Raw genomic sequence first — 144,179 nt, forward strand, 5'->3', positions numbered from 1 at the left:
ATGGATCAGAATGAATAGGTGCGATTCAGTGACTCGATAATGCAAGTTCTGTCAACTATTCAGCAGATTAAAACTAAACATATTGATTTCAGTTGGTCGGTGAGAATAAAACCTGCTTCAATGTCATTGTTAACATTGATGACAAAAGAAGTTTAAATATCACCAAAAACAGAACTCAGCTGAACACCTCTTCAGTCATTGGTGCAATCCTTTGCCCCCAATCAACATTATCACTAATTCCCCAATCAATATTATCACTAATTCCCCAATCAATATTATCACTCATGGAGTCATAGAGTTATACAGCACGGATAGAGGCCCTTCGGCCCATCGTGTCCGCGCCGGCCATCAAGCCTTGTCTAATCTAATCCCATATTCCAGCATTTGGTCCGTAGCCTTGTATGCTATGGCATTTCAAGTGCTCATCCAAATGCTTCTTGAATGTTGTGAGGGTTCCTGCCTCCACAACCCTCTCAGGCAGTGAGTTCCAGACTCCAACCACCCTCTGGGTGAAAAAGTTCTTTCTCAAATCCCCTCTAAACCTCCCGCCTTTTACGTTGAATCTATGCCCCCTTGTTATTGAACCCTCAACGAAGGGAAAAAGCTCCTTAGTATCCATCCTATCTGTGCCCCTCATAATTTTGTACACCTCAATCATGTCCCCCCTCAGCCTCCTCTGCTCCAAGGAAAACAAACCCAATCTTCCCAGTCTCTCTTCATAGCTGAAGCGCTCCAGCCCTGGTAACATCCTGGTGAATCTCCTCTGCACCCTCTCCAAAGCGATCACATCCTTCCTGTAGTGTGGCGACCAGAACTGCACACAGTACTCCAGCTGTGGCCTAACCAGTGTTTTATACAGCTCCATCATAACCGCCTTGCTCTTATATTCTATGCCTCGGCTAATAAAGGCAAGTATCCCATATGCCTTCTTTACCACCTTATCTACCTGTTCCGCCGCCTTCAGGGATCTGTGAACTTGCACACCAAGATCCCTCTGACCCTCTGTCTTGCCTAGGGTCCTCCCATTCATTGTGTATTCCCTTGCCTTGTTAGTCCCTCCAAGTGCATCACCTCGCACTTTTCCGGGTTAAATTCCATTTGCCACTGTTCCGCCCATCTGACCAACCCATCTATATCGTCCTGCAGACTGAGGCTATCCTCCTCGCTATTTACCACCCTACCAATTTTTGTATCATCAGCGAACTTACTGATCATACCTTTTACATTCATATCCAAGTCATTAATGTAGACCACAAACAGCAAGGGCCCCAGCACAGATCCCTGTGGTACCCCACTGGCCACAGGCTTCCAGTCACAAAAACAACCTTCGACCATCACCCTCTGCCTTCTGCCACTGAGCCAGTTTTGTATCCAAAGTGCCAAGGCACCCTGGACTCCATGGGCTCGTACCTTCTTGACCAGTCTCCTGTGGGGGACTTTATCGAAGGCCTTACTGAAATCCATGTATATCACATCCACTGCGTTACCCTCATCCACACGCCTAGTCACCCCCTCAAAAAATTCAATCAAATTAGTCAGACATGATCTTCCCTTGACAAAGCCATGTTGACTATCCCTGATTAATCCTTGCTTCTCCAAGTGGAGACTAATTTTGCCCTTCAGAATTTTTTCCAATAATTTTCCTACCACTGATGTTAGGCTCACTGGCCTGTAGTTCCCCGGTTTTTCCCTACTCCCCTTCTTGAATAATGGTACTACATTAGCGGTTCTCCAGTCCTCTGGCACATCCCCTGTGGCCATAGAGGTTCTGAATATATGTGTTAGAGCCCCCGTAATCTCCTCCTTTGCCTCACACAGTAGCCTGGGATACATTTCGTCCGGGCCTGGGGATTTATCCAATTTTAGGCCTGCTAAAACCGCCAATACCTCCTCCCGCTCGATGTTAATATGTTCGAGTATATCACAGTCCCCCTGCCGTATTTCTATGTCTACTTCGTCCTTCTCCATAGTGAAAACAGATGCAAAAAATTCATTTAGAACCCCTCCTACATCTGCCGGCTCCACACGCAGATAGCCATTTTTGTACCTAATGGGCCCTATTTTTTCCCTAGTTATCCTCTTACCCTTAATATACTTATAAAACATCTTAGGATTTTCCTTTATTTTGCTCGCCAGTGTTATTTCATGGCCCCTCCTTGATCTCCTAATTTCTTTTTTAAGTATCCCCCTGCACTTTTTGTACTCCTCTAGGGCTTCCTCTGTCTTTAGCCTTTTGTATCTGCCAAAAGCCCTCCTTTTTTTCCTAATCCATTCTCGTATATCCCCTGACATCCAAGGTTCCCTGGAGTTCTTGGAACCACCCTTGACCTTTACGGGAACATGTTGCCATTGTATGGTCTCAATCTCCCTTCTGAAAGACTCCCATTGCTCCGATGCGGATTTTCCTACAAGCGGCTGATCCCAGTCCATTTTGGCCAGATCCTGCCTTATCCTATTAAAATCGGCCTTCCCCCAATTTAGAACCTTTATTTCCGGCCCCTCCCTGTCCTTTTCCATGACCACCTTAAATCTCACCGAATTATGGTCACTGTCACCAAAGTGCTCACCTACTAGCACTTCTTCCACTTGGCCGGCCACATTCCCTAGAATTAGGTCCAGTACCGCCCCCTCTCTTGTAGGACTTTCTACATGCTGGCTCAAAAAGCTCTCCTGGATGCACGTTAAGAATTTTGTACCCTCTAAGCCTTTTACACTCTGAGTATCCCAGTTAATATTGGGGAAGTTGAAATCCCCCACTATTATTACCCTATTATTTGCACAATTTTCTGAGATTTGCCTACATATCTGTTCCTCTATCTCCCCCTGACTGTTTGGGGGCCTATAGTACACTCCCATCAAAGTGCTTGCCCCCTTTTTGTTTTTAAGCTGCACCCATATGGCCTCATTTGAGGAACCTGCTAATATATCATCCCTCCTTATGGCAGTAATTGATTCTTTAATTAATATTGCGACCCCCCCCTCCTCTTATACCTCCCCCTCTGTCTCGCCTGAAGATTCTGTACCCCGGAATATTGAGCTGCCAGTCTTGCCCCTCCCTCAACCATGTCTCTGTGACAGCAACAATGTCATACTCCCATGTGTTTATCAACACCTTCAGTTCATCCACCTTATTTGCAAGACTCCTTGCATTAAAATAGATGCCATCCAGCCTTGCCCTTACATACTTGCGCTGTCTTCCAAGCTGACTTGTTTTTTTCTCTATATTTGGCTGCACATCACCCCCTATTGTAGCTCCACTCTGTATCCCATCCCCCTGCCAAGTTAGTTTAAACCCCCCCCAACAGTGCTAGCAAACCTCCCCGCAAGGATATTTGTCCCGCTCTGGTTCAGGTGCAACCCGTCTGACTTGTACAAGTCCCACCTTCCCCAGAAGCAGGCCCAGTGATCCAGGAAACTGAAACCCTCCCTCCTGCACCAACTCTTTAGCCACGCATTCATCTGTTCTATCCTCCTATTTCTATACTCACTAGCCCGTGGCACTGGGAGTAATCCAGAGATTACAACCTTTGAGGTCCTGCTCTTTAATCTGCTACCTAGCTCCCTAAATTCTTGATGCAGGACCTCATCTCCCTTCCTACCTATGTCGTTGGTCCCAATGTGGACCACGACCTCTGCCTGCTCACCCTCCCCCTTGAGAATGCCCTGTAGCCGCTCAGTGACATCCATGACCCTGGCACCAGGGAGGCAACAAACCATCCTGGAGTCACGTTTACGGCCACAGAAACGCCTGTCTGTTCCCCTTACGATAGAATCCCCTACCACTATAGCTCTTCCACTCTTTTTCCTCCCAGCCTGTGCAGCAGAGCTACCCCTGGTGCCAGGAAGTTGGCTGCTGCTGCCTTCCCCTGATAAGTCATCCCCCTCAACAATATCCAAAGCGGTATATTTGTATACTCAAGGCCCCTTGCTGAACAGCAGTCCCCCACTACACAACAGAGACCCGAGAATCCACAAACTCTAACCTCAGATAAATTCAGCAGGAAAATACTCACCAGCCAATCACTTACCTCTTCCTTGGTGACGTCCCACTTGGATTACTTTTTGCTTCTTATTTATCTTAGGTCCAGGAGTTAAGTCCCTCAGGCCTCCGCTGCTCCCTGTATCGACTCGCCGCCGCTCCCACCGCTCCAACCAGGTCAGCTCCTCCTCCGTGCTCTCGACGCTGGTCTCATTCCACAATCAATATTATCACTAATTCACAGTCAATATTATCACAAATTCCACAATTAATATTATCACTCATTCCCCAATTAATTTTATCACTAATTCCATAATCAATGCTAATACTAATTCACCAATCAATATTATCACTTGTTTCCAATCAATATTATCACTAATTACCAATCAATATTGTCACTAATTCCCCAATCAATATTATCACTCAGTCCCAAACAATATAATCACTTATTCCCAATCATATTATCACTAATTCCCAATCAATATTATTATGAATTCCACAATCAATACGAACACTAATTCCCAATCAATATTATCACTAATTCCCGATCAATAATATCATGAATTCCACAATCAATTCTATCACAAATTCCCCAATCAATATTATCACAAATTCCCCAATCAATATTATCACAAATTCCCCAAACAATACTATCACTAATTCCCAATCAATATTATCACTAATTCCTAATCAATATTATTACGAATTCCACAATCAATACAATCATGAATTCCACAATCAATATTATCACTAATACCCAATCAAAATTATCACTAATTCCCCAATCAATATTATCACTAATTCCCGATCAATAATATCACGAATTCCACAATCAATTCTATCACAAATTCCCCAATCAATATTATCACAAATTCCCCAATCAATATTATCACAAATTCCCCAAACAATACTATCACTAATTCCCAATCAATATTATCACTAATTCCTAATCAATATTATTACGAATTCCACAATCAATACAATCATGAATTCCACAATCAATATTATCACTAATACCCAATCAAAATTATCACTAATTCCCCAATCAATATTATTACGAATTCCACAATCAATAAGAACACGAATTCCCAATCATTATTATCATTAATTCCCCAATCAATATAATCACAATACCCCAATCAATACTATCACTCATTCCCCAATCAATATTATCACTAAATCCCAATCAATATTATCACTTATTCCCAATCAATATTATCACTAATTCCAAATCAATATTATCACTAATTCCCCAATCAATATGATCACTAATTCCCAATCAATATTATCACTTATTCCCAATCAATGTTATCACTAATTCCCAATCAATATAATCACTAATTCCCCAATTAATACTATCACTCATTCCCCAATCAATATTATCACTCATTCCCCAATCAATATGATCACTAATTCCCAATCAATATTATCACTTATTCCCCAATCAATATTATCACTTATTCCCAATCAACATTATCACTAATTCCCCAATCAATATTATTACGAATTCCACAATCAATAAGAACACGAATTCCCAATCATTATTATCATTAATTCCCCAATCAATATAATCACAATACCCCAATCAATACTATCACTCATTCCCCAATCAATATTATCACTAAATCCCAATCAATATTATCACTTATTCCCAATCAATATTATCACTAATTCCAAATCAATATTATCACTAATTCCCCAATCAATATGATCACTAATTCCCAATCAATATTATCACTTATTCCCAATCAATGTTATCACTAATTCCCAATCAATATAATCACTAATTCCCCAATTAATACTATCACTCATTCCCCAATCAATATTATCACTCATTCCCCAATCAATATGATCACTAATTCCCAATCAATATTATCACTTATTCCCCAATCAATATTATCACTTATTCCCAATCAACATTATCACTAATTCCACAATCAATATTATCACTAATACCCAATCAATATTATCTCTAATTATCTATCAATATTATCACTAATTCCCCAATCAATATTATCACTCATTCCGCAATCAATTTTATCACTCATTACCAACCAATATTATCACTAATGCCCAATCATTATTATCACGAATTCCCAATCAATATTATCACTAATTCCACAATCAATTCGATCACTAATCCCCCAATCAATATTATCACTCATTTCCCAATCAATTTTATCACGAATTCCCAATCAATATCATCACTAATTCATAATCAATATTATCATTAATTCCCCAATCACTATTATCACTAATTCCCAATCAATATTATCATTAATTCCCCAATCAATATAATCACAATACCCCAATCAATACTATCACTCATTTCCCAATCAATATTATCACTCATTCCCAATCAATATTATCACTAATTCCAAAATCAATATTATCACTCATTCCCCAATCAATATTTTCACTAATTCCCCAATCAATGTTATCACTAATTCCCCAATCAATATGATCACTCATTCCGCAATCAACATTATCACTCATTCCCCAATCAATATTATCACTAATTCCCAATCAATATGATCACTTATTCCCAATCAATATGATCATTAATTCCCAATCAATATAATCACTAATTCCACAATTAATACGATCACTCATTCCCCAATCAACATTATCACTCATTCCGCAATCAATACTATCTCTGATTCCCCAATCAATATTATCACTAATTCCACAAACAATACTATCACTAATTCCCAATCAATATTATCACGAATTCCCGATCAATATTATCACGAATTCCACAATCAATTCTATCACAAATTCCCCAATCAATATTATCACAAATTCCCCAAACAATATTATCACAAATTCCACAATCAATACGAACACTAATTCCCAATCAATATTATCACTAATTACCAATCAATATTATCATTAATTCCCCAATCAAGATTATCACTCATTCCAAAATCAATTTTATCACTCATTCCCAACCAATATTATCACTAATTCCCAATCAATATTATCACTAATTCCCAATCAATATTATCATTAATTCCCCAATCAATATAATCACAATACCCCAATCAATACTTTCACTCATTCCCCAATCAATATTATCTCTAATTCCCAATCAATATTATCACTAATTCAAAAATCAATATCATCACTCATTCCCCAATCAATATTATCACTAATTCCCCAATCAATGTTATCACTAATTCCCCAATCAATATTATCACTCATTCCCCAATCAACATTATCACGCATTCCCCAATCAATGTTATCACTAATTCCCAATCAATATTATCACTCATTCCCCAATCAACATTATCACTCATTCCCCAATCAATATAATCACTAATTCCCAATCAATATTATCACTCATTCCCCAATCAATATTATCACTAAATCCCAATCAATATTATCACTTATTCCCAATCAATATTATCACTAATTCCAAATCAATATTATCACTCATTCCCCAATCAATATTATCACTCATTCCCCAATCAATATTATCACTAAGACCCGATCAATATTATCACTAATTCCCCAATCAATATTATCACTTATTCCCAATCAATATTGTCACTAATTCCCAAATCAACATTATCACTTATTCCCAATCAATATTATCACTAATTCACAGTCAATATTATTACGAATTCCACAATCAATACGATCACTAATTCCCAATCAATATTATCACTAATTCCCGATCAATATTATCATGAATTCCACAATCAATTCTATCACAAATTCCCCAATCAATATTATCACGAATTCCACAATCAATATTATCACTAATTCCACAATCAATATTATCACTAATTCCCAATCAAAATTGTCACTAATTCCCCAATCAATATTATCACTCAGTCCCAATCAATATAATCACTTATTCCCAATCAATTTTATCACTAATTCCCGATCAATATTATTACGAATTCCCCAATCAATACTATCACTAATTCCACAATCAATATTATCACTAATTCCCGATCAATATTATCATGAATTCCACAATCAATTCTATCACAAATTCCCCAATCAATATTATCACGAATTCCACAATCAATATTATCACTAATTCCCAATCAATATTATCACTAATTCCCCAATCAATATTATCATTAATTCCCCAATCAATTTTATCACTCATTCCCAACCAATATTATCACTAATTCCCAATCATTATTATCACTAATTCCCAATCAATATTATCACTCATTCCGCAATCAATTTTATCACTCATTCCCAACCAATATTATCACTAATTCCCAATCATTATTATCACTAATTCCCAATCAATATTATCACTAATTCCACAATCAATCTATCACGAATCCCCCAATCAATATTATCACTCATTTCCCAATCAATTTTATCACTAATTCCCAATCAATATTATCACTAATTCCATAATCAATATTATCATTAATTCCCCAATCAATATAATCACAATACCCCAATCAATATTATCACTCATTCCCCAATCAATATTATCTATAATTCCCAATCAGCATTATCTCTAATTCCCCAATCAATATTATCTCTAATTCCCAATCAGCATGATCTCCAATTCCCCAATCAATATTCTCACTGATTCCCTAATCAATACTATCACTCATTCCCAATCAATATTATCACTAATTCCAAAATCAATATTATCACTCATTCCCCAATCAATATTATCACTCATTCCCCAATCAATATTATCACTAATTCCCAATCAATATTATCACTTATTCCCAATCAATATTATCACTAATTCCAAATCAATATTATCACTAATTCCCCAATCAATATTATCACAAATTCCACAATCAATTCGATCACTCATTCCCCAATCAATATTATCACTCATTCCCCAATCAATATTATCACTCATTCCCCAATCAATATTATCACTTATTCCCAATCAACATTATCACTAATTCCCAAATCAATATTATCACTAATTCCCAATCGATATTGTCACTAATTCCCCAATCAACATGATCACTCATTCCCAATCAATATAATCACATATTCCCTATCAATATTATCATTAATTCACAGTCAATATTATTACGAATTCCACAATCAATACGATCACTAATTCCCAATCAATATTCTCACTAATTCCCGATCAATATTATCACGAATTCCACAATCAATTCTATCACAAATTCCCCAATCAATATTATCACAAATTCCCCAAACAATATTATCAAAAATTCCACAATCAAAACTATCACGAATTCCACAATCAATATTATCACTAATACCCAATCAATATTATCACTAATTCCCCAATCAATATTATCATTAATTCCTCAATCAAGATTATCACTCATTCCCAATCAACATTATCACTAATTCCCAAATCATTATTATCTCGAATTCCCCAATCAATATTATCTCTAATTCCCAATCAGCATGATCTCCAATTCCCCAATCAATATTCTCACTAATTCCCTAATCAATATTATCACTCATTCCCAATCAATATTATCACTAATTCCAAATTCAATATTATCACTCAAAACCCAATCAATATTATCACTTATTTCCAATCAATATTATCACTAATTCCAAATCAATAGTATCACTAATTCCCCAATCAATATTATCACAAATTCCCCAAACAATATTATCACAAATTCCACAATCAACACTATCACGATTTCCACAATCACTATTATCACTAATTCCCAATCAATATTATCACAAATTCCCCAATCAATATTAACATTAATTCCCCAATCAAGATTATCACTCATGCCCAATCAACATTATCGCTAATTCCCAAATTATTATTATCACTAATTCCCCAATCAATATTATCTCTCATTCCGCAATCAATATTATCACTAATTCCCAATCATTATTATCACTAATTCCAAATCAATATTATCACAAATTCCACAATCAATTCGATCACGAATCCCCCAATCAATATTATCACTCAATTCCCAATCAATTTTATCACTAATTCCCAATCAATATTATCACTAATTCCATAATCAATATTATCATTAATTCCCCAATCAATATAATCACAATTCCCTAATCAATATTATCACTCATTCCCAATCAATATTATCTCTAATTCCCAATCAGCATGATCTCCAATTCCCCAATCAATATTCTCACTAATTCCCTAATCAATATTATCACTCATTCCCAATCAATATTATCACTAATTCCAAAATCAGTATTATCACTCATTCCCCAATCAATATTATCACTTATACCCAATCAATATTATCACTAATTCCCAATCAATATAATCACGAATTCCCCAATCAATAATATCACTCATTCCCCAATCAATATTATCACTAATTCCCAATCAATATTATCACTTATTCCCAATCAATATTATCACTAATTACAAAATCAATATTATCACTCATTCCCCAATCAATTTGCTCACTAATTCCCCAATCAATATTATCATTAATTCCCCAATCAAGATTATCACTCATTCCCAATCAACATTATCACTAATTCCCAAATGATTATTATCACTAATTCCCCAATCAATATTATCACTCATTCCGCAATCAATTTTATCACTCATTCCCAACCAATATTATCACTAATTCCCAATCATTATTATCACTAATTCCCAATCAATATTATCACTAATTCCATGATCAATATTATCATTAATTCCCCAATCACTATTATCACTAATTCCCAATCAATATTATCATTAATTCCCCAATCAATATAATCACAATACCCCAATCAATATTATCACTCATTCCCCAATCAATATTATCTCTAATTCCCAATCAGCATTATCTCTAATTCCCAATCAGCATGATCTCCAATTCCCCAATCAATATTATCACTAATTCCCAATCAATATTATCACTAATTCCAAAATCAATATTATCACTCAATCGCCAATCAATATTATCACTTATTCCCAATCAATATTATCACGAATTCCCAATCAATATAATCACTAATTCCCCAATCAATATTATCACTCATTCCCCAATCAATATGATCACTAATTCCCAATCAATATTATCACTTATTTCCAATCAATATTATCACTAATTCCAAATCAATATTATCACTAATTCCCCAATCAATACGATCTCTAATTCCCCAATCAATATTATCACGAATTCCCGAATCAATATTATCACTCTTTCCCAATCAATATTATCACTATTTCCAAAATCAACATCATCACTCATTCCCCAATCAATATTATCACTTATTCCCAATCAATATTATCACTAATTCCCAATCAATATAATCACTAATTCCCCAATCAATATTATCACTCATTCCCCAATCAATATTATCACTAATTCCCAATCAATATTATCACTTATTTCCAATCAATATTATCACTAATTCCAAATCAATATTATCACTAATTCCCCAATCAATACTATCCCTCATTCCCCAATCAACATTATCACTCATTCCCCAATCAATATTATCACTCATTCCCCAATCAATTTTATCGCTAATTCCATAATCAATGCTATCACTAATTCCCCAATCAATATTATCACTAATTCCCAATCAATATTATCACTAATTCCCCAATCAATATTATCACTTATTCCCAATCAACATTATCACTAATTCCCAATCAATGTTATAAATAATTCCCCAATCAATATTATCACTTATTCCCAATCAACATTATCACTAATTCCCAAATCAATATTATCACTAATTCTCAATCAATATTGTCTCTAATACCCCAATCAACATTATCACTCATTCCCAATCAATATAATCACTTATTCCCAATCAATATTATCACTAATTCACAGTCAATATTATTACGAATTCCACAATCAATACGATCACTAATTCCCAATCAATATTATCACTAATTCCCGATCAATATTATCACGAATTCCACAATCAATTCTATCACAAGTTCCCCAATCAATATTATCACTAATTCCCCAAACAATATTATCACAAATTCCCCAATCAATATTATCACTAATTCCACAATCAATACTATCACTAATTCCCAATCAATATTATCACGAATTCCCAATCAATATTATCACGAATTCCACAATCAATACTGTCACAAATTCCACAATCAATATTGTCACTAATTCCCAATCAATATTATCACTAATTCCCAATCAATATTATCACTAATTCCCCAATCAATGTTATCACTAATTCCCAATCAATATTATCACTTATTCCCAATCAATATTATCACGAATTCCAAATCAATATTATCACTAATTCACCAATCAATACTATCTCTAATTGCCCAATCAATATTATCACTAATTCCCGAATCAATATTATCACTCATTCCCAATGAATATTATCACTATTTCCAAAATCAGTATTATGACTCATTCCCCAATCAATATTATCACTTATTACCAATCAATATTATCACTAATTCACCAATCAATACTATCTCTAATTGCCCAATCAATATTATCAGTAATTCCCGAATCAATATTATCACTCATTCCCAATCAATATTATCACTATCTCCAAAATCAATATTATGACTCATTCCCCAATCAATATTATCACTTATTACCAATCAATATTATCACTAATTCCCAATCAATATAATCACTAATTCCCCAATCAATATTATCACTCATTCCCCAATCAATGTTATCACTAATTCCCAATCAATATTATCACTTATTCCCAATCAATATTATCACTAATTCCAAGTCAATATTATCACTCCTTCCCCAATCAATTTTATCGCTAATTCCATAATCAATATTATCACTAATTCCACAATCAATACTATCTCTAATTTCCAATCAATATTATCACGAATTCCCCAATGAATATTATCACTTATTCCCAATCAACATTATCACTAATTCCCAATCAATATAATCACTAATTCCCCAATCAATATTTTCACTTTTTCCCAATCAGCATTATCACTAATTCCCAAATCAATATTATCACTTATTCCCAATCAATATTATGACTAATTCGCAGTCAATATGATTACGAATTCCACAATCAATACGATCACTAATGCCCAATCAATATTATCACTAATTCCCGATCAATATTATCACGAATTCCCCAATCAATATTATCACTCATTCCCCAATCAATATTATCACTAAGTCCCAATCAATATTATCACTTATTCCCAATCAATATTATCACTAATTCCAAATCAATATTATCACTAATTCCCCAATCAATACTATCTCTAATTCCCCAATCAATATTATCACTAATTCCCTAATCAATATTATCACTCATTCCCAATCAATATTATCACTATTTCCAAAATCAATATGATCACTCATTCCCCAATCAATATTATCACTTATTCCCAATCAATTTTATCGCTAATTCCATAATCAATGCCATCACTAATTCCCCAATCAATATTATCACTAATTCCCAATCAATATTATCACTAATTCCCCAATCAATATTATCACTTATTCCCAATCAACATTATCACTAATTCCCAATCAATATTATCACGAATTCCCCAATCAATATTACCACTGATTCCCAATCAACATTATCACTAATTCCCAAATCAATATTATCACTAATTCCCAATCAACATTGTCACTAATACCCCAATCAACATTATCACTCGTTCCCAATCAATATAATCACTTATTCCCAATCAATATTATCACTAATTCACAGTCAATATTATCACAAATTCCCCAATCAATATTATCACGAATTCCACAATCAATACTATCACGAATTCCCAATCAATATTATCACGAATTCCCAATCAATATTATCACTAATTCCAAATCAATATTATCACTAATTCCCCAATCAATACCATCTCTAATTCCCCAATCAATATTATCACTAATTCCCTAATCAATATTATCACTCATTCCCAATCAATATTGTCACTATTTCCAAAATCAATATGATCACTCATTCCTCAATCAATATTATCACTTATTCCCAATCAATTTTATCGCTAATTCCATAATCAATGCTATCACTAATTCCCCAATCAATATTATCACTAATTCCCAATCAATATTATCACTAATTCCCCAATCAATATTATCACTTATTCCCAATCAACATTATCACTAATTCCCAATCAATATTATCACGAATTCCCCAATCAATATTACCACTGATTCCCAATCAACATTATCACTAATTCCCAAATCAATATTATCACTAATTCCCAATCAATATTGTCACTAATTCCCAATCAATATTATCACTAATTCCCCAATCAATATGATCACTTATTCCCAATCAACATTATCACTAATTCCCAATCAATATTATCACGAATTCCCCAATCAGTATTACCACTGATTCCCAATCAACATTATCACTAATTCCCAATCAATATTATCACTTATTCCCAATCAATATTATCACTAATTCCAAATCAATATTATCACTAATTCCCCTAACAATATTATCACAAATTCCCCAATCAATATTATCACTAATTCCACAATCAATACTATCACTAATTCCCAATCAATATTATCACGAATTCCCAATCAATATTATCACGAATTCGACAATCAATACTGTCACGAATTCCACAATCAATATTATCACTAATTCCCAATCAATATTATCACTAATTCCCCAATCAATGTTATCACTAATTCCCAATCAATATTATCACTTATTCCCAATCAATATTATCACGAATTCCAAATCAATATTATCACTAATTCACCAATCAATACTATCTCTAATTCCCCAATCAATATTATCACTAATTCCCGAATCAATATTATCACTCATTCCCAATCAATATTATCACTTATTCCCAATCAATATTATGACTCATTCCCCAATCAATATTATCACTTATTACCAATCAATATTATCACTAATTCCCAATCAATATTATCACTAATTCCAAATCAATATTATCACTCATTCCCCAATCAATTTTATCGCTAATTCCATAATCAATATTATCACTAATTCCACATTCAATACTATCACCAGTTCCCAATCAATATTATCACGAATTCCCCAATGAATATTATCACTTATTCCCAATCAAAATTATCACTCATTCCCAATCAATATTATCACTATTTCCAAAATCAATATTATGACTCATTCCCCAATCAATATTATCACTTATTACCAATCAATATTATCACTAATTCCCAATCAATATAATCACTAATTCCCCAATCAATATTATCACTCATTCCCCAATCAATGTTATCACTAATTCCCAATCAATATTATCACTTATTCCCAATCAATATTATCACTAATTCCAAGTCAATATTATCACTCATTCCCCAATCAATTTTATCGCTAATTCCATAATCAATATTATCACTAATTCCACAATCAATACTATCTCTAATTTCCAATCAATATTATCACGAATTCCCCAATGAATATTATCACTTATTCCCAATCAACATTATCACTAATTCCCAATCAATATAATCACTAATTCCCCAATCAATATTTTCACTTTTTCCCAATCAGCATTATCACTAATTCCCCAATCAATATTATCACTAATTCCCAATCAATATTATCACTAATTCCCCAATCAATATTATCACTTATTCCCAATCAACATTATCACTAATTCCCAATCAATATTATCACGAATTCCCCAATCAATATTACCACTGATTCCCAATCAACATTATCACTAATTCCCAAATCAATATTATCACTAATTCCCAATCAACATTGTCACTAATACCCCAATCAACATTATCACTCGTTCCCAATCAATATAATCACTTATTCCCAATCAATATTATCACTAATTCACAGTCAATATTATTACGAATTCCACAATCAATACGATCACTAATTCCCCAAACAATATTATCACAAATTCCCCAATCAATATTATCACGAATTCCACAATCAATATTATCACTAATTCCCCAATCAATATTATCACTTATTCCCAATCAACATTATCACTAATTCCCAATCAATATTATCACGAATTCCCCAATCAATATTACCACTGATTCCCAATCAACATTATCACTAATTCCCAAATCAATATTATCACTAATTCCCAATCAACATTGTCACTAATACCCAATCAACATTATCACTCGTTCCCAATCAATATAATCACTTATTCCCAATCAATATTATCACTAATTCACAGTCAATATTATTACGAATTCCACAATCAATACGATCACTAATTCCCAATCAATATTATCACTAATTCCCGATCAATATTATCACGAATTCCACAATCAATTCTATCACAAGTTCCCCAATCAATATTATCACTAATTCCCCAAACAATATTATCACAAATTCCCCAATCAATATTATCACTAATTCCACAATCAATACTATCACTAATTCCCAATCAATATTATCACGAATTCCCAATCAATATTATCACGAATTCCACAATCAATACTGTCACAAATTCCACAATCAATATTGTCACTAATTCCCAATCAATATTATCACTAATTCCCAATCAATATTATCACTAATTCCCCAATCAATGTTATCACTAATTCCCAATCAATATTATCACTTATTCCCAATCAATATTATCACGAATTCCAAATCAATATTATCACTAATTCACCAATCAATACTATCTCTAATTGCCCAATCAATATTATCACTAATTCCCGAATCAATATTATCACTCATTCCCAATGAATATTATCACTATTTCCAAAATCAGTATTATGACTCATTCCCCAATCAATATTATCACTTATTACCAATCAATATTATCACTAATTCACCAATCAATACTATCTCTAATTGCCCAATCAATATTATCAGTAATTCCCGAATCAATATTATCACTCATTCCCAATCAATATTATCACTATCTCCAAAATCAATATTATGACTCATTCCCCAATCAATATTATCACTTATTACCAATCAATATTATCACTAATTCCCAATCAATATAATCACTAATTCCCCAATCAATATTATCACTCATTCCCCAATCAATGTTATCACTAATTCCCAATCAATATTATCACTTATTCCCAATCAATATTATCACTAATTCCAAGTCAATATTATCACTCCTTCCCCAATCAATTTTATCGCTAATTCCATAATCAATATTATCACTAATTCCACAATCAATACTATCTCTAATTTCCAATCAATATTATCACGAATTCCCCAATGAATATTATCACTTATTCCCAATCAACATTATCACTAATTCCCAATCAATATAATCACTAATTCCCCAATCAATATTTTCACTTTTTCCCAATCAGCATTATCACTAATTCCCAAATCAATATTATCACTTATTCCCAATCAATATTATGACTAATTCGCAGTCAATATGATTACGAATTCCACAATCAATACGATCACTAATGCCCAATCAATATTATCACTAATTCCCGATCAATATTATCACGAATTCCCCAATCAATATTATCACTCATTCCCCAATCAATATTATCACTAAGTCCCAATCAATATTATCACTTATTCCCAATCAATATTATCACTAATTCCAAATCAATATTATCACTAATTCCCCAATCAATACTATCTCTAATTCCCCAATCAATATTATCACTAATTCCCTAATCAATATTATCACTCATTCCCAATCAATATTATCACTATTTCCAAAATCAATATGATCACTCATTCCCCAATCAATATTATCACTTATTCCCAATCAATTTTATCGCTAATTCCATAATCAATGCCATCACTAATTCCCCAATCAATATTATCACTAATTCCCAATCAATATTATCACTAATTCCCCAATCAATATTATCACTTATTCCCAATCAACATTATCACTAATTCCCAATCAATATTATCACGAATTCCCCAATCAATATTACCACTGATTCCCAATCAACATTATCACTAATTCCCAAATCAATATTATCACTAATTCCCAATCAACATTGTCACTAATACCCCAATCAACATTATCACTCGTTCCCAATCAATATAATCACTTATTCCCAATCAATATTATCACTAATTCACAGTCAATATTATTACGAATTCCACAATCAATACGATCACTAATTCCCCAAACAATATTATCACAAATTCCCCAATCAATATTATCACGAATTCCACAATCAATATTATCACTAATTCCCCAATCAATATTATCACTTATTCCCAATCAACATTATCACTAATTCCCAATCAATATTATCACGAATTCCCCAATCAATATTACCACTGATTCCCAATCAACATTATCACTAATTCCCAAATCAATATTATCACTAATTCCCAATCAACATTGTCACTAATACCCAATCAACATTATCACTCGTTCCCAATCAATATAATCACTTATTCCCAATCAATATTATCACTAATTCACAGTCAGTATTATTACGAATTCCACAATCAATACGATCACTAATTCCCCAAACAATATTATCACAAATTCCCCAATCAATATTATCACGAATTCCACAATCAATACTATCACTAATTCCCAATCAATATTATGACTAATTCGCAGTCAATATGATTACGAATTCCACAATCAATACGATCACTAATTCCCAATCAATATTATCACTAATTCCCGATCAATATTATCACGAATTCCACAATCAATTCTATCACAAGTTCCCCAATCAATATTATCACTAATTCCCCAAACAATATTATCACAAATTCCCCAATCTATATTATCACTAATTCCACAATCAATACTATCACTAATTCCCAATCAATATTATCACGAATTCCCAATCAATAATATCACGAATTCCACAATCAATATTATCACTAATTCCCAATCAATAATATCACTAATTCCCAATCAATATTATCACTTATTCCCAATCAATATTATCACTAATTCCAAATCAATATTATCACTAATTCCCCAATCAATACTATCTCTAATTCCCCAATCAATATTATCACTAATTCCCTAATCAATATTATCTCTCATTCCCAATCAATATTATCACTATTTCCAAAATCAATATGATCACTCATTCCCCAATCAATATTATCACTTATTCCCAATCAATTTTATCGCTAATTCCATAATCAATGCTATCACTAATTCCCCAATCAATATTATCACTAATTCTCAATCAATATTATCACTAATTCCCCAATCAATATTATCACTTATTCCCAATCAACATTATCACTAATTCCCAATCAATATTATCACGAATTCCCCAATCAATATTACCACTGATTCCCAATCAACATTATCACTAATTCCCAAATCAATATTATCACTAATTCCCAATCAATATTGTCACTAATACCCCAATCAACATTATCACTCGTTCCCAATCAATATAATCACTTATTCCCAATCAATATTATCACTAATCCACAGTCAATATTATTACGAATTCCACAATCAATACGATCACTAATTCCCCAAACAATATTATCACAAATTCCCCAATCAATATTATCACTAATTCCAAAATCAATTCTATCACTAATTCCCAATCAATATTATCACGAATTCCCAATCAATATTATCACGAATTCCACAATCAATACTGTCACGAATTCCACAATCAATATTATCACTAATTCCCAATCAATATTATCACTAATTCCCAATCAATATTATCACTAATTCCCCAATCAATGTTATCACTAATTCCCAATCAATATTATCACTTATTCCCAATCAATATTATCACGAATTCCAAATCAATATTATCACTAATTCACCAATCAATACTATCTCTAATTCCCCAATCAATATTATCACTAATTCCCGAATCAATATTATCACTCATTCCCAATCAATATTATCACTATTTCCAAAATCAATATTATCACTCATTCCCCAATCAATATTATGACTTATTCCCAATCAATATAATCACTAATTCCCCAATCAATATTATCACTCATTCCCCAATCAATATTATCACTAATTCCCAATCAATATTATCACTTATTCACAATCAATATTATCACTAATTCCAAATCAATATTATCACTAATTCCCCAATCAATACGATCACTCATTCCCCAATCAATATTATCACTCATTCCCCAATCAATTTTATCGCGAATTCCATAATCAATGCTATCACTAATTCCCCAATCAATATTATCACTAATTCCCAATCAATATTATCACGAATTCCCCAATGAATATTATCACTTATTCCCAATCAACATTATCACTAATTCCCAATCAATATAATCACTAATTCCCCAATCAATATTTTCACTTTTTCCCAATCAGCATTATCACTAATTCCCCAATCAATATTATCACTAATTCCCAATCAATATTATCACTAATTCCCCAATCAATATTATCACTTATTCCCAATCAACATTATCACTAATTCCCAATCAATATTATCACGAATTCCCCAATCAATATTACCACTGATTCCCAATCAACATTATCACTAATTCCCAAATCAATATTATCACTAATTCCCAATCAACATTGTCACTAATACCCCAATCAACATTATCACTCGTTCCCAATCAATATAATCACTTATTCCCAATCAATATTATCACTAATTCACAGTCAATATTATTACGAATTCCACAATCAATACGATCACTAATTCCCCAAACAATATTATCACAAATTCCCCAATCAATATTATCACGAATTCCACAATCAATATTATCACTAATTCCCCAATCAATATTATCACTTATTCCCAATCAACATTATCACTAATTCCCAATCAATATTATCACGAATTCCCCAATCAATATTACCACTGATTCCCAATCAACATTATCACTAATTCCCAAATCAATATTATCACTAATTCCCAATCAACATTGTCACTAATACCCAATCAACATTATCACTCGTTCCCAATCAATATAATCACTTATTCCCAATCAATATTATCACTAATTCACAGTCAGTATTATTACGAATTCCACAATCAATACGATCACTAATTCCCCAAACAATATTATCACAAATTCCCCAATCAATATTATCACGAATTCCACAATCAATACTATCACTAATTCCCAATCAATATTATGACTAATTCGCAGTCAATATGATTACGAATTCCACAATCAATACGATCACTAATTCCCAATCAATATTATCACTAATTCCCGATCAATATTATCACGAATTCCACAATCAATTCTATCACAAGTTCCCCAATCAATATTATCACTAATTCCCCAAACAATATTATCACAAATTCCCCAATCTATATTATCACTAATTCCACAATCAATACTATCACTAATTCCCAATCAATATTATCACGAATTCCCAATCAATATTATCACGAATTCCACAATCAATATTATCACTAATTCCCAATCAATAATATCACTAATTCCCAATCAATATTATCACTTATTCCCAATCAATATTATCACTAATTCCAAATCAATATTATCACTAATTCCCCAATCAATACTATCTCTAATTCCCCAATCAATATTATCACTAATTCCCTAATCAATATTATCTCTCATTCCCAATCAATATTATCACTATTTCCAAAATCAATATGATCACTCATTCCCCAATCAATATTATCACTTATTCCCAATCAATTTTATCGCTAATTCCATAATCAATGCTATCACTAATTCCCCAATCAATATTATCACTAATTCTCAATCAATATTATCACTAATTCCCCAATCAATATTATCACTTATTCCCAATCAACATTATCACTAATTCCCAATCAATATTATCACGAATTCCCCAATCAATATTACCACTGATTCCCAATCAACATTATCACTAATTCCCAAATCAATATTATCACTAATTCCCAATCAATATTGTCACTAATACCCCAATCAACATTATCACTCGTTCCCAATCAATATAATCACTTATTCCCAATCAATATTATCACGAATTCCCAATCAATATTATCACGAATTCCACAATCAATACTGTCACGAATTCCACAATCAATATTATCACTAATTCCCAATCAATATTATCACTAATTCCCAATCAATATTATCACTAATTCCCCAATCAATGTTATCACTAATTCCCAATCAATATTATCACTTATTCCCAATCAATATTATCACGAATTCCAAATCAATATTATCACTAATTCACCAATCAATACTATCTCTAATTCCCCAATCAATATTATCACTAATTCCCGAATCAATATTATCACTCATTCCCAATCAATATTATCACTATTTCCAAAATCAATATTATCACTCATTCCCCAATCAATATTATGACTTATTCCCAATCAATATAATCACTAATTCCCCAATCAATATTATCACTCATTCCCCAATCAATATTATCACTAATTCCCAATCAATATTATCACTTATTCACAATCAATATTATCACTAATTCCAAATCAATATTATCACTAATTCCCCAATCAATACGATCACTCATTCCCCAATCAATATTATCACTCATTCCCCAATCAATTTTATCGCGAATTCCATAATCAATGCTATCACTAATTCCCCAATCAATATTATCACTAATTCCCAATCAATATTATCACGAATTCCCCAATGAATATTATCACTTATTCCCAATCAACATTATCACTAATTCCCAATCAATATTATCACTAATTCCCCAATCAATATTTTCACTTTTTCCCAATCAACATTATCACTAATTCCCAAATCAATATTATCACTTATTCCCAATCAATATTATAACTAATTCACAGTCAATATGATTACGAATTCCACAATCAATACGATCACTAATTCCCAATCAATATTATCACTAATTCCCGTTTAATATTATCACGAATTCCCCAATCAATATTATCACTCATTCCCCAATCAATATTATCACTAATTCCCAATCAATATTATCACTTATTCCCAATCAATATTATCACTAATTCCAAATCAATATTATCACTAATTCCCCAATCAATACTATCTCTAATTCCCCAATCAATATTATCACTAATTCCCTAATCAATATTATCACTCATTCCCAATCAATATTATCACTATTTCCAAAATCAATATGATCACTCATTCCCCAATCAATATTATCACTTATTCCCAATCAATTTTATCGCTAATTCCATAATCAATGCCATCACTAATTCCCCAATCAATATTATCACTAATTCCCAATCAATATTATCACTAATTCCCCAATCAATATTATCACTTATTCCCAATCAACATTATCACTAATTCCCAATCAATATTATCACGAATTCCCTAATCAATATTACCACTGATTCCCAATCAACATTATCACTAATTCCCAAATCAATATTATCACTAATTCCCAATCAATATTGTCACTAATACCCCAATCAACATTATCACTCGTTCCCAATCAATATAATCACTTATTCCCAATCAATATTATCACTAATTCACAGTCAATATTATTACGAATTCCACAATCAATATGATCACTAATTCCCAATCAATATTATCACTAATTCCCGATCAATATGATCACGAATTCCACAATCAATTCTATCACAAGTTCCCCAATCAATATTATCACTAATACTCCAAACAATATTATCACAAATTCCCCAATCAATATTATCACTAATTCCACAATCAATACTATCACGAATTCCACAATCAATATTATCACTAATTCCCAATCAATATTATCACTAATTCCCCAATCAATACTATCCCTCATTCCCCAATCAATATTATCACGCATTCCCCAATCATTATAATCACTAATTCCCCAATCAATATTATCACTCATTCCCCAATCAATATTATCACTAATTCCAAATCAATATTATCATTTATTCCCAATCAACATTATCACTAATTCACAGTCAATATTATTACGAATTCCACAATCAATATGATCACTAATTCCCAATTAATATTATCACTAATTCCCGATCAATATGATCATGAATTCCACAATCAATTCTATCACAAGTTCCCCAATCAATATTATCACTAATACTCCAAACAATATTATCACAAATTCCCCAATCAATATTATCACTAATTCCACAATCAATACTATCACGAATTCCACAATCAATATTATCACTAATTCCCAATCAATATTATCACTAATTCCCCAATCAATACTATCCCTCATTCCCCAATCAATATTATCACGCATTCCCCAATCATTATAATCACTAATTCCCCAATCAATATTATCACTCATTCCCCAATCAATATTATCACTAATTCCACAATCAATACTATCACTAATTCCCAATCAATATTATCACTAATTCCCAATCAATAATATCACTAATTCCCAATCAATATTATCACTTATTCCCAATCAATATTATCACTAATTCCAAATCAATATTATCACTAATTCCCCAATCAATACTATCTCTAATTCCCCAATCAATATTATCACTAATTCCCTAATCAATATTATCTCTCATTCCCAATCAATATTATCACTATTTCCAAAATCAATATGATCACTCATTCCCCAATCAATATTATCACTTATTCCCAATCAATTTTATCGCTAATTCCATAATCAATGCTATCACTAATTCCCCAATCAATATTATCACTAATTCCCAATCAATATTATCACTAATTCCCCAATCAATATTATCACTTATTCCCAATCAACATTATCACTAATTCCCAATCAATATTATCACGAATTCCCCAATCAATATTACCACTGATTCCCAATCAACATTATCACTAATTCCCAAATCAATATTATCACTAATTCCCAATCAATATTGTCACTAATACCCCAATCAACATTATCACTCGTTCCCAATCAATATAATCACTTAATCCCAATCAATATTATCACTAATCCACAGTCAATATTATTACGAATTCCACAATCAATACGATCACTAATTCCCCAAACAATATTATCACAAATTCCCCAATCAATATTATCACTAATTCCAAAATCAATGCTATCACTAATTCCCAATCAATATTATCACGAATTCCCAATCAATATTATCACGAATTCCACAATCAATACTGTCACGAATTCCACAATCAATATTATCACTAATTCCCAATCAATATTATCACTAATTCCCAATCAATATTATCACTAATTCCCCAATCAATGTTATCACTAATTCCCAATCAATATTATCACTTATTCCCAATCAATATTATCACGAATTCCAAATCAATATTATCACTAATTCACCAATCAATACTATCTCTAATTCCCCAATCAATATTATCACTAATTCCCGAATCAATATTATCACTCATTCCCAATCAATATTATCACTATTTCCAAAATCAATATTATCACTCATTCCCCAATCAATATTATGACTTATTCCCAATCAATATAATCACTAATTCCCCAATCAATATTATCACTCATTCCCCAATCAATATTATCACTAATTCCCAATCAATATTATCACTTATTCACAATCAATATTATCACTAATTCCAAATCAATATTATCACTAATTCCCCAATCAATACGATCACTCATTCCCCAATCAATATTATCACTCATTCCCCAATCAATTTTATCGCGAATTCCATAATCAATGCTATCACTAATTCCCCAATCAATATTATCACTAATTCCCAATCAATATTATCACGAATTCCCCAATGAATATTATCACTTATTCCCAATCAACATTATCACTAATTCCCAATCAATATTATCACTAATTCCCCAATCAATATTTTCACTTTTTCCCAATCAACATTATCACTAATTCCCAAATCAATATTATCACTTATTCCCAATCAATATTATAACTAATTCACAGTCAATATGATTACGAATTCCACAATCAATACGATCACTAATTCCCAATCAATATTATCACTAATTCCCGTTTAATATTATCACGAATTCCCCAATCAATATTATCACTCATTCCCCAATCAATATTATCACTAATTCCCAATCAATATTATCACTTATTCCCAATCAATATTATCACTAATTCCAAATCAATATTATCACTAATTCCCCAATCAATACTATCTCTAATTCCCCAATCAATATTATCACTAATTCCCTAATCAATATTATCACTCATTCCCAATCAATATTATCACTATTTCCAAAATCAATATGATCACTCATTCCCCAATCAATATTATCACTTATTCCCAATCAATTTTATCGCTAATTCCATAATCAATGCCATCACTAATTCCCCAATCAATATTATCACTAATTCCCAATCAATATTATCACTAATTCCCCAATCAATATTATCACTTATTCCCAATCAACATTATCACTAATTCCCAATCAATATTATCACGAATTCCCTAATCAATATTACCACTGATTCCCAATCAACATTATCACTAATTCCCAAATCAATATTATCACTAATTCCCAATCAATATTGTCACTAATACCCCAATCAACATTATCACTCGTTCCCAATCAATATAATCACTTATTCCCAATCAATATTATCACTAATTCACAGTCAATATTATTACGAATTCCACAATCAATATGATCACTAATTCCCAATCAATATTATCACTAATTCCCGATCAATATGATCACGAATTCCACAATCAATTCTATCACAAGTTCCCCAATCAATATTATCACTAATACTCCAAACAATATTATCACAAATTCCCCAATCAATATTATCACTAATTCCACAATCAATACTATCCCTCATTCCCCAATCAATATTATCACGCATTCCCCAATCATTATAATCACTAATTCCCCAATCAATATTATCACTCATTCCCCAATCAATATTATCACTAATTCCAAATCAATATTATCATTTATTCCCAATCAACATTATCACTAATTCACAGTCAATATTATTACGAATTCCACAATCAATATGATCACTAATTCCCAATCAATATTATCACTAATTCCCGATCAATATGATCACGAATTCCACAATCAATTCTATCACAAGTTCCCCAATCAATATTATCACTAATACTCCAAACAATATTATCACAAATTCCCCAATCAATATTATCACTAATTCCACAATCAATACTATCGCGAATTCCACAATCAATATTATCACTAATTCCCAATCAATATTATCACTAATTCCCCAATCAATACTATCCCTCATTCCCCAATCAATATTATCACGCATTCCCCAATCATTATAATCACTAATTCCCCAATCAATATTATCACTCATTCCCCAATCAATATTATCACTAATTCCAAATCAATATTATCATTTATTCCCAATCAACATTATCACTAATTCACAGTCAATATTATTACGAATTCCACAATCAATATGATCACTAATTCCCAATCAATATTATCACTAATTCCCGATCAATATGATCACGAATTCCACAATCAATTCTATCACAAGTTCCCCAATCAATATTATCACTAATACTCCAAACAATATTATCACAAATTCCCCAATCAATATTATCACTAATTCCACAATCAATACTATCACGAATTCCCCAATCAATATTATCACTAATTCCAAATCAATATTATCATTTATTCCCAATCAACATTATCACTAATTCACAGTCAATATTATTACGAATTCCACAATCAATATGATCACTAATTCCCAATCAATATTATCACTAATTCCCGATCAATATGATCACGAATTCCACAATCAATTCTATCACAAGTTCCCCAATCAATATTATCACTAATACTCCAAACAATATTATCACAAATTCCCCAATCAATATTATCACTAATTCCACAATCAATACTATCGCGAATTCCACAATCAATATTATCACTAATTCCCAATCAATATTATCACTAATTCCCCAATCAATACTATCCCTCATTCCCCAATCAATATTATCACGCATTCCCCAATCATTATAATCACTAATTCCCCAATCAATATTATCACTCATTCCCCAATCAATATTATCACTAATTCCAAATCAATATTATCATTTATTCCCAATCAACATTATCACTAATTCACAGTCAATATTATTACGAATTCCACAATCAATATGATCACTAATTCCCAATCAATATTATCACTAATTCCCGATCAATATGATCACGAATTCCACAATCAATTCTATCACAAGTTCCCCAATCAATATTATCACTAATACTCCAAACAATATTATCACAAATTCCCCAATCAATATTATCACTAATTCCACAATCAATACTATCACGAATTCCACAATCAATATTATCACTAATTCCCAATCAATATTATCACTAATTCCCCAATCAATACTATCCCTCATTCCCCAATCAATATTATCACGCATTCCCCAATCATTATAATCACTAATTCCCCAATCAATATTATCACTCATTCCCCAATCAATATTATCACTAATTCCCAATCAATATTATCATTTATTCCCAATCAACATTATCACTAATTCCCAAATCAATATTATCACTAATTCCCAATCAATATTGTCACTAATACCCCAATCAACATTATCACTCATTCCCAATCAATATAATCACTTATTCCCAATCAATATTATTACTAATTCACAGTCAATATTATTACGAATTCCACAATCAATTCTATCACAAGTTCCCCAATCAATATTATCACTAATACCCCAAACAATATTATCACAAATTCCCCAATCAATATTATCACTAATTCCACAATAAATACTATCACTAATTCCCAATCAATATTATCACTAATTCCCAATCAATATTATCACGAATTCCACAATCAATACTATCACGAATTCCACAATCAATATTATCACTAATTCCCAATCAATATTATCACTAATTCCCCAATCAATACCATCCCTCATTCCCCAATCAATATTATCACGCATTCCCCAATCAATATTATCACTCATTCCCCAATCAATTTTATCGCTAATTCCACAATCAATGCTATCACTAATTCCCAATCAATATTATCACGAATTCCCAATCAATATTATCACGAATTCCACAATCAATACTGTCGCGAATTCCACAATCAATATTATCACTAATTCCCAATCAATATTATCACTAATTCCCAATCAATATTATCACTAATTCCCCAATCAATGTTATCACTAATTCCCAATCAATATTATGACTTATTCCCAATCAATATTATCACGAATTCCAAATCAATATTATCACTAATTCACCAATCAATACTATCTCTAATTCCCCAATCAATATTATCACTAATTCCCGAATCAATATTATCACTCATTCCCCTATCAATATTATGACTTATTCCCAATCAATATAATCACTAATTCCCCAATCAATATTATCACTCATTCCCCAATCAATATTATCACTAATTCCCAATCAATATTATCACTTATTCCCAATCAATATTATCACTAATTCCAAATCAATATTAGCACTAATTCCCCAATCAATACGATCACTCATTCCCCAATCAATATTATCACTCATTCCCCTATCAATTTTATCGCTAATTCCATAATCAATGCTATCACTAATTCCCCAATCAATATTATCACTAATTCCCAATCAATATTATCACGAATTCCCCAATGAATATTATCACTTATTCCCAATCAATATTATCACTAATTCCCCAATCAATATTTTCACTTTTTCCCAATCAACATTATCACTAATTCCCAAATCAATATGATCACTTATTCCCAATCAATATTATGACTAATTCACAGTCAATATGATTACGAATTCCACAATCAATACGATCACTAATTCCCAATCAATATTATCACTAATTCCCGTTCAATATTATCATTAATTCCCCAATCAAGATTATCACTCATTCCCAATCAATAGTATCACTAATTCCCAATTCATTATTATCACTAATTCCCCAATCAATATTATCACTCATTCCGCAATCAATTTTATCACTCATTCCCAACCAATATTATCACTAATTCCCAATCATTATTATCACTAATTCCCAATCAATATTATCACTAATTCCACAATCAATTCTATCACTAATCCCCCAATCAATATTATCACTCATTCCACAATCAATATTATCACTAATTCCCAATCAATATTATCACTTATTCCCAATCAATATTGTCACTAATTCCAAATCAATATTATCACGAATTCCCCAATCAATACTATCTCTAATTCCCCAATCAATATTATCACTAATTCCCGAATCAATATCATCCTCATTCCCAATCAATATTATCACTAATTCCCCAATCAATATTGTCATTCATTCCCCAATCAATATTATCACTTATTCCCAATCAATATTATCACTAATTCCCCAATCAATACCATCCCTCATTCCCCAATCAATATTATCACGCATTCCCCAATCAATATTATCACTCATTCCCCAATCAATTTTATCGCTAATTCCACAATCAATGCTATCACTAATTCCCAATCAATATTATCACGAATTCCCAATCAATATTATCACGAATTCCACAATCAATACTGTCGCGAATTCCACAATCAATATTATCACTAATTCCCAATCAATATTATCACTAATTCCCAATCAATATTATCACTAATTCCCCAATCAATGTTATCACTAATTCCCAATCAATATTATGACTTATTCCCAATCAATATTATCACGAATTCCAAATCAATATTATCACTAATTCACCAATCAATACTATCTCTAATTCCCCAATCAATATTATCACTAATTCCCGAATCAATATTATCACTCATTCCCCTATCAATATTATGACTTATTCCCAATCAATATAATCACTAATTCCCCAATCAATATTATCACTCATTCCCCAATCAATATTATCACTAATTCCCAATCAATATTATCACTTATTCCCAATCAATATTATCACTAATTCCAAATCAATATTAGCACTAATTCCCCAATCAATACGATCACTCATTCCCCAATCAATATTATCACTCATTCCCCTATCAATTTTATCGCTAATTCCATAATCAATGCTATCACTAATTCCCCAATCAATATTATCACTAATTCCCAATCAATATTATCACGAATTCCCCAATGAATATTATCACTTATTCCCAATCAATATTATCACTAATTCCCCAATCAATATTTTTACTTTTTCCCAATCAACATTATCACTAATTCCCAAATCAATATGATCACTTATTCCCAATCAATATTATGACTAATTCACAGTCAATATGATTACGAATTCCACAATCAATACGATCACTAATTCCCAATCAATATTATCACTAATTCCCGTTCAATATTATCATTAATTCCCCAATCAAGATTATCACTCATTCCCAATCAATAGTATCACTAATTCCCAATTCATTATTATCACTAATTCCCCAATCAATATTATCACTCATTCCGCAATCAATTTTATCACTCATTCCCAACCAATATTATCACTAATTCCCAATCATTATTATCACTAATTCCCAATCAATATTATCACTAATTCCACAATCAATTCTATCACTAATCCCCCAATCAATATTATCACTCATTCCACAATCAATATTATCACTAATTCCCAATCAATATTATCACTTATTCCCAATCAATATTGTCACTAATTCCAAATCAATATTATCACGAATTCCCCAATCAATACTATCTCTAATTCCCCAATCAATATTATCACTAATTCCCGAATCAATATCATCCTCATTCCCAATCAATATTATCACTAATTCCCCAATCAATATTGTCATTCATTCCCCAATCAATATTATCACTTATTCCCAATCAATATTATCACTAATTCCCAATCAATATAATCACAAATTCCCCAATCAATATTATCACTCATTCCCCAATCAATATTATCACTAATTCCCAATCAATATTATCACTTATTCCCAATCAATATTATCACTAATTCCAAATCAATATTATCACTAATTCCCCAATCAATATTATCACTAATTCCCAATCAATATTATCACTAATTCCCGATCAATATTATCACGAATTCCCCAATCAATATTATCACTAATTCCACAATCAATACTATCACTAATTCCCAATCAATATTATCACTAATTCCCAATCAATATTATCACGAATTCCACAATCAATACTATCACGAATTGCACAATGAATATTATCACTAATACCCAATCAATATTATCACTAATTCCCCAATCAATATTATCACTAATTCCCTATCAATATTATCACTAATTCCCCAAACAATATTATCACAAATTCCCCAATCAATATTATCACTAATTCCACAATCAATATTATCACTAATTCCCAATCAATATTATCACTAATTCCCAATCAATATTATCACTAATTCCCCAATCAATATTATCATTAATTCCCCAATCAAGATTATCACAAATTCCCCAATCAATATTACCACTAATACCCAATCAATATTATCACTTATTCCCAATCAACATTATCACGAATTCCCAATCAATATTATCACGAATTCCCCAATCATTATTGTCACTTATTCCTAATCAACACTATCACTAATTCCCAAATCAACATTATCACTAATTTCCAATCAATATTGTCACTAATTCCCCAATCAACATTATCACTCATTCCCAATCAATATAATCACTTATTCCCAATCAATATTATCACTAATACACAGTCAATATTATTACGAATTCCACAATCAATACGATCACTAATTCCCAATCAATATTATCACAAATTCCCCAATCAATATTCTCACTAATTCCACAATCAATACTATCACGAATTGCACAATGAATATTATCACTAATACCCAATCAATATTATCACTAATTCCCCAATCAATATTATCACTAATTCCCTATCAATATTATCACTAATTCCCCAAACAATATTATCACAAATTCCCCAATCAATATTATCACTAATTCCACAATCAATATTATCACTAATTCCCAATCAATATTATCACTAATTCCCAATCAATATTATCATTAATTCCCCAATCAAGATTATCACAAATTCCCCAATCAATATTACCACTAATACCCAATCAATATCATCACTCATTCCGCAATCATTATTATCACCAATTCCCAATCAATATTTTCACTTATTCCCAATCATTATTATCACTGATTCCCAATCAATATTATCACTAATTCACCAATCAATTCTATCACTAATTCCCCAATCAATATTATCACTCATTCTCCATTCAATATTATCACTAATTCCCAATCAATATTATCACTAATTCCATAATCAATATTATCATTAATTCCCCAATCACTATGATCACTCACTTCCAATCAATATTATCACTAATTCCCCAATCAACATTATCACTCATTCCCCAATCAATATTATCACTTATTGCCAATCAATATTATCACTAATTCCCACTCAATGTAATCACTAATTCGCCAATCAATATTATCACTCATTCCCCAATCAATATTATCACTCATTCCCCAATCAAATAACCACTAATTCCAAATCAATTTTATCACTAATTCCCAATCAATATTATCACGAATTCCACAATCAATACTATCACGAATTGCACAATGAATATTATCACTAATACCCAATCAATGTTATCACTAATTCCCCAATCAATATTATCATTAATTCCCCAATCAAGATTATCACTAATTCCCCAATCAATATTATCACTAATTCCCAATCAATATTATCACGAATTCCACAATCAATACTATCACGAATTGCACAATGAATATTATCACTAATACCCAATCAATGTTATCACTAATTCCCCAATCAATACTATCACTAATTCCCAATCAATATTATCACTAATTCCCAATCAATATTATCACGAATTCCACAATCAATACTATCACGAATTCCACAATCAATATTATCACAAATACCCAATCAATATTATCACTAATTCCCCAATCAATATTATCATTAATTCCACAATCAAGATTATCACTCATTCCGCAATCAATATTATCACCAATTCCCAATCAATATTATCACTTATTCCCAATCATTATTATCACTAATTCCCAATCAATATTATCACTAATTCCCCAATCAATATTATCACTCATTCCCAATCAATATTTTCACTTATTCCCAATCAAATAACCACTAATTCCCAATCAATATAATCACTAATTCCCCAATCAAAACTATCACTAATTCCCCAATCAATATTATCACTAATTCCCAATCAATATTATCACTAATTCCCCAATCAATGTTATCACTTATTCCCAATCAACATTATCACTAATTCCCAAATCAATATTATCACTAATTCCCAATCAATATTGTCACTAATTCCCCAATCAATATAATCACTTATTCCCAATCAACATTATCACTAATTCCCAATCAATATTATTACGAATTCCACAATCAATACTGTCACAAATTCCCAATCAATATTATCACTTATTCCCAATCAATATTATCACTAATTCCCAATCAATATAATCACTCATTCCCCAATCAATACTTTCACTCATTCCCCAATCAATATAATCACTAATTCCCCAATCAATACTTTCACTCATTCCCCAATCAATATTATCACTAATTCCCAATCAATATTATCACTAATTCCCCAATCAATATTATCACTAATTCCCCAATCAATACTTTCACTCATTCCCCATTCAATATTATCACTAATTCCCAATCAAGATTATCACTCATTCCGCAATCAACATTATCACCAATTCCCAATCAATAGTGGGTACGGTGGCATTGTGGTTATGTTACTGGGCTAGTAATCCAGAGGCCTGGACTAAAATCCAGAGTCATGAGTTCAAATCCCGCCACGGCAGCTGGCGAATTTAAATTCAATTAATTAATTAAATTCAATTAATTAAATAAAAATCTGGAATTAAAATACTAGTATCAGTAATGATGGCCATGAAACTACCGGATTGTCGTAAAAACCCATCTGGTTCACTAATGTCCTTCAGGGAAGGAAACCTGCCGTCCTTACCCGGTCTGGCCTATGTGTGACTCCAGACCCATGTGGTTGATTCTTAATTGCCCTCTGAAATGGCCTAGCGAGCCACTCAGTTGTAAAATCTCGCTACGAAAAGTCACAATAAGGATAAAAACCGGACGGACCACCCGGCATCGGACCACTAGGCACCGGACACGACAACGGCAAAACACCAAGCCCAGTCGACCCTGCAAAGTCCTCCTTACTAACATCTGGGGACTTGTGCCAAAATTGGGAGAGCTGTCCCACAGACTAGTCAAGCAACAGCCTGACATAGCCATACTCACAGAATCATATCTTTCAGCCAACGTCCCAGACTCTTCCATCACCATCCCTGGGTATGTCCTGTCCCACCGGCAGGACAGACCCACCAGAGGTGGCCGTACAGTGACATACAGTCAGGAGGGAGTGACCCTGGGAGTCCTCAACATTGACTCTGGACCCCATGAAATCTCCTGCTGATTACCACCAACCGTCCTCCCTCAGCTGATGAATCAGTCCTCCTCCATGTTGAGCACCACTTGGAGGAAGCACTGAGGGTAGCAAGGGCACAAAATGTACTCTGGGTGGGGGACTTCAATGTCCATCACCAAGAGTGGCTCGGTAGCACCACTACTGACCAAGCTGGCCGAGTCCTGAAGGACATAGCCGCTAGACTGGGCCTGCGGCAGGTAGTGAGCGAACCAACACGAGGGAAAAACTTACTTGACATCGTCCTCACCAATCTACCTGTCGCAAATGCATCTGTCCATGACAGTATTGGTAGGAGTGACCACCGCACAGTCCTCGTGGAGATGAAGTCCCGTCTTCGCACTGAGGACACCATCCAACGTGTTGTGTGGCACTACCACCGTGCTAAATGGGATAGATTCAGAACAGATCTGGCAGCTCAAAACTGGGCATCCATGAGGCGCTGTGGGCCATCAGCAGCAGCAGAATTGTATTCCAGCACAATCTGTAACCTCATGGCCCGGCATATTCCTCACTCTACCATTACCAACAAGCCAGGGGATCAACCCTGGTTCAATGAGGAGTGTAGAAGAGCATGCCAGGAGCAGCACCAGGCGTACCTAAAAATGAGGTGCCAACCTGGTGAAGCTACAACTCAGGACTACATGCATGCTAAACAGCGGAAGCAACATGCTATAGACAGAGCTAAGCGATTCCACAACCAACGGATCAGATCAAAGCTCTGCAGTCCTGCCACATCCAGTCGTGAATGGTGGTGGACAATTAAACAACTAACGGGAGGAGGAGGCGCTGCAAACATCCCCATCCTCAATGTTGGCGGAGTCCAGCACGTGAGTGCAAAAGACAAGGCTGAAGCGTTTGCAACCATCTTCAGCCAGAAGTGCCGAGTGGATGATCCATTTCAGCCTCCTCCCGCTATCCCCACCATCACGGAAGCCAGTCTTCGGCCAATTCGATTCACTCCACGTGATATCAAGAAACGGCTGAGTGCACTGGATACAGCAAAGGTTATGGGCCCCGACAACATCCCAGCTGTAGTGCTGAAGACTTGTGCTCCAGAGCTAGCTGCGCCTCCAGCCAAGCTGTTCCAGTACAGTTACAACACTGGCATCTACCCGACAATGTGGAAAATTGCCCAGGTATGTCCTGTCCACAAAAAGCAGGACAAATCCAATCCGGTCAATTACCGCCCCATCAGTCTACTCTCAATCATCAGCAAAGTGATGGAAGGTGTCGTCGACAGTGCTATCAAGCGGCACTTGCTCACCAATAACCTGCTCACCGATGCTCAGTTTGGGTTCCGCCAGGACCACTCGGCTCCAGGCCTCATTACAGCCTTGGTCCAAACATGGACAAAAGAGCTGAATTCCAGAGGTGAGGTGAGAGTGACTGCCCTTGACATCAAGGCAGCATTTGACCGAGTGTGGCACCAAGGAGCCCTAGTAAAATTGAAGTCAATGGGAATCAGGGGGAAAACTCTCCAGTGGCTGGAGTCATACCTAGCACAAAGGAAGATGGTAGTGGTTGTTGGAGGCCAATCATCTCAGCCCCAGGACATTGCTGCAGGAGTTCCTCAGGGCAGTGTCCTAGGCCCAACCATCTTCAGCTGCTTCATCAATGACCTTCCCTCCATCATAAGGTCAGAAATGGGGATGTTCGCTGATGACTGCACAGTGTTCAGTTCCATTCGCAACCCCTCAAATAATGAAGCAGTCCGAGCCCGCAAGCAGCAAGACCTGGACAACATCCAGGCTTGGGCTCATAAGTGGCAAGTAACATTCGCGCCAGATAAGTGCCAGGCAATGACCATCTCCAACAAGAGAGAGTCTAACCACCTCCCCTTGATTTTCAACGGCATTACCATCGCCGAATCCCCCACCATCAACATCCTGGGGGTCACCATTGACCAGAAACTTAATGGACCAACCATATAAATACTGTGGCTACTAGAGCAGGTCAGAGGCTGGGTATTCTGCGGCGAGTGACTCACCTCCTGACTCCCCAAAGCCTTTCCACCATCTACAAGGCACAAGTCAGGAGTGTGATGGAATACTCTCCACTTGCCTGGATGAGTGCAGCTCCAACAACACTCAAGAAGCTCGACACCATCCAAGATAAAGCAGCCCGCTTGATTGGCACCCCATCCACCACCCTAAACATTCACTCCCTTCACCACCGGCACACTGTGGCTGTAGTGTGCACCATCCACAGGATGCACTGCAGCAACTCGCCAAGGCTTCTTCGACAGCACCTCCCAAACCCGCGACCTCTACCACCTAGAAGGACAAGAGCAGCAGGCACATGGGAACAACACCACCTGCACGTTCCCCTCCAAGTCACACACCATCCCGACTTGGAAATATATCGCCGTTCCTTCATTGTCGCTGGGTCAAAATCCTGGAGCTCCCTTCCTAACAGCACTTTGGGAGAACCGTCACCACATGGACTGCAGCGGTTCAAGAAGGCGGCTCACCATCACCTTCTCAAGGGCAATTAGGGATGGGCAATCAATGCTGGCCTCGCCAGCAACGCCCACATCCCATGAATGAATAAAAAAAAAATTATCACTTATTCCCAATCATTATTATCACTAATTCCCCAATCAATATTATCACTTCTTCCCTATCAATATGATCACTTATTCCCAATCAATATTATCACTAATTCCCCAATCAATATTATCACTTCTTCCCTATCAATATGATCACTTATTCCCAATCAATATTATCACTAATTCCCAATCAATATTATCACTAATTCCCAATCAATATTATCACTCATTCCCCAATCAATATTATCACTCATTCCCCAATCAATATTATCACTCATTCCCCGATCAATATTATCACTCATTCCCTGATCAATATTATCACTCATTCCCAATCAATGTTATCACTAATTCCCAATCAATATTATGAGTCATTCCCCAATCAATATTATCACTAATTCCCCAAGCAATATTATCTCTAATTCCCAATCAATATTATCACTGATTCCCAATCAATATTATCACTAATTCCCAATCAATATGATCACTCATTCCCAATCAATATTATCACTAATTCCATAATCAATATTATCATTAATTCCCAATCAATACTATCACTAATTCCCAATCAATATTATGACTAATTCCCCAATCAATATTATCTCTCATTCCCAATCAATATTATCACTAATTCCCCAATCAATACTGTCACTAATTACCCAATCAATATTATCACTAATTCTCCAGTCAATTACAACAACAACTTGTATTTTCGCAGTGTTTTTAATGTAATAAAACATCTCAAGGTGCTTCACAGGAGCGATTATCGCCCTGAAGAACCCCCCATCACACTTCCTGCCCACAGCGCCCCCAGGGTTAAAGGGTTAAATTATGAGTCATAGAGTCATAGAGTTATACAGCACGGATAGAGGCCCTTCGGCCCATCGTGTCCACGCCGGCCATCAAGCCCTGTCTACTCTAATCCCATATTCCAGCATTTGGTCCGTAGCCTTGTATGCTATGGCATTTCAAGTGCTCATCCAAATGCTTCTTGAATGTTGTGAGGGTTCCTGCCTCCACAACCCTTTCAGGCAGTGAGTTCCAGACTCCAACCACCCTCTGGGTGAAAAAGTTCTTTCTCAAATCCCCTCTAAACCTCCCGCCTTTTACCTTGAATCTATGTCCCCTTGTTATAGACCCCTCAACGAAGGGAAAAAGCTCCTTAGTATCCATCCTATCTGTGCCCCTCATAATTTTGTACACCTCAATCATGTCCCCCCTCAGCCTCCTCTGCTCCAAGGAAAACAAACCCAATCTTCCCAGTCTCTCTTCATAGCTGAAGCGCTCCAGCCCTGGTAACATCCTGGTGAATCTCCTCTGCACCCTCTCCAAAGCGATCACATCCTTCCTGTAGTGTGGCGACCAGAACTGCACACAGTACTCCAGCTGTGGCCTAACCAGTGTTTTATACAGCTCCATCATAACCTCCTTGCTCTTATATTCTATGCCTCGGCTAATAAAGGCAAGTATCCCATATGCCTTCTTTACCACCTTATCTACCTGTTCCGCCGCCTTCAGGGATCTGTGAACTTGCACACCAAGATCCCTCTGACCCTCTGTCTTGCCTAGGGTCCTCCCATTCATTGTGTATTCCCTTGCCTTGTTAGTCCCTCCAAAGTGCATCAGCTCGCACTTTTCCGGGTTAAATTCCATTTGCCACTGTTCCGCCCATCTGACCAACCCATCTATATCGTCCTGCAGACTGAGGCTATCCTCCTCGCTATTTACCACTCTACCAATTTTTGTATCATCAGCGAACTTACTGATCATACCTTTTACATGAGGTCAGGTTGCATAGACTAGGCTTGTTTTCCCTTGAGTTTGGGAGATTAAGGGGTGACCTACTACTGTAGGGTGGGAATGGGCAGATGAGAGGGTGGGAATGGGCAGATGAGATAGAATTACTGTACACAGAGGGGAGGGAATGGGCAGATGAGATAGAATTACTGTACACAGAGGGTGGGAATGGGCAGATGAGATAGAATTACTGTACACAGAGGGGAGGGAATGGGCAGATGAGATAGAATTACTGTACACAGAGGGTGGGAATGGGGAGATGAGATACAATTACTGTACACAGAGGGGAGGGAATGGGGAGATGAGATACAATTACTGTACACAGAGGGGAGGGAATGGGCAGATGAGATAGAATTACTGTACACAGAGGGGAGGGGAATGGGGAGATGAGATACAATTACTGTACACAGAGGGGAGGGAATGGGGAGATGAGATACAATTACTGTACACAGAGGGTGGGAATGTTTGGAATGGACTCTTCAGGCAGGCGATCGCGTCTGATCAGCAATTTTAAGAGGACAGACATTTAGTGAGAAGCCGATTAAACGATATCAGAGGTGAATGGTGAATTATGATTCTGAGGACTGGGACAGGCCAGAAGGGGCAAAGTTGCATTTTCTGGTCCTTTTACGTTCCGATGTTTGTAAAGATTAAGGTCACCTACGCCGTACCTGAGAGAAGGGCCTGTTCTCTGAGAACCTTAATGCAATGTGATATGTGTTGTTGAGATCTGGGGAAGGCTTTGGTAAGGAAAGTGAAAAAAGGTTTAAGACAGGCAAATGAGAGAGGCAAAGTATTATAAAACCACAGTCCCTAATCTGGGGTCTTTTCTCAGAAGCTGGAAAGATGCTTAAAGCCACTGACTGACTGGCGAAGTTCTGAATTTCAAATTAAAGGCAAGTTGGTGGAAGCAGAGCCCAGAGCAGCAGTGTAAAGAGACCCCCGTCACACTCACAGGCTGAACAGATATTAAAGCAAACAAACTATAAATAGCTGGACAGCCACCATTGAATGTGTGAGGAAGAGTAACAAGACTGTTAGGAACAGTACTGGAGGGACGAGGAGAATCGAGCTGGGAAATCTCAGTTGATGTAAGTTTGTAGCGTAACTGATGGGCACAGAGATGCCGAACTATCGGGGGACACACTCACAAAACGAATTTCACACTTTGGTCCTGATTTTCAAAATCTCGGCATTTCTGTTCCATTTACTGCACGACTAAATTAGCTTTCTTCACAAACAATATTTTCAAAGAACTTGCAATTGTAAACATTCTCAGTGACTAACCGGACAGACAGGCCGTGTAATTATTCATAGGCTCCAAACTCAATTTCATTTTGATACACTGACTATTTGTTATTTTTCTTTGCGTGCTCACTCTGTCTGATTCGATCATTTCCTTGCTGACAGGAGAGCAGTCAATGGGCGGGTCATTTTACCAGACTGTGTTGCCCGGCTAGACGTGAGTGTGGGTCAGACAATCAAGGCTGTAGAATCATTGCCCCAGCACCAATCAGCACTCAGCGTCTAACAAGCAGAGGAGCCTCTGTCTGTGCTGTTTTGTGACAAGTCACTAGGAGTCCAATTTAAAGAGGGTGCGGAAACAGAGACCTGGGGATGTATGTACACAAATCTTTGAAGGTGGCAGGACAGGTTGAGAAGGCTGTTAACAAAGCATACGGGATCCTGGGCTTTATTAATAGAGGCATAGAGTACAAAAGCAAGGAAGTTATGCTAAACCTTTATAAAACATTGGTTAGGCCTCAGTTGGAGTATTGTGTCCAATTCTGGGCATCACACTTTAGGAAGGATGTCAAGGCCTTAGAGAGGGTGCAGAGGAGATTTACAAGAATGGTGCCAGGGATGAGGGACTTCAGTTATGTGGCGAGACTGGAGAAGCTGGGATTGTTCTCCTGAGAGCAGAGAAGGTTAAGGGGAGATTTGATAGAGGTGTTCAAAATCATGAAGGGTTTTGATAGAGTAAATAAGGAGAAAATGTATCCAGTGGCAGAAGGGTCGGTAACCAGAGGACACAGATTTAAGGTAATTGACAAAAGAACCAGAGGGAAGATGAGGAGAATGTTTTTTACTCGGCGAGTTGTTATGATCTGGAATGCACTGCCAGAAAGGGCGGTGGAAGCAGATTCAATAATAACTTTCAAAAGGGAATTGGATAAATACTTGAAGGGAAAAATTTGCAGAGCAATGGGGAAAAAGCAGGGGAGTGGGACTAAGATTCTAGGAGGCGTCTGAGATGGAACTGAGTTGACTCACCTTCTGATTGTTGCTTTCTTCCAATGGGACAACACCTGACTGCCAGTGAGCATCTCCTGTTCTACCTGGACTCATGTTGGATTTATTAGTGACTATCTTATATTCCTGATCTTAATGTGAAGGACGGGGGCAAAGCCAAACAATGTCAACCCAGAGTGGTGCCCTATGCTCCAAAGGAGAGGATATCAGCGGAATTAGATTGCACGGAGCATGAGGGCATAATTGAGAAAACCTGATGGTGGTGTAGGTTTTGTGATGATTATTGAATCTAAAAAGGATAGAACAGGGTACTTTCTAAATGGTAAAAAGTTAAAATCAGTGGATGTCCAAAGGGACTTAGGGGTTCAGGTACATAGATCATTGAAGTGTCATGAACAGGTGCAGAAAATAATCAAGAAGGCTAATGGAATGTTGGCCTTTATATCTGGAGGACGAGAGTACAAGGGGGCAGAAGTTATGCTGCAGCTATACAAAACCCTGGTTAGACCGCACCTGGAGTACTGTGAGCAGTTCTGGGCACCGCACCTTCGGAAGGACATATTGGCCTTGGAGGGAGTGCAGCGTAGGTTTACTAGAATGATACCCGGACTTCAAGGATTAAGTTACGAGGAGAGATTACACAAATTGGGGTTGTATTCTCTAGAGTTTTGAAGGTTAAGGGGTGATCTGATTGAAGTTTATAAGATATTAAGGGGAACAGATAGGGTGGATAGAGAGAAAATATTTCCGCTGGTTGGGGATTCTAGGAGTAGGGGGCACAGTCTAAAAATTAGAGCCAGACCTTTCAGGAGTGAGATTAGAAAACATTTCTACACACAAAGGGTGGTAGAAGTTTGGAACTCTCTTCCGCAAACGGCAATTGATACTAGCTCAATTGCTAAATTTAAATCTGAGATAGATAGCTTTTTGGCAACCAAAGGTATTAAGGGATATGGGCCAAAGGCAGGTATATGGAGTTAGATCACAGATCAGTCATGATCTTATCAAATGGCGGAGCAGGCACGAGGGGCTGAATGGCCTACTCCTGTTCCGATGTTCCTATGTTCCTGTAACCCCAGTCTGGATGTTCATGCCTCATGCCTGCTCTGCCATTTGATAAGATCATGGCTGATCTATGATCTAGTTCCATATATTAAGGGTACGGTAGCATAGTGGTTATGTTACTGGACTAGTAATCCCGAGGCCTGGACTAAAATCCAGAGTTATGAGTTCAAATCCTGCTACGGCAGCTGGTGAATTTAAATTCAATTAATTAAAATTAAAAAATCTGGAATTAAAATACTAGTATCAGTAATGGTCGCCATGAAACTACCGGATTGTCGGAAAAACCCATCTGGTTCACTAATGTCTTTAGGGAAGGAAACCTGCCGTCCTTACCTGGTCTGGCCTATATGTGACTCCAGACCCACAGCAATGTGGTTGATTCTTAATTGCCCTCTGAAATGGCCTAGCAAGCCACTCAGTTGTAAAATCTCGCTACGAAAAGTCATAATAAGAATAAAACCGGACGGACCACTAGGCACCGGACACGACAACGACAAACCAAGCCCAGTCGACCCTGCAAGGTCCTCCTTACTAACATCTGGGGACTTGTGCCAAAATTGGGAGAGCTGTCCCACAGACTAGTCAAGCAACAGCCTGACATAGCCATACTCACAGAATCATATCTTTCAGCCAACGTCCCAGACTCTTCCATCACCATCCCTGGGTATGTCCTGTCCCACCGGCAGGACAGACCCACCAGAGGTGGCCGTACAGTGATATACAGTCAGGAGGGAGTGGCCCTGGGAGTCCTCAACATTGAATCTGGACCCCATGAAATCTCATGGCATCAGGTCAAACATGGGCAAGGAAACCTCCTGCTGATTACCACCTACCGTCCTCCCTCAGCTGATGAATCAGTCCTCCCCCATGTTGAGCACCACTTGGAGGAAGCACTGAGGGTAGCAAGGGCACAAAATGTACTCTGGGTGGGGGACTTCAATGTCCATCACCAAGAGTGGCTCGTAGTACCACTACTGACCGAGCTGGCCGAGTCCTGAAGGACATAGCTGCTAGACTGGGCCTGCGGCAGGTGGTGAGCGAACCAACACGAGGGAAAAACTTACTTGACCTTGTCCTCACCAATCTACCTGCCGCAAATGCATCTGTCCATGACAGTATTGGTCGGAGTGACCACCGCACAGTCCTCGTGGAGATGAAGTCCCGTCTTCGCACTGAGGACACCATCCAACGTGTTGTGTGGCACTACCACCGTGCTAAATGGGATAGATTCAGAACAGATCTGGCAGCTCAAAACTGGGCATCCATGAGGCGCTGTGGGCCATCAGCAGCAGCAGAATTGCATTCCAGCACAATCTGTAACCTCATGGCCCGGCATATTCCTCACTCTACCATTACCAACAAGCCAGGAGATCAACCCTGGTTCAATGAGGAGTGTAGAAGAGCATGCCAGGAGCAGCACCAGGCGTACCTAAAAATGAGGTGCCAACCTGGTGAAGCTACAACTCAGGACTACATGCATGCTAAACAGCGGAAGCAACATGCTATAGACAGAGCTAAGCGATTCCACAACCAACGGATCAGATCAAAGATCTGCAGTCCTGCCACATCCTGTTGTGAATGGTGGTGGACAATTAAACAACTAACGGGAGGAGGAGGCTCTGCAAACATCCCCATCCTCAATGTTGGCGGAGTCCAGCACGTGAGTGCAAAAGACAAGGCTGAAGCGTTTGCAACCATCTTCAGCCAGAAGTGCCGAGTGGATGATCCATCTCAGCCTCCTCCCGATATCCCCACCATCACGGAAGCCAGTCTTCGGCCAATTCGATTCACTCCACGTGATATCAAGAAACGGCTGAGTGCACTGGATACAGCAAAGGCTATGGGCCCCGACAAAATCCCAGCTGTAGTGCTGAAGCCTTGTGCTCCAGAACTAGCTGCGCCTCTAGCCAAGCTGTTTCCAGTACAGCTACAACACTGGCATCTACCCGACAATGTGGAAAATTGCCCAGGTATGTCCTGTCCACAAAAAGCAGGACAAATCCAATCCGGCCAATTACCGCCCCATCAGTCTACTCTCAATCATCAGCAAAGTGATGGAAGGTGTCGTCGACAGTGCTATCAAGCGGCACTTACTCACCAATAACCTGCTCACCGATGCTCAGTTTGGGTTCCGCCAGGACCACTCTGCTCCAGACCTCATTACAGCCTTGGTCCAAACATGGACAAAAGAGCTGAATTCCAGAGGTGAGGTGAGAGTGACTGCCCTTGACATCAAGGCAGCATTTGACCGAGTGTGGCACCAAGGAGCCCTAGTAAAATTGAAGTCAATGGGAATCAGGGGGAAAACTCTCCAGTGGCTGGAGTCATACCTAGCACAAAGGAAGATGGTAGTGGTTGTTGGAGGCCAATCATCTCAGCCCCAAGACATTGCTGCAGGAGTTCCTCAGGGCAGTGTCCTAGGCCCAACCATCTTCAGCTGCTTCATCAATGACCTTCCCTCCATCATAAGGTCAGAAATGGGGATGTTTGCTGATGACTGCACAGTGTTCAGTTCCATTCGCAACCCCTCAGATAATGAAGCAGTCCGAGCCCGCATGCAGCAAGACCTGGACAACATCCAGGCTTGGGCTCATAAGTGGCAAGTAACATTCGCGCCAGATAAGTGCCAGGCAATGACCATCTCCAACAAGAGAGAGTCTAACCACCTCCCCTTGACATTCAACGGCATTACCATCGCTGAATCCCCCACCATCAACATCCTGGGGGTCACCATTGACCAGAAACTTAACTGGACCAGCCATATAAATACTGTGGCTACGAGAGCAGGTCAGAGGCTGGGTATTCTGCGGCGAGTGACTCACCTCCTGACTCCCCAAAGCCTTTCCACCATCTACAAGGCACAAGTCAGGAGTGTGATGGAATACTCTCCATTTGCTTGGATGAGTGCAGCTCCAACAACACTCAAGAAGCTCGACACCATCCAAGATAAAGCAGCCCGCTTGATTGGCACCCCATCCACCACCCTAAACATTCACTCCCTTCACCACCGGCGCACTGTGGCTGCAGTGTGCACCATCCACAGGATGCACTGCAGCAACTCGCCAAGGCTTCTACGACAGCACCTCCCAAACCCGCGACCTCTACCACCTCGAAGGACAAGAGCAGCAGGCGCATGGGAGCAACACCACCTGCACGTTCCCCTCCAAGTCACACACCATCCCGACTTGGAAATATATCGCCGTTCCTTCATTGTCGCTGGGTCAAAATCCTGGAACTCCCTTCCGAACAGCACTGTGGGAGAACCTTCACCACACGGACTGCAGCGGTTCAAGAAGGCGGCTCACCACCACCTTCTCAAGGGCAATTAGGGATGGGCAATAAATGCCGGCCTTGCCAGCGACGCCCACATCCCATGAACGAATAAAAAAAATACAGTCAGTGACAGCCGTAACATTACACCAGACGTCCCTGTTTGATCCCATATCATGTAATACGTGGGAAATGGCTGGTCTGAGGATGGAGTTTTGCCATCAGACTACGGTTATACATTAAACATCAAGGTGAATTGTCAATCGAAGACTGGTGATTGCTTCACGGATGGAGTTATTACTCCAGCTAAATTCTGAAACCATATGAACCAGGAATCACAAACCGGCCATCCAGGTATAGTAAGAATGAAAGGCCTATCTGTCCTTTCTCTCAATTGTTGACTAACAATGGTGTGTCAAATATTACTGCCCCACCCAGATACCCGGAGTCCAATGGGGAAATTCAGAGGGTTTTAGGTACAATCCAAACTTCTTTAAAGGAGTTACGAAATCCCGACACCATGCCTCAGAACTGAGCTGAACTTCTCTCGAGTTAGCGTACGAACACCTCATCCCGATACACGTACAACACCTCATCCCGATACACCTCATCCCGATACACGTACAACACCTCATCCCGATACACCTCATCCCGATACACGTACAACACCTCATCCCGATACACCTCATCCCGATACACGAACAACACCTCATCCCGATACACGTACAACACCTCATCCCGATACACGAACAACACCTCATCCCGATACACGTACAACACCTCATCCCGATACACGAACAACACCTCATCCCGATACACCTCATCCCGATACACGAACAACACCTCATCCCGATACACGAACAACACCTCATCCCGATACACCTCATCCCGATACACGTACAACACCTCATCCCGATACACGAACAACACCTCATCCCGATACACGAACAACACCTCATCCCGATACACCTCATCCCGATACACGTACAACACCTCATCCCGATACACGAACAACACCTCATCCCGATACACGAACAACACCTCATCCCGATACACCTCATCCCGATACACGAACAACACCTCATCCCGATACACCTCATCCCGATACACGTACAACACCTCATCCCGATACACGAACAACACCTCATCCCGATACACGTACAACACCTCATCCCGATACACGTACAACACCTCATCCCGATACACCTCATCCCGATACACGAACAACACCTCATCCCGATACACGAACAACACCTCATCCCGATACACGTACAACACCTCATCCCGATACACGAACAACACCTCATCCCGATACACGTACAACACCTCATCCCGATACACCTCATCCCGATACACGAACAACACCTCATCCCGATACACGAACAACACCTCATCCCGATACACGTACAACACCTCATCCCGATACACCTCATCCCGATACACGAACAACACCTTATCCCGATACACGTACGGACACCTCATCCCGATACACGTACGGACACCTCATCCCGATACACGTACGGACACCTTATCCCGATACACGTACGGACACCTCATCCCGATACACGAACAACACCTCATCCCGATACACGAACAACACCTCATCCCGTTACACCTCATCCCGATACACGAACAACACCTCATCCCGATACACGTACAACACCTCATCCCGATAGACCTCATCCCGATACACGAACAACACCTCATCCCGATACACGAACAACACCTCATCCCGATACACGAACAACACCTCATCCCGTTACACCTCATCCCGATACACGAACAACACCTCATCCCGATACACGTACAACACCTCATCCCGATAGACCTCATCCCGATACACGAACAACACCTCATCCCGATACACGAACAACACCTCATCCCGATACACGAACAACACCTCATCCCGATACACCTCATCCCGACACATACAACACCTCATCCCGATACACGAACAACACCTCATCCCGATACACGTACAACACCTCATCCCAATACACCTCATCCCGATACACGAACAACACCTCATCCCGATACACCTCATCCCGATACACGAACAACACCTCATCCCGATACACCTCATCCCGATACACGAACAACACCTCATCCCGATACACCTCATCCCGATACACGTACAACACCTCATCCCGATACACGAACAACACCTCATCCCAATACACGAACAACACCTCATCCCAATACACCTCATCCCGATACACGTACAACACCTCATCCCGATACACGAACAACACCTCATCCCGATACACCTCATCCCAATACACCTCATCCCGATACACGTACAACACCTCATCCCGATACACGAACAACACCTCATCCCGATACACCTCATCCCGATACACCTCATCCCGATACACGAACAACACCTCATCCCGATACACCTCATCCCAATACACGAACAACACCTCATCCCGATACACCTCATCCCAATACACCTCATCCCGATACACGAACAACACCTCATCCCGATACACCTCATCCCAATACACGAACAACACCTCATCCCGATACACCTCATCCCAATACACCTCATCCCGATACACGTACAACACCTCATCCCGATACACGAACAACACCTCATCCCGATACACCTCATCCCAATACACCTCATCCCGATACACGTACAACACCTCATCCCGATACACGAACAACACCTCATCCCGATACACGTACAACACCTCATCCCGATACACGAACAACACCTCATCCCGATACACCTCATCCCGATACACGAACAACACCTCATCCCGATACACCTCATCCCGATACACCTCATCCCGATACACGTACAACACCTCATCCCGATACACGAACAACACCTCATCCCGATACACCTCATCCCGATACACGAACAACACCTCATCCCAATACACGTACAACACCTCATCCCGATACACGAACAACACCTCATCCCGATACACCTCATCCCGATACACCTCATCCCGATACACCTCATCCCGATACACGAACAACACCTCATCCCAATACACGTACAACACCTCATCCCGATACACGAACAACACCTCATCCCGATACACCTCATCCCGATACACGAACAACACCTCATCCCGTTACACCTCATCCCGATACACGTACGGACACCGCCGGAGTTGTTCACTAGAGGGGAGTTTCATGCTTCTTTCAATATTTTTAAACTTGACTTGAAAACATCAGAGTCGAGAAGGAAACGTCACAATGCTGGGTCACCAGCTTCGAAGCAATATCACGAGAGAGAAAATATTACTTCATTTCTGTGGGATTGTGAGAAAGTGGAGTGTTGGTGTTACTGGGCAGAAGATTGGAGTGGGTATGTTTTTAGTTTTGGTTGATGGTTTGCTGTGGAATCGTCATAAAGATCGATTACAGGAACTGAGTTGATCACCTGCCTGTGATTTACTGAATGATGAGGTGGAGTGTTTAACACGACCAATGTCGAATCCACCCTCAGGAACCTGTCACTGCTCCAAGGAAAGCTTCAGATGTTTCACCTATTCCCATGTGTGACGGACCAACCACCTCCCAGCACAATGTTCCTGCTCCTGATTCTGGGATGATTCTCCAGGACATTGTTCCTGATTCCTGATTCTGGAATGATTCTCCAGGACATTGTTCCTGATTCCTGATTCTGGGATGATCTCTCCAGGACGCTGTTCCTGCTCCTGATTCTGGGATGATCTCTCCAGGACGTTGTTACTGCTCCTGATTCTGGGATGATTCTCCAGGACGTTGTTACTGCTCCTGATTCTGGGATGATTCTCCAGGACATTGTTCCTGATTCCTGATTCTGGAATGATTCTCCAGGACATTGTTCCTGATTCCTGATTCTGGGATGATCTCTCCAGGACGCTGTTCCTGCTCCTGATTCTGGGATGATCTCTCCAGGACGTTGTTACTGCTCCTGATTCTGGGATGATTCTCCAGGACGTTGTTACTGCTCCTGATTCTGGGATGATCTCTCCAGGACGTTGTTACTGCTCCTGATTCTGGGATGATCTCTCCAGGACGTTGTTACTGCTCCTGATTCTGGGATGATTCTCCAGGACGTTGTTACTGGTCCTGATTCTGGGATGATTCTCCAGGACATTGTTCCTGATTCCTGATTCTGGAATGATTCTCCAGGACATTGTTCCTGATTCCTGATTCTGGGATGATCTCTCCAGGACGCTGTTCCTGCTCCTGATTCTGGGATGATCTCTCCAGGACGTTGTTACTGCTCCTGATTCTGGGATGATTCTCCAGGACGTTGTTACTGCTCCTGATTCTGGGATGATCTCTCCAGGACGTTGTTACTGCTCCTGATTCTGGGATGATCTCTCCAGGACACTGTTCCTGCTCCTGATTTTGGGATGATTCTCCAGGACGCTGTTCCTGCTCCTGATTCTGGGATGATCTCTCCAGGACGTTGTTACTGCTCCTGATTCTGGGATGATCTCTCCAGGACACTGTTCCTGCTCCTGATTTTGGGATGATTCTCCAGGACGCTGTTCCTGCTCCTGATTCTGGGATGATTCTCCAGGACGCTGTTCCAGCTCCTGATTCTGGGATGATTCTCCAGGACGGCCTTTGAAGAAAGCTGTGAACCCGACAGTGTTGAAATGAAGCTGAGACAGTCCCACCGACTGCTCCTGTTCTTGGTCCCAGCTCACAGCCACCATCCGTCCTACTCCAAGGTGTCCTCAATGGTCAAGATATCCAAGATATCCTCAAGGAAAATCCCAAATTGTTTGGACTGTAGACAGTTATGAGTCTAGTGGTTTTCGTCCTGGTTCTAATGTTGGCCCTGCCTTCCTGCAGACTAGTGAGATTCTTTGTGCAAAGCCCCACAAACAGCAATGTGATAATGACCAGATAATCTGTTTTCTAATGATGTTGGTTGAGGGATAAATATTGGCCAGGACACTGGGAAGAACTCGCCTGCTCTTCTTCGAAATAGTGGCCGTGGGATCTTTTACATCCACCAAAGAGGGCAGACAGGGCCTTGATTTAACGTCTCATCCAAAAGGCAGCACCTCTGACAGTGCAGCGCTCCCTCAGTACTGACCCTCCGACAGTGCAGCGCTCCCTCAGTACTGACCCTCTGACAGTGCAGCACTCCCTCAGTACTGACCCTCCGACAGTGCAGCGCTCCCTCAGTACTGACCCTCTGACAGTGCAGCACTCCCTCAGTACTGACCCTCTAACAACGCGGCGCTCCCTCTGTACTGACCCTCCGACAGTACAGCGCTCCCTCAGTACTGACCCTTCGACAGTGCAGCGCTCCCTCAGTACTGACCCTCCGACAGTGCAGCGCTCCCTCAGTACTGACCCTCCGACAGTGCGGCCCTCCCTCAGTACTGACCCTCCGACAGTGCAGCGCTCCCTCAGTACTGACCCTCCGACAGTGCAGCGCTCCCTCAGTACTGACCCTCCGACAGTGCAGCGCTCCCTCAGTACTGACCCTCCGACAGTGCAGCGCTCCCTCAGTACTGACCCTCCGACAGTGCAGCGCTCCCTCAGTACTGACCCTCCGACAGTGCAGCGCTCCCTCAGTACTGACCCTCCGACAGTGCAGCGCTCCCTCAGTACTGACCCTCCGACAGTGCAGCGCTCCCTCAGTACTGACCCTCCGACAGTGCAGCGCTCCCTCAGTACTGACCTGGGAGTGTCGGTCTGGATTTTGTGCTCAAGTTCCTGGAGTGGGGCAGTAAAAGTATGGAGAGCAAGGCAGTGAAGAGGAAGAGTAGAGATGATAGGTGGCGGCCTGGAGGCAAAGGGAGCTGGGTCTACTGCGCGCTCATTAATAGACAGGCTGATAGATCTACCGCTACCTCTGGCCTTGACTGTGATTGTTAATTCCTATTGTTCGAATGATACATCCCTTAGATCACAGCCTCAGCCACACTGACACACTGTGATAGCGTCAGTGTGTGAAAGGAATGGTTAAGGGGAAGAGAACAGTGGGCAGCCTGGAACGAAAAATCTGAGAGCGTCAAAACTCATTCTGAAATATTGACTATCCACATCCCTGGGATGAAATGACTGCAGCTTCCTCACCTGTAGTTTGCCGTCAGCATCAGGCCAAGTATCCAGCGTAAAATCCGCCCTCAGTCTCAATTCACCATTGAAGGCTTTCATCGCCAAGTGCAGAAAAGGAAATGGGAGACAGGGGCCACATACAGGAAGGGGAATGGGGGAGAGGGGCCTCATAGAAACATAGAAAATATGAGCAGGAGTAGGCCATTCGGCCCTTCGAGCCTGCTCCGCCATTCAATATGATCATGGCTGATCCTCTGTCTCAATACCATATTCCCGCTCTCTCCCCATACCCCTTGATGCCTTTTGTGTCTAGAAATCTATCTAGCTCCTTCTTAAATATATTCAGTGAATTGGCCTCCACACAAGAGAGCCCCATACAGGAAGGGGAATGGGGGAGAGGGGCCTCATACAGGAAGGGGAAAGGGGGAGAGGGGTTCCTTACAGGAAGGGGAATGGGGGAGAGGGGCCTCATACAGGAAGGGGAAAGGGAGTTTCCTGGGTCTACTCATTTGCACATTCATTGGCGTAAATCCCATTTAAAACTGCTATAATCGGCAGGAGTGAGTGAACATTAGAGTGCAACCTTTATAAAGACAATTCAGCTTGGGGACACACTGCAATGGGGCACACACAGGGTACACACTGCAATGGGGCACACACAGGGTACACACTGCAATGGGCCACACACAGGGTACACACTGCAATGGGGCACACACAGGGTACACACTGCAATGGGCCACACACAGGGTACACAGTGCAATGGGGCACACACAGGGTACACACTGCAATGGAGCACACACAAGGTACACACTGCAATGGGGCACACACAGGGTACACACTGCAATGGGCCACACACAGGGTACACAGTGCAATGGGGCACACACAGGGTACACACTGCAATGGGCCACACACAGGGTACACACTGCAATGGAGCACACACAAGGTACACACTGCGATGGGCCACACACAGGGTACACACTGCAATGGAGCACACACAGGGTACACACTGCAATGGGGCACACACAGGGTACACAGTGCAATGGGGCACACACAGGGTACACACTGCAATGGGGCACACACAGGGTACACAGTGCAATGGAGCACACACAGGGTACACACTGCAATGGGGCACACACAGGGTACACAGTGCAATGGAGCACACACAGGGTACACACTGCAATGGGGCACACACAGGGTACACACTGCAATGGAGCACACACAGGGTACACAGTGCAATGGGGCACACACAGGGTACAAACTGCAATGGGGCACACACAGGGTACACACTGCAATGGAGCACACACAGGGTACACACTGCAATGGGGCACACACAGGGTACACAGTGCAATGGGGCACACACAGGGTACACAGTGCAATGGGGCACACACAGGGTACACACTGCAATGGGGCACACACAGGGTACACACTGCAATGGGGCACACACAGGGCACACACTGCAATGGGGCACACACAGGGCACACACTGCAATGGGGCACACACAGGGTACACACTGCAATGGGGCACACACAGGGTACACACTGCAATGGAGCACACACAAGGTACACACTGCAATGGGGCACACACAGGGTACACACTGCAATGGGGCACACACAGGGTATACACTGCAATGGGGCACACACAGGGCACACACTGCAATGGGGCACACACAGGGTACACACTGCAATGGGGCACACACAGGGTACACACTGCAATGGAGCACACACAGGGTACACACTGCAATGGAGCACACACAAGGTACACACTGCAATGGGGCACACACAGGGTACACACTGCAATGGGGCACACACAGGGTACACACTGCAATGGAGCACACACAAGGTACACACTGCAATGGGGCACACACAGGGTACACACTGCAATGGGGCACACACAAGGTACACACTGCGATGGGGCACACATTGGGCACACACTGCAATAGGGCTCCTTCATGTCCTGAATGGACACATTGGCCCCGATATTTACACGGAGCAGGGAAGAGTGTGGGGGCAGGGATTTTCGGGATGTGAGGGTATCCTGCAGGTCCTGCCGAATTTAAAATTCTCAAACCCAAACTTGAGGGTTAAAATTCCCCATTGAATTCGGGGGCCATGTCAGTAATATGGACACTCAGCTCTAACTGGGAGTTTTGGTGACTTTGTAAATTTGGCGCCAGTCAGTAATTTTATCTTTACTGATAATTATTTTGATGCACTGACATCACTTCTTGCTTCTCTTCCTGATCTTCTTAACCGTAACCTGCTCGAAGCTCCCTCTGTGATTATTCAGTCAGAAAATTTGAATAATTGTTCAAATGTGAAGATGGAAAATCGTTTTCTAAGCCGACTATTCCGATTATAACTGTGATCTGCTGCCAGGTTTCGTGTTTGATTTTCCCTCTGTGACAAATTCATTTTCTTTCAAGAATCACATTTTCCCAATGAGCAGAGGAGATCCAGTTAAACTTCTTTGTGTAACAAAATAAATCACAATGGAAACAAAATCAACGACAATCAGATTAATGAGTTTGGACAATGCCATCTTGCCCAGTGAGATTCCAATAACCTCGCAATATAAAAACACGACTTTTATTATTTTTCAGCAGCACTCATTAAATGGACTTATTTCGGGTTTTATTCTGTATCTGCTGTATTACCTCATTCATCAATCTTACTAATGATGCAGGAAACAGAAACTGGGTTAGAGATTGTATTTCAAGATGCAGTAATTATGTAAATATGATGCAGTGTTTCTAACTGCTATATCCTGGCCATTGTCTGTCAGCCACACCCCCTGTGAGATTTGGAAAAGGTTCATTGTTTTCTTGATTGTGGAGGGGAATCTGCGCATGGTTGGAGCTATCTTGTATTTTAAAAATTTGTTTAGAGGATGTGGGTGTCGCTGGCGAGGCCGGCATTTATTGCCCATCCCTAGTTGCCCTTGAGAAGGTGGTGGTGAGCCGCCTTCTTGAACCGCTGCAGTCCGTGTGGTGAAGGTTCTCCCACAGTGCTGTTAGGAAGGGAGTTCCAGGATTTTGACCCAGCGACGATGAAGGAACGGCGATATATTTCCAAGTCGGGATGGTGTGTGACTTGGAGGTGATGGTGTTCCCATGACATTTTTGGTGGTAGAAGTCTCAGGGGAGGGAGGTGCTGTTGAAGTGAGCTTAGTGAGTTGTGGAAGTTTATCCTGTAAATAGTACACATCAGAGCTACAGAGCGCTATGAATTTCTCCTTTCCAAGTATTTATCCAATTCCCTTTTGAAAGTTATTATTGAATCTGATGAAATGTATCCCAGGACATTATGGGAGGTTAGGGAGGAAATTGCGGGTCCCCTAGCAGAGATATTTGAATCATCGACAGCTACAGGTGAGGTGCCTGAAGATTGGAGGGTAGCAAATGTTGTCCCTTTGTTTAAGAAGGGAGGCAGGGAAAAGCCTGGGAACTACAGACCGGTGAGCCTGACATCTGTAGTGGGTAAATTGTTAGAGGGTATTCTGAGAGACAGGATCTACGGGCATTTGGAGAGGCAGGGACTGATTAGGAACAGTCAGCATGGTTTTGTGAGAGGAAAATCATGTCTCACGAATTTGATTGAGTTTTTTGAAGGGGTAACCAAGAAGATAGATGAGGGCTGTGCAGTAGACGTGGTCAACATGGACTTCAGCAAAGCCTTTGACAAGGTACCGCATGGTAGGTTGTTACATAAGGTTAAATCTCACGGGATCCAAGGTGAGGTAGCCAATTGGATACAAAATTGGCTTGACGACAGAAGACAGAGGGTGGTTGTAGAGGGTTGTTTTTCAGACTGGAGGCCTGTGACCAGCGGTGTGCCTCAGGGATCGGTGTTGGGTCCGCTGTTATTTGTTATTTATATTAATGATTTGGATGAGAATTTAGGAGGAAAGGTTAGTAAGTTTGCAGATGACACCAAGATTGGTGGCATTGTGGACAGTGAAGAAGGTTATCTAGGATTGCAACGGGATCTTGATAAATTGGGCCAGTGGGCCGATGAATGGCAAATGGAGTTTAATTTAGATAAATGTGAGGTGATGCATTTTGGTAGATCGAATCGGGCCAGGACCTACTCCGTTAATGATGTGGAGATGCCGGTGATGGACTGGGGTTGACAATTGTAAACAATTTTACAACACCAAGTTATAGTCCAGCAATTTTATTTTAAATTCACAAGCTTTCGGAGGCTTCCTCCTTCCTCAGGTAAATGAGGAAGGAGGAAGTTTCTGAGGAAGGAGGAAGTCTCCGAAAGCTTGTGAATTTAAAATAAAATTGCTGGACTATAACTTGGTGTTGTAAAATTGTTTACAATACTCCGTTAATGGTAGGGCGTTGGGGAGAGTTATAGAACAAAGAGATCTGGGAGTACAGGTTCATAGCTCCTTGAAAGTGGAGTCACAGGTGGATAGGGTGGTGAAGAAGGCATTCAGCATGCTTGATTTCATTGGTCAGAACATTGAATGCAGGAGTTGGGATGTCTTGTTGAAGTTGTACAGGGCATTGGTGAGGCCACACTTGGAGTACTGTGTACAGTTCTGGTCACCCTATTATAGAAAGGATATTATTAAACTAGAAAGAGTGCAGAAAAGATTTACTGGGATGCTACCGGGACTTGATGGTTTGACTTATAGGGAGAGGTTAGATAGACTGGGACTTTTTTCCCTGGAGAGTAGGAGGTTAAGGGGTGATCTTATAGAAGTCTATAAAATAATGAGGGGCATAGATAAGGTAGATAGTCAAAATCTTTTCCCAAAGGTAGGGGAGTCTATAACGAGGGGGCATAGATTTAAGGTGAAAGGGGAGAGATACAAAAGGGTCCAGAGGGGCAATTTTTTCACTCAAAGGGTGGTGAGTGTCTGGAACGAGCTGCCAGAGGCAGTAGTAGAGGCGGGTACAATTTTGTCTTTTAAAAAGCATTTGGACAGTTACATGGGTAAGATGGGTATAGAGGGATATGGGCCAAGTGCAGGCAATTGGGACGAGCTTAGTGGTATAAACTGGGTGACATGGACATGTTGGGCCAAAGGGCCTGTTTCCATGTTGTAAACTTCTGTGATTCTATGAATCTGCTTCCACCGCCCTTTCAGGCAGCGCACTCCAGATCAGAACAACTCGCTGCGTAAAAAAAATGTTTCCTCATGTCGCCTCTGGTTCTTAAATCTGTGTCCTCTGGTTACCGACCCTTCTGCCATTGGAAACAGTTTCTCCTTATTTACTCTATCAAAACCCTTCATGATTTTGAACACCTCTATCAAATCTCCCCTTAACCTTCTCTGCTCTAAGGAGGACAATCCCAGCTTCTCTAATCTCTCCACGTAACTGAAGTCTCTCATCCCTGGAACCATTCTGGTAAATCTCCTCTGCACCCTCTCTAAGGCCTTGACATCCTCCCCAAAGTGCGGTGCCCAGAATTGGACACAATACTCCAGTTGGGGTCTATCCAGCCCTTCTTCCTGTATTTAAATGACCGAGAGGCTGGACGATTAGCTGGGGTCAGGGGTGAATGTCCACTGGAGATGGAAATTCTCCCCTTCCTGGAGATGGTGAGTCTAGACAAACATCTGAGAAAACACCTGTCGTACTGCGTGACAACAATTGGTGAGAAAATATGAAGTAGGTGAGAATGAGTTATTCTGAGCGATGCCAGCAAGCAAAGGGTTAAAGTGTGGGGCTCCTTAACTCTGGGTGACATTCTGCCCCATCATCATCTCAAGATAATGCGAGCTTGAAATAGCCAATCAAACCTGCTGGGAATGAGAGGTGATTGGCCCAGTGCCGGGCACCGAGGGGAGACATGAGGGGGGAGTTTTAACCCCCAAGAACGGGTAGGTTGGGGGCGGGCGGGAAGTTAAAATAAATGAATTTTCCAATGCGCCCACTTCCAGGTTTAAGGGAGATGCATTTGGATGTGTGTGAGTAACTTACCCACTGGAGTCGGGTCCCTAATTAGTCTGGCGGGCCGGTAGTTATCAGAACAATTAACGTCATTATCAGATGTTAATTATAACTTTTTAAATTGATTCAAACAGACCTTTAAATTTCACGTCTTCAGCGCAGGTTTCCTGGAGCTCATGAATTTCGTCAGTGAAATGGAGGTGAGAAGGCCCGGATTGTGAGGCAAGGGCCTTTATTTATAGAATCAGAGAATCATAGAAGTTTACAACATGGAAACAGGCCCTTCGGCCCAACATGTCCATGTCGCCCAGTTTATACCACTAAGCTAGTCCCTGCTGTTGACCGAGACCCCCCAAAGTCCGAGATCTCCCTGCCCGGTGTCCGAGACCCCCCCTCAATGTGCGACTCCAACCCCTATCTGTACAAATATGATATAATAGGCCGGAGTTTGCTGTGGCTTGATTTGCTGTGGCTGAATTACTGCCAAACAACCTCTCTGGCAGTGAAATTAACTTTTACAAGTGTGGAGTCTCATTCCTTCAGATTTTAATTATTGTTGGATTTGAAGGTTTTAATACAAAATGTTTTTTTTTTACTTTTCCTTTCTGTCTCTTTTTTTCTCTCTCTCTAAATCCAATCTTTCCTTCTCTTTATTTCTATTTCTGTACCTGATTTGACCTTGAAATCACTCATTCCAACTTACACATCCTGGTTCAGTCTGTGCTGTTCATTAACGATGCTTCAATCTGATTGGTTAAGGAGATACCCAGTTGCTTGCCCTGTTCACACAGATGCCAGATGCCCTGTGGAGGGAGCAGCACCGTTTCCATCTCAAACCGACAGCATCTTGCTGGGCAAACGCTCACAGAGAGTCTCTGGGCAATTACACGTCTGACTAACAGCAGGCGCCATTTGCTCGCTGCTCACGGCAAAATCTGGCCCAACAAGGAGATGCTGGAGGCTGGAAATGGGTAAACGTTGGGTTGGATTTTGCTGTGAGCAGTGAACAAACAGCACCTGCCAGTTGTTAGACTTGCGGTTGGAGGCCCTGCCCTCCAGCATCTCTCTCCTGCCATCTGCTCCCCAGCGGCTCTCCCACCCCACAGGCCTGTCAATCAAGCTGCCTATCGGGTGGGAAACCTTTTGAAATAGTTTAAAACAGGCCCTACCATTAAATTCAGTAGGACCTGCGGAAAACCCTTACTTCCGGGTTTCCTGTCCCCAAAACCCCAGGACACCGGGAGAACTCCCAGCTCATAAATATAAGATAATCACTAATAAATCCAATAGGGAATTCAGGAGAAAATTCTTTTCCCAGAGAGTGGTGAGAATGTGGAACTCGCTCCCACAAGGAGTAATTGAGGCAAATAGCATAGATGCATTTAAGGGGAAGCTGGATAAACACAGAGGGAGAAAGGAATAGAAGGATATGCTGATAGGGTGAGATGAAGTAGGGAGGGAGGAGGCTCGTGTGGAGCATAAACACCGGGATAGACCAGTTGGGCCGAATGGCCTGTTTCTGTGTTGTAAATTCTATGTAACGCTGTGTAAGAGCCACCAATCATTAAAGGTCAATTATGTCCCAATCATTGGGACCAATGGCTGTGAAAGTGATCGTTACGGACAGACCCAGACCTCACCGTCTGTACAAAGTAACCACATAATACACAGAGTTAAAGAGCTCTCTGGGATCAAACTATTCGAGCACAGCCTTTGATGTCTTGCAATCTTTTGGAAACAGCGCTAGTGAGACTTTATTTTAATGAATAATTTACTGACACGGTCTCTTCACATTTTCTATTAGTGAAAGTTATAAAATATTTACAGTGATAATCTAATCATTTTGTGTGAAATAATATAAACTGCCAACACAAAACTTTACTGAAACAATTTGTGGATCTTCCAGTTTAGACTGAGGGACAATGAATGATGGGGACCCAGTAACTGATCACTGCAGGGTTAATAAAATATTAAACAATTAATAACACCCAGCAACCTAAATAATAGACAAAAACATATTAGGTGGGTCTTGTTTATTTCAAAATGTTATAGTAACAAAAACAATTTATTGGCGAGCAATATTTAATGTTAGATTACAATCCCCACCAATCACAATGGGACCCATCTCCGCCTGTAACCCTCCCAGGTATCATCATTACTCTGCGTATTGAAACAGCAGCAATGGTCGAAGAGGGAGGAGGCACCGCGAGGATCAATAATAGCGGGAAGACAACACGCAGACCTTGCTGATAGCCACATATTATCGTATTAATCCACCTTGGGACATGTTTGTTCAGTCTACAGATACTGAGATCTCAAAAGTCTTTCATTCGCCCTGACCTGATTTCTTTTTTTGACTATTACCCTTTGATTTGCTTAAACTCTTCCCCCATTCCCTTGAAAGTGGCCCTTTTAAAGTTGTAGAATCCTAGAATTTTACAGCACAGAAGGAGGCCATTCGACCCATCGTGCCTGTACTGGCTCTCTGATAGAGCTATCCACATAATCCCACTCCCCAGATCCTTTCAATATGTTTTCTTTTACAAATATTTCTCCACTTCCCTTTTAAAAGCTATTTTGGATTCTGCTTCCCGCACTGGTTGGGAATTCCATCTTTCAACAACCCTCTGTGTAAAAATATCCCTGCTAACCTCTCCCCTTTCTCTTTTGGTGATAAATGTAAGGAATCTTACAACACCAGGTTATAGTCCAACTGTTTTATTTGAAAATCACAAGCTTTCGGAGGCTTTCTCCTTCGTCAGGTGAGCGAGTGTGGGATTCCATGGAAGGTTACCGCATTTATATTCACAGAACAATACCTGGTGATTACAGATAATCTTTCCAACTGCCCGTTGTCAAGGCAATCAAAGTGTTCAGACAGAGTGATGTTACCTACAGGACCACCAAATACACAAACGGCCAGAACAAAAAAGACAGAGAGAGAGAGAGAAACATCCGAAAGGAAGAGAAAGACAGAGAATGACCCGTTGTGTGAAAAACAGATAACTTTTATTCGCTGGTGGGGTTACGTGTAGCGTGACATGAACCCAAGATCCCAGTTGAGGCCGTCCTCATGGGTGCGGAACTTGGCTATCAATTTCTGTTCGACGATTTTGCGTTGTCGTGTGTCTCGAAGGCCGCCTTGGAGAACGCTTACCCGAAGATCGGTGGCTGAATGTCCATGACTGCTGAAGTGTTCCCCGACTGGGAGGGAACCCTCCTGTCTGGCGATTGTTGCGCGGTGTCCGTTCATCCGTTGTCGCAGTGTCTGCATGGTCTCGCCAATGTACCATGCTCTGGGGCATCCTTTCCTGCAACGTATGAGGTAGACAACGTTGGCCGTGTCACAGGAGTATGAACCATGTACCTGGTGGGTGGTGTCCTCTCGTGTGATGGTGGTATCTGTGTCGATGATCTGGCATGTCTTTCAGAGGTTGCCGTGGCAGGGTTGTGTGGTGTCGTGGACGCTGTTCTCCTGAAAGCTAGGTAATTTGCTGCGAGCGATGGTCTGTTTGAGGTTGGGTGGCTGTTTGAAGGCGAGTAGTGGAGGTGTGGGGATGGCCTTAGCGAGGTGTTCATCGTCATCGATGACATGTTGAAGGCTGCAGAGAACATGGCGTAGTTTCTCCGCTCCGGGGAAGTACTGGACGACGAAGGGTACTCTGTTGGTTGCGTCCCGTGTTAGTCTTCTTCTGAGGTCTATGCGATTTTTCACTGTGGCCTATCGGAACTGTCGATCGACGAGTCGAGCGTCATATCCCGTTCTTACGAGGGCGTCTTTCAGTGTCTGTAGGTGTCCATCGCGTTCCTCCTCGTCTGAGCAGATCCTGTGTATTCGCAGGGCCTGTCCATAGGGGATGGCCTCTTTGACGTGGTTAGGGTGGAAGCTGGAAAAGTGGAGCATCGTGAGGTTGTCCGTGGGCTTGCGGTAGAATGAGGTGCTGAGGTGCCCGTCTTTGATGGAGATTCGTGTATCCAAGAAAGAAACCGATTCTGAGGAGTAGTCCATGGTGAGCTTGATGGTGGGATGGAACTTGTTGATGTTATCGTGTAGTCTCTTCATTGATTCTTTGCCGTGGGTCCATAGGAAGAAAATGTCGTCGATGTATCTGGTGTATAGCGTTGGTTGGAGGTCCTGTGCAGTGAAGAAGTCGTGCTCGAACTTGTGCATGAAAATGTTGGCGTATTGGGGTGCGACTTTGGTCCCCATGGCTGTTCCGTGTGTTTGGGTAAAGAGCTGGTTATCGAAGGTGAAGACATTGTGATCCAGGATGAAGCGGATGAGTTGTAGGATGGCGTCTGGAGATTGGCTGTTGTTGGTGTTGAGTATTGATGCTGTTGCAGCGATGCCGTCATCGTGGGGGATACTGGTGTAGAGTGCCGAGACGTCCATCGTGGTGAGAAGTGTTCCTGGTTCAACTGGTCCGTGGGTACTGAGTTTTTGTAGGAAGTCTGTAGTGTCGCGACAGAAGCTGGGGGTTCCCTGTACGATGGGTTTCAGGATGCCCTCGACGTATCCAGAGAGGTTCTCACACAGGGTTCCGTTGCCTGATACGATAGGACGTCCGGGTGTGTTGGCTTTGTGTATCTTTGGGAGGCAGTAGAAGTCTCCCACGCGGGGAGTACGTGGGATGAGAGTGCGTAGGATGCTTTGAAGGTCTGGATCGAAGGTCTTGATCAGTTTGTTGAGCTGGTGGGCGTGTTCTTTGGTCGGATCTGCGGGTAACCGTCTGTAGTGTTCCTGGTTGTCCAGTTGTCGGTATGCTTCTTTGCAATAGTCCGTTCTGTTCTGTATGATGATGGCTCCTCCTTTGTCCGCTGGTTTGATGACGATGTTGCGGTTGGTCTTGAGAGCATCGATGGCGTTGCGTTGTGCTCGGGTGACATTCTGGACTGTCTTGTGAGTGCGGCTGATGAATCTGGCATAGACGCATTTCCTGACAGCTTGAGCATACATGTCAAGCTGAGGGCAGCGACCCTCCGGAGGAGTCCAGTTTGACTCTTTCTTCTTCGGTTGCTGTACCGCGGATCCCTCTGTCTGCTGTTCCGGATCGTTGATTGTCTCATTGGGTTCGCTGCTGAAATCTTGGGATTTGTGGAAGAATTCCCGGAGTCTCATTCTCCTGATGAATTCCTCTGTGTCCGCCGCGAGACTAGTGGGGTCCATTTTGGTAGTGGGGCAGAAATTGAGCCCTCGGCTGAGAACTTCGATTTCGTCTGGTTGAAGGGTGTGGTCAGACAAATTGATGATAGACTTCCCTGTGGTTGCAACCGTGGTACCGGGGGAAGCTTGGTCGATGCTGGTGGTGATGCCGAGTTTCTCAAGCTTCCTGCTCTTGGTTTTCATGTAGGCAGCGTAGTTCCGTTGCCTCGTCTGTCTGGCGGTGTCTCGTAGCTGGTCTGCTGTGTCCTGAGTACAGGTTGAGAGTATGGACTCTATCTTAGTTTCGAGGTTGCGGCGTCTGCTGTAGAGTTGGTGTACGAGATGGTTGCGGAGTGTGCGAGAGGTACGACGGCAGAGTCTCTCAGCGTAATCCGAGTTGTATGTGGACTTGAGTGGGTTCGTGATCTGTAGTCCTTTCGGGATCTTGTCTGCTTTCTTGCAGCTCTGTAAAAACTTGATGTCTGTGTCTATATGCGGTGATGGCCTTAAATTGATGCCCTCCAGTTACCAATGGACTGACCCGACTATCGGTTTGAAGTATTGGTTTATCCCAGGTGATGTTAAATGTAATCAGGTTATGGGATGCTGTCACCCAGGGATACCAACACTCCCGCTCTCAGTGGAATAATCTACAACAAATAGTGGGCCATAGTTTTAAGATCTTGGGGACCATTGACCTCATGGATAATTAAATCGGGTGGCTGATCCGATTCTGTCAGTTTCACACCGGGCGGGTTTGGTTAAAACCCCCCTCCCGTAACATAATAGGTGAGTTAATCAGCAATTTGTGTGGAAACTCTAGGCTCAGAGTCCGTGTGATTGAAGTGAGATATCAAACACCAGCTGCTTCCCACCTCAATGTCTGAGCAAGACACAAAGAGGCTTCAGGTGGTGAACAATTAGTCGATAAAAGGTGATCTCCACATCATGGATAAAAGGTGATGAAAGCTGCCAACTAGCATTTAATGTCAGTGGGATCGGAGGAGCTGAGAATGAATTGTCTGTGAAAACTGCTCCCACTGAAATCAGATACACTGCTGTAGCAATGAGTTAGAAGTTGCTGCACTCATCATGGATCAGAGCTGGAGTGGAGTGGGTTAAATTTATCAAAACCCAGTTGAAAGGGTCACCTGCTCCTCAATATTCTATCATTATAACTCATTCAGTCACAGATTAATTGCCAATTATAATTCATGAGAAAAGTGGCAACTTTTGCAGAACGTGACAATCTGTGAGACAACAGGGACCTCAGGAAAAGTTCCCAGTCCTCTCACCCACAACCCGGACACACACTCTCACACACACACACACACTCACACACACTCACACCCACTCACACTCACACACTCACACACTCCCCAACCCGGACACACACTCACACCCACACACACTCACACCCACACACACACTCACACTCCCCAACCCGGACACACACTCTCACACACACACACACACTCACACCCACACACACACTCACACACACTCACACTCACACACTCACACACTCCCCAACCCGGACACACACACACACACACACACACACACACTCCCCAACCTTATTAATTGTGATGTGGAGGAAGTCTCCGAAAGCTTGTGAATTTAAAATAAAATTGCTGGACTATAACTTGGTGTTGTAAAATTGTTTACAATTATTAATTGTGTACAAAGATGTACCTGTCCGTAGAGTGAAAGGCTATCGTTGTTGCCATAAGCAATGCATGAGTTAATTAATCTGAGAACACCAAGATAACAGCCCAGTAATTGGTTGAAGCCGTGCCTGTTTTACAGGCATAGAACAGCCACCTAAGAGTCCAATATGGCGGGTGCCTTGCACGGGCTCATTCCGCGCCGGAAGTGCGCTGCCCGCCATATTGGTGAAAGACCGTGCCTGAAACAGGCATTAGGCCCCTTTGCCCACATAGATAGGGAATCATCCACTGAGGTTATAGCAGGCGATCATGACAAGAGAAACCAATCCCTGTGTATTTAGACTTTCAAAAACATTTGATAAACTGCCACACAAAAGGACAGAATTAATTGTTTCCATAGAATTACATAGAATTTTACAGCACAGAAACAGGCCATTCGGCCCAACTGGTCTATCCCGGTGTTTATGCTCCACACGAGCCTCCTCCCTCCCACTTCATCTCACCCTATCAGCATATCCTTCTATTCCTTTCTCCCTCATGTGTTTATTGAGCTTCCCTTTAAATGCATCAAGTAGGATTGTATCTTGTGTGATTGACAGGCAGATATTGGGCTGGATATAGAATTAGTTGGATTTTTAAAAATTCATTCTCGGGATGTGGGTGTTAAAGATGAATCAGCCCCCTTCAGACAGCAGTTAAGAGTCAACCATGTCGGTGTGGGACTGGAGTCACATATAGGCCCAGACCGGGTAAGGACGGCAGGTTTCCTTCCCTGAAAGACATTAATGAACCAGTTGGGTTTTTACAACAATCCGACATCTTCATGGTCACTTTAACTGACACCGGCTTTTTAAAGACTGAATTTAAATTCTCAAACTGCGCTGGTGCAATTTGATCTCACGTTCTCTGGACTATTAGTCCAGTAATGTAATCACTACACTACCACAGCCCCTATAGACACCGACTGTTTCCGCTGATTGAGGAGTCTAGAATGAGGGGACGTGGATGCAAGATTAAATGGAAGAGATTTTGGACAAGAGAGCAGGAGAAACTTTTATTAAACACAGAAGAGGCGACTTTAATCCTGCCTGTCCTGTTAAAATTGCCCCTGGGTCTCAGCTACCGCAGGCTGTGATTTTAACCTGCTCTTGTGGTCAGAGAGAGGGAGAGAGGGACACCTCCTGTTAGCCAGAGGGGTCATGCTTTAAATATGTAGAGCGGGCTCTGACGACATCGTCGGGGCTGAGTGCTGTTTTAATCCTGGGTCCAAGCGGGAAGCCACCAGGTGAGGTCAGCGGGAGAGGAGCTAGGAACAGGAGAGGCCCAAACTGGTGAGTTTTATTTTTATAGCAATAGGCTTTTCTTGTGGGGCCAGAGGATGGTTAGAATGTGGAATTCTCCACCGGTGGTGAAACAGAATCCGTGGATACTTTTATAAGGAAATTGGTCAGTTGTTTTGAAAGTGAGAAATAGTAAAGGTTACGGGGAGTGAGATTGAACCAATTGCTCACACGGAGAAAAACCCCAGCACAGACTTGATGGGCCGAATGGCCTGTTTCTGTTCTGGAACGTTCCATGATTCAATGAGGTGAAACAAGTAGAAAAATGGGAAGAAAGTTTGAAAATATGTGATCCCTCTGTCTGCCTTCATTTCTTTGTCTCTCTCTCTCTCTCTCTCTCCGTGTCCCCAACATAAAACCTTGTGACGGTGACCTGTAATCCCAGAGGGCCACAGCTCCTGTACAGGGATTGTGCATCGTGTGTGACCTCTTGCACGCTGACGTACACAACACACTTAGGGCTAATAGCTCGAGGAGGACTGACCTACGAGACGGTGATCTCCTATCGCACTTTACAGCAAGGGGGGGGCATTATATCCTGACCCCAATATTAGGCTTCTCGGAATAAAGGGGCAGAATGTGAACTGAATACTGGGCCCCAGTGGAACCTTTAACTTGCTGAATCCTTCGACTCTTGTGCCTGGCTACCTGAATCACAATGTATTTTCGCTCCATTGCTCCTGCCCAGTGTTTCAATGTTATTTGCTGTTTTTATTGTTTAATCCAGTGACTTTGTGATTTGTGTGAGGGATTCTGATGGGTTTGTTTTTCCTGCTCCTGCAGCTAAGGGAAGGCAGTGAATGATTTCCTTGTTTATTTCGAGCACATCCAGCTCATTAAAGGTCATGAAAGATCAGCTTGTAGCTTCCCGAAGGGGCTGTGAGAAATATCCTTGTGTCCTTATCATTCTATCCGAGCGAGGGCCGGGATTTACTGAACAGTCAGCAGCTCTAAATCAATGAAAATTAAATATAAACACTCACTAATTTCTTGTCTAATCTCCACCTTCTTTAATACAAAGCTCTCTCTCTGCTCCTGACTGACTCAGTACAATTATTGCTCATATTCAACCAAAAGGAGTAATGGTTGGTTGACATTGGAGGAGCCTGTGTGGGTTAATGGAGATGTCTCTCTATTGTCTCCCTCCCTCCCTCTGCCTGTCCGAGGTGATAAACATTTCACCCTTGGCAATGAATACCTAAAACCGATTGTTTTCTGAGCTGAATTGTGTCCGTTTCTTACCATTAAGCAACTCAGCAGTGAAATTATTGACACAGACTGAATAAGGTAACAGAAACAAACTGCAATTATTTCAGTGGAATCACTTTCTCTATAACTGGTCGAGATCGGCAGCAATGTTCTACATAATCAGAGGTACCACACAACCGAGCCAGTCTCCAGCCCCATTCACGTCACATCTCCATCATTAAAGTAGCCTCAGGTTCCCCGAACTGCTCTCAGCATTCGTACACTCCTTTCAGATCACACACCCTCATTATTCACAACCTCCTTTCCTTGCAGGGCAAGGACTGAACCCCTAAAGCCTGGTCTCCTCCACACCCCCCAATGCCTGAACCCCTAAAGCCTGGTCTCCTCCACACCCCCCAATGCCTGAACCCCTAAAGCCTGGTCTCCTCCACACCCCCCAATGCCCGAACCCCTAAAGCCTGGTTTCCTCCACACCCCCCAATGCCTGAACCCCTAAAGCCTGGTCTCCTCCACACCCCTCAATGCCTGAACCCCTAAAGCCTGGTCTCCTCCACACCCCCCAATGCCCGAACCCCTAAAGCCTGGTCTCCTCCACCCCCCCCAATGCCCGAACCCCTAAAGCCTGGTCTCCTCCACACCCCCCAATGCCTGAACCCCTAAAGCCTGGTCTCCTCCACACCCCCCAATGCCTGAACCCCTAAAGCCTGGTCTCCTCCACACCCCACAATGGCTGGACCACAGTTATTGCTTCCTTTGTCCCTCTGACAGATGCAGGTATCAATACCTGGGGATTCCATTCATTACACCTTTGATGGGCCTCAACACAACTCTGTCCAGGTGAGAGCACCAGGAAAGCAGGAAAAATAAAACTGATACCAGAGGGGATTGATCACCTCACAAACCACAGCAACAGCCTCCATTTTTTCCCAGTGTTTTAATCTTCGGCCCAGGAAGGGTTCGGGATCACCTCAGGTGTCAGATGTGGCTCAGTGGGCAGCACTCTCATCTCTGCTGCACAGGAGGGAAGGAAGAAGAGTGGCAGGGCTATAGTGATAGGGGATTCAACTGTAAGGGGAACAGATAGGCGTTTCTGCGGCCGCGAATGGGAAAGATACAAAGATCAACAAAGGGTCACAAAACAGATAGTAAGAGCTACAAAAAGAGAGAATGAAAAGAAACTCGCAAGGGATATCAAAACCAATACGAAGAACTTTTATAGTTATATTAGGAAAAAGAGGGTGGTCAGGAGCAGTGTTGGCCCCTTAAAAACTGAAAGTGGGGATATTGTCATTGACAATGGGGAAATGGCAGACATGTTGAACGATTACTTTGCGTCAGTATTTACAGTCGAAAAAGAGGATAGCATGCCGGAAATCCCAAGAAAACTTATATTGAATTGGGGACAGGGACTCGATAAAATTAACATAAGTAAAGCAACAGTAATGAAGAAAATAATAGCACTAAAGAGTGACAAATCCCCAGGACCAGATGGTTTCCATCCCAGGATTTTAAAGGAAGTAGGTGAGCACATTGCAGATGCCCTAACTATAATCTTTGAAAGTTCTCTAGATTCAGGAACTGTCCCTCTAGATTGGAAAATTGCACATATCACTCTGCTTTTTAAGAAAGGAGAGAGAGGGAAACCAGGGAATTATAGACCAGTTAGCCGAACATCTGTTGTGGGGAAAATGCTGGAGTCTATAATTAAGGATAGGGTGACTGAACACCTTGAGAATTTCCAGTTAATCAGAGAGAGCCAGCATGGATTTGTGAAAGGTAGGTCGTGCCTGACAAACCTGATTAAATTTTTTGAAGAGGTGACTAAAGTAGTGGACAGGGGAATGTCAATGGATGTTATTTATATGGACTTCCAGAAGGCATTTGATAAGGTCCCACATAAGAGACTGTTAGCTAAGATAGAAGTCCATGGAATCGAGGGAAAAGTACGGACTTGGTTAGGAAATTGGCTGAGCGAAAGGCGACAGAGAGTAGGGATAATGGGTAAGTACTCACATTGGCAGGATGTGACTAGTGGAGTCCCGCAGGGATCTGTCTTGAGGCCTCAATTATTCACAATATTTATTAACGACTTAGATGAAGGCATAGAAAGTCTCATATCTAAGTTTGCCAATGACACAAAGATTGGTGGCATTGTAAGCAGTGTAGATGAAAACATAAAATTACAATGTGATATTGATAGATGAGGTGAATGGGCAAAACTGTGGCAAATGGAATTCAATGTAGACAAATGTGAGGTCATCCACTTTGGATCAAAAAAGGATAGAACAGGGTACATTCTAAATGGTAAAAAGTTAAAAACAGTGGATGTCCAAAGGGACTTCGGGGTTCAGGTACATAGATCAATGAAGTGTCATGAACAGGTGCAGAAAATAATCAATAAGGCTAATGGAATGCTGGCCTTTATATCTAGAGGACTGGAGTACAAGGGGGCAGAGGTTATGCTGCAGCTATACAAAACCCTGGTTAGACCGCACCTGGAGTACTGTGAGCAGTTCTGGGCACTGCACCTTCGGAAGGACATATTGGCCTTGGAGGGAGTGCAGCGAGGGTTTACTAGAATGATACCCGGACTTCAAGGGTTAAGTTAGAAGGAGAGATTACACAAATTGGGGTTGTATTCTCCAGAGTTTCGAAGGTTAAGGGGTGATCTGATCGAAGTTTATAAGATATTAAGGGGAACGGATAGGGTGGATAGAGAGAAACTATTTCCGCTGGTTGGGGATTTTAGGAATAGGGGGCACAGTCTAAAAATTAGAGCCAGACCTTTCAGGAGTGAGATTAGAAAACATTTCTACACACAAAGGGTGGTAGAAGTTTGGAACTCTCTTCTGCAAACAGCAATTGATACTAGCTCAATTGCTAAATTTAAATCTGAGATAGATAGCTTTTTGCCACCAAAGGTATTAAGGGATATGGAGTTAGATCACAGATCAGCCATGATCTTATCAAATGGTGGAGCAGGCACGAGGGGCTGAATGGCCTACTCCTGTTCCTATGTTCTCTGAGTCAGAAGGTCGTGGGTTTGAGTCCCACTCCAGAGACTTTGGCACATAATCGAGGCTGACACAAAAAAGTGCCAGTACTGAGGGAGCGCTACACTGTTGGAGGGTCAGTACTGAGGGAGCGCTGCACTGTTGGAGGGTCAGTACTGAGGGAGCGCTGCACTGTCGGAGGGTCAGTACTGAGGGAGCGCCGCACTGGCGGAGGGTCAGTACTGAGGGAGCGCTGCACTGTCGGAGGGTCAGTACTGAGGGAGCGCCGCACTGTCGGAGGGTCAGTACCGAGGGAGCGCCGCACTGTCGGAGGGTCAGTACTGAGGGAGCGCCGCACTGTCGGAGGGTCAGTACTGAGGGAGCGCCGCACTGGCGGAGGGTCAGTACTGAGGGAGCGCCGCACTGTCGGAGGGTCAGTACTGAGGGAGCGCTGCACTGTCGGAGGGTCAGTACTGAGGGAGCGCTGCACTGTCGGAGGGTCAGTACTGAGGGAGCGCTGCACTGTCGGAGGGTCAGGACTGAGGGAGCGCTGCACTGTCAGACGGTCAGTACTGAGGGAGTGCTGCACTGTCGGAGGGTCAGTACTGAGGGAGGGCTTCTCTGTCGGAGGGTCAGTACTGAGGGAGCGCTTCTCTGTCGGAGGGTCAGTACTGAGGGAGTGCTGCACTGTCAGACGGTCAGTACTGAGGGAGTGCTGCACTGTCGGAGGGTCAGTACTGAGGGAGGGCTTCTCTGTCGGAGCGTCAGTACTGAGGGAGTGCTGCACTGTCAGACGGTCAGTACTGAGGGAGTGCTGCACTGTCGGAGGGTCAGTACTGAGGGAGGGCTTCTCTGTCGGAGGGTCAGTACTGAGGGAGCGCTGTACTGTCGGAGGGTCAGTACTGAGGGAGCGCTGCACTGTTGGAGGGTCAGTACTGAGGGAGCGCTGCACTGTCGGAGGGTCAGTACTGAGGGAGCGCTGCACTGTCGGAGGGTCAGTACTGAGGGAGCGCTGCACTGTGGGAGGGTCAGTACTGAGGGAGCGCTACATTGTCGGAGGGTCAGTACTGAGGGAGGGCTTCTCTGTCGGAGGGTCAGTACTGAGGGAGTGCTGCACTGTCAGACGGTCAGTACTGAGGGAGCGCTGCACTGTCGGAGGGGTTGTCTTTCGAATGAGATGTTAAACTGAGGCCCTGTCTGCCCTCTAAGGTGGATGTAAAAGATTCCATGGCACTATTTCGAAGAAGAGCAGGAGAGTTCTCCCCGGTGTCCTGGGGCCAATATTTATCCCTCAACCAACATCGCTAAAACAGATTATCTGGTCATTATCACATTGCTGTTTGTGGGATCTTGCTGTGCACAAATTTGCTGCTGCGTTTCCTACATCACAACAGTGACTACACTTCAAAAAGTATTTCATTGACTGTAAAGTGCTTTGGGATGTCCTGAGATCATGAAAGGCTCTACAGAAATACAAGTTCTTTCTCTCGCGGGGAAGCTGTGATGTCCCCCTTCTCACACCGGGGGATCGGGTCAGGAGGCCCCGAACATCCCAACAGGCTCAGGTGACCCCCGCCACCGTGCAACTTACCTCGTCCCCTGGGTATGGGGCAGGGGGGAGCGGGGGGGGGCGGAGGGGGACGGGGGGCAGAGGGGGACGTCTTAATAACAAGCCCATAGGAACAGATAGATTCTGACTGACCAATAATCCACAAACCGCTTCTTAAATGAATCGTGACATTAATACAGATAATGGAGGTGGTGAAGATTCCTGAGCAGGAGTTTACAAAGTCAAATCTGGCAGGAACAAAACCTGTGATGCAGTCAAAGGGAATCGGAGTGTAGATCCCGGGAGCTCTCAGGGTTCTCTGCACCTCAATAATCAGCCACTTTCTGGGCAGATCGTCCAAAGGGAATTGTGGGATAAAGTGTGACGAGTACCCCCTCAGTCCACAACCTGTACAGGTCATTGGGCAGGACAATGAGCAGAGCCCGTTAAACGGAACAGTATGTGAGGGGAGTGGGTACGAGGGCACTGACCAGGCCCGAGCCCACTGCTCCCACTGACCACGAGTAATCTGCACTAACACGGACCCCACCCTCACCCCTCTACCCATTTCATCTCCCCAGGGAAAATTCTGCTTCATTTCTCCTGAAGCCCATCAATCTCCACAGGAATTTGGAACACCAGAATTTCTTTCCACCCCTACACATGTATGTGCACACACACATGTACACCCACAAGTGCACACACATCTACACCCACAAGTGCACACACATCTACACCCACATCCACACGTGCATATGTACACACACATGCACATTTACACCCACACACGCATATACCCATGTAAAATCACACACACCCATGTACGATTATGCACACACATGTGCAGTCGCACACACACATGTACACATACGCACACCCATGTCCCTGTAGGTTACACTCCGTCAGAGGGGGCGGTCCCCAGTGGGATTAAACTGGATGGGATATTAAAGGGTACAGGGAGTGAGGGGGAGAGTGGGATTAGACTGGGTGGGATATTAAAGGGTACGGGGAGTGAGGGGAGAGTGGGATTAGACTGGGTGGGATATTAAAGGGTACGGGGAGTGAGGGGAGAGTGGGATTAGACTGGGTGGGATATTAAAGGGTACGGGGAGTGAGGGGAGAGTGGGATTAGACTGGGTGGGATATTAAAGGGTGTGGGGAGTGAGGGGGAGAGTGGGATTAGACTGGGTAAGATATTAAAGGGTATGGGGAGTGAGGGGGAGAGTGGGATTAGACTGGGTGGGATATTAAAGGGTACGGGGAGTGAGGGGGAGAGTGGGATTAGACTGGGTGGGATATTAAAGGGTGTGGGGAGTGAGGGGGAGAGTGGGATTAGACTGGGTGAGATATTAAAGGGTATGGGGAGTGAGGGGAGAGTGGGATTAGACTGGGTGGGATATTAAAGGGTACGGGGAGTGAGGGGGGAGTGGGATTAGACTGGGTGGGATATTAAAAGGTATGGGGAGTGAGGGGAGAGTGGGATTAGACTGGGTGGGATATTAAAGGGTGTGGGGAGTGAGGGGGAGAGTGGGATTAGACTGGGTGGGATATTAAAGGGTACGGGGAGTGAGGGGAGAGTGGGATTAGACTGGGTGGGATATTAAAGGGTCCGGGGAGTGAGGGGGAGAGTGGGATTAGACTGGGTGAGATATTAAAGGGTATGGGGAGTGAGGGGGAGAGTGGGATTAGACTGGGTGGGATATTAAAGGGTGTGGGGAGTGAGGGGGAGAGTGGGATTAGACTGGGTGGGATATTAAAGGGTACGGGGAGTGAGGGGAGAGTGGGATTAGACTGGGTGGGATATTAAAGGGTCCGGGGAGTGAGGGGGAGAGTGGGATTAGACTGGGTGAGATATTAAAGGGTATGGGGAGTGAGGGGGAGAGTGGGATTAGACTGGGTGGGATATTAAAGGGTACGGGGAGTGAGGGGAGAGTGGGATTAGACTGGGTGGGATATTAAAGGGTGTGGGGAGTGAGGGGAGAGTGGGATTCGAGTGGGTGGGATATTAAAGGGTACGGGGAGTGAGGGGGAGAGTGGGATTAGACTGGGTGGGATATTAAAGGGTACGGGGAGTGAGGGGGAGAGTGGGATTAGACTGGGTGAGATATTAAAGGGTATGGGGAGTGAGGGGGAGAGTGGGATTAGACTGGGTGGGATATTAAAGGGTACGGGGAGTGAGGGGAGAGTGGGATTAGACTGGGTGGGATATTAAAGGGTACGGGGAGTGAGGGGGAGAGTGGGATTAGACTGGGTGGGATATTAAAGGGTACGGGGAGTGAGGGGAGAGTGGGATTAGACTGGGTGGGATATTAAAGGGTACGGGGAGTGAGGGGAGAGTGGGATTAGACTGGGTGGGATATTAAAGGGTACGGGGAGTGAGGGGAGAGTGGGATTAGACTGGGTGGGATATTAAAGGGTACGGGGAGTGAGGGGGAGAGTGGGATTAGACTGGGTGAGATATTAAAGGGTACGGGGAGTGAGGGGAGAGTGGGATTAGACTGGGTGGGATATTAAAGGGTGTGGGGAGTGAGGGGAGTGTGGGATTAGACTGGGTGGGATATTAAAGGGTACGGGGAGTGAGGGGGAGAGTGGGATTAGACTGGGTGGGATATTAAAGGGTACGGGGAGTGAGGGGAGTGTGGGATTAGACTGGATGGGATATTAAAGGGTACGGGGAGTGAGGGGGAGAGTGGGATTAGACTGGGTGGGATATTAAAGGGTACGGGGAGTGAGGGGGAGAGTGGGATTAGACTGGGTGGGATATTAAAGGGTATGGGGAGTGAGGGGAGAGTGGGATTAGACTGGGTGGGATATTAAAGGGTACGGGGAGTGAGGGGAGAGTGGGATTAGACTGGGTGGGATATTAAAGGGTCCGGGGAGTGAGGGGGAGAGTGGGATTAGACTGGGTGAGATATTAAAGGGTATGGGGAGTGAGGGGGAGAGTGGGATTAGACTGGGTGGGATATTAAAGGGTATGGGGAGTGAGGGGAGAGTGGGATTAGACTGGGTGGGATATTAAAGGGTACGGGGAGTGAGGGGGAGAGTGGGATTAGACTGGGTGGGATATTAAAGGGTACGGGGAGTGAGGGGAGAGTGGGATTAGACTGGGTGGGATATTAAAGGGTACGGGGAGTGAGGGGAGAGTGGGATTAGACTGGGTGGGATATTAAAGGGTACGGGGAGTGAGGGGAGTGTGGGATTAGACTGGGTGGGATATTAATGGGTACGGGGAGTGAGGGGGAGAGTGGGATTAGACTGGGTGGGATATTAAAGGGTACGGGGAGTGAGGGGGAGAGTGGGATTAGACTGGGTGGGATATTAAAGGGTACGGGGAGTGAGGGGAGAGTGGGATTAGACTGGGTGGGATATTAAAGGGTACGGGGAGTGAGGGGAGAGTGGGATTAGACTGGGTGGGATATTAAAGGGTACGGGGAGTGAGGGGGAGAGTGGGATTAGACTGGGTGGGATATTAAAGGGTACAGGGAGTGAGGGGGAGAGTGGGATTAGACTGGGTGGGATATTAAAGGGTATGGGGAGTGAGGGGAGAGTGGGATTAGACTGGGTGGGATATTAAAGGGTATGGGGAGTGAGGGGGAGAGTGGGATTAGACTGGGTGGGATATTAAAGGGTACGGGGAGTGAGGGGAGAGTGGGATTAGACTGGGTGGGATATTAAAGGGTACGGGGAGTGAGGGGAGAGTGGGATTAGACTGGGTGGGATATTAAAGGGTACAGGGAGTGAGGGGGAGAGTGGGATTAGACTGGGTGGGATATTAAAGGGTATGGGGAGTGAGGGGGAGAGTGGGATTAGACTGGGTGGGATATTAAAGGGTACGGGGAGTGAGGGGAGAGTGGGATTAGACTGGGTGGGATATTAAAGGGTACGGGGAGTGAGGGGAGAGTGGGATTAGACTGGGTGGGATATTAAAGGGTACAGGGAGTGAGGGGGAGAGTGGGATTAGACTGGGTGGGATATTAAAGGGTACGGGGAGTGAGGGGAGAGTGGGATTAGACTGGGTGGGATATTAAAGGGTGTGGGGAGTGAGGGGAGAGTGGGATTAGACTGGGTGGGATATTAAAGGGTACGGGGAGTGAGGGGAGAGTGGGATTAGACTGGGTGGGATATTAAAGGGTACGGGGAGTGAGGGGGAGAGTGGGATTAGACTGGGTGGGATATTAAAGGGGACGGGGAGTGAGGGGAGAGTGGGATTAGACTGGGTGGGATATTAAAGGGTACGGGGAGTGAGGGGGAGAGTGGGATTAGACTGGGTGGGATATTAAAGGGTATGGGGAGTGAGGGGGAGAGTGGGATTCGACTGGGTGGCTCATGTGGAGACAGATACTGGCAGAGACTAGTTGGGCCTATTTCTATGAATTATTCTATGATTTAATTGGGAGGAGGGTAATTACTGTTTGAGCTAATTTCTGGCATCTTGAGAAACGATCTTCCTGTGTCAGGGTTTCACTCAGTGTCATGGAATGTGAACTCAAACCCTGGGAAATGTGGTGCCTGGAATTCCAGCCATTTCCCTTGGTCTGAGGGCCCTGAAGCTACAGCCATAAGTGTCAGCGCAGAAATGAAATATATTCAAAGTACTCGAGCTGCTGTTTTAATAAAATTATTTCAGTGTAATCGTGAATAGTAAATGATCTACAATATTCATGGTTTGGTTGCTGAGTGTACGTTACAAGCAGCTGATAAAAATCCAACTCTCGTACTTTGATTTGTATTAAATAATGAAAAGGCACTGCATTTTCTAATACTGGTACATGCTGGTGTGATGGGGACTCGATAGATTCTTAATAAACCATTGTTCCAGGAAAAAGCAAGGGCACAAACTCTGGCCACTGGTGACGTCCGGGGAAAGTATCACCTTTAGAAATCTAAATGACGGAATAGGTTAGTGCAAGCCCCAAATTCTGTGACATAAGGAACCAATGAATGCTTCTGATAAAAAGAGAGATCAATGGATGCATAGACGGAGAGATAGAAGGTCAGATAGAGGGATAGACAGAGAGATAGACAGAGGGATGGACAGAGGGATGGACAGAGGGATGGACAGAGGGACAAATGTTGAGACAGAGGGCTAGACAGAGGGATAGACAGAGAGATGGACAGAGGGATGGACAGAGGGATAGACAGAGGGATAGAGGGATAGACAGAGAGACAGATGGTGAGACAGAGGGATAGACAGAGAGATAGAAGGTCAGATAGAGGGATAGACAGAGGGATAGACAGAGGGATGGTCAGAGGGATGGACAGAGGGATAGACAGAGAGATAGAGGGATAGACAGAGAAACAGATGGTGAGACAGAGGGATAGACAGAGAGATAGATGGTCAGATAGAGGGATAGACAGAGAGATAGATAGAAGGTCAGATAGAGGGATAGACAGAGAGGCAGATGGTGAGACAGAGGGATAGACAGAGAGATAGATAGAAGGTCAGATAGAGGGATAGACAGAGAGATAGATGGTCAGATAGAGGGACAGACAGAGAGATAGACAGTCAGATAGAGGGATAGACAGAGAGATAGATGGTCAGATAGAGGGACAGACAGAGAGATAGACAGTCAGATAGAGGGATAGACAGAGAGATAGAAGGTCAGATAGAGGGATAGACAGAGAGACAGATGGTCAGATAGAGGGATAGACAGAGAGATAGATGGTCAGATAGAGGGATAGACAGAGAGACAGAGGGATAGACAGAGGGATAGACAGAAAGATAGATGGTCAGATAGAGGGATAGACAGAGAGACAGAGGGATAGACAGAGGGATAGACAGAGAGATAGATGATCAGATAGAGGGATAGACAGAGAAACAGAGGGATAGACAGAGGGATAGACAGAGATATAGATGGTCAGATAGAGGGATAGATGGTCAGATAGAGAGATAGACAGAGAGATAGATAGAAGGTCAGATAGAGGGATGGACAGAGAGATAGATGGTCAGATAGAGGGATAGACAGAGAGATAGATAGAAGGCCAGATAGAGGGATGGACAGAGAGACAGAGGGATGGACAGAGGGATAGACAGAGAGATAGATGGTCAGATAGAGGGATAGACAGAGAGATAGATGGTCAGATAGAGGGATAGACAGAGAGATAGACAGTCAGATAGAGGGATAGACAGAGAGATAGATGGTCAGATAGAGGGATAGACAGAGGGATAGACGGTCAGATAGAGGGATAGACAGAGGGATAGACGGTCAGATAGAGGGATAGACAGAGAGATAGATGGTCAGATAGAGGGATAGATGGTCAGATAGAGGGATAGACAGAAAGATAGACAGAAAGATAGACAGACGGATAGACAGAGGGATAGACAGAACAATTAATCACTCATCTTGATCACATATCCCACCTTGACTCTCATCCTCCAATGGTCAAGCCATGAGATTACACTTGCCATCACTGTGAGACATTTACTCTAATGTTGTGGATAATTGTTTATCTGGTCAGAAAGCTCTCTTGAATCTTGAATCATAAGCCGGGGAGATGGGGGGAGGCGCGTTTAAGGAACTTATAGCAGGACCATTTATTCACACTGCCAGTTGGTAATTCACAGTCTGCGTTGAAATAAGAGGTGCAGTAAGTACATTCCAGGCCCAACATCCTCCACCTGAGCCCCTGGGCACTCTGTAAATGACTGCCCTGTAACATGGCCACAATATAGTTAGTGAACAGAGTTTGTTTACAAACCTGATTCTGAAAGTTGAAGTTCACAGAGAACAAGGTGACCCTCATCACTGCCGAGAGACTGAAAGCAATTTTTGGGGGGCAGATTTCAACTTTGTAAACCTGGGGGCCAGGTGGTGAGGTAAGTAACTTGAATGCAATCTGCAAAATGAAGGGTTCATAGATCTCTGTCCAAAAACATTAAGAAAACAATCAAAGGATAAAACTGTAGAAGGAAAGCCCACACATTCCCCTCACATCAATGGACTCAATACTAAATAAACCATGAGCTGAGCGAGGAATTGGCCAATCACTGGCACGATTCGGAGACCGAGCGATATCCCTTGTGATTCATAAATGGAAGAGAACTGTAATGGGGAGTTGTGATCTCCACATGTGCATTGTCCCACCATCCCAGGACCACAGGGGATTACAGCAGTACCACTGACATGTTGCTGGTTAGAATTCTGCAGCTGTGCTGATCTCAGAGACTCTGTGGGGCTCTTTCTCCTTAAGAAGTATCTCCTTCAATTATTAACACAGCTGGACTCTGTTGATGTGAAGCATCACAAAATGTCAAAGTCTTCAGATTGGAAGCAGCAAGCGACAGGGAAGGCAATCTCAGCCATCACTAGGCAACCGCGACACAGGGCATTGTTTGAGCATGGGCAGGTGTTGATAGGAACAGGAGGAGGCCATTCAGCCCCTTGAGCCTGTTCCGCCATTCAATTAGATCATGGCTGATCTGTATCTTAACTCCATTTACCCGCCTTGGTTCCGTAACCCAACAAAAATCCATCAATCTCGGTTTTGAAATTTCCAATTGACCCCCAGCCTCAACAGCTTTTTGGGGGAGAGAGTTCCAGATTTCCACTCCCCTTTGTGTGAAGAAGTGCTTCCTGACATCACCCCTGAACGACCCGGCTCTAATTTTAAGGTTATTCCCCCTTGTTCTGGACTCCCCCAACCAGAGGAAATAGTTTCTCTCTATCGACCCTATCGAATCCTTTAACCATTCCGGGTCGGAGGCCCAGCAGAATCGGGTCCTGTCCCAGAATCCAGCGTTGAATCAGCGCCCCAGACAGCCCGTGTAAAACATGCCCTTTGGGGCTTCCTCCTTACGTTACAAAGCCCATGTATTTCTTTGGTTTCAGATGTCAGGGCTGTTCTTGAATTGCTTGCTGTTGGGTGACAGGGTCAGCTTTTATTTTGAAGCAGTTGGCGAGCTTCTGCTAGTTTTCTAGATTGCAGTTTACAGTGTAACTGGGATCAATTAACGCCCCTTGTAAATAAAGTGAGGCTCTGCCTGTTGTGATGCTGTGTACAATCAGTCTGGTCCGTGCTCACCCGTGTGGCAACAGTGATTGTAATTCATTGGCTGAGAATTCCCTGGGACATTGCTGAGAGAATTGATCAAACCCAATGTAATATTATCTCCTTGTCCAGAAATTACTTCCTCAAATTCTAACACCCCTTAGAAAAATTAAGCATTATACTTCACTGTGTCTATCTTTAAAATTGCAAGCCAAATATGTTCATCTAATAAACAGTTTGGTAGACAGTGTTTTATTTGATCATTACAAGAAACCAACAGAACTTAGATCCTCCCCTTCACACAAATCTTCCCCTGTTAGTAATTGGAGCTTTGCTTGCATCATGCCAGTGTGTCCTTGGCTAACGAGAATTGACCAGAAGAAACGCTGAAATACACTCATCTAGTAAACTTGACAAGAAAGTTTTATGTGAGTTTCTCCCTAAAATCCCAATGGAAAATCCATGCACTTTATGGTCCTGGATAAAGATAATGGGCCCGTGGGACATCAGGCCAGAGAGGAATAGGCAACTCATTGGTTGAGGTACAGCGATGGGTCATGACTGTGGGATCCTCAAGTAGTTCTGTTTATTAGTAATGTGCAGTCTGGGGCTGGTATACCAAAAGATCCAGGCCACACAAAATTCAGCACTCAATAACTCTCCGATCAATCTTTACAACTGGTGATATCTACCGACGAGTTCCTCATCATTGATGTTATTGGTATCGCTCTGGGCCTCATCATACCAGTCACGTTCCCATTGGCTGAAATATTGCCCCATTTCTCGAGCTTCGAACCCGAATCCTCCGTGTCAAAACCTTCCCTATAAAATCTAAATATACGGGCCTCTTTAACACATCCTCCCAACGCTCAGTAAATAAAAAATACTTTTGTAAATCCCTGAATCGAGAATGTCAGTAAATCTTGTGAGAGAGTTTCCGGGGGAATTTTTCTGGTTCTCATTTGTCATTTAGAGAAATTCCAATTATCTGTTTGAAATTCATGAGGTCTTAACAGAGAGGGGACTGAGCTCCTAACAGAGCCATCTGTCTCTCTATAATTACACCTACTGCTGCTCACTCCAGGATTATAGGTCTGATCATGTAAGGCACTGTATATCTGAGTGATTACATTCAAATCTCGGCTTAAAGTACAGTAGAAAGGCTCAAGCAACGAAACTTCCTGTGGCCGGGGAAAAGAAGACTGAGGGAGAAATAGGAACCCAGGAACAGGATTAGGCCATTTAGCCCCATTCAATGAGATCATGGCTGATCTGTGACCTAACTCCATATTCCCGCCTTAGACCCAGATCCCTTAATAACTTTGCTTAACAAAAATCTATCAATCTCAGATTTAAAATGAACAGCTGAGCTAGCATCAACTGCTGTTTGCGGAAGAGAGATCCAAACTTCTACCACCCTTTGTGTGTAGAAGTGTTTCCTAACTTCACTCCTGAAAGTCCTGGCTCTAATTTTTAGGCCATGTCCCCTAGTCCTAGACTCCCCAACCAGCAGAAATAGTTTCTCTCTATCCACCCTATCTGTTCCCCTTAATATCCTGAAAACTTCGATCAAATCACCCCTTAATCTTCTAAATTCCAGGGAATACACCCCTAGTTTGTGTAATCTCTCCTTGTAATTTAATCCTTGAAGTCCGGGTATCATTCTAGTAAACCTACGCTGCACTCCCTCCAAGGCCAATATGTCCTTCCGAAGGTGCGGTGCCCAGAACTGCTCACAGTACTCCAGGTGCGGTCTAACCAGGGTTTTGTATAGCTGCAGCATAACTTCTGCCCCCTTGTACTCTCGTCCTCTAGATATAAAGGCCAGCATTCCATTAGCCTTTTTGATTATTTTCTGTACCTGTCCATGACATTTTAATGATCTATGTACGTGGACCCCTAAGTCTCTTTGGACCTCCACTGTTTTGATCTTTTCACCATTTAGAAAGTATTCTGATCTGGTGGATGACCTCACACTTGCCTACATTGAAATCCATTTGCCACAGTTTTTCCCATTCGCTTAATCTATTAATATCTCTGCTTCCATCTACACTGCTTACAATGCTGCCTATCTTTGTGTCATCGGCAAACTTGGATATGTGGCTCTCTATCCCGTCATCTAAGTCGTTAATAAATGCAATGAATAGTTAAGGCCCCAACACAGATCCCTGTAAGACATCACTAGTCACATCCTGCCAATTTGAGTACCTGCCCATTATCCCTACTCTCTCTCCTGCCGCTCGGCCAATTTCTTAACCAGGTCAATAATTTCCCCTCAATTCCATGAGCTTCAACTTTAGCTAACAGTCTCTTATGAGGGACTTTATCGAATGCCTTCTGGAAGTCCATATAAACAAATCCATAGACATTCCCCTGTCCACTACTTTATTTACCTCGTCAAAAAATTCAATCAGGTGCGTCAGGCATGACCTACCGTTTACAAATCCACGCTGCCCTAGGTCAGTCAATAATAACACGGACTCTGGGTGGAATCGGACTGATGGAGAGAGTCCGTGATACAATAATCAGACACGGACTCTGGATGGAGTGGGATTGATGGGAGAGTCCGTGATACAATAATCAGACACGGACTCTGGGTGGAGTGGGACTGATGGGAGAGTCCGTGATACAATAATCAGACACGGACTCTGGGTGGATTGGGACTGATGGGAGAGTCCGTGATACAATAATCAGACACGGACTCTGGGTGGATTGGGATTGATGGGAGAGTCCGTGATACAATAATCAGACACGGACTCTGGGTGGATTGGGACTGATGGGAGAGTCCGTGATAGAATAATCAGACACGGACTCTGGGTGGAGTCGGACTGATGGGACAGTCCGTGATACAATAATCAGACACGGACTCTGGGTGGAGTGGGACTGATGGAGAGAGTCCGTGATACAGTAATCAGACACGGACTCTGGGTGGATTGGGATTGATGGGAGAGTCCGTGATACAATAATCAGACACGGACTCTGGATGGATTGGGACTGATGGGAGAGCCCGTGATACAATAATCAGACACGGACTCTGGGTGGATTGGGATTGATGGGAGAGTCCGTGATACAATAATCAGACACGGACTCTGGGTGGATTGGGACTGATGGGAGAGTCCGTGATACAATAATCAGACACGGACTCTGGGTGGATTGGGACTGATGGGAGAGTCCGTGATAGAATAATCAGACACGGACTCTGGGTGGAATCGGACTGATCTGCTATTTCCGGTTCCCTGTGGTGGAAACTTGAGTGTGTCCAGCAGCCTGTTTGGGAGAGGGTGTGGACTGGGGGAGGGAGGAATGAGAACAGTTCCGCAGAGACTCCTCGTTCCACTGGCCCCACAAAAATCGTTTTTGAGAAAACCCACAAAAAAAGTCTCTTCGGAGAGACCTCCAGCGGCCCCTTTAAGAACCAATAGTTAGGCCGTGCAACGCCATGTGGACAGTGGGACTGGCCATTCTCTACGCTTACTCCGCCGATTTCACCATCTAAATGGCGTGTGACCCCGATTTGTATATTTGAACAACCTCCTGGCTGAAAATCACATGAGTGGGGCAAATGGGTCAACAACAACAACAACCAACAAACAAACAAACAAACAAACAACACAACACAAACAAACAACAACTTGCATTTATATAGCACCTTTAACGTAGTAAAACATCCCAGGGCACAAGATTTCCCTCTGCTGGTGAGAAATGTGACTCAGCTGACGTGCACTTACACTATTTACTTCCCACACTGTTGTGCATCACTAGTCCACACATATAGAATTCTTGCATCCAGCATCTGATCAGCACACGTGCAAGAACTGTCACCCACCCTGACAGCTTCCTGGGAAATATCTCATTTACTGCGAGCAGATCACTCGTTAACTTCTTTTTAAATTCTCTCAATGGTCTGTACATCCGTCCCCTCCATAACACCTGACTCACTCTCAATAGTGCCTTGGGACACATTTTATATTTTGCTACTAAAATGAATTAAATGATCCTGGATAAATACAGACATTTATGTAAATGAAGGAATGTCAGATATTTTTAAATAGAGCATAGTCTAGTTAAAATGAACTGTAATTTGGAGTATGCATCCAATCAATTATAGAAAATCTTATATTAATCTTTCCGCTGGTCAAACAGTAAATGGTCATCTTTAAAGCCAAGGATTCAGCCCAATGATCTATTGTGAGATAAAAATCAAAGGTTGATTAATTTCCTCCTCACAGTGTGTCAGTCGGCCTATGGGTTGTGTTTACCATTTAATGAGACCCATGATGTGCTCCATCACGGAGTTTGGGTCATAATGTCCGGTTCAGAAAGCTGCTCTCAGGCACACCATCTACTTTCTTCTTTAAGCCAGAACAACAAACTGGGAGGGTTTGTTTATGACGATTTTACGACGTTGGCTTTAGAGAGTTATCCAGTCCCAAGAATGGTCTGATTGGCCTTATCTGGAGATTGTAAACAATTTTACAACACCAAGTTATAGTCCAGCAATTTTATTTTAAATTCACAAGCTTTCGGAGGCTTCCTCCTTCGTCAGGTAAATGTTCAGGAGCTCCTTGAAGCCTACGCATTTATACATCATAGAACAATACATGGTGTTTACAGACTGCCCCTGCAACTGCCCGTTGCCAAGGCAATCACCGTGTTCAGACAGAGAGGTGTCACCTGCAGAACCCCCGAATACACATTCAACAAAAAAACAAACAGGAAAAAAAAACAGAGAGAGGCAGAAACATCCGGAAGGCAGAGAAAGCCAGCAAATGACCCATTATATTAAAAACAGATAACATTTGTTCGCTGGTGGGGTAACGTGTAGCGTGACATGAACCCAAGATCCCGGTTGAGGCCGTCCTCATGGGTGCGGAACTTGGCTATCAATTTCTGCTCGACGATTTTGCGTTGTCGTGTGTCTCGAAGGCCGCCTTGGAGTACGCTTACCCGAAGGTCGGTGGATGAATGTCCATGACTGCTGAAGTGTTCCCCGACTGGGAGGGAACCCTCCTGTTTGGCGATTGTTGCGCGGTGTCCGTTCATCCGTTGTCGCAGCGTCTGCATGGTCTCGCCAATGTACCATGCTCTGGGGCATCCTTTCCTGCAACGTATGAGGTAGACAACGTTGGCCGAGTCACAGGAGTATGAACCATGCACCTGGTGGGTGGTGTCCTCTCGTGTGATGGTGGTATCTGTGTCGATGATCTGGCAAGTCTTGCAGAGGTTACCGTGGCAGGGTTGTGTGGTGTCGTGGACGCTGTTCTCTTGAAAGCTAGGTAATTTGCTGCGAACGATGGTCTGTTTGAGGTTGGGTGGCTGTTTAAAGGCGAGTAGTGGAGGTGTGGGGATGGCCATAGCGAGGTGTTTGTCCTCATTGATGACATGTTGAAGGCTGCGGAGAACATGGCGTAGTTTCTCCGCTCCGGGGAAGTACTGGACGACAAAGGGTACTCTGTTGGTTGCGTCCCGTGTTGGTCTCCTGAGGAGGTCGATGCGATTTTTTGCTGTGGCCCGTCGGAACTGTCGATCGATGAGTCGAGCGTCATATCCCGTTCTTACTAGGGCGTCTTTCAGCGTCTGTAGGTGTCCATCGCGTTCCTCCTCGTCTGAGCAGACCCTGTGTATTCGCAGGGCCTGTCCATAGGGGATGGCCTCTTTGACGTGGTTAGGGTGGAAGCTGGAAAAGTGGAGCATCGTGAGGTTGTCCGTGGGCTTGCGGTAGAGTGAGGTGCTGAGGTGCCCGTCTTTGATGGAGATTCGTGTGTCCAAGAAAGAAACTGATTCTGAGGAGTAGTCCATGGTGAGCTTGATGGTGGGATGGAACTTGTTGATGTTATCGTGTAGTCTCTTTAGTGATTCCTTGCCGTGGGTCCATAGAAAGAAAATGTCGTCGATGTATCTGGTGTATAGTGTTGGTTGGAGGTCTTGTGCAGTGAAGAAGTCCTGCTCGAACTTGTGCATGAAAATGTTGGCGTATTGGGGTGCGAATTTGGTCCCCATGGCTGTTCCGTGTGTTTGGGTAAAGAACTGGTTATCGAAGGTGAAGACATTGTGATCCAGGATGAAGCGGATGAGTTGTAGGATGGCTTCCGGAGATTGGCTGTTGTTGGTGTTGAGTATTGATGCTGTCGCAGCGATGCCGTCATCGTGGGGGATACTGGTGTATAGTGCCGAGACGTCCATCGTGGTGAGAAGTGTTCCTGGTTCAACTGGTCCGTGGGTACTGAGTTTTTGTAGGAAGTCTGTAGTGTCGCGACAGAAGCTGGGGGTTCCCTGTACGATGGGTTTCAGGATGCCCTCGATGTATCCAGAGAGGTTCTCACACAGGGTTCCGTTGCCTGATACGATGGGACGTCCGGGTGTGTTGGCTTTGTGTATCTTTGGGAGGCAGTAGAAGTCTCCCACGCGGGGATCACGTGGGATGAGAGTGCGTAGGATGCTTTGAAGGTCTGGATCGAAGGTCTTGATCAGTTTGTTGAGCTGGTGGGTGTGTTCTTTGGTCGGATCTGCGGGTAACCGTCTGTAGTGTTCCTGGTTGTCCAGTTGTCGGTATGCTTCTTTGCAATAGTCTGTTCTGTTCTGTATGACTATGGCTCCTCCTTTGTCCGCTGGTTTGATGACGATGTTGCGGTTGGTCTTGAGAGCGTTGATGGCGTTGCGTTGTGCTCGGGTGATATTCTGGACTGTCTTCTGAGTGCGGCTGATGATTCTGGCATTGACGCATTTCCTGACAGCTTGAGCATACATGTCCAGCTGAGGGCAGCGACCCTCCGGAGGAGTCCAGTTTGACTCTTTCCTCTTCGGTTGCTGTACCGCGGAGATAGCAGGAGCTTTAACCTCAGTGGGTGAGGGCCGGTCATGAGTTCAATGTTAATCCGGACTGTAGCAAAGGAACAGAATTGACCTTGCTGCAAAATCCATTGAGCACTTAACATAGGAACATAGGAACAGGAGTAGGCCATTCAGCCCCTCGTGCCTGTTCCGCCATTTGATAAGATCATGGCTGATCTGTGATCTAACTCCATATACCCGCCTTTGGCCCATATCCCTTAATACCTTTGGTTGTCAAAAAGCTATCTATCTCAGATTTAAATTTAGCAATTGAGCTAGTATCAATTGCCGTTTGTGGAAGAGAGTTCCAAACTTCTACCACCCTTTGTGTGTAGAAATGTTTTCTAATCTCGATCCTGAAAGGTCTGGCTCTAATTTTTAGACTGTGCCCCCTACTCCTAAAATCCCCAACCAGTGGAAATAGTTTCTCTCTATCCACCCTATCCGTTCCCCTTAATATCTTATAAACTTCGATCAGATCACCCCTTAACCTTCGAAACTCCAGAGAATACAACCCCAATTTGTGTAATCTCTCCTCGTAACTTAACCCTTGAATTCCAGAATTCCAACCTACTTTCTCGCACCAGGCTGGTCACCAGGGTTCGACGTACACCAGTGAGCTGTTGACAGAATTCTTTAACCCGACCAGTTACTATTCGTGGAAAAGGCACCAAGGAGTCCGGTTCCCATTGACAGCTGAATGGAAAATCCATCTTCAACTGGTGGACTAAATCTGAAAGTTAATTCTTTGGTTATTTGAATAAATCTGTTCTGATCAAGATGTTCTGTTTTCTGGGGGAAGGGGACACAGTTTAAGGCAGATGTTTGATATATCTTCCTACAAATGCAAAATATCAGGAAGATGGTGAACCTTTTGTCGTTGTGTTTAAAGACCAGTCAGGAGAATGGGGTGAGGTTGAGCAGAGCTGAAATGCAGGATTTGAGCATGAAATATGAATGAGAGAATCTATAACAGAGCAAGGGCGGTCCCTCCAGAGTAGATACACCGGCGATTGGCTTCGTTGTGAGGACACAGACAGAACGCACAGCTCCGACACCTCCCAGCTGTAGGAATTCCAATTTTGCTGTAACATTGCATTAAACTGGGAATATGAACTGGAACGGACTATTGACAGATTATTAGGTGAATGTGAATGTGTTTGCAGTCAGGTTTCTGCCCCTGCCACAGTACTGAAACCGCCCTAATCAATATCACTAATGACAGCCTCTGTGACTGTGACCTTTGACACGGTTGACCACGCCATCCTCCTCCAAAGCCTCATCTCCATCGTCCAGCTGGGTGGGACTGCACTCACCTGGTTCCATTCTTATCTATCCAATGATAGCCAGCAGGCATCTGCAGTGCACTGGTCTGATGTTAATCAGGCCCGAGGCCCAATATCAGGTGTGCCTTGGACCTACCCAATCAGATGCAAGAATTCTTTCCTGCCCCCAGTTCTAAGCCACCATGGCAATTTTAAAAAATCTGGAAATAAAAAGCTGGTCTCAGTAAAAGTGACCATGAGATTGTTGTAAAAACCCATCTGGTTCACTGATGTCCTTTAGGGAAGGAAACCTGCCGTCCTTACCCGGCCTGGGCCTATATGTGACTCCAGTCCCACACCAACGTGGTTGACTCTAGGAGGAGGCTCCTGTGGAGCATAAACACTGGTATAGACCAGTTGGGCAGAATGGCCTGTTTCACTGCTGTAAAACCCTATATATTCTATGTAAACACACATCAAAAATCATCACACAGATCGTAGCTCAGCTACTGTCATTCAAAGATGGATGGGAAATGGAACAGTCTCCTGGAAACAGGCCTCTTTTATGACTAATATTTAATTGTCTGGGCTGGAGCAGCGCTACAGTTAACAAAAAACATCACTGACTATTTTGTACAGAATTGTTCTTCATTTTGAAATCTATACAGTGACCATTAATTTATTTGGATATCTTACCAATTTGGTTTGAGGGTAACTCGGAGTATTGGTAAACGTGGATGTATCTATTGTAGGGAAGCGGCTAACTAGCAAACGACTCCCGGGAACGTGATTCACAAGCAGTTCTGCTGAGCAAAGTCACATCTACAACTTCTCCATCTTTCATGGATAATGGAAAAGAAACGGTTGGAATCTCTAAGGGATTAAAGGAAGGGGCCTGGTGCTCAAATTAAAGAAAATATATTGCAGTTTGCCAAGAGGTTCAACAGCAGCTCAGAGCTTCGAAATAACTTTTACACTTCAGTACTTGTGGAGACAACTGGATAACAATGCACCTCAAACACTGACAGTCAGTGACAAATAACAGTATAAAGCTAGAAAATACAGGGGGCAGAATTTCAATATCAGCTAAGTTAGAATATCATAAACACTTTGCCAATAAAATCTGCACTTTTGGAGAGATTAAGCGGAGATCACTAATTAATCAAGTCAGCCATTAATGATAATTTAATGCTGTAATGATGCCATCAGATTTTGGACTAAGTAAAGTTTAGCGTGTGCTGCGATTTAGACCATTACTGCTCCTGTAAATGAAATGGAAAGGCAGCTTTATCCTTTTACTGGACGTCAGGTCGAGATCTAGGCCGGGGGCTGGAGAGAGAATCTTTTTGCCCTGCAACTGTGAAGAATTTCAGTAAAATGAGTTCTGGCAGTTTGACTTGAGTTTAGATTGGATCACAACTGGCCCAGATCTGACTCCAATCAGTGACTGCCAATCACCATTTGCAATCCCTTGGGGAAAGCTGGAGGGTTGGAATCGACAGTCAGTGTTCCAGTGAGTTAGAAGTTTCTGAGTTTTTAAAAAATACTGACCTTGTTGTCAAACATTTTATTTTATTGATCCAAAATGTTAGCACTTCAAACTGTAAACGATATGTTCAGATTGTAGCTTGTCTGATTCTAGTGACTGAGCCCTTTGGCCAATAATTACAAGTACTGCCTGATAGAACAGAACTGAACACAAAGATTTTTTTCATATTTAACTAACTCTCAACTAACTAAACGAATCAGTTTGCTGCATGGTCAGGCCTCAGCTGGAATATTGTGTACAATTCTGGGCATCACACTTTAGGAAGGATTTCAAGGCCTTGGAGAGGGTGCAGAGGAGATTTACTAGAATGGTTCCAGGGATGAGGGACTTCAGTTATGTGGAGAGACTGGAGAAGCTGGGATTGTTCTCCTTAGAGCAGAGAAGGTTAAGGGGAGATTTAATAGAGGGGTTCAAAATTAAGAGAAGTTTTGATAGAGCAAGTAGGGAGAAATTGTTTCCACTGGCAAGTGTGTCGGTAACCAGAGGTTGTCGATTTAAAATAATTGGCATAAAAACTAGAGGGGAAATGAGGAGAATTTTTTTCACACAGAGAGTGGTTAAAATCTGGAACGCACTCCCTGAAAGGGCGGTGGAAGCAGATTCCATAGGAACTTTCAAAAGGCAATTGGAGATGAACTTGAAGAGGGCAGGGTTATGGGGAAAAAGTTGGGGAGTGGGACTAAATTGGACAACTCTTTCAAAGAGCCAGCACAGGCACGACGGGCCGAATGGCCTCCTTCTGTGCTGTAAGATTCAATGATTCTATGTGCATCAAGGAAAGATAAAGTGTCAGACCTGGTTCTGGGTAACCAAGTAGGACAAATGAATGACCAGAAGGGAGAAGATCACTCGGGGACTAGTGACCAGAACCTGATTAGTGTCACATTAAAAGCTGATGAAGAAAGGGAAAATTCAGGGGAAAGGTGTTAGACTGGAGGAGAGTTAATTTCAGCGGGATAACAGCGGATTGAGCCCAGATTAATTATTTTTTTATTCGTTCATGGGATGTGGGCGTCGCTGGCGAGGCCGGCATTTATTGCCCATCCCTAATTGCCCTTGAGAAGGTGGTGGTGAGCCGCCTTCTTGAACCACTGCAGTCCGTGTGGTGACGGTTCTCCCACAGTGCTGTTAGGAAGGGAGTTCCAGGATTTTGACCCAGCGACGATGAAGGAACGGCGATATATTTCCAAGTCGGGATGGTGTGTGACTTGGAGGGGAACGTGCAGGTGGTGTTGTTCCCATGTGCCTGCTGCTCTTGTCCTTCTAGGTGGTAGAGGTCGCGGGTTTGGGAGGTGCTGTCGAAGAAGCCTTGGCAAGTTGCTGCAGTGCATCCTGTGGATGGTACACACTGCAGCCACCGTGGGGGGAACATGGCAGATCAAGCAGTGGGCCAGCAAGGGGAGATATTTAAATATGAAATGAGTACGATACAGGCTACAAACCACCGGAGTTCTAAGAGTCTCCCACCATAACACCAATAAAATCCCAGGGAAATGGGTGAAAATAGCTGGAGGTGCAGGGGGAGAGGTGCAGGGGGAGAGGTGCAAGGGGAGAGCAGCAGAGGGAGAGCAGCAGGGGGAGAGGTGCAGGGGGGGAGCAGGGGGAGAGGTGCAGGGGGGGAGCAGCAGGGGGAGAGGTGCAGGGGGAGAGGTGCAGGGGGAGAGGTGCAGGGGGAGAGCAGTGGGAGAGCAGGGGGAGAGCAGCAGGGGGAGAGGAGCAGGGGGAGAGCAGCAGGGGGAGAGGTGCAGGGGGAGAGGTGCAGGGGGAGAGCAGCAGGGGGAGAGGTGCAGGGGGAGAGCAGCAGGGGGAGAGGTGCAGGGGGAGAGGTGCAGGGGGAGAGGTGCAGGGGGAGAGGTACAGGGGGAGAGCAGGGGGAGAGCAGCAGGGGGAGAGCAGGGGGAGAGGTGCAGGGGGAGAGGTGCAGGGGAGAGCAGGGGGAGAGGTGCAGGGGGAGAGGTGCAGGGGGAGAGGTGCAGGGGGAGAGGTGCAGGGGGAGAGGTGCAGGGGGAGAGCAGGGGGAGAGGTGCAGGGGGAGAGGTGCAGGGGGAGAGGTACAGGGGGAGAGCAGGGGGAGAGCAGGGGGAGAGCAGGGGGAGAGGAGCAGGGGGAGAGGTGCAGGGGGAGAGCAGGGGGAGAGGTGCAGGGGGAGAGGTGCAGGGGGAGAGGTGCAGGGGGAGAGGTGCAGGGGGAGAGCAGGGGGAGAGGTGCAGGGGGAGAGGTGCAGGGGGAGAGGTGCAGGGGGAGAGGTACAGGGGGAGAGCAGGGGGAGAGGAGCAGGGGGAGAGCAGGGGGAGAGGAGCAGGGGGAGAGGTGCAGGGGGAGAGCAGGGGGAGAGGTGCAGGGGGAGAGCAGGGGGAGAGGAGCAGGGGGAGAGGAGCAGGGGGAGAGGTGCAGGGGGAGAGGTGCAGGGGGAGAGGAGCAGGGGGAGAGGTGCAGGGGGAGAGGTGCAGGGGGAGAGGAGCAGGGGGAGAGGTGCAGGGGGAGAGGAGCAGGGGGAGAGGAGCAGGGGGAGAGGTGCAGGGGGAGAGGTGCAGGGGGAGAGGAGCAGGGGGAGAGCAGGGGGAGAGGTGCAGGGGGAGAGGTGCAGGGGGAGAGTAGGGGGAGAGGTGCAGGGGGAGAGGTGCAGGGGGAGAGCAGGGGGAGAGGTGCAGGGGGAGAGCAGGGGGAGAGCAGGGGGAGTGCAGGGGGAGAGGTGCAGGGGGAGAGCAGGGGGAGAGCTGCAGCGGGAGAGGTGCAGGGGGAGAGCAGGGGGAGAGGTGCAGGGGGAGAGGAGCAGGGGGAGAGGTACAGGGGGAGAGGTGCAGGGGGAGAGCAGGGGGAGAGCAGGGGGAGAGCAGGGGTATATAAAAGGCTGAGGTTACATGGATAATTAGAGAAATTAGAGCCAAAATAGGATTTACACAGAAGCACTTGCTGTGCTCAAATTGTCTGCCGTGTTTCCTACATTACAACAGTGACTACACTTCAAAAGTACTTCATTGGCCGTGAAGTCCTTTGGGACGTCCTGAGGTTGTGACGGGTTTCTTGTTTCATTTGTAACCCCTTCATTTTACTGCCAGATCGCTCCATCTTGAGGCTCCATATCCTCCTAGTCCCCACTATCCCAGCAATTCCCTTTCCGACAGGACCATCCGTGCTTAGCTTGGGAATGTGGGGAAGAGTGAGGAGCTTTCAGTGGGCCAGAGAACGGACAGATTGTGTTACACCAACCGAGAATGCAACGTTTACTGCAGTGTAAAGCTCCTCATCGCTAAACTATTTGATGGAATTTGGCTGGAAAGTAGATAGAGCCACCAACAAGGCAAAATTGGCAGATGGTCCCCTTTTAAGCTGCTGTAAGTCTGTACTTTGATAACCTGCAGCAATGAACAAACTAAAAACACTGGGGGTCATTGTGACTTTGTGCGACAGTGTAATCGGGTGGCAGCGAATCAGCACCTGATTTACATCTCTCCCCATTTTTATTTCCCTTGCCTTCACGCATTTTACATCATCGCTCAAAGTCAGAGTGAGCCCACTGTGTCCCAGTCCAGGGGAAAGGCAGTGTTTTCACAACTGGAGGGAGGGATTGATGGTGTTTTGTGGCAGGTTACACTCCGACTAACTGACGATACTTGTGATCATCAACTCCATGCTCACAAATAACAGAGGACAGCTCAATATTCTCACCTCAGCTTGGGAATTGTTTACCACCCAGGCTTAAAATGGAAATTGCCAGAAGCTTTTCTATCTGAAGCTGTTCTCCCGATTTGTTAACAAAATTAAAGCCCATGGGATTAAAGGGACAGTGGCAGCATGGATGCAAAATTGGCTAAGGGACAGAAAGCAGAGAGTAGTGGTGAACGGTTGTTTTTCAGACTGGAGGGAAGTTTACAGAGGTGTTCCCCAGGGTCAGTATTAGGACCACTGCTCTTTTTGATATATATTAATGACCTGGACTTGGGTATAGAGGGTATAATTTCAAAGTTTGCAGATGACACGAAACTCGGAAATGTAGTGAACAATGTGGAGGATAGTAACAGACTTCAGGAGGACAGAGACAGACTGGTGAAATGGGTGGACACATGGCAGATAAAATTTAACACAGAGAAGTGTGAAGTGATACAATTTGGTAGGAAGAATGAGGAGAGGCAATATAAACTAAATGGTACAATTTTAAAGAGGCCACAGGAGCAGAGAGACCTGGGGGTGAATGTACACAAATCTTTGAAGGTGGCAGGACAAGTTGAGAAGGCTGTTAAAAAGACATGTGGGATCCTGGGCTTTATTAATAGAGGCATAGGGCTTGATTTTGAATGGTTGGTGGAATGGCAGCGGGGGGAGTGGGAGGAGGGTCATTAGGCGCGCGGGTAACCCGACTAATAAAATCCCACCGTTTCCCAGGCGATCGCAAGTTAATTGGTGGCCCTTTACGTGGCTTCTGGATTTCCAGTCGGAAAGCTGCGCAGTGGGCGGAGTGCGTACCCGCATCACAGGCTGTCAGCTGGAGCGTCTTTATTTAAAGGGCCATTGCTCCAAAGGCTTTTGCTGGAGTAAAGACCAAAAAACACAGAATATGGAGCAGCGCAGGAGCAAGGCTGCTCCAAGGTTCAGCAATGCCTCTGGGACGAGGAGGAGGAGGGAAGTGTTTTACCCGGTGGACGAGAGGAAGTGGCCAGCCTCTGCCACCAAGAAGGCCTGACTCGGTGGCAGAGGAGGTCACCAGCAGCAGTAACACCTCCTGCACCTGGATACAGTGCAGGAAGCGTTTCAATGACCTAACTAGGTCAGCAAAGGTGAGCAGACTCACTGATTCTCCTGCATTCCGTCTTCTACATCACTCCACCCCCCCCACAATTCATTCTGCACTGCCAACACTACTCCATCACATCACTCCTCACACCCACTTAAGGCTCATCCTCAACTTACCTGCACTTCCTGAGCACTTCCTCACCTCCCCATTAGTCACCCCACCACTGCCACTCACCCCAATCCTCATCCAATGTGATGGCTCTGTCTCACCCTCTGATGCATCTCTTTCACGGTCAGCCTCACCCAAAGCTATGCATTCATCGGTTGGCCACTTCACCATCACTCACTCACATGTCTGTTCTTTCTCCCCTTCTAGGAGAAGGGGCGCAAAATGCACGTGAGAGGGTGAAGACTGGAGGGGGGGCCACAACAAGTCGTATCCTCACAGACGCGGAGGAGGAGGCGCTGGAGATCAGCCGACGCTCGAGTGCCTGTCCGTCGGGGATGGCGAGACCGGCACCCCACAAACGTCTGGTGACACAACTTTAACATTCATCACACACAACATGAATTGATGTTAACAATGCTTGCCATGTTCAACACCTCAGTATGCTCATCGCAACATGACACATCTGTGATGATGCTTAATATTGCCGTCTGTTCTCTTACAGGCCCTTCAATGACCGCAGTGACGGCAGAGGGCGATTCCTCAGAGGAGCTCCCGGCCTCTGAGGGTTCACAGTCATGTCACAGCGAGCCATCCACCAGCGCAGATACTCACACCTCGTTGGGTCGGCACCTGGTGAGTCACCACACACAAGTGAGCAGACATTGGTGGGAGGGGCAATTGTGGAGAGTCCGTGTCGATGAGCACTCTCCTCTCCAGGCTCTGCTCAGCTGGACGCAGATGCTGAACCCCGGAGGTCATCCTTTTAAAAGGAGAATGATCGAGGGACAGCAGCACATTTGTGGTACTAGAACAGGTGCCATGCGCACTCTCCACAATAATGCAGAGGATGGAGGAGTCCAACTCCCGCATGAGTGGAATGATGGCACAGGTACAGGAGGGAATCTCTGAGACACTGTCACAGGGACTGAGCAACTCTCTGAGAAAGTGTCGCAGGTAACTGCGGAAATGTCTGAGATAGTGTCGCAGGTAAGTGCAGGAATGTCTGCAATGGAGAGAAGGCTAGCCTCCATTGAATTTCAAGCACAGCTCACAAATGACTCCATTCAGGCCCTGACAACGTCCATTTGGACTCAGAGTGAATAACATTCTGCCGCCTTAAACAGGCTGACAGATACTTTAGAACTGGCCTTCCAATGCATCACACATGTCCTCCAAACTGTCGTCCAGCAGAGTGGTAGGAGTGATGTAGACCTGGCCCAGGAGAGGGATGATGGCAAAAGGGGACATGGAAGTGGGAACGTCACTCAAAGTGCCCCCACGTCACACCTGTTGCCCCACCTCTCAACCAGTACCCACCATGCTGCCCCCTCTCCAGGTGGCCGGGTCTGCCCCTGCACAGGTGCAGGTGGAGCAGTCTTTGGAGGGGCCCTCATGGGCACTGAAACCCAGAGGGCGTCGGCCCAAAGCATCTAATCGGTCAGGGCATGAACATGAGCAACCTGCCACTACCTCTGCTGCAGCCACAGGGGATGCACCACGTAGAAGTAGGAGGAAGAGAAAGGCTAAGGATTTGTGATCATGAAGGGTATGCACAAGGGTGTCTGACAGAATGCCATGTTTTTCATTTATATTTGGTTTTTGTTAAAGTCACATTAAATGTTATCATTCTCACCACTACTGCCACGTCTTGCCCATTCTTGACTGGCTTTTGTAATATGGCCCTTTCATGACGTTCACCATGAACGCCCACATTTGATGCCACCCACTGGGTCACTCTACAGTGGGTGTGTGTGTGTAGTTGTAGGACTGTTTTGTGCAGGGGGCGGTGCTGGTGTGGCCGCTGCTCTGTCCAGGTAGTGAGGACTGGACTCTTCACACTGTCTGATGTTAGGAGAACCGTTCACATATCAGTGACTCCCTGACCTCACGAGCAGCCAGGTGAGCCGCTGTTCTGCCCATGGCTTCCTCCTCCTCCTCCTCCTCCTCCTCCTCCTCCACCTCCTCCACCTCCACCTCCTCCTCAATGTGGGTGGCAGATGTGGATGGGGCCTCCTCAAGCAGCACCCCTCTCTGTTCAGGACACAACAGACAACTATAATGCGTCCCACTCTGTCTGGTGCGTATTGAAGCCCTCACCCAGAACGATCAAGGCACCTGAAGCACATCTTGAGCAGCCCTATAACATGCTCAATTGTAGACCTGGTGGCGATGTGGCTGTCGTTGTTTCGACGCTGTTGCTCGGTGGTGGGGTTCCTCAGAGGTGTCACAAGTCACATCTGCAGGGGTATCCCTTGTCCCCGAGGAGCCAGCCCTTGCAGGTGTTCGGTGCATGGAAGAGGGGCAGGATGTTGGATTCCCTCAGAATGAAGGAATCATGGCAGCTGCCACGGAATCTGGCGCACACATGAAGGTTACAAATGAGCTGAGCGTTGATGGAGTGATAGCCCTTCCTGTTGATGAACAGTCCTGGCTCGTGTGGAGGTGCTCGGATTGCTATATGGGTGCAATCGATTACACCCTGCACCCGTGGGAAGCCAGCCACAGCGTGGAATCCCACTGCCCTCTCCGTCTGGCTGAGGTCATCCCTGGGGAAGTTGACGTAATGCGAGGCCCTGCGAAACAAGCCGTCGGTGACCTGCCTCATGCACTTGTGCGCAGATGACTGAGAGACCCCGGCGATGTCCCCGGTGGCAACTTGAAATGATCCGGAGACGAAGAAGTTGAGGGCAATGGTGACTTTGACAGCGACCGGTAAGGAGATGCTGCTCGGCCCAGCCGGGAGCAGCTCGGCATGAAGGAGGCTGCAGGTGTCTGCGACCGCCTGGCGACTCACTCTGAGCCTCCGTGTGCACAGCTCCTCAGAGAGGTCCAGGAAGCTGAGCCTCGGTCTGTAGACCCTGTGGTGAGGGTAGTGTCTCCTGCGACGTCGCTCTCTCTGTTGTTGCCCTCCGTGCTCTTGTGCAGGTGCCTGAGGCGCAGCACTGTGTTGTGGAGCTCCACGTGGCGGAGGTGGACGCCGTGCCTGGCGAGGCTGGTGATGTTGCTCATCCTCGGATGTCGTGGTGAATGCAGCCATGGCTCCCCATCCTGATGGTGTCAGTTTGAGGGGGTCTGAAAAGTTGGTAAATACGCATAAACAGAAAAATTCTGAGTGTAACACAAGAATTTTCAGTCTAAACACAAAGATCGCCCAGCCAAAGGTTTGTCTGAGAGAACTGAGTGCCCTGCTGTGATAACTCACCTTTTATCCCCATCTGTCAAACAGCGATTTAAATGTCCAACTGGCTGCTGCCTGAAACACGTCTCCTTGAACATGGAGTGTTTCCCACAGCACGGGCATCACGCTGAGGCTGAATTAAAATCACACTCCTGTCTCAATCTCCACAAAATTAACGACTTCAACAAGATTAAGGATGTCAATAAGTGGTTTAAGTATCTTCCCGCTGGCTTTAATTGCTGGCGGGATTTCCGGATTGGTGAAGTGCATGCAGACACATCTGTGGTAAAACTGGAAGTCGGCAGGTTGGAGCCGGCTTCCAAACCCGCTGGGATTTTCCCAACTTTCGCAGCCCCCCCTGCCCCCAACCCACCCACAATTTGATTTTAAAATTGAGCCCATAGAGTACAAAAGCAAGGAAGTTATGTTGAACCTTTATAATCACTGGTTAGGCCTCAGCTGGAGGATTGTGTTCAATTCTGGGCACCGCACTTTAGGAAGGATGTCAAGGCCTTAGAGAGGGTGCAGAGGAGATTTACCAGAATGGTTCCAGGGATGAGGGACTTCAGTTATGTGGAGAGACTGGAGAAGCTGGGATTGTTCTCCTTAGAGCAGAGAAGGTTAAGGGGAGATTTAATAAGAGGAGTTCAAAATTATGAGTTGTTTTGATAGAGTAAATAAGGAGAAACTGTTTCCAGTGGCAGGTAACCAGAGGACACAGATTTAAGATAATTGCAAAAGAACTAGAGGGGGAGATGAGGAGAATGTTTTGTTACGCAGCGAGTTGTTCTGATCTGGAATGCGCTGCCTGAAAGGGCGGTGGAAGCAGATTCAATAATAACTTTCAAAAGGGAATTGGATAAATACCTAAAAAGGAGAAATTTATGGGCTATGGGGAAAGGGCAAACGAGTGGAACTAATTGGATAGCTGCTTTAAAGAGCCAGCACAGGCACGATGGGTCGAATGGCCTCCTTCTGTGCTGTAAGATTCTTTGATTCTGTAACTGAGAAATTGGAAGTTCCAAGAAATAGCAGAGTAACAGGAATTGATTGGATTGGCCTGTTCTTACCCATCCAGCTAATCGTTAAAGACTCACTTCTGTCAATATTCATTACCGTGAAAAATAACAGCATCTGTTGAGAGGTTTGTGGGGCGTGCAAGGGTGCGTTGGATTCTCATCTCCTGCTCCGTGAGAATCAGGCCCATTGATCATGGGCTTTGTCTTAATCCCACTGCTTCATTAAACCTGAGGCAGAATTTTGTAATTAAGCCCCAGAATTGGTCGATTAAAACCGACATCGATGAAAGTCTTACTTAGGAGTTAACTCTGATAGTATTTGTTTCAAAACTGAGTATCCCTTTTTCTATTTTCGAAGCCTAAAGTCATATAAATAAAAAATTATTATCGGTGCTGCCACTAAAATAAGTAAACTCAATTTAACCGGCTTTTATTTTTAATGTTCTCCCTTTCAGCCCATTTGTTGCCATCGATCCTTCTCCAGCTCCGAGGGCCCGAGTCTGGGACATCCATCGAATACTCCACAGTCAGCCCCGCTCCACTGGGCTGCCCTAAAATATCATTCATACTAGTCAAAGGGGTTCAGGTGACTGGTAGTCCCTGGACTCCGACACAGTACTGAGGGAGCGCTGCACTGTCGGAGGGTCAGTACTGAGGGAGCGCTGCACTGTCGGAGGGTCAGTACTGAGGGAGCGCTGCACTGTCGGAGGGTCAGTACTGAGGGAGCGCTGCACTGTCGGAGGGTCAGTACTGAGGGAGCGCTGCACTGTCGGAGGGTCAGTACTGAGGGAGCGCTGCACTGTCGGAGGGTCAGTACTGAGGGAGCGCTGCACTGTCGGAGGGTCAGGACTGAGGGAGCGCTGCACTGTCGGAGGATCAGTACTGAGGGAGCGCCGCACTGTCGGAGGGTCAGTACTGAGGGAGTGCTGCACTGTCGGAGGGTCAGGACTGAGGGAGCGCCGCACTGTCGGAGGGTCAGTACTGAGGGAGCGCTGCACTGTCGGAGGGTCAGGACTGAGGGAGCGCTGCACTGTCGGAGGGTCAGTACTGAGGGAGCGCCGCACTGTCGGAGGGTCAGTACTGAGGGAGTGCTGCACTGTCGGAGGGTCAGGACTGAGGGAGCGCCGCACTGTCGGAGGGTCAGTACTGAGGGAGTGCTGCACTGTCGGAGGGTCAGGACTGAGGGAGGGCCGCACTGTCGGAGGGTCAGTACTGAGGGAGCGCTGCACTGTCGGAGGGTCAGTACTGAGGGAGCGCTGCACTGTCGGAGGGTCAGTACTGAGGGAGCGCTGCACTGTCGGAGGGTCAGGACTGAGGGAGCGCTGCACTGTCGGAGGGTCAGTACTGAGGGAGCGCCGCACTGTCGGAGGGTCAGTACTGAGGGAGTGCTGCACTGTCGGAGGGTCAGGACTGAGGGAGCGCCGCACTGTCGGAGGGTCAGTACTGAGGGAGCGCTGCACTGTCGGAGGGTCAGGACTGAGGGAGCGCTGCACTGTCGGAGGGTCAGTACTGAGGGAGCGCCGCACTGTCGGAGGGTCAGTACTGAGGGAGTGCTGCACTGTCGGAGGGTCAGGACTGAGGGAGCGCCGCACTGTCGGAGGGTCAGTACTGAGGGAGTGCTGCACTGTCGGAGGGTCAGGACTGAGGGAGGGCCGCACTGTCGGAGGGTCAGTACTGAGGGAGCGCTGCACTGTCGGAGGGTCAGGACTGAGGGAGCGCCGCACTGTCGGAGGGTCAGTACTGAGGGAGTGCTGCACTGTCGGAGGGTCAGGACTGAGGGAGCGCCGCACTGTCGGAGGGTCAGTACTGAGGGAGCGCCGCACTGTCGGAGGGTCTGTACTGAGGGAGCGCCGCACTGTCGGTGGGTCAGTACTGAGGGAGCGCCGCACTGTCGGAGGGTCAGTACTGAGGGAGCGCCGCACTGTCGGAGGGGCAGTACTGAGGGAGCGCCGCACTGTCGGAGGGTCAGTACTGAGGGAGCGCCGTACTGTCGGAGGGTCAGTACTGAGGGAGCGCCGCACTGTCGGAGGGTCAGTACTGAGGGAGCGCCGCACTGTCGGAGGGTCAGTACTGAGGGAGCGCCGCACTGTCGGAGGGTCAGTACTGAGGGAGCGCCGCACTGTCGGAGGGTCAGTACTGAGGGAGCGCCGCACTGTCGGAGGGTCAGTACTGAGGGAGCGCCGCACTGTCGGAGGGTCAGTACTGAGGGAGCGCCGCACTGTCGGAGGGTCAGTACTGAGGGAGCGCCGCACTGTCGGAGGGTCAGTACTGAGGGAGCGCCGCACTGTCGGAGGGTCAGTACTGAGGGAGCGCCGCACTGTCGGAGGGTCAGTACTGAGGGAGCGCCGCACTGTCGGAGGGTCAGTACTGAGGGAGCGCCGCACTGTCGGAGGGTCAGTACTGAGGGAGCTCCGCACTGTCGGAGGGTCAGTACTAAGGGAGTGCTACAATATTGGAGGGTCAGTACTGAGGGAGTGCTGCAATATCGGAGGGTCAGTACTGAGGGAGCACTGCAATATCGGAGGGTCAGTACTGAGGGAGTGCTGCAATATCGGAGGTGCTGTCTTTTGGATGAGACATTAAACCGAGGCCCCATCTGCCCCCTCAGATGGACGTAAAAGATCCCTCAGCCACTATTTCGAAGAAGAGCAGGGGGAGTTCTCCCGGTTGTCCTGACAAATATTTATCCCTCAACTAACATCACTAAAACAGATGAAATGAAAACAGAAAATGCTGGAGAAGCTCAGCAAGTGAGGCAGCATCTGTGGGGAAAGAAACAGAGTTAATGGTTCAGGTCGAAGACCTTTCGTCAGAACTCTGAGTTTTATCTGAGATCTATTTCTATTTCAGATTTCCAGCATCCGCAGTATTTTGCTTTTGACTAATACAGATTATCTGATCATTACGCCATTGCTGTTTGTGGGATCTTGCTGTGTGCGGATTGGCTGCTGCGTTTCCTACATTACAACAGTGACTAGACTTCAAAAGTACTTCATTGGCTGTAAAGCGCTTTGGGACGCCCTGAGATCGTGAAAGGCGCTATAGAAATGCAAGTCTTTCTTTTTTCTGGACTAATAATCTCTAAAACCATGAGTTCAAATCCCGCCCTCTGCAGTTTGAGAATTTCAATTCAGTTTTTAAAAATATCTGAAATAAAAAGCTGGTGTCAGTAAAAGTGACCATGAAACTGTCGGATTGTCGTAAAAACCCGACTGGTTCATTCATGTCCCTTTAGGGAAGGAAACCTGCCGTCCTTACCCGGTCTGGGCCTATATGTGACTCCAGTCCCACACCAACATGGCTGACTCTGAAGTGGCCTAGTGAGATACTCGATTGTATCAAGAAGGCGGCTCACCACCACCTTCTCAGGGGCAACTAAGGATGGGCAATAAATGGCGCCCTGAATGAGCCACAAAAGAAAAAAATGCTGGAAAAACACAGCAGAGGATTGAGGGGTGATCTAATCGAGGTGTTTAAAATGATAAAAAGATTTGATAGGGTCGATAGAGAGAAACTATTTCCTCTGGTGGGGGGAGTCCAGAACAAGGGGGCAGAACCTTAAAATTAGAGCTCGGTCGTTCAGGGGTGATGTCAGGAATCACTTCTTCACACAAAGGGGAGTGGAAATCTGGAACTCTCTCCCCCAAAAGTCTGTGGATGCTGGGAGTCAATTGAAAGTTTTAAGATTGGGATTGATAGATTTTTATTAGGAAGGGCATCAAAGGCGGGTAAATGGAGTTGAGGTACAGATCAGCCACGGCCTAATTTACTGGAGGAACAGGCTCGAGGGGCCGAATGGCCTCCTCCCGTTCCTGGACCAGCCAGCCTTTGTAAAGAAAAAAGTCGGCAGTTTTTCAGATGTAGATCCTTCGAATTGTTAACCCATCTTTTCTCTTTTCAGATCCTGTCAGACCTGCTGTGTGTTTCCAGCACTTTCTGTTTTTATGCAGCTTAACAAGGTTGGAATCACATTTAGCAATTGTCTCAGGGGTTTCTGAACATAACAAATCACCACGGAACCTGTCTATCTAAAACCAGCAGGGACAATTTTCTACTCTATTGTTTCGATCTCCCTTATTTCCCATGACAACCTAAAATGGATGTGGCTGGAGGTCGCCTTCAGGTTCAGTACATGGAACAGGGGATAGAAACAGTGTGCGATCAATTAAAACCCAGCAACAGAACAATTGCACAACAGTTGATCATGACATAGAGAGGGTGTTACTGTTTAATGAACAGAACATGACATTAATGTTTAACGGCTCACAGTGTGTACACGCGAGGACTTATAGAAAGATCTTGCATTTATATAGCACCCTTCATGACCTCAGGATGTCCCAAAGTGCTTTACAACCAATGAAGTACTTTTGAAGTGTAGTCACTGTTGTACGGTAGGAAACGCAGCAGCTAATTTGCGCACAGCAAGATCCCACAAACAGCAATGAGATAAATGACAAGTTAATCTGTTTCAGTGATGTTGGTTGATGGATAATTATTGGCCAGGAAGTTGTGGATAATTCTCTGCTCTTCTTCCAATAGTGCTGTGGGATCTTTTACATCCACCTAAGAGGGCAGACGGGGCCTTTAACCAATCTGGAAGACGGCCCCTCCGACAGTGCAGTGCTCCCTCAGTACTGACCCTCCGACAGTGCGGCCCTCCCTCAGTACTGACCCTCCGACAGTGCAGCACTCCCTCAGTACTGACCCTCCGACAGTGCAGCGCTCCCTCAGTACTGACCCTCCGACAGTGCAGCGCTCCCTCAGTACTGACCCTCCGACAGTGCAGTGCTCCCTCAGTACTGACCCTCCGACAGTGCAGTGCTCCCTCAGTACTGACCCTCCGACAGTGCAGTGCTGCCTCAGTACTGACCCTCCGACAGTGCAGTGCTCCCTCAGTACTGACCCTCCGACAGTGCAGTGCTCCCTCAGTACTGACCCTCCGACAGTGTAGTGCTCCCTCAGTACTGACCCTCCGACAGTGTAGTGCTCCCTCAGTACTGACCCTCCGACAGTGCAGCACTCCCTCAGTACTGACCCTCCGACAGTGCAGCACTCCCTCAGTACTGACCCTCCGACAGTGTAGTGCTCCCTCAGTACTGACCCTCCGACAGTGTAGTGCTCCCTCAGTACTGACCCTCCGACAGTGTAGTGCTCCCTCAGTACTGACCCTCCGACAGTGTAGTGCTCCCTCAGTACTGACCCTCCGACAGTGCAGCACTCCCTCAGTACTGACCCTCCGACAGTGCAGCGCTCCCTCAGTACTGACCCTCCGACAGTGCAGCGCTCCCTCAGTACTGACCCTCCGACAGTGCGGCGCTCCCTCAGTACTGACCCTCCGACAGTGTAGTGCTCCCTCAGTACTGACCCTCCGACAGTGTAGTGCTCCCTCAGTACTGACCCTCCGACAGTGCAGCACTCCCTCAGTCCTGACCCTCCGACAGTGCAGCGCTCCCTCAGTACTGACCCTCCGACAGTGCGGCGCTCCCTCAGTACTGACCCTCCGACAGTGCGGCGCTCCCTCAGTACTGACCCTCCGACAGTGCAGCCCTCCCTCAGTACTGACCCTCCGACAGTGCAGCGCTCCCTCAGTACTGACCCTCCGACAGTGCAGCGCTCCCTCAGTACTGACCCTCCGACAGTGCAGCGCTCCCTCAGTACTGACCCTCCGACAGTGCAGCGCTCCCTCAGTACTGACCCTCCGACAGTGCAGCGCTCCCTCAGTACTGACCCTCCGACAGTGCAGCGCTCCCTCAGTACTGACCCTCCGACAGTGCAGCGCTCCCTCAGTACTGACCCTCTGACAGTGCAGCGCTCCCTCAGTACTGACCCTCCGACAGTGCAGCGCTCCCTCAGTACTGACCCTCCGACAGTGCAGCGCTCCCTCAGTACTGACCCTCCGACAGTGCAGCGCTCCCTCAGTACTGACCCTCCGACAGTGCGGCGCTCCCTCAGTACTGACCCTCCGACAGTGCGGCGCTCCCTCAGTACTGACCCTCCGACAGTGCGGCGCTCCCTCAGTACTGACCCTCCGACAGTGCGGCGCTCCCTCAGTACTGACCCTCCGACAGTGCGGCGCTCCCTCAGTACTGACCCTCCGACAGTGCAGCGCTCCCTCAGTACTGCACTGAAGTGTTAGCCTGGATTTTGTGCTCAAGTCTCTGGAGTGGGACTTGAACCCATGACCTTCTGACTCAGAGGGGAGAGTGCTGTCCACCGAGTCCCAGCTGGCAGCCTTTTTAGAAATCGTCCTACTGCCTTAAATATTGTTGTACAAAGGCACACATCTTTATACTGCAATATCTGATCAGGTCAGAGGATAAATATATCTTGTAGTCTTTTGGACCCTGTGTTAGGGAGGAGCTCCTGTTGCTGATTGTTATTTGGTGGCCCTGGTGGAATGTGTGTGTTTATGTATAATAACTGTTAATTTTATCCATGTGATTTATATCAATTAGTGTTAATTGTATTCAGGTGGAGCATATCAATTGGGGACTCTCTTGTATCCATTTATAAGAGAGTTTATCTAGGGTGTAGAGTGGGTAATGTGGATCTCTGTGAATAGAGGCTTGGAAGCAACTGAAGACCAGGCTCCAGAATTCTATCCTTCACCACTGGGCTATCCAGTTCATTACAATAACATCATCAACAGGTTATTTTTAGGAGCCTTATTTAAATATTTATTTTGGGCGGGGATCCCACGTTCAGGGAGCAGAATAACATTTGTCAATCTCCATGTGAGACAAGCATTGCTCAGTTGCCAGGTAACAGTAGATGGAGAGGGTCAGAGAAACATCACGGTAAGTGTAGTCTGTCATTTCTTTACTATTGTTCCTTTCTTTATTCTTCTGCTCGTTTTCATGAGGCTTTTGTGCTAATTGGTCTAATATTTATTTTTGCCCCCTGTTACATTACTGCCATAGAATCACAGAAAGGTTACAGCATGGAAGGAGGCCATGCGGCCCATCGAGTCTGTGCTGGCTCTATGCAAAAGCAATCCAGCGAGTCCCACTCCCCCGCCCTTTCCCTGTAACCGTGCAAATTTTTTCCTTTCAAGTACTTATCCAGTTCCCTTTTGAAGGCCATGATTGAATCTGCCTCCACCACCCCCTCGGGCAGTGCATTCCAGATCATAACCACTCGCTGTGTAAAAAATTTTTCCTCATGTCACCTTTGATTCTTTTGCCAATCACCTTAAATCTGTATCCTCTGGTTCTTGACCCTTCTGCCAATGGGAACAGTTTCTCTCTATCTATTCTGTCTAGAACATTCATGATTTTGAATACCTCGATCAAATCTCCTCTCAACTGTCTCTGTTCCAAGGAGAACAACCCCAGCTTCTCCAGTCTATCCACGTAACTAAAGTCCCTCATCCCTGGAATCATTCCAGTAAATCTTCTCTAAGGCCTTCACCTCTTTCCTAAAGTGCAGTGCCCAGAATTGGACACAATGCTCCAGTTGTGGTCAAACCAGTGTTTTATAAAGGTTCACCATGACTTCCTTACTTGTACTCTATGCCTCTATTTATAAAGCCCAGGATCCCGTATATTTTTAACCACTTTCTCAACCTGCCCTGCCACTTTCAATGATTTGTGCACATATACCTCCAGATCTCTCTGTTCCTGTACCCCCTTTAGAATTGTGCCCTTTAGTTTATATTGTCTCTCCTTGTTCTTCCTACTGAAATGTATCACTTCGCATTTTTCTGCATTAAATTTCATCTGCCACGTGTCCGCCCATTCCACCAGCCTGTCTATATCCTCTTGAAGTCTATCACTATCCTCCTCACTGTTCACTACACTTCCAAGTTTTGTGACATCTGCAAATTTTGAAATTGTGCCCTGTACACCCAAGTCCAAGTCATTAATATATATCAAGAAAAGCAGTGGTCCCAGCACTGACCCCTGGGGAACACCACTGTACACCTCCCTCCAGTCCGAGAAACAACCGTTCACCACTACTCTCTGTTTCCTATCACTTAACCAATTCTGTATCCATGCTGCCACTGACCCTTTATTCCATGGGCTTCAATCTTGCTGACGAGCCTATTATGCAGCACTTTATCAAACACCTTTTGGGAGTCCATATACACCACATCATCTACATTGCCCTCATCGACCCTTTCTGTTACCTCATCAAAAAACTCTTAAGTTAGTTAAACACGATTTGCCTTTAACAAATCCACACTTGTCTAAGTGACGGCTAATTCTGTCCCAGATTATCATTTCTAAAAGTTTCCCCACTGGTTAAACTGACTGGCCTATAGTTGCTGGGTTTATCCTTACACCCTTTTTTGAACAAGGATGTAACATTTGCAATTCTCCAGTCTTCTGGCACCACCCCAGTATCTACGGATGTTTGGAAGATTATGGCCAGTACCTCCGCAATTTCCACCCTTACTTCCCTCAGCAACCTAGGATGCATCCCATCCGGACCGGGTGACTTATCTACTTTAAGTACAGCGAGTCTTTCTAGTACCTCCTCTTTCTCAATTTTTAGCCCATCCAGTATCTTAACTATATCTTCATTTACTGAGACTCTGGCAGCATCTTCTTCCTTGGTAAAGACAGATGCAAAGTACTCATTTAGAACCTCAGCCATCCCCTCTGCCTCCATGAGTCGATCTCCTTTTTTATCCCATTTCGGCCCCACCCCTCCTCTTATTACCCGTTTACTGTTTACAGCCTATAGAAGACTTTTGGAATTTTTTTATTTTTTTTTATTCGTTCACGGAATGTGGGCGTCGCTGGCAAGGCCGGCATTTATTGCCCATCCCTGATTGCCCTTGAGAAGGTGGTGGTGAGCCGCCTTCTTGAACCGCTGCAGTCCGTGTGGTGACGGTTCTCCCACAGTGCTGTTAGGAAGGGAGTTCCAGGATTTTGACCCAGCGACAATGAAGGAACGGCCGATATATTTCCAAGTCGGGATGGTGTGTGACTTGGAGGGGAACGTGCAGGTGGTGTTGTTCCCATGTGCCTGCTGCCCTTGTCCTTCTAGGTGGTAGAGGTCGCGGGTTTGGGAGGTGCTGTCGAAGAAGCCTTGGCGAGTTGCTGCAGTGCATCCTGTGGATGGTACACACTGCAGCCACAGTGCGCCGGTGGTGAAGGGAGTGAATGTTTAGGGTGGTGGATGGGGTGCCAATCAAGCGGGCTGCTTTATCTTGGATGGTGTCGAGCTTCTTGAGTGTTGTTGGAGCTGCACTCATCCAGGCAAGTGGAGAGTATTCCATCACACTCCTGACTTGTGCCTTGTAGATGGTGGAAAGGCTTTGGGGAGTCAGGAGGTGAGTCACTCGCCGCAGAATACCCAGCCTCTGACCTGCTCTCGTAGCCACAGTATTTATATGGCTGGTCCAGTTAAGTTTCTGGTCAATGGTGACCCCCAGGATGCTGATGGTGGGGGATTCGGCGATGGTAATGCCGTTGAATGTCAAGGGGAAGTGGTTAGACTCTCTCTTGTTGGAGATGGTCATTGCCTGGCACTTGTCTGGCGCGAATGTTACTTGCCACTTATCAGCCCAAGCCTGGATGTTGTCCAGGTCTTGCTGCATGAGGGCTCGGACTGCTTCATTATCTGAGGGGTTGCGAATGGAACTGAACACTGTACAGTCATCAGCGAACATCCCCATTTCTGACCTTATGATGGAGGGAAGGTCATTGATGAAGCAGCTGAAGATGGTTGGGCCTAGGACACTGCCCTGAGGAACTCCTGCAGCAATGCCCTGGGGCTGAGATGATTGGCCTCCAACAACCACTACCATCTTCCTTTGTGCTAGGTATGACTCCAGCCACTGGAGAGTTTTCCCCCTGATTCCCATTGACTTCAATTTTACTAGGGCTCCTTGGTGCCACACTCGGTCAAATGCTGCCTTGATGTCAAGGGCAGTCACTCTCACCTCACCTCTGGAATTCAGCTCTTTTGTCCATGTTTGGACCAAGGCTGTAATGAGGTCTGGAGCCGAGTGGTCCTGGCGGAACCCAAACTGAGCATCGGTGAGCAGGTAATTGGTGAGTAAGTGTCGCTTGATAGCACTGTCGACGACACCTTCCATCACTTTGCTGATGATTGAGAGTAGACTGATGGGGCGGGAATTGGCCGGATTGGATTTGTCCTGCTTTTTGTGGACAGGACATACCTGGGCAATTTTCCACATTGTCGGGTGGATGCCAGTGTTGTAGCTGTACTGGAACAGCTTGGCTAGAGGCACAGCTAGTTCTGGAGCACAAGTCTTCAGCACTACAGCTGGGATGTTGTCGGGGTCCATAGCCTTTGCTGTATCCAGTGCACTCAGCCGTTTCTTGATATCACGTGGAGTGAATCGAATTGGCCGAAGACTGGCTTCCGTGATGGTGGGGATATCGGGAGGAGGCTGAGATGGATTATCCACTCGGCACTTCTGGCTGAAGATGTTTGCAAACGCTTCAGCCTTGTCTTTTGCACTCACGTGCTGGACTCCGCCATCATTGAGGATGGGGATGTTTGCAGAGCCTCCTCCTCCCGTTAGTTGTTTAATTGTCCACCACCATTCACGACTGGATGTGGCAGGACTGCAGAGCTTTGATCTGATCCGTTGGTTGTGGAATCGCTTAGCTCTGTCTATAGTATGTTGCTTCCGCTGTTTAGCATGCATGTAGTCCTGAGTTGTAGCTTCACCAGGTTGGCACCTCATTTTTCGGTACGCCTGGTGCTGCTCCTGGCATGCTCTTCTACACTCCTCATTGAACCAGGGTTGGTCCCCTGGCTTGTTGGTAATGGTAGAGTGAGGAATATGCCAGGCCATGAGGTTACAGATTGTGCTGGAATACAATTCTGCTGCTGCTGATGGCCCACAGCGCCTCATGGATGCCCAGTTTTGAGCTGCTAGATCTGTTCTGAATCTATCCCATTTAGCACGGTGGTAGTGCCACACAACACGTTGGATGGTGTCCTCAGTGCGAAGACAGGATTTCATCTCCACGAGGACTGTGCGGTGGTCACTCCTACCAATACTGTCATGGACAGATGCATTTGCGACAGGTAGATTGGTGAGGACGAGGTCAAGTAAGTTTTTCCCTCGTGTTGGTTCACTCACCACCTGCCGCAGGCCCAGTCTAGCAGTTATGTCCTTCAGGACTCGGTCAGTAGTGGTGCTCCCGAGCCACTCTTGGTGATGGACATTGAAGTCCCCCACCCAGAGTACATTTTGTGCCCTTGCTACCCTCAGTGCTTCCTCCAAGTGGTGTTCAACATGGAGGAGGACTGATTCATCAGCTGAGGGAGGACGGTAGGTGGTAATCAGCAGGAGGTTTCCTTGCCCATGTTTGACCTGATGCCATGAGATTTCATGGGGTCCAGGGTCAATGTTGAGGACTCCCAGGGCCACTCCCTCCTGATTGTATATCACTGTCCCGCCACCTCTGTTGGGTCTGTCCTGCCGGTGGGACAGAACATACCCAGGGATGGTGATGGAAGAGTCTGGGACGTTGTCTGAAAGATATGATTCTGTGAGTATGGCTATGTCAGGCTGTTGCTTGACTAGTCTGTGGGACAGCTCTCCCAATTTTGGCACAAGTCCCCAGATGTTAGTAAGGAGGACCTTGCAGGGTCGACTGGGCTTGGTGTTTTGCCGTTGTCGTGTCCAGTGCCTAGTGGTCCGATGCCGGGTGGTCCGTCCGGTTTTATTCTTATTATGACTTTTCGTAGCGAGATTTTACAACTGAGTGTCTTGCTAGGCCATTTCAGAGGGCAATTAAGAATCAACCACATTGCTGTGGGTCTGGAGTCACACATAGGCCAGACCGGGTAAGGACGGCAGGTTTCCTTCCCTGAAGGACATTAGTGAACCAGATGGGTTTTTATGACAATCCGGTAGTTTCATGGCCATCATTACTGATACTAGTATTTTAATTCCAGATTTTTATTTAATTAATTGAATTTTAATTAATTAATTGAATTTAAATTCGCCAGCTGCCGTGGCGGGATTTGAACTCATGACTCTGGATTTTTAGTCCAGGCCTCTGGATTACTCGCCCAGTCACATAACCACTATGCTACCGTACCCTTTTATGTTGGCCGCCAGTCTATTCTCATATTCTCTCTTTGCCCCTCTTATTTCCTTTTTCACTTCCTATCTGAACATTCTATATTCAGCCTGGTTCTCACTTGTTTTATCAACCTGACATCTGTCACCTGTCCCTTTTTTCTGCTTCATCTTACTCTCTATCTCTATTGTCATCCAGGGAGCTCTGGCTTTAGTTGCCCTCCTTTCCCTCTCGTGGGAATGTCCCGAGACTGTACCTGAACCATCTCCTCTTTAAAGGCCGCCCACTGTTCAATTACAGTTTTGCCTGCCAATCTCTGATTCCAGTTTACCCGGGTCAGATCTGTTCTCATCCCACTGAAATTGGCCCTCCCCCAATTGAGTATTTTTACTTTAGAGTGGTCCATGTCCTTTTCCATAGCTATTCTAAACCTTATGATATTATGATCACTGTTCCCTAAATGTTCCCCCACTGACACTTGCTCCACTTGACCCACCTTATTCTCTAGAATCAGATCCAGCAATGCCTCCTTCCTCATTGGGCCAGAAACGTACTGGTCCAGAAAGTTCTCCTGAACACACTTCAAAAATTCCTCACCCTCTTTGCCCCTTATATTATTACCATCCCAGTCTATATTAGGATAGTTGAAGTCCCCAGTTATTATTACTCTATGGCTTTTGCACCTCTCTGTAATTTCCCTGCAAATTTGCTCCTCTATATCCTTCCCACTAGTTGGTGGCCTATAGAATACACCCAGTAGTGTAATGGCACCTCTATTGTTTCTTAACTCTAACCAAATAGATTCTGTCCTTGACTCCTCCAGGACATCCTCTCTCTCCAGCACTGCAATATTCTCCTTAATCAATACTCCCCCCCCCCTTTCTTTCCTGCTCTATCTTTCCTGAACACCTTGTATCCAGGAATATTTAGTTCCCAATCCTGCCCTTTTTGAGCCAGGTCTCCGTTATCGCCATGACATCATATTCCCATGTGACTATTTGCGCCTGCAGCTCACCGACCTTGTTTACCGCGCTCTGTGCGTTTACACACACGCACTGTAAATCAGTCTTAGACTTTCTTGTACTCTCTCTTAGTCTGATCCCACTAATACCTTACTATTTCTTGCTCTAGTGCTATCTTTCTCCCCCAATGCTTTGTACCCCTTGTTTCTTCTTTCCAATGATACATCCTGGTGCCCATCCCCCTGGCAAATTAGTTTAAACCCCCCTCCCCCCACAGCACTAGTGAACCTCCCCACGAGGACATGGGTCCCAGCTCCATTGAGGTGCAACCCGTCCGGCCTGTACAGGTCCCACCTCCCCCAGAACTGGTCTCAATGCCCCAGGAATCTAAAGCCCTCCCTCCTGCACCATCTCTCCAGCCACGCATTCATCTGCTCTGTCCTCCTATTTCTATACTCGCTAGCGGGTGGCACTGGGAGTAATCCGGAGATTACTAACCTGAGGTCCTGCTTATTAATCTCTTTCCCAGCTCCTTAAAAATCTGCCTGCAGGAGCTCATCCCTCTTTCTATCTGTGTCGTTGGTACCAATATGGACCACGACCTCTGGCTATTCACCCTCCCCTTCAGAATGTTCTGCAGCCACTCGGTGACATCCTTGACCCTGGCACCAGGGAGGCAACATACCATCCTGGAATCACGTCTGGGCCGCAGAAACGCCTGTCTGCTCCCCTAACTATAGAATCCCCTATCAGTATTGCTTTGCTGACCTTTCTCCTCCCCCCCCTGAACAGCTGAGCCACCCATGGTGCTGTGGACTTGGCTCTGGCTGCACTCCCCAGAGGAACCCTCTCCCCCATCAGTATTCAGAACAGAATACTGGTTAGAGAGTGAGATGCCCTCAGGGGACTCCTGCACTACCTGCCTGGTTCTCCTTGTCTGTCTGGCGGTCACCCAGTCCCTCTCTGCCTGCACTTTCTTAATCTGTGGGGTGACCATCTCCTGGAACGTGCTGTCCACGTAACTCTCAGCCTCGCGGATGCTCTGCAGTGACACCGGCCGCTGCTCAAACTCCGAAACCCCGAGCTCGAGCTCCACCAGCTGACGACACTTCCTGCACCTGTGGTCGTCCAGGACACGGGAAGCGTCCTGGAGTTCCCACATGGCACAGGCCGTGCATTCGACCGGACTGGGGTGCCCTGCCATGCCTCGATTTATTATATTATTAATTAAATTTAACTGACTATAAACTAAAGTCTTAAAAAAACCACTCACCAGCTGCTCACCAATCAGCTCCTTCCGTTGTGCTGACGTCACATTGACTCCGGCTCCGACTCCCTCGGGCCGTTCCCTCTCCTCCTCTCCACCGCCTCAGCTGCTCTCAGGCCCCCGACTCCCTCGGGCCGTTCCCTCTCCTCCTCTCCACCGCCTCAGCTGCTCTCAGGCCCCCGACTCCCTCGGGCCGTTCCCTCTCCTCCTCTCCACCGCCTCAGCTGCTCTCAGGCCCCCGACTCCCTCGGGCCATTCCCTCTCCTCCTCTCCACCGCCTCAGCTGCTCTCAGGCCCCCGACTCCCTCGGGCCGTTCCCTCTCCTCCGCTCCACCGCCTCAGCTGCTCTCAGGCCCCCGACTCCCTCGGGCCGTTCCCTCTCCTCCTCTCCACCGCCTCAGCTGCTCTCAGGCCCCCGACTCCCTCGGGCCGTTCCCTCTCCTCCGCTCCACCGCCTCAGCTGCTCTCAGACCCCTGACTCCCTCGGGCCGTTCCCTCTCCTCCGCTCCACCGCCTCAGCTGCTCTCAGGCCCCCGACTCCCGCCAAGGGGTTTCCCAATGGGGAATCCCCTGTCTGAGGTGTTTGAAGAAGAGGAGGACCAACCAAGGGATGCCACCTAGATCACTCTATACAAGAACTGCTCTGTGCCCATTGCCAGAACCCACGCACTCAAATCTGCAGCCAGGGATCAGCATATCTCGCTTTGATTAATTCAATATTGAGAGGAAACTGGGACTCCCGATCTGATGGCATCACTGAGGTCTGTCAATGACTGACCAACCAGTAATGTTGGATATTTCCTCAGGAGCATCTTAATCACAGTATAAGAAAGACTTGTATTTATATACTGCCTTTCACCACCTCAGGACATCCCAAATTGCTTTACAGTCAGTAAAGTACTTTTGAAGTGTAGTCACTGTTGTAATGTAGGGAAACATGTGTCAAATCTTCAGTGACACTGCCTTTTCTTAAATTCATTCTCGGGATGTGGGCGTCGCTGGCAAGGCCGGCATTTATTGCCCATCTCTACAGCTACTTCAGAGTCAACCACGTTGGTGTGGGACTGGAGTCGCATATAGGCCCAGACCGGGTAAGGATGGCAGGTTTCCTTCCCTAAAGGACATTGATGAACCAGTTGGGTTTTTACGACAATCCGACAGCTTCACAGTCACTGTTACTGAGACTGGCTTTTTAAATTGAATTCAAATTCTCAAACTGTCCTGGTGGGATTTGAACTCCTGTTCTCTGGGTTATTAGTCCAATAATATAAACCACGACACTAGAGTACCTGGTACAATAAAGAGCATGTGATTTTTTTGGTATGTGGTGGGAGAAGGGGAGAAAACAGTGAACTAATGTTGAGGTTGTAGCGAACGAGATAATGAACCTAGTCGAGAACGACTGGAACAGTTAATTATGTTTACAGACGTTGGGATTTGCAGGTTGGATTTGCGGACGTTGGGATTTGCGGACATTGGGATTTGCGGACGTTGGGATTTGCGGACGTTGGGATTTGCGGACATTGGGATTTACGGACGTTGGGATTTGCAGACTGGATTTACGGACGTTGGGATTTGCAGACTGGATTTACGGACGTTGGGATTTGCAGACTGGATTTGCGGACGTTGGGATTTGCGGGCCTTGGGCCGTTTGGTCACTCTCCGCAATCTTTGCACCGATTGCCCAGGAATCTGTCAGTTTTCTTTGTGAATCTTTTAGCTGAGTCAGAATTTATGGTGTGTCGTTTATACCAAACATTCAAAACTCTTACTGCAAAGAAGTTATTTAATTTGTCTTTAATTCAGGCTCTATTTTAATTTGTTTCCAGTTTTTCTATCATTAAAATAATGGTTTCCAGGGATGAGGGACTTCAGTTACGTGGAGAGACTGGAGAAGCTGGGGTTGTTCTCCATAGAGCAGAGAAGGTTAAGGGGAGATTTGTAAGGAATCTTACAACACCAGGTTATAGTCCAACAATTTTATTTTAAAATCACAAGCTTTCGGAGATTATCTCCTTCGTCAGGTGAGTGAGTGACTCACTCACCTGACGAAGGAGATAATCTCCGAAAGCTTGTGATTTTAAAATAAAATTGTTGGACTATAACCTGGTGTTGTAAGATTCCTTACATTTGTCCACCCCAGTCCATCACCGGCATCTCCACATCAGGGGAGATTTAATCGAGGTGTTCAAAATCATGAAGGGTTTTGATAGAGTAAATAAGGAGAAAGTGTTTCCAGTGGCAGAAGGGTTGGTAACCAGAGGACACAGATTTAAAGTAATTGGTAAAAGAACCAAGGGGAAGATAAGGAGAATTTTTTTACGCAGCGAGTTGTTCTGATCTGGAATGTGCTGCCTGAAAGGGCGGTGGAAGCAGATTCAATAATAACTTTCAAAAGGGAATTGGATAAATACTTGAAAGGAAAAAATTTGCAGGGCTCTGGGGAAAACTCTCCAGTGGCTGGAGTCATACCGAGCACAAAGGAAGATGGTAGTGGTTGTTGGAGGCCAATCATCTCAGCCCCAGGACATTGCTGCAGGAGTTCCTCAGGGCAGTGTCCTAGGCCCAACCATCTTCAGCTGCTTCATCAATGACCTTCCCTCCATCATAAGGTCAGAAATGGGGATGTTCGCTGATGACTGCACAGTGTTCAGTTCCATTCGCAACCCCTCAGATAATGGAGCAGTCCGAGCCCGCATGCAGCAAGACCTGGACAACATCCAGGCTTGGGCTCATAAGTGGCAAGTAACATTCGCGCCAGATAAGTGCCAGGCAATGACCATCTCCAACAAGAGAGAGTCTAACCACCTCCCCTTGACATTCAACGGCATTACCATCGCCGAATCCCCCACCATCAACATCCTGGGGGTCACCATTGACCAGAAACTTAACTGGACCAGCCATATAAATACTGTGGCTACGAGAGCAGGTCAGAGGCTGGGTATTCTGCGGCGAGTGACTCACCTCCTGACTCCCCAAAGCCTTTCCACCATCTACAAGGCACAAGTCAGGAGTGTGATGGAATACTCTCCACTTGCCTGGATGAGTGCAGCTCCAACAACACTCAAGAAGCTCGACACCATCCAAGATAAAGCAGCCCGCTTGATTGGCACCCCATCCACCACCCTAAACATTCACTCCCTTCACCACCGGCGCACTGTGGCTGCAGTGTGCACCATCCACAGGATGCACTGCAGCAACTCGCCAAGGCTTCTTCGACAGCACCTCCCAAACCAGCGACCTCTACCACCTAGAAGGACAAGAGCAGCAGGTACATGGGAACAACACCACCTGCACGTTCCCCTCCAAGTCACACACCATCCCGACTTGGAAATATATCGCCGTTCCTTCATTGTCGCTGGGTCAAAATCCTGGAACTCCCTTCCTAACAGCACTGTGGGAGAACCGTCACCACACGGACTGCAGCGGTTCAAGGCGGCGGCTCACCACCACCTTCTCGAGGGCAATTAGGGATGGGCAATAAATGCCGGCCTCGCCAGCGACGCCCACATCCCATGAACGAATAAAAAAAAAAATTGGGACTAACTGGACAGCTCTTTCAAAGAGCCGGCACAGGCACGATGGGCCGAATGGCCTCCGTCTGTGCTGTGTGATTCTATGATTCTGAGTTTTCAGACGAGATAGAGAGAGGGATAAAAAAGGAGTTGGGGGGGGGGCAAATTTGGTTAAAGGAACAATTATAGCTGTGAGGAGGGATGATATGTTAGAAGGATCATCAAATGAGGCCATACGGGTTGAGCTAAGGAACAAGAAAGGGGCAGTCACACTACTGGGAGTGAACTATAGACCCCCAAACAGAGCAAATTCTGAGAAGTGCAAAAACAATAGGGCAGTAATGGTAGGGGATTTCAACTACCCGAATATTAACTGGGATTTTACAAACAGTGTGAAGGGTATAGAGGGCTCAAAATTCTTAAAATGCATTCAGGGGAACTTTTTTAGCCAGTAAGTAGCAAGTCCAACAAGAGAGGGGGAAGTTCTGGATTTAGTTTTAGGGAATGAAGCTGGGCAGGTGGAAGGAGTATCAGTGGGAGAGCATTTTACTGATAGTGATCATAATTCAGTTCGATTCAGCATAGTTATGGAAAAGGACAAAGATAGAACAGGAGTAAAAGGTGTAAAAGTTCTAAATTGGGGAAAGGCCAATTTTACTAAACTGAGAAGTGATTTAGCAAAAGTGGACTGGAAACAGCCACTTGAAGGTAAATCAGTGTCAGAGCAGTGGGAGACATTCAAGGGGGAGATTCAAGGGGTTCAGAGTAAACATGTTCCCACAAAGAAAAAGGGTCAGACTGCCAAATCTAGAGCCCCCTGGATGACAAGGAGCATACAGGGTAAGATAAGGCAAAAAAGGGAAGCTTATGTCAGACACCGAGAGCTCAATACTACAGAAAGCCGAGAGGAGTATAGAAAGTGCAGGGGTGAAATTAAAAAGGAAATTAGGAAAGCAAAGAGAGGGCATGAAAAAATACTGGCAAGTAAAATCAAGGAAAATCCAAAGATGTTTTATAAATACATAAAGAGCACGAGGATAACTAAAGAAAGAGTGGGGCCTATTAGAGACCAAAAAGGTAATCTATGTGTGGAGGCAGAAGATGTGGGGATGGTTCATAATGAATACTTTGCCTCTGTCTTCACAAAAGAGGGTGACTATGCAGAGATTGTAGTTAAGGAGGAGGAGTGTGAAATATTGGATGGGATAAACATAGTGAGAGAGGAAGTATTAAGGGGTTCAGCATCTTTGAAAGTAGATAAATCACCAGGCCCGGATGAAATTTATCCCAGGCTGTTAAAAGAAGCCAGGGAGGAAATAGCGGAGGCTCTGATCATCATTTTCCAATCCTCACTGGATACAGGCGTGGTGCCGGGGGATTGGAGGACGGCTAATGTTGTACCATTGTTTAAAAAGGGAGAGAGGGATAGACCGAGTAATTACAGGCCAGTCAGTCTAACCTCGGTGGTGGGCAAATTATTGGAAACAATTCTGAGGGACAGAATAAACCGTCACTTAGAAAGGCACGGAGTAATCAAGGACAGTCAGCGGGGATTTGTTAAGGGAAGGTCGTGTCTGACTATCCTGATTGAATTTTTGGGGAGGTAACAAGGAGGGTCGATGAGGGTAGTGCATTTGATGTAGTCTACATGGATTTTAGCAAGGCTTTTGACAAGGTCCCACATGGCAGACTGATCAAAAAAGTAAAAGCCCATGGGATCCAAGGGAGAGTGGCAAATTGGGTCCAAAATTGGCTCAGTGGCAGGAAGTAAAGGGTAATGGTCGACAGGTGTTTTTGTGACTGGAAGGCTGTTTCCAGTGGGGTTCCGCAGGGCTCGGTACTGGGTCCCTTGCTTTTTGTGATACATATTAATGATTTGGACTTAAATCTAGGGGGCATGATTAAGAAGTTTGCAGATGATACAGAAATTGGCCGTGTGGTTGATAGTGAGGAGGAAAGCTGTAGACTGCAGGAAGATATCAATGGACTGGTCAGGTGGGCAGAAAAGTGGCAAATGGAATTCAATCCAGAGAAGTGTGAGGTAATGCATTTGGGGAGGGCAAACAAGGCAAGGGAATACACAATAAATGGGAGGATACTGAGAGGTGTAGAGGAACAGAGGGACCTTGGAGTGCATGTCCACAGATCCCTGAAGGTAACAGGACAGGTAGATAAGGTGGTTAAAAAGGCATACGGGATACTTTCCTTTATTAGCCGAGGCACAGAATATAAGAGCAGGGAGGTTATGCTGGAACTGTATAAAACATTGGTTAGGCCACAGCTTGAGTACTGTGCACAGTTCTGGTCACCACATTACAGGAAGGATGTGATTGTTCTAGAGAGGGTACAGAGGAGATTTACGAGGATGTTGCCAAGTCTGGAGAATTTTAGCTGTGAGGAAAGATTGGATAGGCTGGGGTTATTTTCTTTGGAACAGAGGAAGCTGAGGGGTGATTTAATTGAGGGGTACAAAATTATTAAGGGCCTAGATAGAGTGGATAGGAAGGACCTATTTCCCTTAGCAGCGAGGTCAATAACCAGGGGGCATAGATTTAAAGTAATTGGTAGAAGGATTAGAGGGGAGCTGAGGAGAAATGTTTTCACCCAGAGGGTGGTGGGGGTCTGGAACTCACTGCCTGAGAGGGTGGGAGAGGCAGAAACCCTGAACTCATTTAAAAAATACCTGGATGTGCACTTGAAGTGCCGAAACCCACAGGGCTACGGACCAAGAGCTGGAAAGTGGGATTAGGCTGGATAGCTCTTTATCGGCTGGCGCGGACACGATGGGCCGAATGGCTTCCTTCTTTGCCGTAAATTTTCTATGATTCTATAAAAGGAACCCATTTTATTTTACACTGCCGATTTCCAGTTTGTCTGTTTGCAAGTGGAACCAAGAGTTCAGTAAAAATGGCTTCTGACAGTAATATTTTGCTCAGGTTTTTCAATTATTGGAGTTCTGAATGAACGTTCATTGACTGGCTACAGACACACAGTTGGTTTCTTGGAGACCAATTTGTGAAAGGAGCTGGGTTTAGCCTTAAACCCATCACCTTACTTCCAGTTGTGTTGAAAATACAGGAGATATAATTTAAAAGGGGAATAACGAAATCAGCATTCAGCTTCTGCGCTGTGTCATGTAAATTTCTATTACATTTAACCAACTCACAAAACCGCCTGAGAAGATTGCTTATCAAAATAGTGAAATGCACTAAGTAGTAATAACGTCCCAGCGACTGGGACCACAGGAATGTTAAGCCAAGGACGGAACTGGCCAAGGATCTGGACAGATACTCAGGAATTTTGCTTGACTTACCTTTGTGGGAGGGGAGGGAGATATTTGGAGATCAGATTGTACCTGGTCTGTGGAAGGAACAGGCCTGATGAGTTAAAATGATTTTCATCCTCCTCCCCCTCTGCTTTCCTGCTGTAACCACTTACTCCTCCTCTCGACCCATCCTTATCATGATATCGTAGAATATCGCAGCACAGGAGGAGGCCGTTCGGCCCATTGTACCTGTGCCGGCTCCTTATCCAATCAGTCCCACTCCCCCGCTCTTTCACCATAGCCCTGTTTATTTTTTCCCTTCAAGTATTTATCCAATTTCCTTTTGAAAGTTATTATTGAATCTGCTTCCACCGCCCTTTCAGGCAGCGCATTCCAGATCAGAACAACTCTGTGTAAAAAAAAAATGTTTCCTCATGTTGCCTCTGGCTCTTTTACCATCACCTTAAATCTGTGTCCTCTGGTTACCGACCCTCCTGCCACTAGAAACAGTTTCTCTTTATTTACTCTATCAAAACCCCTCATGATTTTGAACACCTCGATTAAATCTCCTCTTAACCTTCTCTGCTCTAAGGAGAACAATCCCAGCTTCTCCAGTCTCTCCATGTAACTGAAGTCCCTCATCCCTGGAACCATTCTTGTAAATCTCTTCTGCACCCTCTCTAAGGCCTTGACATCCTTCCTAAAGTGTGGTGCCCAGAATTGAACACAGTACTCCAGCTGAGGCCTAACCAGTGTTTTATAAAGGTTTAACATAACTTCCTTACTTTTGTACTCTATGCCTCTATTAATAAAGCCCAGGATCCCATATGCTTTTTTAACAGCCTTCTCAACTTGTCCTGCCACCTTCAAAGATTTGTGTACATACACCCCCAGGTCTCTCTGTTCCTGCATCCCCTTTAAAATTGTACCATTTAGTTTATTTTGCCTCTCCTCATTCATCCTACCAAATTGTATCACTTCACACTTCTCTGCATTAAATTTTATCTGCCACGTGTCTGCCCATTTCACCAGTCTGTCTCTGTCCTCCTGAAGTCTGTTACTATCCTCCACATTGTTCACTACATTTCCGAGTTACGTGTCATCTGCAAACTTTGAGATTATAACCTGCACACCCAAGTCCAGGTCATTAATAAATATCAAAGAGAGCAGTGATCCTAATACTGACCCCTGGGGAACACCACTGTATATTTCCCTCCAGTCTGAAAAACAACCGTTCACCACTACTCTCTGCTTTCTGTCCTTTAGCCAATTTTGTATCCACGTTGTCACTGTCCCTTTAATCCCATGGGCTTTAATTTTGCTAACAAGTCTATTATGTGGTACTTTATCAAGTGCCTTTTGAAAGTCCATAAACACAACATCAATCACACTCCCCTCATCAACCGTTTCCGTTACTGTATCAAAGAACTCAATCAAGTTCGTCAAACGCGATTTGCCTTTAACAAATCCGTGCTGACTTTTATTTATTAGCCCATATTTTTCCAAGTGCTGATTAATTTTGTCCCGGATTATTGTCTCTAAAAGTTTTCCCACGACTGACGTTAGGCTGACTGGCCTGTAATTGCCGGGTTTATCCCTCCGACAGTGCAGCACTCCCTCAGTACTGACCCTCCGACAGTGCAGCCCTCCCTCAGTACTGACCCTCCGACAGTGCAGCGCTCCCTCAGTACTGACCCTCCGACAGTGCAGCGCTCCCTCAGTACTGACCCTCCGACAGTGCAGCGCTCCCTCAGTACTGACCCTCCGACAGTGCGGCGCTCCCTCAGTACTGACCCTCCGACAGTGCTGCGCTCCCTCAGTACTGACCCTCCGACAGTGCGGCACTCCCTCAGTACTGACCCTCCGACAGTGCGGCGCTCCCTCAGTACTGACCCTCCGACAGTGCAGCGCTCCCTCAGTACTGACCCTCCGACAGTGCGGCGCTCCCTCAGTACTGACCCTCCGACAGTGCGGCGCTCCCTCAGTACTGACCCTCCGACAGTGCAGCGCTCCCTCAGTACTGACCCTCCGACAGTGCGGCACTCCCTCAGTACTGACCCTCCGACAGTGCGGCGCTCCCTCAGTACTGACCCTCCGACAGTGCAGCGCTCCCTCAGTACTGACCCTCCGACAGTGCGGCACTCCCTCAGTACTGACCCTCCGACAGTGCGGCGCTCCCTCAGTACTGACCCTCCGACAGTGCGGCACTCCCTCAGTACTGACCCTCCGACAGTGCGGCACTCCCTCAGTACTGACCCTCCGACAGTGCAGCCCTCCCTCAGTACTGACCCTCCGACAGTGCAGCGCTCCCTCAGTACGGACCCTCCGACAGTGCAGCGCTCCCTCAGTACCGACCCTCCGACAGTGCAGCGCTCCCTCAGCACCGACCCTCCGACAGTGCAGCGTTCCCTCAGCACCGACCCTCCGACAGTGCAGCGCTCCCTCAGCACCGACCCTCCGACAGTGCAGCGCTCCCTCAGCACCGACCCTCCGACAGTGCAGCGCTCCCTCAGCACCGACCCTCCGACAGTGCAGCGCTCCCTCAGCACCGACCCTCCGACAGTGCAGCGCTCCCTCAGCACCGACCCTCCGACAGTGCAGCGCTCCCTCAGTACTGACCCTCCGACACTGCAGCGCTCCCTCGGTATTGCCCCTCCGACAGTGCAGCACTCCCTCAGTGAGTGTGCTACCCACTGAAGCATGGCTGACACTTAGGGCTCGATTTTCGGACCTCCGAGCTGGCGGGTTGCCACTTAAGGTAATTATTTTGATACTTCAGGTCGTTAGCAGACCTGATTGACATGATATTTTAGGAGGGGTGGGATTTTCACCTCAACTGAGACTGTTTCCCGTACTGGGGGAAACACTCCCAGTTGAAATGGACATGTTGCAGACATCAGCCTGTGGCAGCTGCAAAGGTCCATTTGACAGGTGGTGGGGGGAGACCCTCACTCATTGCAGGAGGCCACTCTGTCACTTGGGGCAAAGTTTGTCCTCCACCACCCTCCTCCTGACAAGAAAATTCACCAACTTGCACACTTACCCCGGGGTCCTGAGACATGTACCTACCTTGCAGACCCCCTCAGATGTACATCTTCCGGATGGGGGCCGCCATAGCTGCGGTCATGACCTCCTCGGAGGGCGAACAGCATCACCAGCCTCGCCGTCCACCTCTGACACGTGGAGCTCCACAACACAGTGCTGTGACACATCCACCTGCACAGCAGGAGGGAGGGCAACCACAGAGAGAGATGCATCGCAGAGGGCACTACCCTCGCCACAGGGTCTACAGACCGAGGCTCAGCTTCCTGGACCTCTCTGAGCAGCAGTGCACACGGAGGCTCAGAGTCACTCGACATGTAGTCGTGGACATCTGCAGCCTCCTTCATGCCGAGCTGCTCCCGGCTGGCCCGAGCACCATCTTCTTACCTGTCGCTGTCAAAGTCACCACTGCCCTCAACAACTTCTCCTCCGCATCCTTCCAGGGTGCCACCGGGGACATCGCCGACGTCTCTCAGTCGTCTGCACAAAAGAGCCCTGCAAATACACCTACACCCACTCTGCAGTGACACAATGGGTGGCATCAGTTGTGGGTCTTCATAGTGATCGTCAGGAAAGGGCATTATTGCACAAACCAGACAAGATTTGCAAAGACGTGGCAGTAGTGGTGCCAATATAATATGTAATGTGAGTTGATCAGAAATCAAATATAAGCAAAAACCATGACAAACCCTCAAACACCCTTGTGCATCCCCTTCATGCTCACGACACGTTTGCCTTACGCTGCCTACTGCACATATGTGATGCATGCCCTGTGGCTGCAACACAGGGAGTGGCAGGTTGAGTGAGGCTGGCCGTGAAAGAGATGCACGAGAGGGTGAGTATGGGACAGAGCCATGAGATTGTATGAGGATTGGGTTGAGTGGTAGTGGCGGGATGAGTACTGGCGAGGTGAGTAAGTGCAGGTAAGATGAGGATGAGGTTTGAGTGGGTATGAGGGGTGATGTGACAGAGTAGTGTTGGCAGTGCAGGAGATGTGGGGTGGGGGCGGTGATGTGGCAGACGGAGTGTAGGGGAAAGAGTAAGTGTACTCACTTTGGCTGACCTACTGAGGTCATTGAAGCGCCTCCTGCACTGTATGCAGGTGGGCGATATGTTGGTAGTTCTGGTAACCTCCTCTGCCACCTCAATCCACGCCTTCTTGGTGGCAGAGGCAGGCCGCTTCCTCCCGCACGTCGGGAGGAAGATCTCTGTCCTCCCCCTCCTCCTCACCCCATCCAGTAAGACCTGGAGTGAGGCATCATTAAACTGGGAGTAGCCTTCCCCCTGGGCTGCTCCATGCTGTAACTTCTCCTATTTCCTGCAGCATCAGTCAGTGGAGGACTGCCCCTTTAAATAGAGCTCCTCCGGCTGACAGCCTATGATGAGGCTGCGCAGCCCGCCCGCCGCGCAGCTTTCGAGTGCAAAACCCGGAAACCAAGGTAAGTATCTTCAATCAAGCTGCGATTACGTGCGGAGCATCCCGAATTCACTGGGCGCGTTACCCACACGCCCATTCAACCCCCCCGCTGCCAACCCACCGCCCTCCTAATATCGGTCCCATAATGTCGCTGAGATATGTTCGTATTGGGCAGAAGTTTAGAGTTCGGCTTCTGTATCAGTTCTTTGTATTATCTTTCCAAGCAATGGCAGCATTTAAAATGAAAAGAAATCTCAACAAATGATTTTCTGCTGGTTTAGCCTCCAGGAGAAAGGATTCTTTAATAGAGAAAGGTTTTCAGTCACCAACACTGCTGTCAAAGCAGCCATTGGCACAGCAATGTTAGACAGAACCATCACTCATGACATTAAACTGTTCATATCTCGACAGCCAACTCCTCTTTTCATGTTCACAATCTTTCTCCTGCATTTTCTATTTTTCTGACCAGTTTTCTCTGAGTGAATCACAATCACTCCAGTCAGGAACAGAAAGGAAAAGAAACTACAAACGGCACATCAGATTCATTCCAATTGATCAACAATATCGTCAAATATCTTCAACACATTTTAAAAACAACACTGTGACCTGCCTGAGATGCCTGGCCGGTTATCTGCACAGCCCATAATGTTTTCGGTGTGAATTTAAAGTCATTTTGATTTATTCGAACACTCGTTAACGAGCAGATAGCCAATGGCATTGCTCACAGTAAGTCCGACGATCGGCTATTTTACAAGGAATGGGCGTGTTCTATAGGAACATAGGAACAGGAGTAGGCCATTCAGCCCCTCGTGCCTGCTCTGCCATTTGATAAGATCATGGCTGATCTGTGATCTAACTCCATATACCTGCCTTTGGCCCATATCCCTTAATACCTTTGGTTGCCAAAAAGCTATCTATCTCAGATTTAAATTAGCAATTGAGCTAGTATCAATTGCCGTTTGCTTAAGAGAGTTCCAAACTTCTACCACCCTTTGTGTGTAGAAATGTTTTCTAATCTCGATCCTGAAAGGTCTGGCTCTAATTTTTAGACTGTGCCCCCTACTCCTAAAATCCCCAACCAGCGGAAATATTTTCTCTCTATCCACCCTATCCGTTCCCCTTAATATCTTATAAACTTCGATCAGATCACCCCTTAACCTTCGAAACTCTAGAGAATACAACCCCAATTTGTGTAATCTCTCCTCGTAACTTAACCCTTGAAGTCCGGGTATCATTCTAGTAAACCTACGCTGCACTCCCTCCAAGGCCAATATGTCCTTCCGAAGGTGCGGTGCCCAGAACTGCTCACAGTACTCCAGGTGCGGTCTAACCAGGGTTTTGTACAGCTGCAGCATAACTTCTGCCCCCTTGTACTCTAGTCCTCTAGATATAAAGGCCAGCATTCCATTAGCCTTCTTGATTATTTTCTGCATCTGTTCATGACACTTCAATGATCTATGTACCTGAACCTTTAAGTCCCTTTGGACATCCACTGTTTTTAACTTTTTACCATTTAGAAAGTACCCTGTTCTATCCTTTTTTGGTCCAAAGTGGATGACCTCACATTTGTCTACATTGAATTCCATTTGCCACAGTTTTGCCCATTCACCTCATCTATCAATATCACATTGTAATTTTATGTTTTCATCTACACTGCTTACAATGCCACCAATCTTTGTGTCATCGGCAAACTTAGATATGAGACTTTCTTGCCTTCATCTAAGTCGTTAATAAATATTGTGAATAATTGAGGCCTCAAGACAGATCCCTGCGGGACTCCACTAGTCACATCCTGCCAATGTGAGTACCTACCCATTATCCCTACTCTCTGTCGTCTTTCGCTCAGCCAACTTCCTAACCAAGTCCGTAATTTTCCCTCGATTCCATGGGCTTCTATCTTAGCTAACAGTCTCTTATGTGGGACTTTATCGAATGCCTTCTGGAAGTCCACATAAATAACATCCATTGACATTCCCCTGTCCACTACTTTAGTCACCTCTTCAAGAAATTCAATCAGGTTTGTCAGGCACGACCTACCTTTCACAAATCCATGCTGGCTCTCTCTGATTAACTGAAAATTTTTGAGGTGTTCAGTCACCCTATCCTTAATTATAGACTCCAGCATTTTCCCCACAACAGATGTTAGGCTAACTGGTCTATAATTCCCTGGTTTCCCTCTCTCTCTTTTCTTAAAAAGCGGAGTGACATGTGCAATTTTCCAATCCAGAGTGACAGTTCCTGAATCTAGAGAACTTTCAAAGATTATAGTTAGGGCATCTGCAATGTGCTCACCTACTTCCTTTAAAATCCTGGGATGGAAACCATCTGGTCCTGGGGATTTGTCACTCTTTAGTGCTATTATTTTCTTCATTACTGTTGTTTTACTTATATTAATTTTATCGAGTCCCTGTCCCTTATTCAATATTAGTTTTCTTGGGATTTCCGGCATGCTATCCTCTTTTTCTGCTGTAAATACTGACGCAAAGTAATTATTCAACATGTCCGCCATTGTCAATGACAATATCCCCACTTCCAGTTTTTAAGGGGCCAACACTGCTCCTGACCACCCTCTTTTTCCTAATATAACTATAAAAGTTCTTTGTATTGGTTTTGTTATCCCTTGAGAGTTTCTTTTCATACTCTCTTTTTGTAGCCCTTACTATCCGTTTTGTGACCCTTTGTTGATCTTTGTATCTTTCCCATTCGCCAGGATCTGTGCCATTTTTTGCCTTTTTGTATGCCCTTTCCTTATGTCTTATACTGTCCCTTACCTTTTTAGTTGTCCATGGCTTTTGTTTTTGGCAAGTAGAGTTCTTGCCCCTCAGTGGTATAAACTGATTCTGTATCACGTTAAATGTTTCTTTAAACATTTCCCACTGATCATCAGTCGTTTTATATAGAACTCTTCGTTGGGCCACACACCCTAGCCTGACCTTCAGCTTTGATGCTGGGTTAATCGCCTTGCACCTTCTAGTTTTTATTTTATCTCTCGTGCCTAAAGTACACTTTCTTTCCGCTGCTCTACGCTTTTCCCTTTCACTTGTTCTTGAACAACTGTTTGTACTATTTGTATTGTAGATTTCCCCTGGGTCGTCCCCTCTCTTGATGCTTTCAACTTTACTCTCTTCTGACTCCTCGCTCAGGTTCCCATCCCCCTGCTACTCTAGTTTAAACCCTCCCCAGCAGCAGTAGTAAACCCCCCTGCGAGGATATTAGTCCCGGATCTGTTGAGGTGCAACCCATCCGGCTTGTACAGGTCCCACCTTCCCCAGAATCGGTCCCAATTCCTCAGGAATCTAAATCCCTCCCTCCTACACCATCCCTGCAGCCATGCATTCATCCGGTCTATTCTCCTGTTCCTATACTCACTAGCACGCGGCACTGGTAGTAATCCGGAGATTACTACCCGTGAGGTCCTGCTTTTTAACTTATTTCCTAACTCCTTATATTCTGCTTGCAGGACCTCATGCCTCTTTTTACCTATGTCGTTGGTACCAATATGGACCACCCTCCCCCTTCAGAATGTCCTGCAGCCGCTCAGTGACATCCATGACCCTGGCACCAGGGAGGCAACATACCATTCTGGAATCACGTTTGCGGCCGCAGAAACGCCTGTCTGCTCCCCTAACTATAGAATCCCCTGTCACAATTGCTCTCTCGACCTTTCTCCTCCCCTCCTGTACAGCTGAGCCAATCATGGTGCTCTGGTCTTGGCTCTGGCTGCACTCCCCATAGGAACCCTCTCCCCCACCAGTACCCAGAACTGAACACTGGTTAGAGAGTGAGATGCCCTCAGGGGACTCCTGCACTACCTGCCTGGTCCTCCTTGTCTGTCTGGCGGTCACCCAGTCCCTCTCTGCCTGCACTCTCTTAATCTGCGGGGTGACCACCTCCTGAAATGTGCTGTCCAGGGGCGGAATGCCTCCTCCTGTACTTATTAAGGAATTTCTCGAGATTGGTAGCTGGTATAAATCTTTGATTCTTCCCCAAGATTAGAAAAATCAGCAAGAAATGACTGGCTTTCTCTCTTTAAAAAAAAGAGATGGAGGCCATGGAGAGATTTGAACACAAGGATGAGAATTTTAAAATCGAGGTGTTCCCGGACCGGGAGCCAATGTAGGTCAGCGAGCACAGGGGGTGATGAGAGAACAGGACTTGGTGCGAATTATTCACAGAAAGATTTAATTAAGCAGCTGTACTACAGGAACCAATCCTAAACACTTTACTGTCTCTCAGCAGAAGTTGTAGAAAATTCTTTCCACCCTCTTCCACTGAAGATGTGCCTTCCTCCTGTACTCTTATATCCAGAACTTCTTTCCAACAACAACTTGCATTTATATAACATCTTTAACCTAGTAAAACGTCCCAAGGAGCGTCACAGGGAGTTGAGTAGAATGGGCCTATACTCTCTGGAGTTTAGAAGAATGAGTGATGATCTCATTGAAACATCTAAGATTCTGTGGGGGTTTGACAGGGTAGATGCTGAGAGGATGTTTCCCCTGGCTGGAGAGTCTAGAACTAGAGGTCATAGTCTCCAGGTAACGGGTCGGACATTTAGGACTGAGATGAGGAGGAATTTCTTCACTCGGAGGGTTGTGAATCTTTGGAATTCTCTACCCCAGAGGGCTGTGGATGCTGAGTCATTGAATATATTCAAGACTGAGATCGATAGATTTTTGGACTCTGGGGGAATCGAGGGATATGGGGATCGGGCGGGAAAGTGGAGTTGAGGTCGAAGATCAGCCATGATCTGATTGAATGGCGGAGCAGGCTCGAGGGGCCCGATGGCCGACTCCTGCTCATATTTCTTATGTTCTTACGTTCACAGGAGCGATTATCAAACAAAATTTGACACCGAGCCACGTGAGGAGATATTAGGACAGGTGACCAAAAGCTTGGTCAAAGAGGTAGGTTTTAAGGAGCATCTTAAAGGGGGAGAGTGAGGTAGAGAGGCGGAGAGGTTTAGGGAGGGAATTCCAGAGCTCAGGGCCTGGGCAGCTGAAGGCACGGCCGCCAATGGTGCAGTGAATAAAATCAGGGATGCTCAAGAGGCAAGAATTGGAGGAGCGCAGAGATCTCGGAGGGTTGTAGGGCTGTAGGAGGTTACAGAGATAGGGAGGGGGGTGAGGCAATGGAGGGATTTGAAAACAAGGATAAGAATTTTAAATTCGAGGCGTTCCCGGACTGGGAGCCAATGTAGGTCAGCGAGCACAATTAGGATATGGGCAGCAGAGTAATCTCTCAGTCAATATAAGCATTAGGGATGGGCAATAAATGCTGGCCTTGCCAGCGATGCCCACATCCCATGAATGAACAAAAAAAAAATTTTAAGCATTGCTCTGAAATAGAGAGAGGATAAATAAAGGAGAACAAAAGTGTCAGATACTCACACACAATGTTCAGTTCTGGGTGAATCTTTTCTGTGGTAGCCCAAATAAATTTCAGCTGATAGAATTTCAGCTACAACGATGACAGGAATGATCACGTCCGGGAACCCAGCACCAAGTCACTGTTCACCAGAACTGACTTCTAATCCCACTTTCTGCTCAGTTCTGATCACATCAAACTTAGCAAAACCACATGAAACTAATGAAAATAATGGCCTTTAAATAAGCTGATCACATTCGAGTCCCAGATCCCCACTCCCAGTGAGTGAGGATCCACAGATTCCCGATCCCCACTCCCAGTGAGTGAGAGTCCACAGATTCCCGATCCCCACTCCCAGTGAGTGAGAGTCCACAGATTCCCCGATCCCCGCTCCCAGTGAGTGACTGTCCACAGATTCCCGATCCCCGCTCCCAGTGAGTGACTGTCCACAGATTCCCTGATCCCCACTCCCAGTGAGTGAGAGTCCACAGATTCCCTGATCCCCGCTCCCAGTGAGTGACTGTCCACAGATTCCCCGATCCCCGCTCCCAGTGAGTGACTGTCCACAGATTCCCCGATCCCCGCTCCCAGTGAGTGACTGTCCACAGATTCCCTGATCCCCACTCCCAGTGAGTGAGGGTCCACAGATTCCCGATCCCCGCTCCCAGTGAGTGAGGGTCCACAGATTCCCCGATCCCCACTCCCAGTGAGTGACTGTCCACAGATTCCCTGATCCCCGCTCCCAGTGAGTGAGGATCCACAGATTCCCGATCCCCACTCCCAGTGAGTGAGGATCCACAGATTCCCGATCCCCACTCCCAGTGAGTGACTGTCCACAGATTCCCGATCCCCACTCCCAGTGAGTGAGGATCCACAGATTCCCGATCCCCGCTCCCAGTGAGTGACTGTCCACAGATTCCCGATCCCCACTCCCAATGAGTGAGGATCCACAGATTCCCTGATTCCCGCTCCCAGTGAGTGAGGGTCCACAGATTCCCGATCCCCACTCCCAGTGAGTGAGGATCCACAGATTCCCGATCCCCACTCCCAGTGAGTGAGAGTCCAAAGATTCCCCGATCCCCGCTCCCAGTGAGTGACTGTCCACAGATTCCCGATCCCCGCTCCCAGTGAGTGAGGGTCCACAGATTCCCCGATCCTCACTCCCAGTGAGTGACTGTCCACAGATTCCCTGATCCCCGCTCACAGTGAGTGAGGATCCACAGATTCCCGATCCCCACTCCCAGTGAGTAAGGATCCACAGATTCCCGATCCCCACTCCCAGTGAGTGACTGTCCACAGATTCCCGATCCCCACTCCCAGTGAGTGAGGATCCACAGATTCCCGATCCCCGCTCCCAGTGAGTGAGGGTCCACAGATTCCCGATCCCCACTCCCAGTGAGTGAGGATCCACAGATTCCCGATCCCCACTCCCAGTGAGTGAGAGTCCACAGATTCCCCGATCCCCGCTCCCAGTGAGTGACTGTCCACAGATTCCCGATCCCCGCTCCCAGTGAGTGAGGGTCCACAGATTCCCGATCCCCGCTCCCAGTGAGTGAGGGTCCACAGATTCCCCGATCCCCGCTCCCAGTGAGTGAGGGTCCACAGATTCCCGATCCCCGCTCCCAGTGAGTGAGGGTCCACAGATTCCCCGATCCCCGCTCCCAGTGAGTGAGGATCCACAGATTCCCGATCCCCACTCCCAGTGAGTGAGGATCCACAGATTCCCCGATCCCCGCTCCCAATGAGTGAGGGTCCACAGAGTCCCGATCCCCGCTCCCAGTGAGTGACTGTCTACAGATTCCCCGATCCCCGCTCCCAGTGAGTGAGGATCCACAGATTCCCTGATCCCCACTCCCAGTGAGTGAGGGTCCACAGATTCCCTGATCCCCACTCCCAGTGAGTGAGGATCCACAGATTCCCTGATCCCCACTCCCAGTGAGTGAGGGTCCACAGATTCCCTGATCCCCACTCCCAGTGAGTGAGGGTCCACAGATTCCCTGATCCCCACTCCCAGTGAGTGAGGGTCCACAGATTCCCTGATCCCCACTCCCAGTGAGTGAGGATCCACAGATTCCCGATCCCCACTCCCAGTGAGTGAGGATCCACAGATTCCCCGATCCCCGCTCCCAATGAGTGAGGGTCCACAGATTCCCGATCCCCGCTCCCAGTGAGTGACTGTCCACAGATTCCCCGATCCCCGCTCCCAGTGAGTGAGGATCCACAGAGTCCCGATCCCCACTCCCAGTGAGTGAGAGTCCACAGATTCCCTGATCCCCGCTCCCAGTGAGTGAGGGTCCACAGATTCCCTGATCCCCACTCCCAGTGAGTGAGGGTCCACAGATTCCCCGATCCCCGCTCCCAGTGAGTGAGGGTCCACAGATTCCCTGATCCCCACTCCCAGTGAGTGAGGGTCCACAGATTCCCTGATCCCCACTCCCAGTGAGTGAGGATCCACAGAGTCCCGATCCCCGCTCCCAGTGAGTGACTGTCCACAGATTCCCCGATCCCCGCTCCCAGTGAGTGACTGTCCACAGATTCCCAGATCCCCACTCCCAGTGAGTGAGAGTCCACAGATTCCCTGATTCCCACTCCCAGTGAGTGAGAGTCCACAGATTCCCTGATCCCCACTCCCAGTGAGTGACTGTCCACAGATTCCCGATCCCCACTCCCAGTGAGTGACTGTCCACAGATTCCCAGATCCCCACTCCCAGTGAGTGAGGATCCACAGATTCCCGATCCCCGCTCCCAGTGAGTGAGGGTCCACAGATTCCCCGATCCCCGCTCCCAGTGAGTGACTGTCCACAGATTCCCAGATCCCCACTCCCAGTGAGTGAGAGTCCACAGATTCCCTGATTCCCACTCCCAGTGAGTGAGGGTCCACAGATTCCCTGATTCCCACTCCCAGTGAGTGAGAGTCCACAGATTCCCTGATTCCCACTCCCAGTGAGTGACTGTCCACAGATTCCCTGATCCCCACTCCCAGTGAGTGAGAGTCCACAGATTCCCCGATCCCCGCTCCCAGTGAGTGACTGTCCACAGATTCCCCGATCCCCACTCCCAGTGAGTGAGGGTCCACAGATTCCCTGATCCCCACTCCCAGTGAGTGACTGTCCACAGATTCCCCGATCCCCGCTCCCAGTGAGTGAGGGTCCACAGATTCCCTGATTCCCACTCCCAGTGAGTGAGGGTCCACAGATTCCCTGATTCCCACTCCCAGTGAGTGAGAGTCCACAGATTCCCCGATTCCCACTCCCAGTGAGTGACTGTCCACAGATTCCCCGATCCCCACTCCCAGTGAGTGAGGGTCCACAGATTCCCCGATCCCCGCTCCCAGTGAATGACTGTCCACAGATTCCCGATCCCCGCTCCCAGTGAGTGACTGTCCACAGATTCCCCGATCCCCGCTCCCAGTGAGTGAGAGTCCACAGATTCCCGATCCCCACTCCCAGTGAGTGAGAGTCCACAGATTCCCTGATCCCCGCTCCCAGTGAGTGACTGTCCACAGATTCCCCGATCCCCGCTCCCAGTGAGTGACTGTCCACAGATTCCCGATCCCCGCTCCCAGTGAGTGAGGGTCCACAGATTCCCTGATCCCCACTCCCAGTGAGTGAGGATCCACAGAGTCCCGATCCCTGCTCCCAGTGAGTGACTGTCCACAGATTCCCCGATCCCCGCTCCCAGTGAGTGAGGGTCCACAGATTCACTGATCCCCACTCCCAGTGAGTGAGGATCCACAGATTCCCCGATCCCCACTCCCAGTGAGTGACTGTCCACAGATTCCCCGATCCCCGCTCCCAGTGAGTGAGAGTCCACAGATTCCCTGATCCCCGCTCCCAGTGAGTGACTGTCCACAGATTCCCTGATCCCCACTCCCAGTGAGTGACTGTCCACAGATTCCCCGATCCCCACTCCCAGTGAGTGACTGTCCACAGATTCCCGATCCCCGCTCCCAGTGAGTGACTGTCCACAGATTCCCGATCCCCACTCCCAGTGAGTGACTGTCCACAGATTCCCCGATCCCCGCTCCCAGTGAGTGAGAGTCCACAGATTCCCGATCCCCACTCCCAGTGAGTGAGAGTCCACAGATTCCCTGATCCCCGCTCCCAGTGAGTGACTGTCCACAGATTCCCCGATCCCCGCTCCCAGTGAGTGACTGTCCACAGATTCCCGATCCCCGCTCCCAGTGAGTGAGGGTCCACAGATTCCCTGATCCCCACTCCCAGTGAGTGAGGATCCACAGAGTCCCGATCCCCGCTCCCAGTGAGTGACTGTCCACAGATTCCCCGATCCCCGCTCCCAGTGAGTGAGGGTCCACAGATTCCCTGATCCCCACTCCCAGTGAGTGAGGATCCACAGATTCCCTGATCCCCACTCCCAGTGAGTGAGGATCCACAGAGTCCCGATCCCCGCTCCCAGTGAGTGACTGTCCACAGATTCCCCGATCCCCGCTCCCAGTGAGTGACTGTCCACAGATTCCCTGATCCCCACTCCCAGTGAGTGAGGGTCCACAGATTCCCTGATCCCCACTCCCAGTGAGTGAGGATCCACAGATTCCCTGATCCCCACTCCCAGTGAGTGACTGTCCACAGATTCCCGATCCCCACTCCCAGTGAGTGAGGATCCACAGATTCCCTGATCCCCGCTCCCAATGAGTGAGGGTCCACAGATTCCCGATCCCCACTCCCAGTGAGTGACTGTCCACAGATTCCCTGATCCCCACTCCCAGTGAGTGAGGGTCCACAGATTCCCCGATCCCCGCTCCCAGTGAGTGACTGTCCACAGATCCCCCGATCCCCACTCCCAGTAATTGAGGCTCAGCACCAGGAGTTCTGCCATAAACATTCCCGTGGAATATCTCTCCCAACATTCCTAAAGGAAATTATGAAGCTGAACATCCAAAACCATTCCTTGCATTTCAGAAATTGACGGCTTTTTTGTATAAAATGATTGGATTTTAACCGACTGTATCCTTCTGTATTTCATTATTATTGGTACTAATCCGTGCAAACAAGGAACAAATCCTAGAATACGGCACTGCGAAATATATTGACAGATTCCTGGTAAAAACTATTATAATCTTTTGCAAAACCTTCTGCAATGTAACATCTTGAAAAGACGAGTTTAAATCTTACAGCTCAAGAGCACTGAATGAATTTCAGAGACAAGTTTCTCGATTGTAAACTCCAGTATAGTGTGTAAAACATTCACAATTGTACCACACAAATCAATTGGTGTTAAAATGCTGGGAGCTGTAATTGCAGAGAGTCTGTGTGTCTGTGTGTGTGTGTCTGTGTGTCTGTGTCTGGGTCAGGGTCTGTGTGTCTGGGTCAGGGTCTGTGTGTCTGGATCAGGGTCTGTGTGTGCGTGTCTGGGTCTGTGCGTGTCTGGGTCTGTGCGTGTCTGGGGGTGTGTGTGTGTGTCTGGGTCTGTGTGTGTCTGTGTGTGTGTGTCCCAGATCTCAGAGCGGTGTTGAACGGGATGGTTCGCTGTAAACCTGTCCATCAGTTCCAAGTTTACCCACAGTACACTCAACATCTAAATCACTCCAAACAACTTTCACTGGATCCAAATAAATTTCAAATCTTAGATTTACAATAAATTTCTCTGGAATGGCACAGAGATTAACTCTATTGGTTCAAAGAATAATCGTAAACAAAAAACATTAACTGTCACATCTTCATACTTATAAACTTGTTAAAAATAAGATTGGGACTTTGAGAAATGAGTCTCACTGCAGTACTTAAATTGGCCAAATTCTCATTTTGTTGTCGTATTCACTTGTCAGTTTCTTGTAAATGATAACTGCATTAACCTAAATCTTGTCTTCATTTTGCAAACATTAAGCAGCCCCCGGCTTTCTGTCCCCTCTCTGATACAATATCCAACACCTCGTTTTGCAAAGTTTATCTTTCTGATCACACTTCTAACCACCAATAATGTGAGACCGAGAGCATCTCACGTCTATTTTTCACCAGTTCTTTTCTCAGCACGTTCCAAAAATAACCCAAATTGACACAACGAGAGGAACTTAAGTCGTTTCCTAGTTGCGATGCAGTCTCAGGCACACGGCCTGGTGTCCCAGGTGCACTGGTTATTCCACCAGTCAAATTATTTTAAGGCCAGCTTTATGATGACGGAATCTACAGGCGTTTTTAGTCCGATTTGTCTTTTCCCTTCCGGGGAAAGGGACTTTACTCTTTACCGTGAACCCCACTGCGGTTACACCGCCAGTCACGACAGAGGCCCCGCCTCTGACCAGCCCCACATCCAGCAACAGCACTGGGGGTCACGGCCATCTTAGTAACCTCGTAGCCTTTGATTCCAAACCAGGCCGCTCTGCCAACCGTGGCCCCGACAGCTCCCTTGGTCACTCCAAAGATGCCGTTGGTCATTTGCGAAAACATCCTGGGCTGTTCCTGCGAATGGCCTTTGGCCACATCTGGGAATCACAAATCACAATTGTTAATCCTCCACTCTCACTATTTCTCAAAGTTCAAGTACAGGGGAGTTCTCCCCAATGTCCTGGCCAACATTTGTCCCTCAACTAACATCACAAAAACAGATTATCTGGTCTTTTGTCTCGTTGCTGATTGTGGGATCTTGCTGTGCGCTAATTGGCTGCCATGTTTCCCTACATTACAACAGTGACTACGTTTCAAATGTACTCCATTGGCTGTAAAGCAATTTGGGACGTACTGAGGACGTGAAAGGTGCTATAGAAATGCAAGCTCTTTCTTTATATGTGCACTGGTGTAAATTACTATACTGTTTGAGATTTTCTTTTTCCCTTTTATCTGGTTTCCTGCCTCTCCCGGGAGAATCCATGTGTCTGGGCAGCGTAGGGAGTGTCTGTTGGATGATGCATAGGACATCGCGATTGTTTTTGTTAGGCGAGGGTATTAAGGGTTACGGAACCAAGGCGGGTAGAGGGAGTTAAGATACAGATCAGCCATGATCTAATTGAATGGCGGAACAGGCTCGAGGGGCTGAATGGCCTCCTCCTGTTCCTATGTTCCTATGTATGGGACAGGCTGGATGGACCAGTTGAACTTTTCCTGTCTGATATGTTGATCTGAGGGGCCTGCGGTGCCTGATTTCGGACCATTACGTGGGGCTGGAATATGGAAACATTTCAAAATAGAGCGATTGGCTGCCAGTTTTGACGTGTGAGCTGCAGTTTCTGTCTAATGCCATAAAATGTTGATAAAGGAGGGGAGCGGGTGAAATGCAGAAGGATATAAACACGAGTCAGAAGGCTAATGAGGTCATAGAGTCATAGAGTCATAGAGTCATACAGCACGGATAGAGGCCCTTCGGCCCATCGTGTCCGCGCCGGCCATCAGCCCTGTCTACTCTAATCCCATATTCCAGCATTTGGTCCGTAGCCTTGTATGCTATGGCATTTCAAGTGCTCATCCAAATGCTTCTTGAATGTTGTGAGGGTTCCTGCCTCCACAACCCTTTCAGGCAGTGAGTTCCAGACTCCAACCACCCTCTGGGTGAAAAAGTTCTTTCTCAAATCCCCTCTAAACCTCCCGCCTTTTACCTTGAATCTATGTCCCCTTGTTATAGAACCCTCAACGAAGGGAAAAAGCTCCTTAGTATCCATCCTATCTGTGCCCCTCATAATTTTGTACACCTCAATCATGTCCCCCCTCAGCCTCCTCTGCTCCAAGGAAAACAAACCCAATCTTCCCAGTCTCTCTTCATAGCTGAAGCGCTCCAGCCCTGGTAACATCCTGGTGAATCTCCTCTGCACCCTCTCCAAAGCGATCACATCCTTCCTGTAGTGTGGCGACCAGAACTGCACACAGTACTCCAGCTGTGGCCTAACCAGTGTTTTATACAGCTCCATCATAACCTCCTTGCTCTTATATTCTATGCCTCGGCTAATAAAGGCAAGTATCCCATATGCCTTCTTTACCACCTTATCTACCTGTTCCGCCGCCTTCAGGGATCTGTGAACTTGCACACCAAGATCCCTCTGACCCTCTGTCTTGCCTAGGGTCCTCCCATTCATTGTGTATTCCCTTGCCTTGTTAGTCCCTCCAAAGTGCATCACCTCTCACTTTTCCGGGTTAAATTCCATTTGCGTGTTTGTGTTATGTTTGTTCTCGGGATGTGGGCAACATTGGCAAGGCCGCATTTATTGCCAGCCCGAAGGTGGCGGGGCGAATCAACCAGAGTCAACCACGTAGTGTGGGACTGGAGTCACGTGTAGTCCAGACCAGGGGGTAAGGATGGCAGGTCCCCTTCCCCAAAGGGTGTTTGTGAACCTGTTGGGTTTTTAATGGTCATCTTTTCTGCTGTCGTCCCAGAAATGACCAGATGGTTTAAATTCAATTTGACAAGTTGCCATGGTTGAGATTAGAATGCAGGAGCTTTGTGTTCTAGCCCAATACCAGAACCATTAAGGGAAACGTCTTACACCATTGCATATGTTTCTGGTTAGTCACAGAAAGCATTCCATCCCGATACAGTAAAGGATGATTATAATAAGGTAACTGTGTTCAAACATCGCACGCCATCTCTCGTGAAGACAGTTTGGTGCAATGAGAGAACATATTTCCAGTCAGATACATTATTCCCCATCTTATTCTGCACTACATATTGTGGCATATTCAATGTCTCAATTAGGGGGAAAGATGTCCCAGACTGACGATAACTTGGACAGCGTGGGGCATTTGTAGAACAAATCAAAAACTGAGCAACAATCTGGGCGTTTGTTGTGAACTGTAACAATACAGAACATTATGTTTGAAAATGACTGCATGATTGGCAAAGTGCAATGAGAAAATATTCAACCAATCCAGATAATCCCATGAGGATTTCTCACTTTACTGACCTGCTGTAGGGAACTGGTCCATTTACTGTCTCAGGGACTGAATGATACACAGGACACAATGTCCCAGTGTGAGTGTAAACCAGGACATTCTCCAGTCACTGTGCAAGAAATTAAATGTTCACTCCAGAATTAGTCAAATGTTTAACACAAAGATTTACTAAAAATGTTGCATTCTGTGAAAGTGCCGTACAATTCGAGTCTGTTACTGGCAATAACCTGAAAAGCAACAGTGGGACTGAATACAGAAAAAAATCACTGCCCTTAATTGGGGCTCATCCCAAACTGAATATAATATGTAGGGATAATATACAACAGCAAAGTGACCTGCCGAGATTTACCCCTTGTAGGTTCAGATAAAATTTCAGATAAGATTAGGGTCGCCAACTCTGGCCGGACATTTCCTGGAGGTTTTATCACGTGACCTCCTGCCTCCAACCTCCCGCCCCCACCCTCCCACCATTGGTCACTCGGTTATTCCCGGGGATGAGGGGGCGGACATATGAGGAGAGGTTGAGTAGATTTGGACTCTACTCATTGGAGTTCAGAAGAATGAGAGGCGATCTTATTGAAACATATAAGATTGTGAAGGGGCTTGATCGGGTGGATGCGGTAAGGATGTTCCCAAAGATGGGTGAAACTAGAACTAGGGGGCATAATCTTAGAATAAGGGGCTGCTCTTTCAAAACTGAGATGAGGAGAAACTTCTTCACTCAGAGGGTGGTAGGTCTGTGGAATTTGCTGCCCCAGGAAGCTGTGGAAGCTACATCATTAAATAAATTTAAAACAGAAATAGACAGTTTCCTAGAAGTAAAGGGAATTAGGGGTTATGGGGAGCGGGCAGGAAATTGGACATGAATTTAGATTTGAGGTTAGGATCAGATCAGCCATGATCTTATTGAATGGCGGAGCAGGCTCGAGGGGCCGATTGGCCCACTCCTGCTCCTATTTCTTATGTTCTTATGTTCTTATGTCACCCGATACGCCCATCCTCGAGGAGCCTCGCCCCCCCTCCCCCGCCACGCTCCCGCCATTGGTTACCCAACACGCCCATCCTCGCGAACCACCGTCCCCTCAATCCCGCCATTGGTCACCCAACCCACCCGTCCTGTAGGAGCCTTGCACCCCCCCCCCCCCCACCCCCGGCAATGCTTCCGCCATTGGTCACCCGACACGGCCATCCTCGTGGAGCCCCGCCCTCACAGTCCCACCATTGGTCGCCCGACACGCCCATCCTCAAGGAGCCCCGCCCTCACGCTCCCAGCGTGGATTTGTAAACGGTAGGTCATGCCTGATGAACCTGATGGAATTTTTTGAAGAGGTGACTAAAGTAGTGGACAGGGGAGTATCTATGGATGTTGTTTATATGGACTTCCAGAAGGCATTCGATAAAGTCCCTCAAAAGAGACTGTTAGATAAAGTTGAACCTCATGGAATTGAGGGGAAATTATTGACCTGGATAGGAAATTGGCCGAACGGCAGGAGAGAGAGTAGGGATAATGGGCAGGTACTCAAATTGGCAGGATGTGACCAGTGGAGTCGCACAGGGGACTGTGTTGGGGCCTCAGCTGGTAATTGGTAGAAGGAGTAGAGGGGAGCTGAGGAGAAATCTGGGTGATGGGGGTCTGGAATTCACTGCCTGAAAGGGTGGGAGAGGCAGAAACCCCCAACTCATTTAAAAAGTACTTTGATCAACACTTGAACTACAGGGCTACGGACCAAGTGCTGGAAAGTGGGATTAAGCTGGACAGCACTTTGTTGGCCAGTGCGTACATGATGGGCCGAATGGTCTCCTTCTGTGCCATAACTTTCTATGATTCTATGATTCGACTATTCACTGCATTTATTAACGATTTAGATGATGCTATAGAGAGCCACATATCCAAGTTTGCCGATGACACAAAGATAGGCAGCATTGTATGCAGCGTAGATGGAAGCATAAAATTAGAGAGATATTAATAGATTAGGTGAATGGGCAAAACTGTGGCAAATGGATTTCAACGTAGGCAAGTGTGAGGTCATCCACTTTAGACCGAAAAAGGATAGATGAAATACTTTCTAAAAGTTGAAAAGCTTGAATCAGTGGAGGTCCAAAGAGACTTAGGGGTCCATGTACATAGATTAAAATGTCATGGACAGGTACAGAAAATAATCAAAACGGATAATGGAATGCTGGTCTTTATATCTAGAGGACTAGAGTACAAGGGGGCAGAAGTTATGCTACAGCTATACAAAGCCCTGGTTAGACTGTACCTGGAGTACTGTGTTCAGTTCTGGGCACCGCACCTTCGGAAGGACATATTGGCCTTGGAGGGAGTGCAGCGTAGGTTTACTAGAATGATACCCGGACTTCAAGGGTTAAATTACGAGGAGATATTACACAAACTAGGGGTGTATTCCCTGGAATTTAGAAGATTAAGGGGTGATTTGTTTGAAGTTTTCAGGATATTAAGGGGAACTGATAGGGTAGATAGAGAGAAACTATTTCTGCTGGTTGGGGATTCTAGGACTCGGGGACATAGCCTAAAAATTAGAGCCAGACCTTTCAGGAGTGAAGTTAGGAAACATTTCTACACACAAAGGGTGGTGGAAGTTTGGAACTCTCTTCCGCAAATGGCAGTTGATGCTCGCTCAATTGTTCATTTTAAATCAGATTGATAGATTTTTGTTAACCAAAGGTATTAAGGGATCTGGGACTAAGGCGGGAATATGGAGTTAGGTCACAGATCAGCCATGATCTCATTGAATGGTGGAACAAGCTCGAGGGGCTAAATGGCCTCCTCCTGTTCCGATATTTCTACATTTCCCGCCATTGGTCACCTGACTCACCCATCTTCTAGGAGGCCCGCCTCCACACTCCTGCCATTGGTTGCCTGACATGCCCCCCAACACTCCTTTTTAAAAATTATTCGTTCATGGGATGTGGGCGTCGCTGGCGAGGCCGGCATTTATTGCCCATCCCTAATTGCCCTTGAGAAGGTGGTGGTGAGCCGCCTTCTTGAACCGCTGCAGTCCGTGTGGTGACTGTTCTCCCACAGTGCTGTTAGGAAGGGAGTTCCAGGATTTTGACCCAGCGACGATGAAGGAACGGTGATATATTTCCAAGTCGGGATGGTGTGTGACTTGGAGGGGAACGTGCAGGTGGTGTTGTTCCCATGTACCTGCTGCTCTTGTCCTTCTAGGTGGTAGAGGTCGCGGGTTTGGCAGGTGCTGTCGAAGAAGCCTTGGCGAGTTGCTGCAGTGCATCCTGTGGATGGTACACACTGAAGCCACTGTGCGCCGGTGGTGAAGGGAGTGAATGTTTAGGGTGGTGGATGGGGTGCCAATCAAGCGGGCTGCTTTGTCCTGGATGGTGTCGAGCTTCTTGAGTGTTGTTGGAGCTGCACTCATCCAAGCAAGTGGAGAGTATTCCATCACACTCCTGACTTGTGCCTTGTAGATGGTGGAAAGGCTTTGGGGAGTCAGGAGGTGAGTCACTCGCCGCAGAATACCCAGCCTCTGACCTGCTCTTGTAGCCACAGTATTTATATGGCTGGTCCAGTTAAGTTTCTGGTCAATGGTGACCCCCAGGATGTTGATGGTGGGGGATTTTGCGATGGTCATGCCGTTGAATGTCAAGGGGAGGTGATTAGATTCTCTCTTGTTGGAGATGGTCATTGCCTGGCATTTGTCTGGCGCGAATGTTACTTGCCACTTATGAGCCCAAGCCTGGATGTTGTCCAGGTCTTGCTGCATGCGGGCTCGGACTGCTTCATTATTTGAGGGGTTGCGAATGGAACTGAACACTGTGCAGTCATCAGCGAACAACCCCATTTCTGACCTTATGATGGAGGGAAGGTCATTGATGAAGCAGCTGAAGATGGTTGGGCCTAGGACACTGCCCTGAGGAACTCCTGCAGCAATATCCTGGGGCTGAGATGATTGGCCTCCAACAACCACTACCATCTTCCTTTGTGCTAGGTATGACTCCAGCCACTGGAGAGTTTTCCCCCTGATTCCCATTGACTTCAATTTTACTAGGGCTCCTTAGTGCCACACTCGGTCAAATGCTGCCTTGATGTCAAGGGCAGTCACTCTCACCTCACCTCTGGAATTCAGCTCTTTTGTCCATGCCAGGAGCAGCACCAGGCGTACTCCTGCCATTGGTCGACCGACAAGCCCCTCCTCATGGTCCCCCACCCCCACAGCCAATTGGAAAGCGAACAGACACTTCATTACCCAATTGGATCTTTCTTGATCAGTCAAACAGCCTTTTTCCCATATTCAGTATTTTTACAACTAAGAAATGAAAATTTTCAAAGAAAATGGAAAACAAACACATTTCTTTTACAGCTTCTATGATTTTTTTTCCACTGGGCTTTGCTCCCAGTAATGTCCTGCAGATTAATCTTTAATTCCTAGAGATTCCAGGGCATTCCTGGAGGGTTGGCGACCCCTGGTTGAGGTTATTCTCTCGTTGGAGAATAAACTACAGAGTGTGTCAGTATCTTAAATAACAGCACAACTGCTCAAATTGGTACCAACTGGACTCTGGCAGCGACTGCCTGATTGCAAAGATTCTATCCATCCGTAACACATTTTGTTCTCAATTAAACTCAAATGGGTGTCAAACTGTATTCTAACCAATGTGTGTACTCGAAATGGAAGCTTACAGCATGATTGTTACAAGGAAATTAACACCTCACGCGTCAGCCATGACTCTGTGGGTATCACTCTCGCCTCTGGGTCAGAAGGTCATGGGCTCTAGGCCCCGCTCCAGAGACTTGCCACACAAAATCCAGGCTGACGCTGCCAGTGCAATACCGAGGGAGTGCTGCACTGTCGGAGGTGCCGTCTTTCAGCTAAAACGCTAAACTGAAGCTTCATCTGTCTGCTCGTTTGGACGTAAAAGATCCCACGGCACAATTTGGGGGAGAGTAGGGAACTCTCGGGTTTCCTGACCAACATTCCTCCTTCAATCAACACCGAGATCATGGGAACACTATCACCTCTGAGTCACACACCATCCTGATTTGGACATAAATCGGCCGCTCAATATTCGTGAACTCCCTCCCTAACAGCACTGTGGGAGAACCTTTACCACATGGACTGCAGTGGTTCAGGAAGACGGCTCACCACCACCTTCTCAAGGGGCCACTAGGGATGGGCAATAAATTGTCCGCATCCAAAAAATACAAATTATTTGGTAATTCATCTCATTTTCTCTTTGTGGGATCCTGCTGTGCACGGATTGGCTGCTGCTTTTGTCCATAAAACAACAGTGGCTGCACTGCAAAAATAATCCATTGGCTGTGAAGAGCTTTGGGACATTGTGGGTGGGGATGATAAAGTGATATATAAATACAGGCTGCTTAGTTCTGTTTGGCAGAGTTCACATCAGTGATGGGAAATATCAGATGAATGAGATGGCAGTTGTCCAATCCATCACTAAACTCTGGCCAATCACAGCTAGTGTCACAACTTGCCAGGAGATTGGCCTGGGTGAAGCTTGTAAGCCATTTGATCCCAATCTCCAGCAAATGTTGTCTATTTCAGTCCTTTTAAACTGATTTTGTTCACACCCTCTGGCTTTGTTTTATCAGAACTGAGAATTGCTGGCTTTGGGTAAATTAACATCAGGTTTTGAAAAGGCAGCAAGTTGATTGATGTTCAGTCTCAACACTGATCACCCACCCAAGAAACAGCTCTCAGACTGTGGAGCACAGGGTCAGGTGAACACTCAAAGGGTACAGGACGTTCCCCTGGCAGAGAAACTTAACTGGACCAGCCACGTAAATACTGTGGCTGCAAGAGCAGGTCAGAGGCTGGGTATTCTGCGGTGAGTGACTCACCTCCT

Source organism: Heptranchias perlo, chromosome 18 (assembly GCF_035084215.1).
Source record: "Heptranchias perlo isolate sHepPer1 chromosome 18, sHepPer1.hap1, whole genome shotgun sequence".
Classification (NCBI taxonomy): Eukaryota; Metazoa; Chordata; class Chondrichthyes; order Hexanchiformes; family Hexanchidae; genus Heptranchias; species Heptranchias perlo.